General features: G+C 41.1%; 3 protein-coding genes across 4 annotated transcripts; 1 reads left to right on the top strand and 2 right to left on the bottom strand.

Annotated features, from left to right (window-relative positions):
* The first annotated feature begins 3,370 nt into the window (after window positions 1-3,370).
* On the top strand, window positions 3,371-15,364 carry LOC147905899 (uncharacterized). 2 transcript variants are annotated; one of them, XM_087382238.1, is made up of 5 exons: window positions 3,371-3,388; window positions 3,691-3,867; window positions 4,030-5,080; window positions 5,181-5,347; window positions 14,668-15,364. In XM_087382238.1, exons 2-5 carry the CDS (start codon window positions 3,695-3,697, stop codon window positions 14,882-14,884), a joined length of 1,608 nt encoding a protein of 535 aa, XP_087238364.1. In that variant the 5' UTR covers window positions 3,371-3,388; window positions 3,691-3,694; the 3' UTR covers window positions 14,885-15,364. The 2 variants fall into 2 exon arrangements, with proteins under 2 accessions (XP_087238364.1, XP_087238361.1); XM_087382235.1 differs by lacking the exon at window positions 3,371-3,388 and adding an exon at window positions 3,501-3,564.
* Window positions 15,365-51,795: 36,431 nt separating this feature from the next.
* LOC147905898 (linoleate 9S-lipoxygenase-like) lies at window positions 51,796-55,597 on the bottom strand. The gene is made up of 10 exons (XM_087375367.1): window positions 55,581-55,597; window positions 55,344-55,505; window positions 54,925-55,220; window positions 54,575-54,815; window positions 54,217-54,501; window positions 54,030-54,115; window positions 53,818-53,925; window positions 53,427-53,728; window positions 52,970-53,233; window positions 51,796-52,661 (listed from the first exon to the last, which is right to left on the bottom strand). Exons 2-10 carry the CDS (start codon window positions 55,474-55,476, stop codon window positions 51,899-51,901), a joined length of 2,478 nt encoding a protein of 825 aa, XP_087231493.1. The 5' UTR covers window positions 55,477-55,505; window positions 55,581-55,597; the 3' UTR covers window positions 51,796-51,898.
* LOC147905897 (linoleate 9S-lipoxygenase-like) lies at window positions 51,811-116,515 on the bottom strand. Its single transcript, XM_087375368.1, has 10 exons — window positions 116,203-116,515; window positions 115,784-116,079; window positions 115,434-115,674; window positions 115,076-115,360; window positions 114,889-114,974; window positions 114,677-114,784; window positions 114,286-114,587; window positions 113,828-114,091; window positions 112,624-113,519; window positions 51,811-51,828 (listed from the first exon to the last, which is right to left on the bottom strand). Exons 1-9 carry the CDS (start codon window positions 116,333-116,335, stop codon window positions 112,757-112,759), a joined length of 2,478 nt encoding a protein of 825 aa, XP_087231494.1. The 5' UTR covers window positions 116,336-116,515; the 3' UTR covers window positions 51,811-51,828; window positions 112,624-112,756.
* Window positions 116,516-144,179: the final 27,664 nt, after the last annotated feature.

Here is a 144,179-nt window from a genome sequence, read left to right as displayed (position 1 = left end):
AAAATGGACATCTCTCTATTGATAATATCACATAAACACGACAATTGGAGTAAATCCATCATTTGCTCTTTTAAAGAAGCAATATTAAATAAGTTTGGTAGAAAGCCAAATCAAAAGATGCACTGTGGAGAATATATTTACTGTAAGGATATCTTCTTGTGAATAATATCTTTCAATGCCCCACAAAATAGTGATGCACAGTTGGGATGATGATAGGGATGAACAAATTCTAAGTGAGAAATCTCCTGCCACCTCATATACATTATCTTTGAGTGATGTTGTCCATGCAAAGCCTACGAGTTTGTAATATAGATTATATAAGCCATGCAACCATGGCTATAAGAATAAATAAATTGAAAGAAGAAATTGAGGATTTGCTTACAGCTTGAAGATAAATAAATTGTCTATAGGCATAAGTAGAGTAGGCAGATGAGATAGTTATTCTCACCACTTGGCTCCCACTTGGCTCATGGACAAATGTATTTTGTCTATGGCAAGTGACTGATGTAAATCACTAGCAAGTACTCAATTTTTCGCATGTCAACTAGATTATTTTTGTTGCATATGGAGATATAGTATTGCATGCATACTCATTATTAGAAAAGACCTCTAATGTCCTTTAGACAACACAAGATCAAAAGGATCTACTCTCAACTATGTGGGAGTAATCAAAAGTAGCACAGAGGTTAGAGCTAGATGGTATAAGCTTGTGGTGTTTTGAATTTGATAGTGCAAAGGGGAAGAACTCGTGAACACTCCGGTCTTTTAACGTGGCTTGTGATTCCTCTGAAGAAATACTAATGAGAATTAAATCATTGAATTGTACTATCTTTGAGAAATCTTTCCTCTCAATCAACATGTCCATATATCTATTCTTTTGACATGGTCTGCAATCCCCTTAGCAGAATGTTCAAGAGTACTACAACTATTCTGTCTTTGAGGAATCTAGTCTCGGGAATACTATGGTCTTTAAACGTGGCTTGTGATGCCTCTTAACAATGCTCAATGAGAACTAAATCACTTAACGGTCTATGGCAAATATTTCCTTAAAAGCATTACAATTTGCAATTCGCTTATAGATTGCTCAAGAGAAGTAGAATGATGGGAGATGCACCAATGTGGACAATTCGTAATATGCACACATGGGGGAGGAAAAAGAAGACAAGGTTGTAGTAGCGAAAGATTAATACCATTGAGAAGCATTGTGGGAAATGTTATAAAACTATACAAGGTAAAGATAATGAAAAGAAAATGGCAAAAGAGTGGGATACAGAAAATAACTACCACTTGGAAAATGAGATTGAATACGATAATGCATGCTTGCACAACAACCTAGCAAAAATAATAGACCAAGATTATTATAGAAACACCGGGGATGCATTGATGATCAGGTTGATAATGCATTTCAACTATCAAGCAAAGATTGAAGCAAGGTCAAGTCTTGATACACTTCTCAAGTTACAATCATACTTCACTCTATCAATTTTCCTCATTTGCCGACATACATTGGTTGAGGAGTAGAGCAAAAAGTATAGCTAAGTACATGAACCAAGTTGTAACTAATGATTTAAGAAAGGTTTTAAAAATTTGTAGACTACTCTCTTGTATCATTAGATTATAGTAGATACTACATCTTGTTTGGAGATCTATGTGCACTTTTGTATCATTAGATAATTTCACAACAATAGATACTACATCTTGGTTAGAGACTTATGGTGTGAGAGAATAACCCAAGAAAACCATGTTCTTTACCTGTATACAAATCAAAGTGCTAATAACTTACAATAACTTCTAATTCAAGCTTTAAAAGCGCATGGGTGACTGATAGAGTCTAATATGTTTGGGCAACTTATTTGATTTGCATGTGATGGTACTTCAATCTTACAATGTTGTCGAAATGGATTCCTATGAAATTAGAAACAAAATAAGCTCTTTATTGTGATGGGATCCATGTAAGGCATATCATACAAACCTGGCTTACAAATAAATTTATATCTACATCTCCATTGGTTCAAGGAATTGATACTTTGCTTAAAAAGTGTTACACTTACTTTTGCAAGTCCAAAAAGATACAATTGATTTTGAGTTCTTATGGAAGCAATGGGTACAAAAGGGAAAAAGAGTATCACAATTCAAAGAAATGAATATGTCAAGCAATAAAAACAAATAATTTGAGTAGAATAGTAGCTTAGGATAGAAAATCAAATTGTAGTTTCAAGATGTTGAATTGTTTAAACACTAGAAAATTCTAGTAAACCTAGATGGGGATTTTGCTCTTTAACATATGATGAAGAAGGTATGTTTGGCTCTCTGCAAACAATCAGCTTTTCAAGTTGACAAAGAGAAATAAAATGACACAAAAGAATACAATATATGTGAAAAAGATAAGTTGTGGAAGATGTACATAATGAAGTTGCAATTGCCATGGTAAATGAGGTCAAAAGCATGTTACGATAGAATGATTTTGTGATAATAGCATTTACAATCTTATACCTACATTTTTGGATCACTAGATCTTGTTAGTGTATTAAAGCAAGCACTAAGAATCATTGGGACTTTGTATAGGGTTGCAAAAGCAAGGGTCAACTTATATAACAATGTGAATGTTCAAACAAAAAGACTTAGATGGGAGTCGATGGCCAAAACATGGCGATGAATCTAGGAGGGATACAACTTGATGGACTTAGGGTGGTTTTACAAGCATATGAATAAGAAGCTTGCTCCACGAATGGAAAACCTCACTACTACTGATGCAACCCTTGCACAAACGGGATCTGGAAAAGGACCAAACCTAATGTGCTGCACAAACAACAAGTTGGAGTGTGGCACAGTCATGACAAATCTCTCAATTGCATTCTTGAGGCAAGGGGGGAGGTTTGAGAAATCCATCGATACCGATAGATGGAACCAATAGGACATGAGCTTTTATATGATGGGCGAGCAATTGGGCTTGGCATCTCACATTGCCCATGACCAAACCTTCTTGTCAGCCCGGCTTGGCTTCCCAACAATGACCACTCTTCAAATCAACCAGTCACCTCTGTGTGTTCAAGGTCCCACAAATGGCAAAATCGAGTGCGCACTCAATTTTTTTTGAATCGAGGATGGGCAGGTAGTGTGTAATGGGGTGCACCAATCCAAAACTACCGAGGGCTCTTTTAGGGTGCCCACAAACCTTTGGGGTGTGTAAAGAGCTTCTCTTGAACATTGCTCTCCATTTCCCTCTATGTTTTTTGTTTGTTTTTGCATTGTACTGAAATTGAAAGTGCGTTGTATTGAAATTGAAAGTGCCAACAACGCACCCATACGGGGTGACCAAGATAGAATTGTGAGTTGCTTGGATGCAAGTGCCGACAACGTCTCCATACGGGGTGACCAAGATAGAATCGTGAGCTGCCCATGGGGCTTGAACGGAGGCCGGGCAAATACACACCCACGCGTTTTAAGGGCTTGGTCTCTTGGTCTCTTGAACATTGGTGTACATTTTCCCTTTATGATTCCATTGCTGTGCATTTTCCCTACAATTTCGTCTTCAAAAAAACAGGTTGTAGGGAAATAGCGAAGGTTTGTTCCACGATTGAAGTGCAGGTTTTCTGTTAAGCAAGATACAATTTCGATGGACTTTTAAGCTGCTTAACACGCTGTGCATGGAAGAAATTGCGAAGTTTTTGATCCACGATTGGACTGCAGGACAATGGAGGATGCCCTCAAAGATCGTGCGCGTTCCCTTCTCGCTCAATTGGCCTCCTTCCCTCCTCACAAGCTCACTTCCTCAAGTCGCTCTCGTCTCCTCAAATTGGTGCGCTCCGAGCTCCGGTTCTTGGATCGCATCACGGCTGGCCCTCATGCAGCTTCAGAATTGAGCAGGTTCGGCAGAAAACAATCGCAATTATCGAATGCTTTGCTTACCAATTCGATTACATGAACGAGTTCGACAAGAATCTAACATGTATCCTTTGTTACCAATTCGAATAATTGTACGAACGATTTCGAATTTACTTTAAGATTCTAACAACGTACACACTGCAGCACGAACCTTGGATACCTTGAAGCCGTGGTTCAGGTTTTGCAGCATCCTCTTGTGGATGCTGCATCAGCCGTTTTACAGACATTTTCTGCGTCTCCTTCCGTAGGGATTGCAGGAGTGAAGGAAACCGATGGCAAATTGGCGGAGGTTCATGTAGATGTCGTTTGCACGTTTCAAGCAAAACCGGTGTGGATTGTAGTATCGGATCGAAATCCAAAATACTTGACTTGGTTAGACGAAGGCACTCGCACTAAAGGATGGAAGTCCCGGGCGCGGCTACTTCTGGATGTAGCTCTGGCTAGTGACTTTTTGAAGCCGAAAGCTGTGCTCTTCTTTTTCGCCAAAGGAGCTTCGAGCAGTTTGGTAGAGGGATTTGAGACAGAATTTGGAGCTTCAAGGACACAAAAGTTCGGTGTGCACGACTGTGATTATGACCTTGTCGCGGAAATTCCAGCTAGTTCTAGGGAACAGATGTTTCGTGAGCTGGAGGACGGAGAGTGGGTCGACATTCAACTTTCCAAACAGCATTTCGGTAGGGGTGCGTCCCCAGAAACTGGATTTCAATCGCCACAATGCACAACCTGTGAACGCTGGACCACGCTTGAGGTTACCATCGATGCTGCGATAATGGCTCATCGGGATGTTCCTAGTGCGAACGAACTTCAGATATGGGCAACGGAGGAATTACATTCGCTTACGCTAGCAGATGCAGAGAGCAAGGGCGTGGGAAGTATAATGAATGGAAATCCGGGAGAAAAGAGCACACTCGCCTCAATTCCGATTCTTGATCAATCACTTGATGCCTTTCCATATGGGGCAGGAGACTGTGGCGAAACTTTTTCATTCTTTTTGGGGACCTTAAGGCTGCATAAGAATCGATTAGTTGAGGAAGCTAATGGTTTGTCCACATCAAATCTGGTCAATCTAGATACCACAGCTTTGGTGGCTCTGGTTTCTGAAGCCAGCAACGGTGCCGCATCTATGCTGGTCACCATGTCCAACCAAGAATTGATATCTAGGTTCGGAAGTACAGCTCAGTTCATGAAAGACCAGGTGTGCACCTACTCTGGCGTGTCAACTTCCTTCTTCGTATCATCTCACTTCTCGTGTGTATCCTGAAGATAACCGAGTTTTCACTATTTTCTTTCCAAAGGCTGAAGCAGAATTGAAAAGCCCTTTGCTGCAAAAGATGATAAGCCTTCTGGCGGATAAAAGACCTGTTATCTCAGAATCGGTTTGCAGAGAGTTCAAGTCTTTGGTTTCACTGTGTGGGGGTTCCCAAGAGAGGCATCGAGCAAATGCGTTGTTGAAATTATTGCCGTAAGTGTCTTTTCACGTAGATAAGGATCAACATGACATTTTTCCTTCATTATGAAGGCCTTTGTATAAACATTTTCTCATAAAAATGTGTTTGTACGTGTGTGTACCTTTTGATGCTGAAGATGCCGCTGTATGCACGAAGTAGTTGATGTAACCTTGTTGATGAGCATTGGTTTTGTTCCTGCTTTAGATTTTTTCATGATGACTGTAGGCATGTATCAGGAAAGTCTACAATGTATACTTTTGGTTTTTATCAATTGTTAGAGCATAAGAAAATATAGAAATATAGGTCACATGCTATATGCATTATGTATATTCATATGGCTCGTTCTGATTGTCCGACCAAGCATGGGAGAAGGATCAGACTTTAACCATGATTGTCTGGTCTAGTAAAAAAACGTTTGCAACTTTGCATTACCGAGCATCAGTGAGTTACCTTTTCTACTAAGGTGAAATTTGGCCTTAGGTATGTATTTTTTAGGTGAAAGCTATACACAGTACAAACGACCAAGAGTTACATAGCATGCATCTCTAATTGATAAGGATCAGTTAGTGTTTCACCAGGTTGAGAGGGGCTGGGAGTTTTATGCCCTAGATAGAGAATCAGGATAAGAGTATAGCATGACATCGATCATGGTGGGGAAGGAGCTAAGTATTTTTTATTTTATTTTTTTCAAAGAAAGGAACCTTCTATTAATGCTTGAAAGATTTTCATACAAGACAGCAGCCCCGAAGGTGCTGAGTATGGAAAAAACCGGAAAAGGCTGAAAGAAAAACCGGCCTGATTCAGAGAAACCCAGCTCACTGCCTAGGCGATCTCTGGAATTGGGGCTAACAGCCAAGTGGGGGGACTATACAGCCAATGAATCCCTCGCAGAGTGAAGATGTAGAAAACACCTGCAGGCCAAGCCTTGCAGAAACGAGCACGCCTCTCGATAGTCATTCTGGAGTTTGGAGTCCCGCGCTCCCAGGTGGACCATAGAGTGTAAATGATATCCTGCCATATGGCAACTAGGGTAGCTGTGGGTGGAACCGGGTGCCCACGCATCACAAGACTGCAGCGAGCCACCCAAATGTTCCAAGCCGCGCAGGCTTTGCAGGAGTCCAGCCAGATTTGCCAGCTCGCAGCCCTTCAGGTTTGCCAGGAGTGGTGGGGCAGAGAGAGAGCTCTTCGTAGGGACCTCGCCTCCATTCAGCGACTCCAGCAGGCAGCTCCGAGTTCGGAGAAGCATCGGATCCAGGCCCTTTGAGCCAGAGCCCTTCTTGAGGAGACTCTCCAGCGTCGCTCAGAGTTTTCTTATCACGCCTCCCTCTCCTACTGGGCTCGGAAGGGCGACCGGATGAGCAAAGAGTTCTTCAGGAGGCATGGCCAGAGGGCAGCAGGTGATCAGCTCCGGAGTCTTAGGACAGCGGAGGGGCACATCGTTACTGATCCGGAAGAGGTCTTGGGGTTGGCTACCGACTTCTACAGGACTCTTTTCCAGCAGGAGCAGCTTGCCCCCCCCGTACTAGACGTTCCTGCGAGGAGGTGTGGAGGCACATTCCAGCCCTTGTTCAGCCCAGCATGCAGACGACGTTGATGGCACTGTTCACTACTGTCGAGATGCAGGAGGCCTTGATGGCCATCGATGGGCAGAAATGCCCTGGCGAGGATGGGCTCTCTCGCGCTTTCTTCACCTCTTTCTGGGATCAGATCCATCAGCCCCTCCTAGCAGCCCTCCAGAGGATTTTCAGCAGCGGACATATGCCAGAGAGCCTCTCTTCGGGTTTGATTTGCCTCATCCCGAAGGGAGGAGATCGACAGGAGATCCGTCAGTGGCACCCGATCACTCTCCTCACCACTGCCTACAAAATCCTTGCCAAGATGATCAGCGCCAGAGTTCGGCCACTACTTCCTGACCTCATTCATGACACTCAGATAGGCTTTGTCCAGGATCGCAGTATCCTGGATAATGTCTTTACCTTCTCAGAGGCGACGGAGTGGGCTCAGCACAGTGGGTCGCACCTTGCCATCCTACTTCTCGACTTTGAGAAGGCCTACGATCGAGTGGACTGGTCCTTCCTGGAGGGTACTTTGGAGAGACTAGGATTCCCAGTAGGATGGATTCAGGGTATCTCAACGTTATACAGGACAGCTTCCAGCAGGGTCATCATCGGCGGCAGGATGGGAGAGCGATTTCAATTGGAGAGATCAGTGCGTCAGGGTTGCCCCCTCGCTCCTTACTTGTTTCTCTTCTTCGCCGAGGCGATGACATACTACCTTCGGGCGAGGTCGACCGGAATCCGGGGTGTTCGCCTTCCCATCAGGGAGGACACGGAGCTCCTGGACTCGGAGTATGCAGATGACACAGCGCTGTACGTTCAGGATGATGAGATGATGCTGGAGAGGGTGAGGCTAGCCTTAGAGGTCTTCTGCTCAGTAGCCGGTGCGAAAATCAACTGGAACAAATCAGTTGGTTTTCTCACAAACCCTGGGGCATGCTCATAGTGGGGGAGGTTTTTGGGTTTCAGATGGATCCCGCGGGGACAGACAGCTAGATATCTCGGCTTTCAAGTCGGCCTGGACATCACGCCAGCTCAGCAGTTTTTCTCGGTGCTAGATTCCATTTGACGGAAGCTGGCTTTCTGGAACACTGCTAAGCTCTCTCTTGCAGGTCGTGCTCTGGTAGTCAACCAGGTTCTCTTGGCCACGGCCTGGTATGTGGCCTCTTGTTGGTGCTTCTCGAGATCCAGCGTGGCACAGCTCAGGAGGATGATCCGGAATTTCGTGTGGTCTGGGGGGGATGGCCTCAGAGATACCAGAGCCAGGGTAGCCTGGCAGACAGTCATTCTTCCGTAGGCTGAGGGTGGCTTGGGGGTCATTGATCCTGAGCTTCAGAGTCAGGCCCTGCTGGGCAAGTTAGTTATCCGCGGTTTGACCCTGGGGGGGCAGACGTGGAAGATGTTACTTCAGCAGGGGATCAGTTCTTGCGTCCCGCGCCGAGGTGGAGTGTGGCTACCATCCCTCCGGTGGATCTTCACCTCTGCACCGCTTACTCACCCCCGCTCCCCGCTCATTCGCAGCCTTCTCATGGTTTGGAGGCGACTCCGTCTCAGTCTCCTCCAGTCCCCTCCTAGCTGTCAGGAGGAGATCGACCGCCAGACGCTCATCTGGAACGATCAGGTCAGAGATACCTTGGGCCTTCAGCTGGGGGAGAGGTCACATATCCTGTGGGACGGCTGGATGCGGGGGCCAGCCCGGTCCCTTCGAGTTTGGAGGGACACTTACAGACACTTGGAGACCGTTGCTCTAGCAGCCGCAGCTGGAGGTGTTCGTGGAGCTCAGGCAAGACGCACAGAGATAGACGGAGCGATTCCTGCTGGTTGGTTGGTTCCACCCGAGACGCAGATACTCATGCCTGGTGATGACCGTTGGCTTGGACAGTTCACCCCCCGTGGCATCCCATTGGTGGTTGCAGGCCAGATGGACGACACCTCTGTTTCCTTCTTTGCGATTTTGGGGGACGGCCGACTCAGGAGAGAGGGTGTGCTCATTGACCCCCTTCTCCCGTGGCAGAGGGTTCGGGTCGTAGGCCTCGTGGGGAAGGTTTGGCGGATCGATCCTAGTATAGAGCAGGATCAGCTGCAGTCATGGCGACTGTGGCTTTGGGAGGGGAGGGCCTTGTCAGAGCTTGATTGGGACCCAGGTGAGTGGAGATGGCCAGAGGTTGTGGCAGGCCAGGGGCCGACCCCTTTCTTCGCTTACAGCACGACATTGGGCAGGAGAGTTCTCGGGAGGATGCAGAGCCGCCCGCCCACTCAGCGGCCCAGTTGGTATGCTCAGGGTATCTCCAGGCTATTTTTGCAGGCCTTCTGGAAGGCCTTGTGGGAGAGTTGGCGGCCGCGGAAGATCTCCTACTTCCTTTGGCTACTCGCCCACAAGGGTCTTCCAGTGGGGAGCTGGTTGCGGCAGATTGGCCAGGATGGACTTTGTCAGATTTGTCATGAGGACGAGGAGTCAACACTGCCTGTGGAGCTGCACTCGCGCCCAGGAAGTGTGGAGGTGGACCTTCGGGATCCTTACTCGCGCAGCACCGGAGCTAGGTTTGATCACCTGGGGCTCGTTCTGCTGGTGCAGCACCACACCTGGCTTTCATCAGTTGTTCGAGGCAGGCCCGCAGGACCCCATGTTCCTTATCACACAGGGGACTTGGGGGCCGCTCGAGGGCATCCCGCCGCACCTGGCAGAGGCGGACACAGGATCTCAGGAGAGGCAACCGGTCTGGGAGATTATTAGCAACATCGCTGGATGGCACATTTGGACCTCGCGCTGTGCGCAGATCATCGGTGGCACCTCTCTTTCGACTGCCCAGGTCATGACCGACATTTGGAGTGAGATTATACACACACTCAGAGGCCAGTGGGACCAGATACAAGGAGATTCCCGAGCTGGCCGGGAGAAGCGGAGATGTTTCCTCCGAGATTGGGATACGCAGGGCCTCTTCTTCGAGCATACTTCTCAGGGCCTTCAGTGGCGCTATTCACCACCTCTCTGGCTGTTTATTCACACCCGCCTGATCCCTCCGTGAGAGAGAGCTGCGTCCGATTTGTGAACGCAGCCCCGTCAGCTGCAAAACTGACCTCATGTATCTTGTTTTTTCGAAGTAATATAATCAGCACTGTTTTTTCGGCAAATGTTCCAAGCCATGATGCTGGCTACCACCTCCCAGACATTGTCCTTCTTAGGAGGAGGAGGAGCTAGATTGTCAGGGGGGACTGCCTCGTGGAGTGCGATCCTTTGGATGATCTGACCTTGTATCTGGTAGGTTGGGGAGATCTCATCAATCTGAAACGCATGTCCTCCCTCTATCAACCAAGCCACCATCCCCCCAGGTGTAGTCTCTATGGAGACTTTGCATACGTGTCATGATCGTGAGGGCTCCCATCCAAATCCTCGCTGCGCTACGACAGCTCCACAGGCAATGCGGGATAGTCTCCAGGGCACCATCGGAGCAACAATGGCATTGCCCGTCCACTCGCATCTGCTCCAACCACAGTCTGATGGGCAAGCCTCCGTCGGCCAACTAGAAGAAGTAAGAGATCTTCCTCGGCCGCAAGCTGAACCACAACCACATCTAGAACCTGGAGCGCACATCCCAAGGCACTCGCTGGGTCACCCAATGTCTCTCTCTCGAAGGGGTCCACCTCGACGAGTCCATCTGAAGCCTCCTGCCAATCCATGTGCTGTAGGAAAAGAAGGGCATCTCATCCACCTGCTCAGCTGGGCCGCCCTTGGAGGGCCAGAACCACTCTCTCGGATCCCACTGGTCAGGGGTCTACCCTCCCACAGCCAAAGGCGCCATCTAGGCATCCTGCTCTGAAATACTGGGAGGGTCAATGTGCGACTCCTTCCCCAAACGGCCCACCACTCTGATCATCTGCCAGTGTATCCCATCAAGACTCCCATCCATCTCGGGGTCACTCTCAGTGAGCGGCTCAAGTAGGCCTCCAGGTCCTACACGGAAGAAGCTGGGGTGCGTGTTGCCACGTTGCATCAACATCCTCAAGGGAACACCAGTATGGGAAAACTGCCCCAACCATCTGCTCTCTCTCCAAACGTGAAGTCCTTCCCACTAGGACTCCGGAATGGCTAAGTCAATCTCGCCCATCTGCTGCCTTGCCCCTCGCAGATGCGCTAGGGCATCAAGCTTCACCTCTATCTCCATAGGTAGTCTGCTCTAACGGCCAAAGGACCCTGTTGGACCACTGTCCCACTGTGTCCAACCAATGTGAGTCCGATGTCTGAGCATCCGGCCCTCCTAATCTCTGATCTCTGGATGCCACATAAGGGGCTGGCGCTCAAACTCCTCTCTGCATCTGGGCGGAGCACAGATGAGACCCCCTGGCAGCAGTCTCTGCCATACCGTGTGAAGACTCCTCATCAGGGGAGAGCCCTTCCCCGTAAGGGGGGCCTCTGAGAAGATCCATTGATGTGAAGGTTGCCAATGTCCCCCAGTGCATGGGGTGTTCCTCATAAGCCCTCGTTGTAAGAGGAGCTTCCAAGGCTCTGCACCTGGGGTGAGGCCACGAACCACCAACTTGCCCAAAAGGGCCCTGCTCTACATCTCTGGATCAATGACACCCAAGCCTCCCAGTGCCTGCGGCATGTTCACTGTTTGCCAGGCTACTCCGGCCCTAGTGTTCCTCGTGCCATCTGAACTTGCCCAAAGGAAGTTCCGTACCACCCGTCGGACCTGCCCAATGCAACCTCTGTGAAAGCACCAGCAAGAGGCGATATACCAAGCCGTGGCAAGAAGGACCTGGTTTGCCACTAAGGCGTGACCTGCTAAGGAGAGTTTGGCCAAGCTCCAATAGAGAAGCTTGTGCCGAACACTCTCAAGGACCGGGGCAATTTGCTGCTCTGCTGTAATGTCAATACCCACCTGGCATTCGAGGTATCTCGCTGTCTTGTCCCGTGGTATCCATCTGAAGCCAAAGTCACTCCCCCACTCCGGGATCTCCTGTGTCTCCTCAAAGCCTGTGAAGAAACCTATAGATTTCGTCCAATTGATCCGTGCCCCCGAGGCCTCACAATAAATAGCCAGGGCGCCCCTGACTCTCTCCAGACTTGTGGTGGTGCCCTCAACATACAAGGCCGTGTCGTCTGCAAACTCGGAGTCAAGTAGCTCCTCTTGCTGTCTGATTGGGAGCTTCAACCCTGTGAGACCCGCCACCTATGATCTCAAATAGTAGCCCAAAGCCTCCGCCACAAACAAGAAGAGGAAGGGAGCAAGTGGGCAGCCCTGGCAGACTGAGCGAGAGAGAGGAAAGGCCTCGCCTGTGTGTCCTTTGATAAGCATTTGGCTAGAGCTCCCTGCATATAGCACTGAAACTCCTCTGACCCATCTGTCTGAGAAACCCAATCTCCTCATAGTGCCCTCCGAGAAAGACCACTCCACCTTGCCGTAGGCCTTCTCAAAGTCCAAGAGAAGGACAACCAACAGTTGTGACTCCTCTCTGGACCAATCCGCTGCCTTCCAGAACGTGAAGATGTTGTCCAGGATGCTACGCTCCTAGACAAACCCAGTCTGTGTGTCATGGATGATGTCGGTAAGATGGGGCCGTAACTACAAGCTCAAGACCTTGGTGAGGATCTTGTATGCAGTATCAAGCAGAGTGATCGGCCTGCATTGTCGGATGTCTGACCTACCTCCCCCTTTCGGGATTAAACAAATCCACCCCCTGCTCAAAGACTGAGGGAGAAGGCCTATGTCAAAAATCTTCTGGCAAGCTGGACAAAAAGGGATGGAGATAATCTCCCAGAAGTTCTGGAAGAAGGCCGGAGTCAAGCCATCCTCACCCGGGCACTTCTGGGTCGGGAGAGCCTTGAGGGCTTCCCAGAGCTCCTCATCTGTGAAAGGCTCCTCAATCTGCTGCATAAGTCCTGTGAGACTACTGGCGGAATGTGATCCCAAACTAGCTCTTGGGCCACAAGACCAGCTGGGGTCATCCTCTCCGTCTAAAAGAGCTGGCTGTAGAAACCCGTGGTCATGTCCAGAATCTCTTGCAGGTCAGTGTGCATGATGCCCTACGAGTCCCGGAGACGTTGTAGCTGTGTGCCTGCCGATCGGGGCCTAGTGGTCTAAAAGAACTGCTTCGTCATCCTGTCCCCCTACTGTACCCATCGCGCTTGGGAGGAATGATAGGAGAACTCAGCCCGCCGCACCTCCATGTCTTGGAGCTCGAGACAAGCGCTCTTGAATCTGTCACTAAGCCACTGAGACACTAGGTCTTGCTCCCTTAGCCTCTCAATGGAGGCGAGGTCTCTCCTCAAAGTCCGCTCTCACTCCTGAAGGGTACTCCTTCGCTGAAGGGCGTGAGCCTGCAGCTCCTCACTGCTCCTATGAATTGCATCGGCCACCCACGTAGCCCAGCCCTCACACGGTGCCGTCTCTGACTGCTCCCAAATCCCTGCCATGACCTGCTGAATCTCCTCGTCCTGCAGGAGGTCCTCTGGAATGCGGACCTCCTTCTGGGGGAGACCTCAGCGGGGCTGATCCAAGTGAAGTACCACTGGAGAGTGGTCTGACATCGTGGTACCTACCAAAATCCTGGTAGATCCGCCTCTGTGTAGTGCCCAGTCCCCAACATAGAAACGGTCTAGTCTCTCTAGCAATCCATCGTGTCTCCTCTGTCTAAACGAGAAGAGAAGGCTGCCAGGTGTCCTGCAGAAATCTGGCTCTCTCCACAGATCTCTGCCACAGGTGCTACGCTATGCTACTGGCATCTTAGAAAAAGAGGCTCCACCCTGCTTGTCTTCCCCAAACTCCAAGTTGTTGAAGTCACCTCCAACAATCCAGGAGTCTACATCCGGAAGACACTTTGACAGCCTCCTCCAAAAGGCCGGGTGGTGCTGTCTACACGCTGGGGCATACACGTTCAAGATCCCGATCCTGGACTCTCCCATCCGAACTCCCATCCAAACTGCCTGTCCTGGAATGAGCTCGCCCTGATCGTAGACCTCTAGGGCCAAAGTCTGTGAGACTGACTACCTGGAGGGCTGGTAGGGGGCAGATCTGTTCACCAGATGACCCAACCTGGTCGGCCATCTGTTCGGTGAGGTCAGGTCTGATATCCCCAAGACCCTGGTCCGCCCTGGGTCAGTATATGCAGGTCAGCCATTTTGAGGCTCCTCCTGGCCTATATAAGGATGTCAGATGTCCTCCTTGTTCAACCAACAGTAAAGCATCTCATTTTACACGACTTTGCTCATATGTTTGGCTGCCTCCCCTTTCACTTCCCGATGACTGTGAAGATGCCCACAATAAATTTTGTTCAGGTGCTAAAGGAACTCTTGAAATCGTTGAGTGTTCATCTGTGGACTTGCTTCTTCGTATTTAACTTTTGTGATAGGCTGCATACATGTTTACATGCTGCATTTATTTTGAAAGCGCTCTTTCTTTAGGCTCTGTTGCCATTTTGTGAGGAATTTCAAGTGCATTCAGTATTGCTTGCTAGCATTACTCTATTTTGAACATGAAAATACATATTTTAGGGTCTTTTGTTTATTCATTAGCAGGTAATATCTCTAGATATTGTTGTGGTGTATTCCACTTTATGATGGTTTTTTCCTATTTAACTAAAGTCTAGTCAGTAACAAGGAGTTTTTTTATTATCTGATCACAAGTTGACTGCGTTGCTATATTTTCTGGATCCTCGTATATACAGCGAGCTTATATAGCTCAACGCATATGATGGGATAGGTAATTCTTTGGACTCTTATAAGTGGGATTGCTTTATTGAAGTTGGTGATTCATAGTGATCCCTTATTGCTCTTGCAGAGTGCTCCCAGACACGCCATCTGTGCGCGTAATGGGCCTATGTGAAACTGGAAAAATCAAGGAGAAGAACAAGATTGTTTTTGGAACTGGAGACCACCTGCAAGCACCAACTCTGACAGCTAATCTGTCTTTTGTTCGAGCTGTCAGGCAAACTGGAATGGCTTTATCTGTAATTGAACATGAACCTCGTGCTTTGGTTGGCAGTAAGTGTAGATAATGCAACATCTAGGACACCATTTGCTCTACAGCGAACACAACTGATTTGAAGGAACTGGCCAAATTCAGTTTTTTCCTGGCATTCAAGGGATACTTTTTCTTTATTGGACTCAGGAGAAATCTTAGCTGCAAAAGAGAGGGTTTGTACCTGTAAGGGACAACACAACAAGAATGAATGCTGAGGTGAAACTTTTGGCCAAATTTGGAGAGCTGGCTTAAGCTGCGGAGTAGAACAACAATGGGGCCTTCAGGCTCTGAACTGGAATGCCTTAATAACAATGTCCCTGCTTGAGAAATTTTCTGTTCTGTTGTTGTGAAGCTTTATTTTTGTATCCTTGTGCTAAAGTTTGTCATAAAAGAATGATTGAACAGGTCCATTTTATATTCAGGTTTGAGGGAGTCAAACTGAGGGTTTTCAGACTTGATGTACGAATATTGGAATTTGAAAGCACCCTATTTGCAAAATCATGACACGTGCATTCTTATATCCACACGTCATACTTTAGGTGAAGAAAGGGTGCTTATGTTTGCTGAGGGATACCATTATGAAAATGCCTGAAAACATTGAGACATTTTTTTCCATAAAAATGTCTGCATTGAAAATTCGGATTTAGTTTTATTATCTTTCTGGTCTTGTTTAAGAGATACGGTTCTTACAGTACCACTATTCAACAGGTAACTCTGGCAGCTTTTTGTAATCTCTATAGTTGAATCAAACCTGGTTGTAGTAGTGCTTGAACTTCTCGAACCTCATAGGGCTCTTGTTCAAGAATAAATGACAGACATAGGATCTATGAAAACCATTTTATTTTGCTCTTTTTTCAGTGATTATTCTCATGGCACGTTTGACGTGAATTGAACAATAGTTTCAAGAAATTATTTTAACAAATATGCCTTACTTTCGAGGTTTGTGTTGAGATGTAAATTGCACTTCATGACAAGGGCAACCCATATGCTGGACGTGGTAAAAGAGAATGTTCATAAGTTGCAAATAACATGTGGATAGCCTAGTAGGCAATTGTAGATTTATTAAAAACCCATGTATACTTTTCTTTTTTTTTGCAAGAGAGAGTGCTCTATTTAGGACTCGTATCGTCTCTCTCTAGCCCCCCGTCGCGGCTGATGATCCCACGAGATGATATCAACTGTATCATACGGTTGGATCTATCATAGCTTTACACGGCAGGGACTTGGGGAGAGGACTAGGAGTTTCCCACCAAGATCCAGGTCTACCACGACCATTTTCTTAGGATATCAGAGGACGGAGTGATCAACAGACCTCATACCTAGAAGACAGATGCATCTCACAGGAGGATTGCCTTCGGGCAGATGAGAGTGTCATCCCTTTAGCTGGGGATAGAAGTAGGCAGAGCTGCTGGGATACCGAGAGAGCAACGTTATGCAAGCTTTGCACCATTTTCTTAGGATATCAGAGGACAGAGTGATCATTAGACCTCATACCTAGAAGACGGATGCATCTCACATTCATTGAGGATTGCCATCGGGCAGATGAGAGTGTCATCCCTTTAGCTGGGGATAGAAGTAGGCAGAGCTGTCGAGATACCGAGAGAGCAACGGATATGCAAGCTTTGCACACTAGGAGAGGTGGAGACAAAGGGGCACTCTCTATGCATATGTCTGGCATACTATGAGATTCAAGGATAGATGAGGAGATGAGGGAAGAATGGAGCAGTGGGAGGAGACGGCATGGAGCAGTAGAGCAGAGAGTAGCTAGATCACACACCATGGAGGTCTAGCCCATCACAGCCTTTCTCTGAGGCACGTGCCTAAGTCGAGGGGTCACTTCTCGACATGGCATAGAGAGGACTCAGAACCCACCCCCCCTCGCCATTACGCGAGTCAACATGACAGACGCAGCTTTGAGATATCCTTGCGTCTCACAAGAGAGCCACCATGGCACTTGGATATGCCTCCTGAGTATCTGAGTCTCCATATGTATTGTTTCTGAGTTATGATTTTCTTTGAGTTTTTCTCAGTACGTAGCAAGGGTCTCAGCGAACCCCTTGCCTCAACAACCCATAGCGGCTTGTATGAGTCACCTCTCTCTCTCTCTCTCTCTCTCTCTCTCTCTCTGTGACAGAGGAGTCTCACACACATTGAGGAGTGCCATCGGACAGATGCGGGTCTCATCACATCAGCTGAGGGTCGAGGCAGGGAGAGCTGCACGCATACCCAGAGAGTAGCGGACTTGCAGGTTGTGTGCAATGGGGGCAGTCGAGACAAAGGAGCACTTTCTATGTGTTTGCCCAACCTACTATGAGATCCGAGGGCGCTACCATTGCCTTTTTCAGGAGGGGTACAGCTTTGGTGCACCCTCGTGATGACCCACTTCCAAGACCAGGTCTGTATTGGGCTCTACCTGATGGAGATGTGACGACACAGGGAGACACTACTATGACATATCAGAGAGCAGCAGGATGGGACCACTGCACCACAAGGTACCGAGGTAGACTGAGCGTAGAGACAGGTCACGGATTTTTATGCATTTGACTCAGCCCCAGGGCACTCTGCGATAGAGGGGGAGGAGCCAACCGACATGAGAGATATATGGATCGGTGGAGGGAGCCGACGTAGCACTGCTAGGCGGGGGACACAGAGACCGTTGGGGGATCGACCGAGGCGAGGCGTCACCCTTGACATAGCTCATCGGATCTAGAGATCGAGATCACATCCTCCACCACCACGGGAGACATCCCGACATATGCGGATACGTGAGCTCTTTGCATCTCATCAGAGAGCCATCATGGAGCCTAGATACGTGGAGTCAGTTCATGCACTTGGGACTCTAGCTCTGAGCACTTGATATCTTCATGCCACCCTCATGCTATTTTGCTATTTTGTACTAGTATAGCATTTTAGTACTCATCAAGGGCCTTAGTGAGCCCTTTGCACTGGCCCACAGTGGCCTGTATGAGCTATTTGATTCTACTTTGTCCCCTAGGCCCACGAGCCTCCTGCTACGGACGTTAATATATCTTTCTTTCTTTCTCTCTCTCTCTCTCTCTCTCTCTCTCTCTCTCTCTCTCTCTCTAATATGACTATGTAGCATTTACCTTTGTTTTTTCATGGGTGTTGATGCTCGTTAGTAGCTTCACCCTTTCAGCTTGATTAGACCCATCCTTCCGTTGTAGATTTTAATAAACTCTCTCTCTCTCTCTCTCTCTCTCTCTCTCTCTCTCTCTCTCTCTCTCTACTCCTACTTGCTGCTCCTCCCGTTTTGCTGCTGCTCCGCCCTGCTCTCCTGCTGCTCCGCCCTCTTGTTGCCCCGCCTTGCCCTCGTGGCTACCTCGCTTTGCCCTTGCGACTCTTGCCCCCCTTGCCCCCCGCTCTTGCTCCTCCTGCTTCTGCCTCCCGATCGCGATTGCTCTTCCCTACGCTCCCAATTCAACCCTCTGCTCCCGATTGCTCCACTCTCCACCTCTTGGCATTGACCCCCGCTTGCAGCTCCCTGTCTGTAGCTCCCCCACCTTCACCTTCGACTCCAACCTCTAGCTCCGCCACCCCTCCTTGGTGTTGCCCCCCGTCTGCAACTCCCCTACCAGTAGCCCCCCGACTGCAACTGCGTCCCCCCCCCGGTCGACTGTCTTCCTCGGGCTGCAGCTTCACTCCCCCCTCGCCAGCTCTCTTCCTCTCCTACAACACCCTCCTTCCCGGGCTGCAATCCCTTCACCTCCCATCCCATTCCACAACTCTACCTCCCCTCTGGTTGCTCTGGCTCCCCCCCGCTCTTGCTCCTCCTCCGTACCTACCCCCCGTAAGTGTGCCTCCCACCATGGGGGGGGGCCTTGCACTCCCACTCCCACTCCATCTCCGGCACTAGGACCTGTGCAAAAGGAAATCAAAGTCGCTCCAAGAAAATGGCAAAGGCGACAAAGAGACGGACAAATCCAAGAAAGATGACAATAACAAAAAACAACACTGAAACTCGAGGATGTGAACACACGCTACAATCGGAGTGGGACTTGGGGTTGGCACAACGCAAAGGCGAGATCTCGGACCACGCACTTACACTACTTATCATGACATACACTTTGATTATAGCCTATCACCAAGAGATTCTGTACGACTCTACACTCTACTCACCTATATTGACCACATACCTATTCTAGAAGATCGAGCCGCTTTCATTAGTTGATCATCTCCTTCATGCCTTCCTGTAAACCACATGCTCTAATTGTCTGTTTCCTCTAGGGTCCCGTGCGATGTTATAGCTGGTACGATGACGAGTGTAAGGCTCTTTGTCGACAACTCCCATTCGAGTCCGAGCAGCCTACCAAGTGAACCTAACACGTTACGTGAGTATCGCCGTCTAGTTCGCTAGAAGAAATGAAACTTTATTTACCGAAATGAGGACTTACTAAACATCTTGTTTAGTAGTAACTCCAAAGTTATTTGGTGATGATTTCTTGAATGACGGTCCCCCTCACCACTCATAGATACTCAGGCTTGGGTATGACTATGCTCGCACATTATATGACATTACCAACCAATCTCTCACAAACACCACGACCAACTTCTTGAAATCTATTCACTAAGGGGGCATCAAAGGCGTTCTCATGAAGCTTCACAATGGCCGAGTGAGGATCATGAGGGTTTGTGCACCGAGTTTGTTGCATACGAGATTGATATCCTAGCTCCTAGAGCAAAGCTATTCAATGAAGTAGTTTATCTTGGCTTCCCATGCACATGGACCCTCAACATTATCACACCTATCCATAAGGCAGGGGATCCCATGAGTCTAGGTAACTATAGGACCATCATGATTAGGCATGTGATGTCCAAGATGTATGCCTTAGCACTTGATATGGAGGTTAGTCTCGCTATGCAGAGATGCAGGGGCCTAGAGAAAAGGGGCAGGCAAGCTTCCGGCATGATCATGGGACCTTGGACCACATAGTTACACTCAAGAGTGTCATAGAGGAGGCCAAAGCACATAGACAGAGGGTATTTTGCTACTTTGTGGATTTTTGCAAAACCTTCGACACAGTACCACAAGCACATCTCATTAGGTAGTTGCCAGAACTAGGCTATGACCAAGAGATATTGTGGGTTGTTATGGCACTTTACAAGAGGGTTTCTGGTAGAGTTCGTACAAGGGGGACTGAAAAAAGAGATCTTGAACACTTTTGGGATCAAACAAGGTTTCCCACTCTCACCGACCTTGTTTGGCCTTTATATGGACAAGCTTGAGTCTTTTATGAGGACCTCAGGAGGAGCTGGTTGCTCTCTCACTGATTGTATGTGATACTCTTATCCTCGTCCTGCTGAGGGACTCTAGAGACATCTAGATGCATTATTGGCTTTTTGCAAATCCCCTGATTTGAAGGTCAACCTTGGAAAAGCCAAGTTATGATCTTCAACATCTCCAGGCCAGCCACATAGAGAGAGCAATTCACATTTGACACGGCACCAATTGAGCTTGTCTCATCATACATTGATGAGGCTAGCAATGCAGGCTGTTTGAATAGAGGATATGCCTCCCTTGCCCAACTGGAGAGACAGTGCTTCCATTCACATTTTCAGGACCCACGGACCAAGGTTCTCCTTTTTGACTCCTTGCTCAGACGTGCATGCATGTACAACAGCACTTGCTGGGGGTCAGATCTATTCGACACAGAATGGACTTGAGTGTAGAGATGACAGGTTCTCTTGTTGTCACGGATAATCCACAACAAGCCATTTGTTCATAATCAGATCATTCAGATTGAGTTCAGGGCTTCTGCATTGAAGTTAGATGTGGCATTTCAGACTATTACCTATCTTTACTACGTGCGAGCATATGGCTCCTCACTACAGGGTGATGCAAGCTACCTTAGTTGGCATTAGCATCTTCTACAGCATTGACAGCTCAGGGTGATCAGAGATGCTGGTATGCACATACATGCAGATGGTTTGAGAGATTGGTTTTCCATATAAATAGGCTACTTCCCTTTCAATACAGCATTGATGCGTTGTTTGTCCCATTTTGAGGCAATGAGTTCAACCCAATCATTTAGGAGGATCTCTTACAGGTACACACATTCAGAACAATGTTGGCATAGACAGAGCTTCTTATGAAGCTCAGTTTTTATCAGGACCACTACCTGCACATTTTTGAGGAGGGTTTCATTATCTTACCAGGGTACACCCAAATTCACCTACCACACTCACTCAAGATTGCCTTTGGACAGGTTCGCTTATCATCGCACCAACTCCGTATCAAGAGTGGGAAAGCAGATGGGATCTCTAGAGAGAGTCATATGTGCACACACTGTGATTGACATGAGGTGGAATCAGAGGAGTACTTATTTTGTTGCCTAGTCTACTATTAGCTCCGTGGACGATACCACTGCCTTTGCAGATATGGGTTCGAGGGCCTCTTCATACTCCTCTCATGCCCAAACCAGGGATGCTTGGCCACTTTCATTCACGACATGGAGACAGGAGCGAGAGGCCAGCCTTGGTCCATCTCAGAGTTCTTCCAGGCGGCATGTTACCCCATCGAACTTAGATATTAGAAGAGGCAAGGACCCCGAGATTGAGATGCGGCATACTCAATAGAGGACAAACACACAGATCACACTCACTAATGTTTCTTTCATTTTTAGACTTGGGGTATGGCCAACGAGGGCTACAATTGTGCTCGTCATGCACCGAATAGCTACCAAGAGGCCACGATGGACCTCTCATACAGATAGCAGACAACGATCTATCATGGGCTTCTTGCCTACACTATCTAGTCCTCATCGAGGGTATCTTAACATTTGATCAAACTACATATTTCCTAGGGGGATGTTGGTACCAGGGATGTTTTATCACTATTGTGACAATGTTCTAAGTTCTTTCTAGAAAGGATTAGGATGCTCGCTTAGTAGCTCCACCCATTTGCTCATTGTATCAGGTTTTTCTATCAGTCTCATAGACCCATCGATCTTTAGCAGACTTTAAGAATTTCTCTCCCTCTCTCTCTCTCTCTCTCTCTCTCCACCAGAAAGTCTACACATGCTTCGTAGGCTTTCGAAAGGCCTTTGACACAGTCCCATGTTTCCACATGATCAAGAGACTACAAGAGATGCAGATTCCAGAGACAATGATCTGGGGGGTGATGAGCCTATATGAGTCAATTAGAGGTAGATTTTATGCCCTAGGTGGTCTATCAGATTGGGTCGAGAGCATGATTAGGGTGAAGCAGGGTTGCCCCCTCTCACCAACTTCCTTCAACCTTTACATCGATGAGATTATTAGATATCAATGCTCCACTCTTGTGTAACTACGCAGGAACCAGCTAACTCTACTTGTAAGCCCCCCATATGAGGAGAAGACATTTGAGTAGCTTGGTTTGGACACCAGATGGGGGCCATGTGTGGCCTGATGGCTGGACGACTTCAGATAGAGTTGGCACACTGCCAACTAGGCTACATCCAAGTGCAAGAAGGCATCCCTTGACGGACTGCACTGAGGGTAGATGGAACATTTCCCGAGGCAGCCCACTCTCGGGTTGCGAGGCCCATTTGGAGCCTCAGATGATCCCGGATGGGGCTCTGGGCCGAATGGAGACCGTAGGTAGTTGCTCTAATTTGTGCACTGGTTCTATCGTATGGTCGGTGGCCTATTTCGGGACCGACCCCTAGTCGACCGTTTTGGGTGGACTGGGTCGGTCACCCAATTGAGCCTAACCGACTATGACTGGTGGCTATATAAGAGCAAGCCCATGAAGCCCATTTTATCACTGGCTACAGCAACCTTGATTCCTTAGCATCCAGCCTCTGTCTTCTATTGTTTCTAGCATGCCATCGAAGCTTCTTTCACAAGAGCGCATGGTTGGGAGGCAGCGCCATCTATTGTATCAGTCTACAGTAATCAAATTTTTGATTCTCCATACTATCTGTTTTCTCTCTTACATACGAGATCCTATTATCTGTTGAGCACAGACGTTGTATTATTTTCTTACATGGTATCAGAGCCTGGACTCTAGCAAGAAGATTTGGTAGTGTGTTTTCTGTTTGCGAGCAGATTGTGAGAGACGGCCCAGCCTACAAGACTGCGAATCCCACCGTGTTCGGCGAAAGCGGAAAGTTGGACGGCTCTGACTATCCACTCTGGAAGTTTAAGATGAAGACCATCCTAAGCGCATACGAGCTTTAAGACACTGCTACTGGGGTGGACGTGAGGCTGGTTGCGAGACCGGATCCAGCCAATGCAGGACAACAAATAGTACCAACTACGGATGAGATTCTTGCGTGGACAAGAAGAAATGCAGATGCGCTGTGTTCTATTGTCTGCAGTGTTAGTGATTCCATCATGGCGTTAATTCAACATGTTATCACAGTAGAGGAGGCATGGACGGTCTTGAAAAATCAGTACGAGACCACGAATCAGACACGGATTCAGAATCTAGAGACTCAACTTGCGAACAAGAAGTTATCTGAGTCTGAAGCGGCAAAGAAGTTCATTACCAAGGTGAAGAATCTGCGTGATCAGATGACTACAATTGGCATCACCATCACCAGTGAGAATCTAGCATGAAGGTGCATACGGATTCTCCTACCAAAGTACGACGGTCTTGTTATGGCGCTGAATATGTAGAACAGAAATCTGCCCCTCAACTTTGAGGATTTCAGCGCAATGCTTCTAGAGGAGGAGATGCATCAAAAGACGAGGACTAGACAAGATTTAGCTTCTGGACCGGATCAAAGAAAGGTAAGGGTAAGGACTTTGGTAACCTATCTTCTTCAGATGATAAAAAGAGAAAGAAGAAGATTAAGTGCTTCTATTGCAACAAGGCAGGGCACAAGCAGAATGAGTACCGAAAGAAGATTGCAGATGAGAAGAACGGAGGAGTAAAGAAAGAGTCCAGCAACAGCACGCAGGTAGTACCAGTAGAGCTGTTCATCGCAATTGAGGAGATTTGCACGGAGGCAGTTCATGTACCTGCAGATGAACCGTGGATCATTGACAGTGGTGCATCATGCCGCTCAAGCGGATGTGAAGAACACTAAGCTGTGGCATGAGAGGTTTGGTCATCTAAACCTTAGTTCTTTGAAGGAGATGAATAAAAGTGGAATGATTGTAGACCTACCAAAAATTTCAGATCTGCCGATGTATGTGAAGCTTGCATGATGGGAAAGCAGCATCAGCATCCCTTTCCTAAAGAGACCAGCAGCGCAAAGGCTCCTCTAGAGCTCATTCACATGGACCTCTACGGAAAGATGGAGATGGAAGCTTTGGGTGGTTCCTACTACTTCATGATGCTGATCGATGACTACAGTAGAAGGATATGGATATACTTCCTAAATACTAAAGACGAGGCTTTTAGTAGGTTCAAGGCATGGCATGTAATGGTCAAGAAAGAAATGGGGAGGAAGGTAAAGAAGTTGAGATCAGACAAAGGTGGAGAGTTCACATCAACTGAATTCGAAAGCTACTGCAAAAGTCACGGAATCAAGAGGCAGAAACCCCCACCACATACATCACAGCAAAATGGAGTAGCAGAACGCAAGATGCGCATCATCTGCGAAATGGGCCAGAGCATGATGAAAGAGAAAGATTTGCCAAAGACTTTCTGGGCTGAAGCATGTAACACTGTAGTTTACATCGTGAATCGTAGCTACACGAAGGCTGTGAATGGGATGACTCCACTGCAAGCCTTTTTTGGTAAGAAACCTTCAGTTGCACATTTCAGAGTTTTTGGATGTGACTGTTTTGTGCATGTCCCTGATGCTACCAGGACCAAATGGGAACTGAAGAGCCGGAAGTGTATTTTCTTGGGCTACAGTGAAGAGGCAAAGGGTTACCGTCTCTATAACCCTGTTACCAAGAAGGTAATTGTAAGTCGTGATGTGGTCTTCTCAGAACAACCGCATCAATTGGAGGAGGATGCTTCCTTCCTAGACAACCAGGACCAGGATATCCATCCAATACCACCACCAATAGCAAACCAAACTATTCCCTCAACATCTCTTGAAGCTACTTAAACTGCTCAATAGCATCAATGTGGGCCGCTTCTAAGACTTCCAATCTAGTTCAGAAATCTCTCATGACGATGAACTGCTTTTTAAAACTTTTAAAAGCCACTACAAGCTCATCTAGAACCCTATTGTAATCTTGTTGTTGTAGGGCCTTGTAGCCTAATCTTTGAACTTGCAAAAGTGGTTCTAGATGACAACCCCCACTATGGCTATTGCAACTTGCTCCACCGCGGCTACTCTCTACATCCTTCTTGGCCCAGAGAGCTACCTCATTGTACTATCTACCATGGATTCTCTCTATCCCATCCTTCTTGGCCTTGAAGCTCTCTCACAATTCTTGCATCACCGCTCTACAACACTACAAGACAAGGGCCTCTTTTCTATGCTCTCTACTGATGCTTTGTGGGTGCAAAAATTAAGATCATCATACTGTGGAAAATGTCATTGTAGACATTGAAATCGTACTAGGTATGTATGTTAGTATAGGAGTCAGTATATACCAACCCCTATGCCGACATACATAACGACTACTACCAACCCTTCCATCAATGCTTTCACTGACGCTTTTACTGATTTTAGGGTGCAATTTTCCATACCAACTTTTTTACACATCATTTCCATGGGTCCCAAAATAGTTTTGGACCACAAGTTGTCATTTGAAAGATCAATAATATAAAAGTATGTACACAAAAATTGAGATCGAAACACTCATAGGTTGATTAGTGAACTTAACATACAAATGTACAAAATGTCACTATAAAGATGTGAGGACCAAATTAAACATAGGAAGTCTTATTGATGTCAAAACAATGAATCAGTAGCATTTACATTGATGGCTTCGATCCAAGTCTTGCATAGTAAATCTGTTTATCTCAAGGTTTACATACAATTGATCACTAGCTAAGAATTGATATCAATCCTCTAGTTGTCCCTCTAGTGTTCCCTCTTCTTCCCCAAAGTTGTGATCTCCACCTTCCTCCATTCAAGTTTCATTATTGTCACCTTCTTTGTGGTCCATATCATCATCTTCTTCTTCCCTAGATCCATCGACGACATCATTATTTGGATCTTCTTCCCTAGATCCATCGATGACCACAATGCACAATTCTTTTCATACCACAAAAGAACATGATTAAAACAATGAGGATGCATTTTGTAGCGATTGTTATCATAAATACCCAAATTAAGTAGAATGGTAAAAAACTTACATGTGGCATATATCTGACTGCAAGCTCCCCCTCTCAATCAATTACGTCCTCTCCATCACCTTTGGCCTCATGAAGAGCATCTTGTAGCCAATCACGGGACATGTGTCTCGCAAAGAGAAGAGCAAGGTTCGATGGATATAGCACCCTTCGCCTATGTATGACTCTAAATATCACCCTCTCATTTATTCTTTTTCCTTTGGCCTCTTCATATCTCTCCTCCCATCTTTGCATCTTAGAACTATTTAGGACACAAAACTTATTGAATTTCTCTCTTTGCCCTTTACTCATCTTTCTTTCAACCCCTTTCCCTTTGGGAACTTCTGCAATGACACAATCATCGTCCTTGATGTTCCAACTTCCAAGCATGTGACCAAAGTTTTCATAAACTGCTCAAGGAAAAACATCCAACTACTATCAACAGTTCCTAAAATGCCGACCTCATCAACTACATGTACAAGCAAGTGCACCTGAGTCATCATAATGCTTGATAGAAAGTGCTTCTCAAGCAAGAACATAGCTTCAATGGAGTCCACCTTAGCCCTCTCAATGCTCAATACCTTAGGGGGGTCACTATGTATAAACCCTCTATAGCACGTGCGTTCAAGGCTTTTCATTAATAAAATGTACCCCTTTTCTGTACAAATCTGTAAAATTTTTCCAAATTTATTTTAAATAGTCCCTTATGTATATTTATTTTTGAAAATTTTAGAAATAAAAAATATCCTTCTGTTGAACTCACGTGATAGGGTTACATATGATGAGTGACCCCCCCTGAGCTCGATACAAAGATATCTTTTTGTGAGATCCACCTATTCCAGATGCACCCGTAAGATTAAACATTTTCTACCAATCATTTAACATTGGATGAAATATAATGAAGGTGATATGATTGTAAGCATACCCGACAATGCCACTAATCTTGTAAATAGCTTTTCTAACATTTTTTTATAAGCATCCTCTCACAATAATTGGGAGGATTAACTATCCAAGCAACAAAGGAGTTATAACAATGTGTCACAGTCATATAAGTTACACAAAAGCATCGCAATTTTAGTTCTACTCTTCTTTCAAGCAAAAGCATATAGTATACCTATAAGACCTTGTGCCAATCATGGGACTTGAGGCCACTAAGATTATTGTCCTTTGTAAACTCTCCCCTTATGCAACGCATGTGTCCCATGGGTGTCCAAAAAGATGCAATGTCTGCCTTGACCCTTGTCTCCTCTACCTTGGAAAAGATCCATGGTAACTTTCAGAGAAAAATTCTAGGAGGAAGCTCTTGGGTTCCTGAACCACCCTCCTAAGTTATAGAACCACTCTCTTGAGTTCTACGCACATGCTCTTGGGTCCACAAGCGAGGCATCCTAACCATCTATAGTGCAAGTCTTCTCACACACCTCTTGTGTCTTTGTCACCAACCAAGTGTGCCCAATTAGAAGGCCCTATATTCTTGAAGATATGCATGGGATCTAAGAGGTGATTGATTTGTAACAAACCCCAATACGAAAGCTCATGAAAGATAGATAGCCATTCCATACTAGGAAGAGGTTCCTCACTATTAGCTCTCCAATCCTAAATCCAGTCACTTGCCTTCCTACAAACTAGTGGTGGATCAAGTTGACCTTCATCTAGGATGATCAAGCATAAGATATTGAGAATGACCTTCATAAAGCATCTTCCTCATATGTTTGCAGTGTCATGCATTCAAACTAGGTCCACAAATAGGACAAGCATGGTACCCTTGTGTTTTAAGTCCTACATATATACATGCACAAATAGGTCATGAGACATGCATAGATCACACCACAATAAAGCATAAAGGTATCAATAGGCATGCACAAGCATGTACCTGCACACTCCCCATATCCTGGATAGTCATGCATGGTCCACATCAAAACTCCCTTGATGAAAATGTATGTGGTCCACCTTGAGGCTCTAAAAATATCAAAGACACGTATGCCCCTCCATAAGGTCTACAACCCCTTGATCAAGGGTGCCATGCACATGTCCATATTTTTTGCCTTGTACTTCCCTATGCACAATAGGGAAGGCATGAGGTGTCCCTTCTTTTCAAGATGTAGACAGCATCCATTGTGAGCTTGAGATGTAAAGAATGTGGCTCCCACACAAATTCTAGCCACATGTTGTCTATGTGCTTCCAAGTAGGACAATTTGCAAGGTCCTCAAAGTGTCATCAGTGGACCGGTGTGTAGCATGCCATGTCATCAATTGCATAATGGAGTTGCACATGAACTTGTGTTATATTCTAGAGATGCTCGTAAAATGTCTCAAGACCTTCACTGGGATTGTCTTCCCCAACAAGTCCTATCTGTAGCATTGTGCTCCACACTCCGAGCAATTAACTAAATTACCATACTCATGACAAAATAAAATACAATAATTAGGGCAAGCATGGATGGTGTCATAATTCATCCCAACCATCATCAACATCTTCTTTGCATAGTCTCTAGTTTTGGGCATGTTTTTTGGCATAGGAGACATCTTCTAGAGTAACCTATTGCAATATCCATATCCAAAAGGTCTTGTGAATGAGATACTAATTAATTAAAACAATTAGGAATGAGATACTAAGATCAAGGATCCAAGTAGGATCTACATTAACCTCATGAAGGCTGAGATACTTGTGTCTAACCATCCATACTTTGCTTGCAAATTCAAGATCAAGAGGCAAGCTCATAGTTTTGTCATCCTTGCATCATCATACAAGTGTGTTGATGGAAAATCTTGCATCACGGTCTCATCCTCAGACATCTCCATCTCTCGTGGCACTACAAGACTGGTACTAGCCTCTTTTCGACACTGATACCGATGCTAAATACAAAAAAATTGTTTTTTTAACAAGTGGAAAGTGTCAAGAAACCTGTCGGTGTTGATGTCACAAAGAAACCGTTGGTGCAGGCATCAGTGTCACCATCGATAAAATATACCCGACAATGTCGATATGAACATTGGTATAGGCATTTGTATATACCAACAATGTAGTGTCAATATAGGCATCAGTATATACCGATGTTTTATAGAATCTTAAAAAAATTATGTGGGGCAAGATTGGGCTTGTTTTAGTCCCATTCTGTCCCACATAATTTTTTTTCCCATTAAAATCACGATTAAATGTTACAAATGTAGAGGTCTACAGTATAATTTTGCAATGAAAGTCTACAAAGTAATGGCAATATGCTATAAAATGGCAAATATACTGAAGTAATGCGCTAATGCGCTATAATATGGCAAAAGTGCTGAACTCCAAAATGCCTAATCTGCTGAGGCACTCTACTACAAAATGGCAAAAGTGCCAAAATATTGAACCACTAAATGCCCTATCCTACTATTGCTCCTCCTCATCCTCCTTGCCTCGGTCTCTAGTCTATGTTCACCCTCCTCCTTGCCCTCCTCGCCCTCAATCTCTTTGCATGTGCTTAGTCCCTTGCCCTCCTCTTGTGTGTACCTAGCTGCTTCTTCCTTAGATCCCATCTCTCCATCCGGATCTCTAGATGAGTCAAACATGCCTCCCTAAGAATGAAACCAGTTAGAAAAACTAAGATTGTTGATTGTAAGAAAATGGTAATCGTCAAATGATAAACAAAGAGGAATAGGGTATACTCACATGACGTGCTACTACCCTTTCCTCGCTACCCTCCACTGAGGCTCAAACACAGCTGGATTTGCCCTGCTTCTCCTCATGTGGGGGCCTTACAACTTGAGCACCTTGGACCACTGGTGGTTACCAAGAGGGTGGGGAATTGAGCATATCTAACATCATGAATAGTGGGATCATCTTGTGCTGGAAGAGAAACCTACAAATTAGCATGGGGTACTGGCTGATCATTGCTTGTTGGAGGGCTTGTAGGAGGCTTATGTTGCTGGTCAAAGTCGCCCTCTGAGGAAGGCAGAGGTAACCAAGAGTCAAAGGCATCAAACATGTTAACTTATGGCTTAGCTTTGTAGTCCACAAGAGGAGAAGCCGAATGTTCAGCAAGGATTACATCTCTACTAACAATAATCTTTCCAGTATTTGGTTGGTATAACCTATACCCTCTACTCTCTTGGATGTAACCAATAAATATGCATTTGATTGCCTTATCATCAAGCTTATGTCTCAGCTGAGATGGTACATGAACATATGCAAGAGACCCAAAAACCCTCATGTGTGAAAGTGAAGGCTTCCTGCCTTTCCATGCTTCATAAGGTGTAACAGTCTTCAATGCCCTTATAGGTGATCTATTCAGCACATAGTTGGCACACATCACTGCATCAAGCCAAAATTTATTGGGCAAGGACTTGGCCTTAAGCATGCATCTGGCCATCTCCATAGTGGACTTGTTCTTCCTTTCATGAACATGATTATGCTGAGGAGTGTAAGGAGTAGTGCATGAGTGAACAATGCCCCATGAAGACAAAAATGCATCAAACTCCTTTGACATATACTCTCCCCCCATCTATGTAGAGGGTGACAAGCTTCCATCCTGATTCATTCTCAACCATATTTAGCCACCTCTGAAAGCATGAAAACACTTCAGATTTGGATTTTAAAGCATATACCCAACAATATCTTGCGAAGTCATCAATGAGAGTCATGAAATATTTGTACCCCCTAATGCTTAGGGCCCACCCACCCTAGCTTGTGCTTACACCCCTTAACAACATCCCTTAGTTTGTATCTATGAGGCCTAAGGAGCTCCCCATGCAAGTAAGCATGGCATTTGTTTCAAACTCAAACCCTTTAGGATTTGGAAATTGTATCTTGAGGGATTCTATGCAAGCTTCCTTGGCTTTATTGTCATGTTGGTTCCAAGGTCTGAATATATCATTGGGGAAGTGAGTGCTCACCAACCTCCTCACATGTCTAGTGATCGTCTTCTCGTCCTCATCTTGTATAACCCCCCTAACCCTGTTCATTATGTAGGAAAAGTCTTAGGTAAAACAAAGTCTAAAGCATTCACAGTCAGTGGATGGAGTAGCAGAGCTAGAGCAAGGGGTGGTGCGAGCGCGTAAGGAGCAAGGATTAAGGGGTGTTGCAGCCTATGAGTGGAGAGGGAAAGGGACCTAATTAGTACTATGTCTCGTGACGAAGTGGAGACCTAAGGGATGTGAGTGTGCAGACTCATCTACATCCCTCCATCCACCACAACAACCTTGACCCTTACTACTCTTTCAGGACCTATGATGGGTATGCCTAGGTGATGACCCCTCGGTCGAAGGGGCTACAAGGGATGACTGTCGAGTAGGTAAAGCCGTCAATCACCCTCATCTATCCTCGAGGGGTGTAGAAGAGGGAATAGGATAGGAGAAAGAATATTCTTGCTACCTCGGCGTCACTCATGGATGTGAGAAACTCACTAGGACTCCCAACAAAGCCATGGGTTACTAGCAAAGGAGTTCCCCGAGGGGTAGTCGTATCGCGAGGGTAGGCGCAGGAGGAGTTGGCCTATGGGGATTCCACCCAGGGGTAGTCGTAGGGGTAGGCCCCTCAGGATTTAGCTCACTGGAAAAAAATTCCTCCAGAGAGTATAGCTCATGATGTCTCCTCCTACGAGGGCATGGCTCTGTACTCTCTGGATGTGCGATGTGCTGACATGTCTAATTTGGGGGGATTGGACAAACACAAAAACAAACACAAACACAAGAGTAGGTAAGAAGCGAAAACATAATTTACTTAAAAGACAATACTTACACTTTACTTTAAAAAAAAATTATTACTTAAAACTCAAATTCAATTTACTAAAACTATGAAAAGACAATTTACTTAAGACTTCATCGTATATTATCATATATCTCCATAAGTTACATTATCACATGTATCCGAAAGAGTATTTATATACCAAATTTGGGTCTAAAAGAGTGTTTAGGTACAAAAGTTATATCCAAAAGAGCTTTAATATACAAAAATTCTCGCAAAAATAGTATTGTTAAACAAAATTTGTCTCCAAAACAGACATTCTCAAAAAATTCCAAAAGATAGGAGGAGGTCTACTGCTTTGCATTACTATCCGAGGTACTTTCCTCCTCTTCACCCTACTAGACAGGTCCTCATCTTCCACTTCTTCTAATATATAATTATACTCTTCTTGGACTATGTACTCAGGGTCCAAGAAGACGTATTTTAATTCAAAATTTTGAAAAAATTTAACAGAATTATAATAACAAGGGTTTTTTAATTCAACTTTAGAAAAAAATCACTTAGTTCATAATTAAGGAGGGGTGCTTTTATTGGGAAGAAAAATTTAGGTGAGGGGTTTCTTTAATACCCCTTGAATGCACATGATACATAGGGTTTCTTAGTAGTGAACACCCCAAGAGATGTCTACACAAACCATTATGTCTTTGATATGGTCATCCTTGCTAAGTATTTTCCCGAAGCGATCTCTGCAAAGCTTACAAAGATCCTGTAGGTTGTTTTGTGCCTCCCTTAGTCTATGCTGCTCCACATGTGATCGGTTAGGATGACAAAACATGCGTGCCTCAGGATCTATGGAGCACTCTAAGGTGGATGGAACTTATGTGGAGACATGATGAAGAGAGTGCTCATGACATGTACCTCAAGTCAATTAGGTTCCAAGATAGATTAGCTTGGACTCATAAAGAGAATCTTGAGATAATGCAAAGTGCTTGATTGATATTACTTCAAATGAACCTCCCTTTTATAGGTGAGGGTACTTACATCCATTTGTTTGCTCACATGTGGGATATCTCCTCCATGCCATGTGGTAGCTTTCCCTTTACTCATACCCTTGCTCTACATGTGCTCATGGCACCACAACTCTCAGCACCTCCCCTTGGTGCCATAATCCTTTGGCTACTGCAAGGTGGTCAGATGTGAGTTACAAATCCATCACCTCCCCTTAGTGCATGAATTGCTACTTAAGGTGGTAAAGTGTGGTTAACATGTCAATACCTCCCCTGGGTGCTTTCATAGCTACTCTCAGGTGGTCAGGTTTGATTACAAAATATAGGCAAGATTGGCAAGGTTTTTGCTTCTCAATACGGGTTGTTTCCTCGTTGTTTCTGTCATTCTACTCATGGCTTAATGATGACTCCACGTAGTTGACCTACTGGTTCTGTAATCTGCAATCTTCTTCCTTATGTCGCTTCATGCATGATGCTTTGTTCTTCCATGTGCCTTGATGCTTTATGTGTTAATGCCATGCTTCGTGCTATGGTCATCTCATGCACTTGTGCTTTTGGCATACTTATGTGTATTCATGCTTTGCTTTTCCATTTGTTGCACAGGTCTTACCATGAGTTTCATTTTGCTTCAATGGAAGTGTCTAATTGCATACAGAGACTCTGATCTAATAGGTGCGTAGAGCTCAAAAATGCAATCACTTTTCCTTTTTGGAGTGTGTCCAAATTCTTCCTGGATTGGAAGTTACGGCTTGTCAAAGTTTCTGTGAAGAAGAGGGGGTCTTGATGATGTGGCACAGGGATTCACATGCTGAATTCCATACTGTGCTTACAAAGGGACTGTGCTTGGGTGGCACTGCTGACTATGCATGCTTATGTGGCAGTTAACCAATCCTAACTCTAACTTAACCATGGCATATTGGGTTGACCTGGCCAGGGTTAGCTTGACCAACCTTATCCATTGGTTGACCCAAGGTCAAATACACCTAACCGTGGTTAGTTTCTATCTTCCATGTGTCTTTTTTTAGACTTTGGAGAAGAGATGGCTCCGTCCGTCAATCTGATGGCATCGCATGAGGAGAGGTGTTGGCACTGAGGGATCTGAGAGCGGCCATTGTTGTAGGCTTCGTAGAAGAACCGCAAACTTCTCTCTTGCTTGGCACATCGGATAGCCATTCGGTGGCTCGAGCTATTGCTCGCGTGGGCTTCCCGCCCATGTCTTTTATTGCAACGCTGCCCCGTCGTGCTTGCATAATCTCGTGAGCTCTCGAGCCCCTTGGTCATAAGCCCTCCAGCCTGCTCTCTGAGCTAGGAGTCTTGAAGATGCTGATGGTGAAGTGGCTGTTGGTCTTCGTTGACGGAGGGCCTTAGTTGCTTGTGGAGTCCGTTAGTTGTTGAGGCATATGAGAGCCTTCTGTGTTGTGACTGCCTTGCAAGAGCGGGTCGTTTTGGTGCTCTTAGTTGTTGCGAGTCGTTTGGAGGTGCTAGTTGTAGATAGGAGCTTGCATGGCCGAGAGCTTGTTGCTACTAGAGAGGCAAAAGCATCCGAGTTGTGGAGAGCATATGGAGCTGCATAATCATTGCTCCAGCGTATGGAGCGTCTTGCTCACTCGGGGGGGTCACTATGTATAAACCCTCTATATCACGTGCGTTCAAGGCCTACATTTAAAATCCCTTATCTGTAAATTTTTTCATTAATAAAATGTACCCCTTTTCTATACAAATCTGTAAATTTTTTCCAAAACTATTTTAAATAGTCCCTTATGTATATTTATTTCAATAGGAATAAAAAATATCCTTCTGTTGAACTCACGTGATAAGGTTACATATGATGAGTGACCCCCCTGAGCTTACTCATTGGAAACAACTCTTGGAAACAGCTCGGTGAAGTGGCTCCAGGTCACTAGGACTGTAAAATTTGTGGCGTTTCTTGTTGTCTATGAAAAGGCTCTAAGTCGAAGGCTCTGAGTCACTACCTTTTTTTAAAAACAACCCAAGCCAAGTCTGGTGTTGATGAAGCTTTGGCCGCCTTTGGCTCAGTTGTGCCATCAAGAAACTCTTAGTAGTAGCTTACCACAGCTATTTCAAACGTTTTCAGCATAGAAGTTGCAGCATATCATATTCGAAGCTCTTGCCGAAAGTAATCTTTGTAGGAGGAACCTAGTGGCCCGTGATATGCCACTTAGAGCTTTAATCTCTCTCTCTCTCTCTCTCTCTCTGAAATTGATGTAGCTCTCACAAGAATGGAGATATCTCAAATTCTCATGGACGGAATTCTCTCAATCTACAACTAAAATTAATCTAGGAGAACTCATGAGTTCCTAAGGCATGCCTACAACTAATCTAAGAATGGGAGCAATCCTAGTGAACTACTAATGAGGTAAACTAGGAGAGCTAAACCTATGCTCTGATACCATGACAAAACATGCATGCCTCAGGATCTATGGAGCACTCTAAGGTGGATGGAACCTATGTGGAGACATGATGAAGAGAGTGCTCATGACATGTACCTCAAGTCGATTAGGTTCCAAGATAGATTAGCTTGGACTCATAAAGAGAATCTTGAGATAGTGCAAAGTGCTTGATTGATATTACTTCAAATGAACCTCCCTTTTATAGGTGAGGGTACTTACATCTATTTGCTTGCTCACATGTGGGATATCTCCTCCATGCCATGTGGTAGCTTGCCCTTTACTCATACCTTTTCTCTACATGTGCTCATGGCACCACAACTCTCAACATAGGACCCCACCCATGTGCATGTAGTTCGACGTTATACTTTACCCAATCTACATCATCTGCAATCTTTTCTGCTATATGTGATAGAAGAGTTTGGATGTCCTAAATGATAGCAACATGGGGAATGGGCTTGGGGTTTTTGGAAGATTGTCGTGGAGGAGGGCGTTCCATTTTTAATATGTTTGAAAAAAAGAACCAAAACAGGAATATAAAACACATTACAAATCATATCAAGGCCCTCATTTAAGATATGTAAAAGAATTCACATTCACATTCAACAAATTGTATATATCGCACAAGCCAATATATTCTAAAAAAATAATTGTAGGAAAATTTATTGCATCAACTCTCCTTTATTCCACAATCTGCTCCAATCACATCCCCTATCACCCTATCTACTTTATCCTCCTCAGCTTTTGAGCATTTGATTCTTCGCCTTTCCCTTCTCCACTTCATCCTCCCTCAATCTTTAAAGTCTCCCCTCCTCTCCCCTTTTATATCCCTTCTCACACCACTCCCATCTCGTCGTTCCCCTCCTTCTACTCCTTCTACTCTACTACTTCTAGTCACTCTTTTATCGCTCACTACTAGTCACTCCCTTCTCTTTTCTCTCTCTCTCTGCTACTCCCCATGGCCCCTAGTGAAAAAGCTATGTTAGCATACTTGGAGGACCTATACAGACAATATTACTTTATAAACAATGGGGAGATAGATGTACCATCACTCCCTGGTGTGCATCTATGTCCAAATGCACACATCGAGGGCAAGGATCATTACGACCAAGACAAGACTGATCGGGAGATCTTAGAGAATTCTATTGAGGAGATGCAGAGCTTGATCCAAGATGAAGGCCATACACCCAAGGAAGCTCCTTTGGCTAAGGAGAAAAAGAAAAAAGATATGAAAGATAAGAAGAAGAAGAGAGATGACAAAGGAGAAGGTAGCACTTCATTGAAGAAACAATGAGGAATGTCTTTACAGCTTACAAAGTACTTCGATTTGGAGAATGTTAACTACAGTTTCTAGTGTATGAGAGGGAGCCCTCTCTTGGATATTTGTTGTAACCCCTCTTGGATATTTGTTATGATCTATTATGATATTGGGTTTTTGTTGTAACCCCTCTTGGAGCCCTCTCTTGGATATTTGTTGTAACCTCTGTTGGATATTTATTATGATCTAATATGATATTATGAACTGTATTCCTCTCTGTCATTCGTTATGCTATATGTTTTTTAAAAGAGAGAAAAGATAGGGGAAAAAGTTTGAAAAGAAAGTGAAAAAGATAGGCTCCTCGAATTGGTGTAGCCTAGGATTTAGCAAGCATTTACAAACTCTTAGGAATTCAAAGAACGAGGGGCCCAATGACACAAGTCTGCATATGCTTGCTCAATGTCAGGCTATTGAAGCTTCACGTGGGTGGGACCTTAAGGAGAGGGGAAGAGAGAAGAGAAGAGAGGGGAAAAAAAAAAGAGAGAAAAAGAGAGAAAGGAAAGAGATAAGGAAAGACATGAAAAGAGAGGAAATAAAACAAGAGATAGGAGAAAAGAGAGGAAATAAGAGAGGGGAGAGAAGAAGAAGGAAAAGAGAGGAAAAGAGAGAAAGTAAAGAGAGAAAAAGAGAGAAGAAAAGAGAGGAAATGAGACAAGAAAAGAGAGGAAAAGAGAGAAGGAAAAGAGAGGAAAAGAGACAAGGAAAGAGAGCAAAAGAGAGAAGAAAGGAGAGGGGAAAAGAGAGGAACATTCAAGAAGAGGAGAAGAGAGTAGAAGACAGAAGAGAAGAGAGGGGAAGATAGGAAATAAGAGAAGAGATAGGAGAAAAGAGACAACATAAGAGAGAGGAGAGAAGAGGAAAGAAAAGAGAGGAAAGGAGAGAATGAGAAGAGAGGAAATGAGAGAGGACATAAGAGAGGGAGAGAAAAGGAAGGAAAAGGGAGAAAAGGAGAGAAGGAAAGGCAAGAAATGAGAGAAGAAAGAGGGGAAAAGAGAGGAAATAAGAGAAGAGGAGAAGAAACAAGAGAAGAGAGGGGAAGAAGAGGAGAAGAGGGAGAAGAGAAGGGAGAAAAGGAGAAGAGGAAAAAGGAGGGAAAAAGAGAGGAGAGAAGAAAGGGGAAGAGAGGAAATAAGAGAAAAGATAGGAAAAAGAGAAGAGAGGAAATAAGAGAAGAGAGGGGAAGAGAGGAAAAGAGAGGAAGGAGAGAAGAAAAGAAAGGAAAAGAGAGGAAAAGAGACAAGGAAAGAGAGGAGAAGAGAAAATAAAAGAGAGGACAAGAGAGAAGGAAATGAAAGGAAAAGCGAGAAGGAAAGAAAGGAAAAGAGAAGAAAAGAGAGGGGAAAAGAGAGGAGCATTGAAGAAGAGAAAAAGAGACGAAAAGAGAGAAAAGAAGAGAGGAAATATGAGAAGAGATGAGAGAAAAAAGAGGAAATAAGAGAGGGGAGAGAAAAGGAAGGAAAACAGAGGAAAAGAAAGGAAAAGAGAGGAAAAAAGAGAATGAAAAGAGAGGAAAAGAGAGAAGAAAAGGGAGGGGAAAGAGAGGAACACAAAGAAGATATTGATGATGGTTGGGATGGATTATGACACCATCCACGCTTGCCCTAATGATTGTATTTTATTTCATCACGAGTATGGCGATTTGGTTAATTGCCCAAAGTGTGGATCATAGCGTTACAGATAGGACTTGCTGGGGGAGATGATCCCAATGAAATTCCAGAGACATTTTCCCATCATTACCAGAATACAGCACATGTTCAGATGCAACTCCATTGCACAACTGATGATGTGTCATGCTACACACTGGTCCACCAATGAAACTTTGAGAATCCTAGCAGATTGTGCTGCTTGGAAGCACATATACAACATGTGGCCAGACTTTCTGAGGGAGCCACGCAACTTACATCTCTGGCTCGCAATGAATGGTGTGACTCGAATGGCCCATAGTCTTGATGAACTACAATATGCCGCCATGGCTAACAATAAAGAAGGGACACCTCATGCTTGCCCTAGTCTTTGATATTTCTAGAGTCTCGAGGCAAGCCGTAGACATGTGCATTAGGGTAATTTAAATGTGGACCATGCATGACTATCTAGGATTTGGGGAGTGCGCCTTCATTTTTCTATTGTGGTGTGATTTGTGCATGTCTAATGACCTATGTATCCATGCATATATGTAGGACTTAAAACACAAGGGCACCATGCTTATCCTATTTGTGGCCCTAGTTTGAATGTGCAACACTCCAAACATATGAGGAAGATGGTTTATGAAATTTATGCTCAATATCTTCCACTTGATCGTCCTACATGTGAAGGTCAACTTGATCCACCATTGGTCCATAGGAAGGCAAGTGACTGGATTCGGTATTGGAGAGATAATAGTGAGGAGCCTCCTCCAGCTATGGACTATGGCAAGTCTATCTTTGATGAGCTTCCATATTGGGGCGAGCTACAAATCAATCACCTCTTCCATGCCTTGCATATCTTCAAGAATGTGCGGGCTTCTATTTGGGCACACTTGGTTGGTGACAAAGACACAAGGGGAGTGTGAGAAGACTTGCATGAGTTGGGTTGGATGCCTCACTTGTGGCCCCAAGAGCATGTGCGTAGAACTCAAGAGCATGGTTCTACAACTCAGGAGGGTGGTTCAGGAACCCGTGCTTCCTCCACGAATTGTTTTCCCAAAGGCACCATGGATCCTTTCCAAAGTAGAGGAGGCAAGGGTCAAGGAAAATATTGCATCCTTTTAGACATAGATGAGACACGTGCATTGCATGAGGGGAGCATTTAAAAGGGACAATAAGCTTAGTGGCCTCAATTCCCATGATTGGCACAAGGTCTTACAGGTATTCTACATGTTAGCTTGAAAGAAGAGTATATAAAACTAAGATTTTGATGCTTTCATGTAATTAACTTATATGATTGTGACACATTGTTGGCCCTCGTTTGTTGCTTGGGTAGTTTATCCTCCCAATTATAGTGAGAGGATGCTTATCAAAAGATGTTAGGACTGCTATCTACATGATCAATAGCATTGTCAAGTATGCTTACTATCATATCACCTTCGTTATATATCATGCAATTTCAAATGAAGGATATAAAATATTGAATCTTACGAGTGCATGTGGAATAGGTGGATCTCACAAAAGAGATTTATGTATTGAGCATCAAGAGGGCTAAGGTGGACTCCATTGAAGCTATGTGCCTGCTTGAGAAGCACTTTCCCTCAAGCATTATGACGACTCAGGTGCACATGCTAGTACATGTAGTTGATGAGGTCGCCATTGTAGGAACTGTTCATAGTCGTTGGATGTTTTTCCTTGAACGATTTATGAAAACCTTGAAGGGATTTGTAAGGCAAAGTGCTAGACACAAATCAAGCATGGCAGAGGGATGGCTTGTGCAAGAGTCAAAGTATGCATCACAGAGTTTCTTGCATCCATGGATCCCGATATCCCCCATGCTTGGAACATCAAGGATGATGATTGTGTCATTGTAGAGGTTCCCCAAGGTAAAGGGGTTGAAAGAAAGATGAGCGAAGAGCAAAGAGAGAAATTCAATAAGTCTTGTGTCCTCAATAGTCCTGAGATGCAATATTGATGGGTGGAGAGATATGAAGAGGCCAAAGTGAAAAGAATAAATGGGAGGGCGAGATTTAGAGTCATGCATAGGCGGAGGGTGCCATATCCATCAGACCTTGGTCTTCTCCCCAACCACATGTCCCATGATTAGATACAAGAAGCGCTTCATGAAGTCGAGCATGATGGAGAGGACATAACCGATCAAGAGCTTGCAGTTGGATGTATGCCATATGTAAGTTTTTAACCTTTCTACTTAATTTAGGTATTTATGATCACAATCATTACAAAATGCATCCTCATTATTTTAATCATGTTCTTTTGTAGTACAAAAAGTACAGTGCATTGTGGTCACATGGATGGCATTTTCATGTGGAACACATCGATTCAAGGAGAATAACATGTGATTAATTGTGCTAACTTTGTACAAGATAGCCGAGCAAGTGCTTTTGATACCAATATTATCTCCTCGCAGAATTAGATTATTGTGGGACCATAGGTGACATCTACAAAGTTGATTTTAGAAATTTTAGTATTTTCATTCTTGATGTAAATGGCTTAGAACTATCTACAATGGTCCCAATGCTATAGTCAAGAGAGACAAATGTGGTTTCTTTGGCATTGACTCCACTAGAGCCTAAACCAATGAGAGTGATACCTTTGTTCTTCAAAAGCATTGTGAACAGGTACACACTAACGAATTAATTAAAAGCTAATATCTTCGTTTTCAAACAAATGTTGGTAGATCTTCATATACATATATTTCTATACTTGAGCATAAATGAATATAATTACTAGAACCTCATTTGGATCTTCAACGTAGGTGGTATTTCATCCAGATTTTTTGGATCCAAGCTGGTGATACGTGGTCCAAGTTGCTTCTCGAAGAAAACATGTTTTTGAAGATAGGGATGTGAATACGGAGATGCCGGCAAAAAATCCAAATAATGATGCCGATGGATCTAGGGAAGAGGATGAAGATGACGATATGGGGCACAAAGAAGGTGACAATAATGATACTGTAATGGAGGAAGGTGGAGATAATGACTTTGGGGAAGAAGAGGGAGAACTAGAGGCCGATGAACTAGAGGATCAAGTCTTAGGTAGACATACAATAAGGGATGATGATGTACGTGATAAATTGTATGTCAACCTTCAGATAGGCATATTTGGCATGCAAGACTTGGCTCAAGATGAAGCCTTCGATGTAAATGCCACTAACACATAGTTCTCACATCACCGAGACTTTTTAGGTATAATTTGGCCCTCACATTTTTATAGTGACATTTTGTACAATAATTCATATGTTGATTAAGCTCACTATCAATATACGATCTCAAATTGTGTTCATACTCTTATATTTTTTATCTTTAAAATGACCAAGCTTGTGGTCCAAAATTATTTTGAGACCCTTCGAAATGACGTTCTGTAAAAACGTTGATATGGAAAAATGTACTCATGCATCGGTGAAAGCATCAGTGCAAGAGTTGGTGTTAGTCGATATGGTAGTCAGTATAAATGTCAGTATAGGGGTTAGTATATACCGAGACCTATACTGACACATATACCGAGACGATCATATCCACAGCTATTTTGACATCAACATCGACACCTTTCTCGCCTGCCAACCATATCGACGATCTTTGTGCTCGGGCTTGGCGAAGCATCAGAAGACATCGTCGAAAAGAGGCCCATGTCTTGTAGTGTCATGCCTCTAAAACTAGAATCCATCATGTTTGCCATACCCTCATCCTCTTCTAGAGGATCATCCTCAAGATCATCTTGCTCCAATTGTGGTCATGCTACTGCACATGCTCCCTCGTTGCTCTCTTCATCTTGTATAATGACACAATGTTGTGTGCAACATGTACACAATATACGCTAACATGAAGACCAATATTCTCTTTTGGTGGCACCTCTATATACATCTACAAGTGGTGCATGACAATATGAAGCTGACGATGAACCTCTTGCCTGCAATGCATGGAAGGACAAGGCAATCTATCACGAAGCCACTCCAGGCCCCCTATCCGATGAGATTTCACTACTCATCCTCTCCACTTGAACACATCCCAAACCATCACCCCCCAATCAAGTCAAACACCCGAATCTCCCATAAACCCTAAACCCCGTCCAAATTCCCTAAACCCTAGACCCCCCTTAAACCCCAAACACCCCCAAACTTCCCTTAAATCCCAAAAACCCCCTAAACCCCCCTTCAATCCCTCATAAATCACTTGACAGCCCCCAACCCCCCTTAACCTCCCCCTAGATTCCCTCAAACCCCCTTACCCCACCCCTAAACCCCTTAAACCTGGCCAAATTTCCTAAACCCTACCTAAACCCTGAACACCTTGGGGACTAAATCCACCCTAAATCCCTTCAAACACACACAAACCCTCCAAAATCTCCCAAGCCCCCCCAAAAACCCTAAAACCTCAACCCTAGAACCCTTATTTTGTTTGTATGGGCATCGGTGGGACTGCCTATTTGGCGAGCTTTTTGAGGCGAGCTTTTCACCATTCGGCTGAGGTTTTTTTCTATGGCAATTTGGTTAATGTTATATACATCTATGTACAACTCTTGGGGTTGTTATAAAATATTACTACACACACAAGCAATTTATAATACAAATTGAAAACGTTCAAATGTTTTTCCATCATAAAACATTACATCTAGCTACAACTACTAGCTATTACCACACACAAAAGTTATTTACAATATCCATTTATCTCATGACAATAGTAATTCATATACTTCACACATATGGACTAAGTTGAGCAATTGTATGCTCTCCATCAATTGGATTATGTGTCAAGTCAGAAGAGCATGCTTGGTAGTAGTAATGGCAAATATATTTTTGAGTATCATAAGATTCAAAAGATTTATTTAGCCTTGTACCAAAATTCGTATATTTGCCACTTTTAGATTAACATCCACAATTGGTCGATTATGTACGAAATCCGAAGGGGATTCTAATATAAGTTTTTAAGTATCAAAAGATTCAAATGTTTTATTTAGACCTATACCAACATTTTGAACTAAACTAGTAGCATAAATTTGGAACTTTTTAGATTGGCATTTCATGCAAATTCAAGACACTTCTACAACCTTATGCAACTTTCATACATTATGCCCATACATTCAACTATCTAATGCCTATAGATATTGCTCATAAACTAGCAAGCCATAACACATCACACAATGTTCCTCCCAAGATATCATGGTCCTATCTATGAATATGAGGAGATAAAAATGCTCCAAACTTTTTCCATAAAATAGAACTATATCTCAAAACTCATCCAAGCGAAAGAAAGAGACTTTATCTCCATACATTTAGCCATCTATTGCCTCTATTTTTACTATTTATAAACCAGAAAAACCACCATATGTATTCAATCCTCCTCTCTTTCTGCATCTCTGCCTTGAGCACATGGCCTAAGAAACATGTCAAGTAGAGTGTCATCCATTTCCATTGAGATGCAATGCATAGCCCTCTCCTTGTAATGCATATCCCTCTCCTTGCATCCCTTAGCCATGTTTTTTGGTCCCAACAAAAGAATCGATTATCATGTTCCCTGCTCTCGTATATGTATGGAGTAAGAATCTGCAAAACAATTGACACTTGTAAGGTGGAATATACATAGACGAAGTGCAATATACATACATTTCCAAGGCATGTCTACACTAACCTTTACCAACCCAACCTTCTTAAGGCCACTTGATGCTCTACACCACACGAATAATTTTCCTCTCTAGTTTTGAGTGCACTACCTTGTGAAGATAGTGGGAGAGAGGGAAGGAGTCTCACTTGCGGCTTTCTCACATGCACACTGGGGGAATACACACAAAGGTGGAGGCTGAAAACAGTTTTCCTCTTCTTAGTTGTGTAAGCCAAAAGAACTCAAGTACAAAGAAATAGAAGAACCCTATATGTGGGTCTCAAACCAAACTCAACTAACTAAGGTGGCTTACTAACTGAGCCACAAACTAGAGTAGATAAGGATAGCTGTCATCCAGCTATTATTCGTGGGCGGTGTACCAACCGCATCTCTAGCTAACAAGTTGGTGACATAAATACGCAACGGTCACCTTAGCATATCGCGAGTGGAGCTCGATATCTCAACATACCTTCCCATATAGGTACTCTCTAAACTAGTTTTTGTTTGGTGGACACAAGTCATCGCCTCGTCTGCTTCACTTTTATTGTACACCATGGGTTGGAATACTTTTCAATTGAATGCACACAATAGCAACCAATTCACTTGCAAAATTAAAAAGGGACTAAACTATGTAGGATACATCCATGATGAACCTCATTTTCATTAAAATTATTAAAAATAAAGTTATACTGCACACATGTTTCATTTGCATAATAATTATCAAACTCAAATTTTGACTATACACATACCTCTTCATAGGGATCTTTTCTAAAGTATCCAATTTCCATGTACACCATTGTTGTGCATAACAACTTAAAACCGTGCGATGTGGATACTGCTAGTACAACATGTAAGGTGGTAAAAAGCCAACCCTCATTTGCAACAAATTTATTAGCAACTCTACAAGTTGTCATGCATAGCTCTACAGAGAGAACATTCCATGAGGGTGTTTCTTGCCTTCTCCCATATTTTGTAATATGAAGTCATGTGGGATAGTCTTCCCACATCACGATGGCCACTATATTACTTTGCTACCCTCGTAGTGCACGATCCGCTATGCTATTGTGTTTCAAGAAATTTGAAAATTTTTTGAGAACTGTAAATCAAGTGTAGCTAATATAGTTAGCCACTCAAGACGACCCATTTTGCCATCTTTCATCACTCTACGTAAAGTAGGGTAGATTTACCTGTGACCTTTGCCCTTCTCCATCACAGTAGCCAATTTCAAGAAATTTTCTTTCATGACTCGATAATAGGTATGCATGATCTACACAAAAGCCATAGTGATGATGGAATAAAACCCCACGTCTTATAGAATCAAAAAGATTAGGAGGACCTCAAGGGGTCACATGCCTTCAATATTATCATTAGGACGCAGGCAGCATAGCGAGATCAATTCAAAGTCCAAGCCGTGGTTTCATCCTAATTCAAGCATGTCACCCTACTTCAACGAGTGGTCACCTCCACTCTAATTCAAGTGCCTCCACTCTAATTCAAGTCATGGTCACCTCCTCACACGGATCACTCCCAACCTCCTCCTTGTACTATTGAGTTTTGAGCTTTCCTGAGACTTTAGAGTATTAACACCACCACTTAAAAGTTACCAGTAGCATCTCGCTCCTCACATGCAGCCAACAAAGAGCTCGATCCTATATGCAATAAATATTGCTTTAATAAAAAAAGCAGGGTGGAGCTATGAACATATGTAAAATGATGGAATGAGGTTCATTATTTGAAATGTCGTTGGATAATGTGATATAATCCGATGCACTAGGTGTAAACTTGCTTTCAGTTCAAGAGTGATAGTCCAGAGACTTTGGAGTGTTTGGCCTCCTCCTCCCTTCTTTGCATGTAAACATTAGCAGCTATCCTAGGATGATTTGATGGATGTAAAAGGGTGTGTGCTCCTCACATGCAGCCAACAAAGAGCTCGATCATATATGCAATAAATATTGCTTCAATAAAAAAAGCAGGGTGGAGCTATGAACATATGTAAAATGATGGAATGCGGTTCATTATTTGAAATGTCGTTGGATAATGTGATATAATCCGATGCACTAGGTGTAAACTTGCTTTCAGTTCAAGAGTGATAGTCCAAAGACTTTGGAGTGTTTGGCCTCCTCCTCCCTTCTTTGCATGTAAACATTAGCAGCTATCCTAGGATGATTTGATGGATGTAAAAGGGTGTGTGCCCTTTGATTGAAAGTTTCCCATGAGGCATAACTCTTCAAAACAGACACAATTCTATGTAATAGACATCTAGAGGGACACTTCTATTTCTTTCAAGTAATAATCTTCATATATTTCTTAGCAATTTTGAATTCCATAACATTTGTATGTATTTACATTGCATGTATTGTAAGTAACTGGTAATCATTGTTCCATACAACGACGTTCATTAAACAAGTACCGTTACTATTTCTTGTGATATTCTTTATTAAAATAAAAAAAACAATAATCTTTGAAAAAAGATACATTATCCAATACGCAGAATACATTATGTGACTTACAAAATACAGGATACATGATCATATGCAACAACAAATTCCACATTATATAAATGTACAAAATACATTATGCAATTTACAAGATCCCAAGGAACGACACATTCCTTGGTCTTATATTTTTGGAGAGAAAGTGTGCCAACTCTCCCCCCACATGAACATGTAGTTACACGAACATGTAGTTATAAGTATTATGAAATTTGTACCCAGATGATCACGCTTTTACATGATCACATGGTTATTAAATACACTACCAACTTTCTATGTACTTCATAAAACAAAGATGATCATGCTCGCAAACATCAAACTGCTACACATCACCGTCAAACATCCACTCACCATTTACTTCCTCTGCATAATAACTGCCTGATTTTGCTTTTCCATCTGCTACCTATAAGATTCAGTACTCTTCTAGCCTTGCTACTCCTATCTTCATTCCTCTTTGATCTTATTTCCCTCTTCTTTGAAGAAGAACCTTGAAAAGGAGCTTATTGTTTTCTCCAAGTTTGAACAACAATAATTTTATCTTTTAACAACCTTTTAGTCTAAGGCATTCGTGAATCAAGCAGGCATGAGGAAAGCACACAGAGACATTCGATGGAAAGCGACCACAAAAGTACAAGAGATTTTTCACCTCGGAAGCTCAAACGTCAAGGTCATGCATGGAAATCATGAAGGTCATGCATGGAAATCATGAAGCTGCCGTGCGAGAAGCAAACATAAACGAACAGACAGATTCCGCAACAAACCAAAAGGTTTCACATCTTTCACCTTTACAAGCACAACGTCAGAAAACTTCTTCTTGTCATGCACGTCGTACTGTTTACTATCTAGTGTTGCCTTGCTTGCAAGCCGGCGGCCGGCCCCGTTTCCCCCTCCCCCTCCCGCACCTGCGATCTTGATCGCGTGCAACAAAAAGCAATGCAGGGCCCAGACCCCAGGCCCCGAGCCGCGGGATCGTCATATCGTTGTTTGTTCGATATTCGATCGGCGAATGTCGTCCAACGTCCACTCGCCGCATTTCAGCTGCGAAGCCATCCGGCCTACCCAAACCACACTGATTGCGCTTCCCTCTTTCGTTCATTCACAAAACCAATTTGTTGTTGCAAGCAGTGGGCGCAATTCTGTAGATCCGCTCCGCTCTTGAAAGTAGTAAAGCTAACGTTGTTTTCTTTGTCTTCTCTCGTGGTGGTGCAAACTTGAAAGGAGAGCCTACAAGTATGGAGAAAGGACACGTTATGTGATTATCGAGAAAAGCTTTTCACCAGAAAAAGATTTTAGACTGTGCAATACACCAACGACCAATTGCACAAGGCCCTGGAGTGCACTGTGCAGTAGTCGGCTTGAATCTGCTTGACTGATGGTTACGGGGATCTAGTCATCACGGTGATCTAGTCGTCTTTGCATTCAAGAATGGGGATGGTTCGAGATAGCCGTTTCCCCCAAGGAGAAGAAGTAGAAACGAAAAAGAGATAGAAACTAAGAGAGAACAAAGGAGAAGAGCCATTTCGCCGAATGATAAGAGTTGAGTACAGGCCAGTGCAGACAAAATCAGATCTTTGCCCAGCCAAAATCTGATTTTGGGGCACTGGCAAAATAATTTACCTAGAGGGAGCTGGCAAGCCCTTTTTTTTTTCCCCAAAGGCAGCCAAAATCAGATCTTCGCCAGGTGAAGAGCTACCTGAGACCCTGATTTTGGCTACCTTTGACAAAAAAAATTGGCTTCCCTACTCCAAATTTTTTTGGCATGGTAGCCAAAATCAGATCTTTGCCTGACGAAGACCCTTACCAAAAAAAAAAAGTCCATTATCCTTCACGCGATTGGTGAATCTATGGGAGAGGGCCGTCAGGATTCATACCTACCACGATGCAATCGATGGTGGAGGAGCTTAACGAAGGCATCATGAAGGAGGAGGTTGAGCAAGGTGTCACGAATGAGGAGGTCAAGGAGGACTATGGAGGGAGGAGGTCAAGTACAATAGATGGAGGCGAGGAGGTCAAGAAAGACAAGGGATAGAGGAGGTCGAGGAGGAGGATGGAGGAGGTCAAGCAGGCCAATGGAGGAGCTGCAGGCTTGAGGTGTAGAAGCTAAGGAGAGAGTCGTTTCATTAGGTTTAATCCATTTGATTAGCTATTTGATTAGGAGCCGTTTGATTTGGAGGTGTGGAAGCTAAGCGCTTAGAGTAGAGAGCCATTTCATTAGGTTTAACCCTTTTGATTAGTGCTTAGATTAGGGCTAGATTAGATTAAAAACATTTTAAAGTTGCTCGCAATATTGTTGTTTTTTAAAGTTGCTCGCAATATTGTTCGCAATCTTTCATCTCATTTGGCACACAATGCAAGCACATATCAAGTTTGTAGAAGAGTTAAATGAAATCCTAGACTTACATGTCATTCATGTTCCCCTTATCAATGGTGGTAAGGGCATTGTAGAAAGGGTTTCTTAGAGGGAAAGTTGTCGCATATTTATGCATTTTGGCTATTTGGCCATTGCAAAAGGTTGTATGCTCACATGTCATTTTTGCAAGAAATATGTTATGTGCATTGGAGCATGTTTGTATGTTGTATACTAAATATTGCCAAAGGCTTGGTTATTGTCAAGGATTATGATTCATGTGGGAACACACTTGCATGATGGTCAAGTTGGCACATCAAGAAATAGTATCGAAAAGGTGAGAGCTCTAGTGGAGAATGATGTGATCAGGGTATATAGAAATGAAAGTCCATGAAAGGTTCAGATGACCGTTGCAAAAGACCTCATTGATCAGATGATGATTAAAGATGGTCGAAAGGAGAAATATATCCTTAGAGACGTGGAGTTCAGACACTTCTTGAAAGGTTCAAATGACAATTGCAAAAGACCTCATTGATCGGATGATGATTAAAGATGATCGAAAGGAGAAATATATCCTTGGAGAGGTGGAGTTCGGACGCTTCTTCGAGGAACTTTGTCCACCGATGCAAACGAAAAGGTGGAACTTTCATTATGTTCATCTATTGATTTTGATTTTGAAGTTTAGAGGTGACATGCTTTGAAGTTTCAATGTGAGCTAAATTTTCAATGTATAATACCTTGCAAAGAATGCTGGGAAGTGCAAGGAAAAGGGCATTGACTAGAGGTGTGGTCCTTGATAGCAATTTGGAGCTAAAGAAAAACTCCATGTATGAATTCTTCCATTGCAGTCATTTTTCTAGGCAAGGATTTGAGGAAGAATGTTGCTTCATATTCAAGATGTCTACAAAAGGACCTACTTTAGGTGTAAACCTTGTAAGGCAAATGAATTGTGATGGAAACAAAGATCTTAAAAATTCTTGGGTCATGTTTGACCATCCAAAGTGGATACTTGGATGGACAACACTAGCATGCCATGTATATGATCCTAGGTCTACTATGCATTTAGAAATGTTCAGAACTTGCTTGCCATGTATATATAATCCTAACTTACTATTTGGATATGCTCAACAATTAATTTGTGCTTCCTAATCATGAAACTTTTCCATGACCAACTTGCAGGAATTGCTAACAATAGCAACATGTGAGACGAAAGAGGAAGATAAAGATGCACATATAATCTTTTGGGAGATGTTGAATGAGCCTCATCTTGTGCTCCACGCATGTGAAGGCAAGTCTTTTTGGTTTCATGGCAAATGAGGCTCAATCCAATTGAAGATAAGTTTGCCATGTATTTAATAGAGGTTTTGATAATATTATGGTTGGACATGAGAGATCATGTTTGGTTCATTGGCAGCAAAGCCTCCACCACCACACTATTGCATAGCACAAAAAGAGTACCACAGAGAGTACAAAGACTTATGTGATTCTTGGAGAACTCCAAGGACAAGAGACGAGGCCCAAGAGATATAAATGGATATCCAATAATGGTGGAAGACAAGGAAGGTCAAGAAGTCTAAAATTCCATACTTGGATAGCTAGCTAAGTTGGTGGATTGTAAGAATGACGCATTGGGGTGAATACATGTGTGTAGAATGTCCAATTTTCCTATTTGGAACATTGATTTAACTTGATGCATTGAATCGTTTGAGAAACCTTCTCATCCTCATTACCTTTTCTTTTTTTGCATAGATTATAAATAGCAAAAATTTAGCCAACACTCCTCGTGGAGATCTTTTAGAGAGCAAGAATGGAAGTTGGCTTGTAGCTAAAGGATTCAAGGGAAAGATTAGCCTATATCATTGCTACTATTACTGACTTGGCAAATGGTGTACTTCAAAGTGCTAAGATGCATGCCTTTAAAAGGGGAAAGCAAATAGCTCATGGCCCTAGTTTGCAAAATTTAGTAAACAGATCCTCATCATCAAAATCAAACAAGCTATATCTAAAGTGATATGCATAGTGAAGAACCATGTTGCTGGAAGCCCTATGTATCATAAGAGAACCAATTTGGAGGGTGATAGGGAGATTGTCCGACAAAGAATAAGGATGAGACTATCATTGACTTTGATGAAGAAAGCAACCATCTCTTTGAATACAATTATAAAACAATGGATCAAAATTATGCAAGCCTCCAAGGGGAGTCAATGTGACTACACCTAACAATGTGAGTACACCTCATGCTAGCACCACTATCAATGATGAGAATCGCAATAATACATCTATTGTGCAAGATAGGTAATGTGTGGTGGAGAGAGTTGCGAACCAAACAATTTGGGCCATTAGAAGAACAAATGTGGGAAGCTGTGTGAAATGTCTTGGGCGGACCTCACGTAATGGCAAGTGCAACCAACCACTTTGTGATTCTAGGAAGGGATTGTTTCACCATACTTCTTTTCCTTGAGAAAACATCCTAATCATGGCCCAATAGCCCAGATGATGTGGTTTTGCTACACAAACATAGATGATGTGGTTTTGCTACATAAACACACACTTGGAGAGTGGATATCAATATCTCTCTAATCCCCACACTTCTAGTTATGTGGCCCATTGATACACGGACCAACATAACACAAGGAGAGGTTGACATGTTAACCTTGGGTGGTTTCAAATTAGAGGTATTGCAAAATACCAATGTCCCTATCCCAAGAGTAATAGCTCAAAGCTCAAAGCATTAAAATGCAACCGAATCATGTGCATATAATATGCATCCATATGAGCAAATCTAGCCCAAAAGAAATTGCCAACTGTAATGAAAATCCAAATGTCAATAAGTGCCAAATGCCTTAAGGATAAAGACCATCCATGACCATATGCATCAATAATATCTCATCCAAGATACCATAGCATTATCAGTACATCAACTACAATGTGTCAAAGCTATCCCTCAATATAGAATAGCATCCATGTGCAAAGTGTTCATTAAAATAGAGCATCTCATAGGGCAATCTAGGCATACCAACACATCCAACAAGGACCACAATGCATCCAAATGACCTCTAAAGTAACCACTACGACCCAATGCAAACCACAAATAAGCAAACATGGCTCCAATTGCAACCAAAGTGATATGCATAAGATATGCCCAAAATCATAGTCTCATAGCTTTATAAAAGTTAATGCTATAAAAATTCCCTTTTTAAATATAAGCTTATAGACTTACCCAATTAAGAGCCCCTCTTCCAAAAGTATATTTTATAAAATTTAGTAAGTGTTTACTATTGAAAAACCCGTGTGTTACATTTACATATTTAAAAGTGTTTCCCTTGATCACATAGGACAAACATATCTATATCCATATTCAAAAAAAGCATGAAAAAACACAAACCATGGTGTCAGATGGAGATACTGTTGGGGACACCTCTAAGTGTGTGGCCCTGACTAGAGGAGGGACAGAGGAGGGTATAGGGTACTAAAGCGGGACCAACACGGTGGGCAAGCTTGAGGGAGTCCTGCACCTCATTTCTTGCCACCATCTTAGCCTCAGCCATTTCTACCTTCCTCCCAAAGTCCTGAAAAGCAGCCAACACCTTCTCATTGCTAGTCCACTTGGGGTCTTCTCTCTGCCCTATGTACTCCTCACCCGCCAAGTGTTGAGACAATACCTCCCCTACTGCCATTATTAAGATAGCCTCCCCTTTGGTTGCCAAACAGGTCATAAAATATTTCTCTGGATCTTTGGACATCTCCATATACTCTTGGCTTCCTATCTCTGGAATGAGTTTATGGCTAATAGTTGGAGCATTTGGCATGAAACCTGCATAAGCGTATTGCCCAAAGTTTACAGCTGCGTGATGTCCTGAGGCTAACCATATCACTGTTGATAGTACTTCTTCCAATTCTTCCACTTTGTCCATGGCCACCCACCAACTTGCATCCTTGTGATCTCCATGCCCAACTTCCTTGATCTCTTTCCACCAATTTTGGAGCTCCTCATCTGATTTTATAGCCGTGTCATCGTTGTAGTAGATGCCCACATAGTCTTTCACCCAGGACTCTATTGCCCACCATAGATCTAGCCCGTCCACTGCATATGGATAGTCCGAGATGTTCAGCTTCAAACCGTGCGGTTCCTTCTCATCTCTCTCGGCCATTCCCCTACAATCATCGCGACTGCGTCAGTGTCGATCTCTTAAAACTTAAGATGCCAAATATTGTTGATCAAACGCGTATCTCATGAAAATCACAAGTACTCAATGGATAATCTGATGAAAGTCACTAGAACAAATTCTTTAACTAAAACTGTTGATGATTAGAGAAGTGATCACACTAAAATCTCTAGATCTCCCTCAGTCTTGTATCAAGATATCAAAATATCACCACAGAAGCCGCCAGATCTCACCACACTAAAATCACTAGACCCTCTGTCTCGGAACATTAGAGAAGGTATGCCACAAGGATACGACCTCTTGATCAAGTCTCGAGGGAGAGATTCTTCATCGAAGCGCCAATTCTTGTACAGCACTGATGACATTTCCATGCAATATCTGCGTGGAGTGAAAGTTTTTTCGATGTAGCCTCCAGCAGCGATCAAACTCGCCCTCGCCAAAGCGTTGATGTGCATTGTATCCTTGAAGTGAGGAGACAGTAATACGTGCACAGGATGCAGGACGCTCAGCTGTCTGTGTGTTGCTATGATGAAGGGCTCGATGGCAGCATGGGCTCGCAACCTACTCCATGTAGTAATACAACAAACAAACAAACTTCATTAGTCAAAATCCACCTTCATGAGAAACATATGAGCCACTCCATGTAGTAATACAACAAACAAACAAACTTCATCAATCAAAATCCAGCTTCATGAGAAACATATGAGCCACTACTTCTGCCGCGAGTAGCTTTGATAAAGACGAAGGATACTACCAATGACTACAGAGCTCGTGATATCCCACGTCTTCAACGACCACATGGGTTTTGGCCAACCGCCAGAGCCAGTCTATTACGCCAGGAGGAGGTGCCCTGAAAATTCTGGTCTCACACTTTTCACCTTTGCACTTGGGAGGTAGACTGAGCTCTATGGCAACGGGTTTCAGAATACCGACTTTGCTTAGAAAGAATATTGTGCGAGAAGCGTACGTTTTCGCCTTCAAAGCGTTGATCTTCTCGACGAATGGCAGATAAGTATCATGGTAATCGAGAAGATAAAGCCTCTTCTCCTGCAGTGCCTGTGTGTTCACATCTTCAAAAGTGAGTAGATGGTCGAAGTGAACAGTAGCTTTGAATTTTCATCAATCCAAGTATGCGACCACGATACCTCCTCTACCGTCAGGCCATCTAGGTTGTTTTCCAGATGCTCTTTTGTAAGAGACGATGTAGATGGCCCATAGACCTCAGGATCCAGTTTGCTCACAGGCGGGAACACCTGACCGAAGCATATGGAGAGCCGGTCGTCAAAATTCGGGTCGGTCTGTCAACTGTTTGTATTGTTTAATGTATTAAACTACAAGGATTATATTCCAACATTACCGTCAGTCTCGAAATCACAAGCGGATTCATTCCAGCAAGCCTTTGACGTGCAAACTCTTCGTCGGTCCTCCAGGCTTCTCTATCAGCTGCAAGCACAACAGTTTATAGATCAATTTGAGCAGTCTTCCCCGGATCGGGACTCAAGGATGCTTTTGAATGCACTGAACAACGGATACCATGCTGTTACCTTGAACTACTGCGGGTGGTGGATAGTCCATGAGTGTTCCATCTTCAGGGTTCCCACATGCGTTTGCTAATTCTCGACGCACTTCCTTTAAGGATCCCACATAGAGGTCATGAATCTCATCCAATAAGCTGAAATGACTCGCCTGGCTCAACAGATTCCGGATCATGGTAGAAATCTCATGTCTGAAGCATCTAATGCCAGCAGCTATGAATTGCTGGTACTTCATAGGGCTGAATTGCTCGTCTCGGGGTACATATAAGGAACCCTGCCGCTCTGAGTTAGGATCTGCACAAGCGCACACAGTTTCGTCAACAGTTACATGGGCTTCTGCCATTAAATATTCGTTCAATGTGCATACCTGAGTTTGTGGGTTTGCGTCCACTCCGACATCTTCTAGGATATGGAAGCTCCTTAGACCCGCCGAGCACAGGTCTCGCAGCCTCCTCTCCGTTGTCTGGATTTCCCAGGTCGTTGTAAACATCGTAATCGTAGATTCGCTCGCTACTATGCCTTTCACCCTTACCATCTCCCCGCAAGTTCACAAGCTCATCGCGTCGCAGTTTTACTAGCGCCAGCGGTGTCTGATTTGGAAGATAAGCCTGCAAGTAACCTCCAAAGTAAACAAAAGCTGCAACCCCGGAGAAATTTACGCATCAGCTTGGGCCTCAGCTACAAGGAACGTTTAACAAAACCATTGGGGATGTGAACCTCGTTGACAAAGAATATGCGAGGCCCCTCGTATGCCTTGGCGATGTTTATCCAGGAATTGCAGGCAAAATATATTTCCTGGCCGTCAGGCAGATCCAGGGTGATCGATTTAAGAAAAAACTCGTTGGAGTCTTCGCTTAGCACGAGGATGGCTCCGGGTCTGCCGAAATCTGTAGGTATAGAGAACGTGACGGCGAGAAAAGAGTATAAGTCATCGCTTGGATGAGGATGGGACTTTCCATCCGAGCCCCAGATCTTCAAATCCGTTTCTGCGCTGCGCTTGCCCTCTTGTGTCTCTGCACACAATTCGTTCCACGTCTTCAAACAATTGATAAGGTGAGCAGTAACCTATGCTTTCCAGATAAAGAGTATCTCTATATTTTAATTTACAACATCCGAGACGCCATGCACAAACTTGCCTGGATCGATGTCGAGACTGACGAGATGCAGCTTAATCTTACTGCCCATGAAATTGTAAAGCACATGAATACCAAGGTCTACCAAACTCTCCTTGAGGATCACAACGGTGGCATTCACAGTCAGCATGGTCATATCTGCGATGAACTGAGCGGGCTGGCCAGCTGCAAACGGGGTGAGAGGCCAAGATGAGGTCGGTGAGGAGCTTACAACTTCTGGCAGCTTTGCAGACGACTCACCAGGACTGTATAGAATACGAATATACAGCTTGGCCTAAGGACCAGCGTCAGGACTCAGTGACGTCCCTCGCACGGGCCGTATTCTACATTATTCACAACCAGCTTCTAGGCCCTCATGCTTTCATTTTTTTGGGTTGTCCACAGCGTGGGTAGCCGACGAACATGAATTTCATGTTCAATCCCCATTGACTCTCCCTTTGTCCGAACATGCGTGAATACTACAGGAATGAGGTCATAGGTTGACTATCCAGATTACTCTTTTGGAGAAAAGGGAATCAAACTTGGGTCTCACAACAAATGGAGGGTTATATGGTCGTTCCATTCATGATTTCATGACCAAGAAAGATGAAGTAGGAGGGCTACCTACCAATGTCGTATCCATCTTCTTCTCGATCCTACTTGCCATGTCGCTGGCTAATGACAATCCCTTGCAAGATGCCTAATAATTAACACTTCTTCTTCTCGATCCTACTTGCCATGTCACTGGCTAATGACAATCCCTTGCAAGATGCCTAATAATTAACACTTGTGCATAATGCAAATGATATTTTGGCACTTTAACCTCTCATCCAGTGTCTTCTTAATAGGCCTTCGACAAGATCATTAATGTGAACTACAACTAGGTATTAGCTTGTTGGGTTCATTAAGGTTCATTTCATGGCGTTTCCACACATGGTCAGAATTTGAAAGCGTAGTACCTCCCTGTGGCCATGCTTAGGTGGCATACAATAGGGTGTTTATCTCCTTGGGCGGAATTCGCATGTGGCCACTATGAATTGAATAAAGACCCAATGAAAAAAATTGAAAATAATGCAAATCATATTTTCGCAATGGTCTAATGAGCAAAAAAGTCCTTAGTGACTTTACTTAATCAATCCACGTAACTCTCATCCACCCTCTTCTTCTAAATGTTGCAACAAGCACAATGCACAATACCAATTCCTCAAGTGATGCCTAGTTAGTAATAGCTTCGCAAGGTGTTCTCTCTATTAGGGCCAAGCTGGCCTATCCACATTTTGTCATGGTGGCTGAAGTTTGGAGAGTTGGTATCCTTATGGAGTTGTTCTCTCCATTCAACTAGGCTACTAGCTTGTTGGGTTCATCTTTCTTGTGGCTTTGTCCACACTGCCTATAAAGTGGCCAAATTTGGAAGGGTAGTATCTCCTTGTGGTACTAGGATGTGTGCATGGCATATAATACCATGTGTGTGTTACTCTAGATGAAATTCTTGTCTGGTGCAGACTAGGAATAGAAGAAAGACATAATGAAAACATAAAACAAAATGCAAATGATATTTTGCCATTGGTGGCACTCTCCAAACATCATCTTTTTCTTCATTTGATCATTTTATCCATCATTCAGGTTCTAAACCTATGCAATGACATTAGTGTGAAATGCCAACCCATCATGTCATGCCCAATTAGTATTTGACTATGCAAGTGTTCTCTCAAACTAAGCTACCTACTTGTCAATTTTGTCTTGTACCTTGTGCACATTGCCTTTAAACCGGCCAAAATTCCAAAGTGTTTAACCCCTTTTGTTATTTGGTCGCTATCTAGGTCATGTAGTAGGGGGTGACCTAATGAAAAAATAAGATAAAATGCAAATCATATCATGGAATTGGTTCTATCTAGCCACACATCTCTTGCCCACCGTTGGGGAGTAAATATGATTGTGAACACCTGCACTAAATAAATGCCAAATTAAATCATCCATTAGGGGAGTTTTAGACTCAAAAGGGCCACTTGGGTTAGGAGTATGCAACACCTTAGTCTAGACTAAGAAGCTAAACAATACGGGAGCACATTGGCCTTTGATTGGATACATTGACCTTGGAGGGTCAATGTTTTCTTGGGTGTAGCCATTTTTAGTGAGGTTCAGGGCATTTTTTTCATATAGGTATCATGCTTAACCCAAAACTTATGCATTGCTCAACAAAATTTGATAAAATTTATCTTGAAAATGTAACACACATTCCAATTTTAAATATGAGACCAGAACCATATGGAATAAAGATTTGGAATGAGACATTGAAGCATTACAAGTGCTAATTTTACACACATGAAGCTTGCATCCTCAAAAGTATCGGATATAACAATTAATTCAAAAACATTAAAACTTTGTTCTACACATACATGCAATGAAGCAATCATTCAAATGTACAGTACGTGAGCTTCTCTAAAATCACAGGACACACCTAAATAAAAACCTTAGATTTGTTTTAAGGGACCTTCAATGTTGTGCTAAAATTATGCACTACCATTCGAGGGCATGCTCCATAACCAAAACCAATTGAAAAATTGAAAGCCAAACTAATGGGACTAGTGCATGGTGGACTTAAAACATTAATAGTTGTTAATATTGGTATCTAGATTCATCTTAGAATAGAAAATTTGAAAATGTGTAATTATTGCATGTGCAAATATCTTTTAATAAATCCAACATTATTTACAATTTTGTATTCGTTCTTTTTCCATGCAATTTCTTGCTATATGGCTTATAAGCATATCATATGTCATTTCATTGCATAATATACATCATCGAACCCGATAGTGTGTCCTTTGGTCTATTTGTATTTTCAAGCAATTCGTGCCATATTCCACTTGCTTGAGGGCAATGGTATATCCAAATTTACTAACATGTATTACTGGAGGGCAGACATCATGCCAGTTGAAAGTTTCCCAAGGGGGGCACTTTGTAAAAACCCCATATAGCACCTGCGATCATGGCCTGTATTAAAAATACCCCTTACATATGGATTTTTATAACCTATATATACCCCTTCTATAAATTTTGAGATGATTAAAGTATCCTTTATGTATGCATTTTTTTTCCTTTTTATTTAAAAAACCCCTTATGCATGTATACTTTTTGTAAATCCCTGAAATTATAAAACCTCTTCTGTTGATCGCACTTGCTAGCCTACATAAACCCACTTACAGCCAATTACATTCTTGTCTTTAGGCAAAGGCACCGATTCCCATGTAGCATTTGCTTCCGAGGCATCCATTTCTTCATCCATGGTTTTCTCAAAAGAAGTGGGTTTTGGTTTGTGTATCACTTTGACCATATAGGCATAGTGAATGGCTATAAATCCATCATATTTCAGCCTATCCACAGGATACTTAACTCTGGTAGACCTGTGCGAAATAGGCTCACTACCAGGTGCTCTCAAAACATCCCTTGTCTTCCTTACTCTAGATGTAACAACAGAAGGAATACCCAACTCATCATCAAGGCTCTATTCTGGATGAGCCACTAGATTCACCATACACATAAGAGTGACCTGCATTCACATCAACCATGGGCTGATCTACTTTCTCTTTTCCCTTTTGTGATACTTGCATACCACTATTTGCATTGCTTTGAGGAGATTCTCGTGATCTCAATCGGACTATCCATGGTGAAGTATGTGAACCACTGCTAGAGGACACTACACATCCATTAATATTTTGTGATTACGAATTTTGTGTAGCATTACCATTTTGTGCATCTACATCATCAATCACATTTACTGGCTTATACCAACTACTCATCTCATCAAAAACAACATCTCTGCTCACTGTAAACTTATGAGTAGAAGGGTTATAGCATCTATACCCTTTCTGCTGCAGAGAATAACCAATAAAGATTCACTTCTCAGCGTTTGGATCCAACTTGGATCTCAACTCATCTAGCACATGAACATAAGCAATGCAACCAAAAAATTTCAAATGAGAAATATATGGTTTCCTACCAGTATACCTCTCCTCTGGCATCATGCCATGTATTGCTACAGTGGGAGTCCTGTTCATTATGTAGACTGCTGTAGCAACTCCTTTAGTCCAATAATAATCTGGCAGGTCTTTTTCGTTGAGCATGGCACGAGATACCTCTCCAACATGCATGTTTTTCCTTTCTGCAAGTCCATTTTGCTGTGGGGTATGATTGCATGAATATTGCTGCGTAACCTTGCAAACTCATTTGAGAGGTACTCTCCCCCTCCATCTGACCTTAGGCATTTTATTTGCAAGCCTGTTTATTTTTCAACCATAGCTTTAAAAGCTTTGAAATGCCTAAACACTTCACTTTTCTTTTTCATTAAATACACCCAAACTTTTCTACTGTAGTCATCAATAAAAGTGACAAAATAATGATAGCCTCCAATAGATGCAGCTTTAGTAGTCCACACATCAGAGTGGATTAATTCCAATGGCCTCTTACTCTCTTGAACATGTCTAGGAAATGGTTTCCTTGTTTTCCAAATTGACAAGCTTCACATACCTTATGCATTCCTGCAACTTTGAACTTAGGCCATCCTGTAACAATATTTTGGGCCTGCATTAATTTAAGTCACCGTACATTAACATGACCAATGCATTTATGCCAAATATCAATATCTGCAACTACATCGGTCCCATGTGCAAACATTGCTGCACTCAATTTAGGCATGTCTACATCCAATGTAAACATCCTGCCCTTCTTCTTCCCTTTTTCTATCAAGCGACCTTTACTTTTCATATCCTCAACAAAGCATCCATGAGGATTAAATTTGACCTACAAGCCCTGCTCAACCATTTGACCAATAGAAACTAGGTTCTTGGTGATATTCGGGACATGAAATACATCAGACAGGTATTTCTTTTTCCCATTCTTCATAGACAAAGGAATTTTACCAATCTGCACAATAGGATGTGCAGTATCATCACAGTCTCCACAAATCCTAGTCTTTCCATTTTCCTTGCATCTTGCATCCATTCTGCATGACCTGTCATGTGGTTTGATGCACTTGAGTCAACATACCACACATCATTGCTTTCTTCTACACTTGTCACATAATTGGTCATGTGCTGCACCATAAATAAATGCTCATTTCTGAAATAACTGGTTCTTGTTTAGCTCCAATAATGAACTCCCAATAGCCTTTTCCCTTTAGGAAATTCGTCATTGTAAACTTCCATGCTTGGAAGTTGTTCTTGTCAAGCTTTTCAGTGACTATCTAAGAAAGACTATCTAAGAAAGAGCATCAGATGCCATTACAGAAATATTCTGTCACTGCAAAAAACACAACTTCTGCCTCACAAGGGCAAATCTACAAAACTGATGAATTTAGTGGTATTTGACCACATAGTCACTTCCTAGTGACGATTTTGCATCAACAGGCAATAAAAATGATTCTGTCACTCCCAATATCTCTGCACACAGACATACGATGTAATTTATGCGGCAACTTTTCACCGACCTGCATAACAGTGGTCGCACAGCAAAAAACAGGGCACTTTTTTGAGTGCCTGTGGAAAACTTCCACCACCGAAACAGGCCCTGAAATGGCTGCAGCATATAGTACCCTCTCGCCACACCGTGAAGGGCATCCCAATCTAAGACAGTGCACTCTTGCACTTTTCGACTGTGCTACCTGTAGAGATTTGCTCCCAAACTCAAAAAAGGAACGCAACACTGATCCTCTTACCAAGACACTGTGAACTTGGTTTGCTTTCTTGAGCTCCTTACCATGAACCGAGCTCTGATACCATGTGAAGTGAGTGGAAGAGAAGGAACGAGTGTCACTTACAGCTTTCTCACATACACACAAAGGTGGAGGCTGAAAACAAATTTCCTCTTCTTAGTTGTAAAAGCCAAAAAAATCTCTCTTAGTACAAAAGGAATAGGTGAACCCTATATGTGGGTCTCAAACCAAACTCAGCTAACCGAGGTGGCATACTAACTGAGTCACTAATTAGAGTACATAAAGATAGCTATCATCTAGCTATTATTCATGGGCAGTGTACCAACCGCATCTGCAGCTAACAAGTCGGTGACATAAATGCACAACGGTCACCCTGGCATATCACGAGTGGAGCTCGATATCTCAATAAATATACGATGATACAATGGGGAAATTCATAGTTGGAACTTCAAAGCAAAGAGGTTTTTCGAAAGTTCAATAAATTTTCCAATTTGAAAAGGAGGGGGCACTTTAAGAAGGAGGTTCCTCAGGCACCACCTAAGAAACCTCAAACACAAAATTATCCTCTCTTGAAGAAAGAGGATTATGAAAGGGCCACGCAAGAAAATCTTTGCTTTAAATGTTTGGGTAAAGACCATGCTGCTTGGAATTGTCCTAAAAATAAACCAGCAGGAGCTAAAGACCCAAATAGACCACAAAAACAAGTACATGCGGTGCAAGTGTTGCCTGCTTAATGATACTGGAAAGTACATTAAGGTAGAGGTCTATCATGAGGATAGTACCCACATGTGTTGTCTATCATTAGCAATGTGGCAGCCCACCTTTGGTCCTCATGATTTAATGAGGACGCATGGAAAAATCAAGAAGCAAAGACTAAGAGTGATGGTTAATGATAGTGCAACACATAATTTCTTGAACTACTCATTAGTTAAGAAATTAAAATTGCTCGAGAGCCCTAGTGACCATAAATATGTGGTCTTTTTGGCAAAGGGAAGTGATAAAAAAGTTTAGGATACCATGATAGATGGTGTAGAGGTGGATATTCAAGGTTATTAGGATGCCTTGGATTTCCAAATCATGCATCTTGATTGAACAGATGTAGTGCGTGGTCGAAAATGGCTGTATATTATTGGGCATAGCATATAGAGGAGTTATCTTAATAACTCCATTATGTTGAGAAAGAGGGTAGAGTCTTCCAGATTCAAGGAGAACATGATGTGCCTAACTCTCCTCTTATTTGTTTAATGGAATTGGAATGACTACTACACCAAGAAGAATGCAAGGTATATCTCTTTGCACTTATTTTCATTGGTGATTTTATGTCTTCTACATTGGAAAGAAGTAAGGTTGTCTTTGATAATGCTAAAAAGTATAAATCTTCTTTCAATGATTTAATGTTTGAATTTAAAGATGTTTTTTCATTTGATTTACGTGATGGTTTACCTGTTGAGAGAGAAGTAGATCATAAAATAGATTTAATTCCTGGATCAACCCTTGTCCGTAGGTTTAGTCAAATGGAGGAATGTGAGGTCAAAATCCAACTAATAGAATACCTTAGGAAGGGCCAAATGCAACCAAGTAGCTCACCTTGGTATGCACCAGTTTTACTACTATAGAAAAAGGATGGTACTATGCATTTATGCATAGATTAACAAGCACTAAACAAAATCACCACAAAAAATAAGTATCCTATGCCTTGCATTGATGAGCTCTTTGATCAATTGCAAGGGGGGAAATACTTTACTAAAATTGATTTAAGATCAGGATATCACCAAGTACAAATTAGGCAAGAGGATGTCCCTAAGACATCATTTTGTACTAGGTATGGGCATTATCAATTTAAAGTAATGCCATTTGGATTAACAAATGCTCCAACAACTTTCATGACACTTATGAATAGTGTCTTAAGGCCATATCTAGGAAAATTTACTATAGTATTTTTAGACAATATACTTATTTATAGTAAAATAAGAAAAAAGCATTTAGAACATTTGCGAAAAGTGTTCCAGCTACTTAGAGATAATTCACTCTTTGCTAAAGAATCCAAATGTGAATTCTTTGCAAAACAAGTGAAATACTTGGGACATATAATATCCCAAGAAGGGATTTATATGGACCATGACAAAGTAAGGGCCATATTGGAATGGCCACATCCTACAAATCTAGAAGAATTACATATATTCTTAGGTTTCTCGGGATTTTATAGGAGATTTATCTAGGATTATGCTAGGATTGTTGTTCCAATGATAGACCAGCTTAAGGGGAAGGAAATCGACATGTCATCCCTACATATTCGTACGATTGACATGTCATCCCTACATATTCGTACGGATAAATTTTATTTGTACGAATACTTATTCGTACAAATAAACCTATATTAGAATGAATATGTTGATGTGTTTCTCAATATAAGCTCAGTGTTTGCCAATGTCTCTTATCTCACACTTGGTTCCCCAGCCGAGCATAAGAGATCAAACAAGGAAAAGGAGAAGAAAGGTCCTCAATGTTGTGAAAGAAATCTAGAAGGTCTGAAATAAGATGGATTTTTTGTTAGGGAGCTTTAGGATCTCATTTTGAGTTCCTAAGATCTCTTGTGAGGTTTTTGGTTTTGGTCTTTGTTCTTTTGTTTGTGGGAGTTCTAGGTTCTCTTTATTGAGTTCCTTCAATCTCTTATGAGAAAAATGTCTTAGATATTTTTGTGTCTAAAACTTGTTTGTGGGAGTTCTAGGATCTCCTTGTTGAGTTCCTTAGATATCTTGTGAGATAAATTTATTTGTGGGAGTTTGAGGATCTCCTTGTTTAGTTCCTTAGACCTCTTATGAGAAATGTGCTTGTTTTTGTCTCTATGAAATCTATTTGTGGGAGTTCTAGGATCTCCTTGTTGAGTTTCTCAGATCTCATCTGGATAGATTTTTGTACGTGGGAGTTCTAGGATCTCCTTGGTGAGTTCCTTAGATCTCTTTTGATAAGATTTTTGTACGTGGGAGTTCTAGGATCTCCTTGTTGAGTTCCTTAGATCTCTTGTGAGGAATGGGCTTGTTTTTGTGTCTATAAAATTATGAAATTTGTTTGTGGGAGTTCTAGGATCTCCTTGTTGAGTTCCTTAGATCTCTTGTGAGAATTTTGTATGTGGGAGTTCTAGGATCTCCTCGTTGATTTCCCTAGATCTCTTGTGAGAAATATGATTTTATTTTGTGTTTGTATTCTCACACTTTCTTTGAATGAATATTTAATATTCTTTCAATAGAATGTGAAAGAATAAAAAGTTTTAAAGTGTGCGAATTGAAAGTTTTAAAAGTTATTAGAAGAGTTGTCTAATTCTTACACTTTCTTTTGAATGAATATTTGATATTCTTTCAATAGAATGTGAATGAATGATTTTCAATTTGAGTGTATTCTTCAAATAAAAATGAAACCATATCTCTTTTCATTACTCAATTCTTTCACTTTCTTTTGAATGAATATATAATATTCTTTTAATAGAATGTAAATGAATGATTTTCAATTTGAGTATATTCTTTCAATAGAAATGAATCAATGTCTTAATTTTTATTACTTATTCTTACAGTTTCTTTTGAATGAATACTTCATATTCTTTTAATAGAGCATGAATGAATGACAATTAATATATTGCATGCTTGAACGTGTTTTTTAAAGGATATGTGTTGTTTTTTTAAAAAATGTGTATCGCAGTATGTTTCTATTGTATACTCAAATTAATTTTTTTGCATTTTCTTTTTTGGCAACTTTAAAAGCATGGTGGATGGCAAGATTTGGTCATATGTGATGGAGATACAAAAAGTACATGCATCGATCTCTTTCTTAGAGTGTAGATATTGTGGGCACAAGTTCATAGGCAGTTCTACTCACATCAAGCAATAGGTAGTGATGTTGGAGCTTACACATGCCTGCCGTCTGATGTTCTTCTGTTATGCAAATTGTATTTAGAGAAAGTGAAGTAAGTGGTTAATCCGACCTTGATAAGAAATTGTCCAAATCAACAAGATGTGAGTGCTGAGGTTGATGAGACAGTCGAAGGAGAAGCATCAATAAATGCAAGGAGTGTATCCGTACATGAAGGTGATGTAGATTTGCCAGCAAGCGGGTTGCATGTAAGTTTTGATGTGACTAATGCCTGTTAGGTAAAGAAGAGAAAAAAGGGAGAATAATCTTCTATGGAGGATGGATTTCTTCAGCAAACAAGTGCATGAAGAGCACTTAAGATGGACCGAAGCATTTGTTAAAAATGGTATACCATTCAATGTCATGAGAGAGGAGACATTTCGTAATGCCTTGAAATCATGAAGCATTTGTCAAAAATGATATACCATTCAATGTCATGAGAGATGAGACATTTCATAATGCCTTGAAATCATGTGCTAAACCAGGATTTATTTGCTGGATTATAATAAAATGCGTACAGATCATCTTGATAGAGTCAAACAAACTGTGGCAAATTTCTTGAAAAAAAAGATATTGGATTTTATTCCTACATATGGATGCACTCTTGCTTTTGATGGATGGACTAGCAAGAAGGCTAGGCCCTTGATAAATGTAATGTGCATTACTCCCAAGGGAACTATGTTTTTGGAGAGTATTGATATGTCTCTAAAGGAAAAAACTTCAACATATATTGTAAAAATATATGAAAGAACAATTCATAAAGTTAGTGGCAGTGAAAATGTTACTGCATTAGTAACAAATAATGCATCGAATTACAAGACCACAGGTGAGATGTCATGGCAAAGTATCCCACTTTGACATGGGTGCCATGTGGTGCTCATACTCTCAATTTATTGTTGAAGGGTATTGGACAATTCCCATTTGTGCAATCAATACTACAAGATGCTAATGTCGTAGTGAGTTTTATAAAGAGTCATCAATACTTGCATGTAGTATTTAGAGAGCACTTTGTGAAGCAACTCATGCAATTTTGTCAAACTAGATTTGGCACTTCTTTTCTAGTTCTTGCTAGATTGTTGGAAGTGCATCAAGCTTTAGTCGAGACTATTGCTGATAGATGATGGGTGAATTGGCTTGAGAAAAAGATGCAGTATGCAATACCAGGCTCTAAATGTGTGCATCTTGTACAATCATCTCTATTTTGAAAAAATGTCGAAAGAATAAAAGAAGGTGTAGAGCCATTTGTAACAATGTTAAGGATGGTCAACACTGATGCCTTTGTTATGGGTAAAGTGTATTAGAAGATGTCACCTACTTGGTGGAAGGAATATGGTGGAGAGACATTGGAGTTGCAACATGTTGCAACTCATGTGCTCTCTGTTGCTGCATCATTGGGTGCATGTGAGCGAAATTGGAGTGCATATGATTTTATTCATTCTAAGAGATGCAATCGCTTAAAGCCATGAAGAGCTGCAGATTTGGTATTTTGCTTTGGAAATCTACGATTGTTGAAAGGATTCAATGTTGCGATGGCTAAAGCAGCAAGTGAAGCCGCTGTAATGAGAATTGCTGGACAACGATTGACTATAGAATTAGTGGCTGAGGGTGCATTCAGTGAAGACGAAGATGAGCTTGAGCTACTCAGTGACAATAGTGAAGTCAAAGGGTAGACGATATTGTACTTATGTTGAATACAATATAGAGTGATAGAAGAATATGATAGGTGATAGAAGCAGTGGATGAAGCTTAAATTATATCGGGTATAATGTTGTATGCGAGGAGATGGATGGGAGAATATGTCAAGCGATGTATCCATCTCGTCTCCTTTTGTACTTGAAAGCTAGAACCTTGTGGGCTACAAGCAATGTTGTGTTGTAGTTATCGAGATTGTGGATGATTTTGGTATACATAATAGCTAGAGCCAACCTTGTGATTTGCAAATACTTTCAAGGCAACATCGGAAAGTTGGAAAGAATAATCAATTATGCAAAATCTAAGTTTATATTTTCAAGTCTCAAGGGTTGATCTAGCTATCATGTGCACTAATTCACATCGATATATTTCAATATTTCTGCATTAACTTTACAAGTCGACCTAATCCACTGAGTCCACTTAAATCACTTATGCCACTTAGTTCACTTAAATCACTTAAATCACTTAGTCCACTTAAATCACGTAGTCCACTTAAGTCACTTAAGTTGCTTAAATCACTTAAATCGCTTATATCACTTAGTCCACTTGAACCACTTAAATCACTTATATCACTCGAACCATCATTGCATAAAAAGTTGGAGGATGATAAAATTGTACAATGAAACAAATGCACTTAACCCAGATCATTATATTTGAAGAAGAGTATTACAAAGCTATATATGAAGTTTACAATGTACATAATTATGCAATAGGATCCACATCTACTGTTCCCTGAGTGCTTGGTCTTGTACCCTACAAATCTATATTAGTGAGGTCCTCCAAATAAAAAATGTCGGTACCCTCAGTTGCATCCAAATCTCCAAAGGTATGTCTGTAGCGTGCAAGATTAGTCTTGAACGTCTATACACATGCTTGCAAGTCCTCGATCCCTTTGGCTTGTGATGCAACGCGCTCTTGTAACTCCTCAGCAGAGTAACACCTTGTTGACAGAGAGGTATGGCAGATGTGGCCAAGTCAACAAGATCACTGTGTGCCTGGGGAGTTAGCACATGAGGTCTCTAAGACACGGGCTCTCTGTTCTCTATCCTTGCTCACTTGCACTCTGCAGGACATCCCTTTCCTATTCTTGACAAGTGATGCTTGTCATTGCAATCCACACGTCGATGCAAGACATTGTAGACATACACCTGTTGAATGAAATACATGGGTATTTGCTGCTTGTTAGGGATGCTCTCTTCCACCTATATGAATCGCTGGAGAAGGATGTGGGCTAGGTTTTTGTGCTGCAAGTCTGACAACTTGGGCTATGCATATTTATTCCTAGCATTTCTTGAACGAAGAAACAAGGTGTTTCTTACGAACTTTGATGGACATAGTCTCTGTACTTGTCGAAGAGAGAGCGGGTCGCCTTGCATGGTATCATCATCCACTAAACCAGTAACAAAAATACCTAGCCCCTCAAGTTTTCCCAACATCTCTCTTTGTGCCTATAAGATAGCTTGAGCCTCAGCGTGACTTAGCTGGTCTGCTTAATTAGCTTCTTGAGGTAGAAAAGCACATTGTGGGCCCTCTTGAAGTGGAAGTTGCTCTAGTTGGGGAAGGATCGTGTGGGAGAATGTTCTCTAAGTTCTCTCCCTCCATGCTCATACTTAACCTAAAAAATGACAACAAGATAGAATTAATTTGTAACCACAAACAATATTAAACAATTAAACAATACTAAACCTATAGAAACAATCTTTTAAAAAAAATTGTCGCATCATGATTGACATTCATTAAGAAGTTTACATTCTCAATTTTCAGCACCTTCCTCTAAATCTTAGTGAGATCAAGTTGCTGACACTTCCTCTTCTCACCTGCGCAAGCCATCTCATATGCAGTAAGTTGCAACAAAGAATTCAAAAAAGAATTCAGTGCTAGGTGCAATAAGAAACTCATTAAGACATAACAATTAACAATGCAAGCATTCTAAGAAATTACCTAGATATAACCTCTCAACAGACTACAAAAAATCAAAACACAAAAAATAAGCGTGTAACCTGCACAAAAAATGACCTAGGTATAGCCTAATCGTGGACTTTACCATCTAACACTAGGCTTCAACTACAACACACAACTATCAAGGGATAGTTGAGTGCCAGACTAAGTGTCTAAGTGCAGATCACATGATATTTAACTTAGATTGCAACACACAACTATCAAGGGATAGTTGAGTGCTAGACTAAGTGTCTAAGAGCACATCGTAGGATATCTAACTTAGACTGCAACACACAACTATCAAAGGATAGTTGAGTGCCAGACTAAGTGTCTAAGAGCACGTCGCATGATATCTAACTTAGACTGTAACACACAACTATCAAGGGACAATTGAGTGCCAGACTAAGTGCTTAAAAACATCTCTAAACTTAGACTGTAACATACAACTCTCAAGGGAGAGATGAGTGCTAGAATAAGCATCTATGAAAACATCACTAAGCTTGGACTGCAACACACAACTCTCTTAAGAGAGATGAGTGCCAACCCAAGAGTCCCTACAAACAAACATTTTTATACAAACTGAGACTACAACACACAACTCTCTTAAGAGAGATGAGTGCCAGCCTCAAGTAAAAAATAATTATTTATATTATAATTGAAATTGCAACACATAACAAAAACAGAATGCAACACACAACTCTCGCAAGAGAGACAAGTGCCAGCTTGTCTACACACTTAAATACAATATAAAATAAATATTGAATAATTTAAAAAGATTGCAAGACACAACTCTCCTAAGAGAGATGAGTGCTAGTCCTAAACAAAACAAAGCAAAAGAAACATTAATACTAATGAAAGACTGCAACACAAGCAAGGGTGCAGTAAGATACCTATGAAGAGAGGTGGTAGGTATGGAAGCAAGCTGGAGGTAGTAGGTAGGCAAGTAAGAGGGAGCAGGGCTGGCAAGCAAGTGGCTGAGGTGACAAGGAAGGCAGGTGGATCTATTTATTTGAATGCCAAAAATAGCAATGGTGGTTGCAAGTTTATACTATGTTTATTCGTATGAATAAACTGAGTTATTTGTATGAATAACCTATGTGTACGAATAAAATAGCAAAAAAAGATTGAAACGTTTTAAATCGTAAAAAATGCGTATTTTAGCAATTTTTTCAAATTAAAAAAAACACTCAAATTAATAAAACATAGGTGGAGATGAAGGTTGGAGACAATGGAGCAAGAGACAAGGGTGGAGTTATGTGAATTTGATGAGGGTAGATTAGTATGAAGTCGACAAAGGTAGTGGAGATGAGGGTGGGAGACAAGGGTAGAGAAATGTGAAGTCGATGAGCCTACATGGCACTTCAATAATTAATACCCACTAATCCACCTCGATGAGTTTGCCATCCTTCTAGTTAAGGTATTTTGATCAAATTAATAGCCAATTAGCTGCCTGGTTACTTCATAAGGGGCATCATAAGAAAATTTTCCAACGTGGCACTTCATTTTCACAAGGTCTCTGTCTGCCACTTAATCCTTACCACACCAACATTTTTCTCTCCACTCCATCATTAATATAAGTCCTTATGTTTAGCCTATTGAATGCTAGCATGCTGGCAATTGATGACCAATCCAATGGTGTTGTTTTTCCAAGTAGTTTAATTGGTTTAGTTTAAGAGTAGTTAAATTAGTTTAGTTTATTTTTAAGCTCTCTACTCCATCAATATTATAAGTCTCCATGTTTTGTGCCTATTGAATGCTAACATGGTGGTAATTGATGACCACCTAGTGGTGTTGTGTTTCCAAGTAGTTAAACTAGTTTAGTTTACGAGTAGTCAAATTGGATTAGTTTAAATTTTGAGCTCTCAGCTCCATGATTATTACAAGTCTGCATGTACCACCTGTTAAATTCTAGCATGTGGCAATCGAAATAATTGATAACCAACCCAATAGTTGAAATTTTTGTGTTTCCAAGTACTTAAATTAGTTTAATAGTTTAGTTTCTAGGTTGTTTTGGGTCATACATGGGATGACTTGCATTGTGATAATTCAAAACTTGCCAGGTGGTTTTAATAGTAGCAAATATAATTTAATTGATGTTATTGTGATTGTCCTAGTCTGACTTTTGTTAGCATCTACTTATAGAAATTAAAAACAAAAATATATTTCAGAACAAAAATAATTAATGACCAGCCCAGTAGTTGAAATTCATGTGTTTTAAAGTAGTTAAATTAGTCTAGTTCAAATTTTAGGTTAATTTTAGAGTGAAGGAAATACATTTTCCTTGGTTTAGGACTGACTTATATGCCAAACCATATAAGAACATAACTTATCCACCAAACCATATTTATGAACGATAGGAGAAAGAGACAAATTTATGATCAATCTAGCAATGTAGTTGAGAGATTATTGCTTTTGGAGAGTTCTTTCCACCTTTAGTTTGAATGAATTTGTAGAGTTGTCCATAGTTTTCACTTCAGAATTATCCTCTTGTGAAGTCTTATCCTTCTCCATAATATGCCCTCGAGGGGTTTACCTCAAAATAATTTAGTGTACCACGTGCATTCAAGAGGAGGGGTATTCTAACTCGACAATTAGGAAAAATTTAACAAGATTACAATTATAGGAGAGATTTTTTAATCCAAAATTTTTAAAAATTCCATAGTCCATAAATAAAGAGGGGTGGTTTTATTAGGGGGGAAATTTTAGTTGAGGAATTTTAAAAATACCCCTTGAATGCACGTGATATGTAGGGTTTATTAGTAGTGCATCCCCCTAGAATATGCCCCACTTGGCCTATCCCCGACTAGAAATAAGACATAGAACTGCAAACACAACAATTGGTGATAAAAATCATTGCTAGAGGAGATGTCATGCAAAGAGGCATAGGCAAAATAGATGTCTAGAAGCATTGCTCCTCCTCTCATAATGCTTATTTTTTCACATTGTCATCCACCATAGATGATTTTTTCAAGTTAGTTTCATTGAGAGGCTAAACTTTTATATTGGCATCAAAAGTTTGTATGCCTTAATAAAAATAAATGTTTGAAATATTCGCCAAGATTTGAAACTTTTATGCAAGAAATTTTAAAGTTTCGCCAGGATTTACACTTTTTCATTCAAAATTCAAAAGAAAATATATAAAAGAGTACTACATTCTACCAATATTGTGAAACTTGAAAAATGAGCTTGAGAACTTTTGCCAAGATTTTATATTAATATATATATAAGCATAGCTTTGATAAAAACATCCTTATCATCCACAAGCAACATTGCCGAAGGGTCAAAGTGTTGCCAATTGATGTCGGCCAAGTGCTTCCCAAACTTAGGATTCGCATGCCCCTGTCCTCTTCCTACATATGTGGCCTGTGTCATACATCTATCCTAGCTATACTCAAACACAAAGAAGGATGTGATAGCCAGTCGCTTGGTGACATTCTCCCTTTAGCAGGACCAATAATCTCTGTAGATTGTCATGTTGTACTGAGCTCCAAATAGCCACATCAAACCTCATGGAGGAACTCGGCCACTAGCTCTTAACAAGGCCAAGTGGTTCTCTAGCTCTAATGCCTTGGCCGACAAGGTACCCTGAGTCTTTAGCCTCCTATGAAGTAAGCCCCCATTCAAATAAAAAATCACCAACTCTCGAAGGTGGAGGCAACTGTTCAAGCTCGATGAGATTACAAAAGTGCAATATTGTATAAAGGAAAAACCAAATTGTATGTAGTTGAATTTCAACAAACATTCATGGAGATGTCAAACTCAAATCCATACTCTGCCTCTTAGAAACCATGGTTCCCCTCCCTTTGTGGGCTAAGTCTCTGCACTGCAGGTTCGACTAAGTCTCTGCACCCTACATTGCAATCAAGGAGTGTGTCTCCATCTTCTGAGTAGTCCTACAGTAACCTCATCCAAAACAATTGTTTGTGTTGCATGCCACCTACCATAACACTAAAAATCAATGCAAGCCCAGCTTGTATTTCAAACTTTGCCAAAGCTAATACACAATTGCTAAGCAATAACTCGCACGGGGATATCATTTGCATCGCACACCCATTCTATGGTGCCGACCCCATCCTCCACGAAGTCATCCAAGGGGGTGGCCCTATGCTCCTTACCTTGGCAAACATACACCATTACATGCATCATGTGGACCTGCATATAACACATACACGAACAAATAAAAATACATTAGGGGAAAATTGGGGTCTCAAAAGGGCCTCATAAGGAATGAATTAGGGAATGCTTAGTGGGCTAATGCAAGGGGCTTGAAGGGTCCCAAAGAGGGCCAACCAGCCCAACCTAGGTGGGTTAAGCCCACATTTGAGCCCACCTCTCCCCTCATCAATGAGGGGAGGGGGCCACTTTTCGAAATTTGAATTTCAAATTTCGAATCTCCCTCCCTCCTCCCTCTCTCTCACTCTCCCTCCCTCCCTTTCTCTCCCTCCCTCCCTCCCTCCCTCCCTCCTTCTCCTCCCTCTCCCTCTCCCTCCCTCCCCCTCCCTCCTCCTCTCCCCTCCTCCATCTTGCTCCTCCTCCTCCCTCCTCCCTCTCCCCTCCTCCTCCTCCTTCTGGCTCCTCCTTCTCCTTTTGGCTCCTCCTCCCTCCCTCTCCCCTCCTTCTCTAGCTGCCCAGGATCCCTCTCCTCTACTTCTCCCTCCTACAGAATCTCTCCCCTCCTCCTCCCTCCTGTAGCATCTCTCCCCTTCTCCTCCCTTCTATAGTAGCTTCTTCCCTCCCTTCTACACATGTCGCCCTACTCTTCTCCTCCTCTTTCTCTTGCTTCTTCTCCTCCTCCCTCTTCCTTGCTACTTTCTCCCTCTCACGGCTCCATCTTTTCCAGCTCTCCCCTACATTTTAACCAGCATCACTGATACCTCTCTTTGAGTACTCATGGCACCATTTGAGGATATATCCAACAAGTACCATGTGAACCTACAACTAGAGTTAGAATATGCTAGCACACGCTCTTTGGGATATAGTAGAACTCCTCAAAGTGTGCTCTATAGTCTTCGATTGCAAGGCAAGAAGCATCTTGATGTTTGGGTGGATGGAATCTTGTATCCTTTAGACCCTGCTACCCAAAAGAGTCCTCCTTTTCAGACAGTGCATGATGTTGTTCGGTTTGTTGGTAAGGGACATGCTGGATTGCTCGGTTATTGCAATCAATTGAACCATTCTCAGATATTGGCTATGCAAGCAAGCGAGGTGCAGAGAGCCCAAGCAAAAGAACTTGCACATTTGGGTAATATAACTATTGTGGCAATGCATAATAGTATGCAAGATCTCCAATTTCAAAACAAAGAACTCAGTGACAAAGCACATGCGCTAGACTTGGAGCGACATAAATTGGAAGAATCAATCCAGAAGCTTGCTGAAAACAAGATTTGGAAAGGTCTATCTATGGCCAAGTACAACGTGCTATGGAGAAGGAACAAGAGAAGTCGATAGAACAAGTACAAAAGTTGAAGGGAACACCTTTGGGACTAAAGGAGAGGAAAAGACAATTGCAATCTATGGATGCATTGTCAACCATTAGTGGTGCCCGAAAGACGAGAATACAGGCTGCAAGGTTAGTTCCCCAAATTTTCAATGAAATTTCTTACCCCAAAATATTTGTGGTGTTGCATTCTTTCCACTAAGACTCATTTGTACTCTACTTTAGGAATTTCATGGAGGATGTGATGGGAACAATGGAAATGGATGATAGTGATTCTTCATATGTTCTAAAAAGTTTAATAAAGCCAAGTGATGTCATGGAAGTGTTGAAGGAACCTAGACAAAAAGGGCTACGTAAACAAGTTGCTAGAAGCAAAGGAGGTGCTTAGAGCTTGTAATACTGTTGGTGTAATTCGTGAAGCTTACAACTCTGTTTTTAAAAATCTTGGAGGATACCATTGTGTAAGTGGCACAATGACTTGGAAGAGTAAAAAGAAATCTGGCATCCAAACGTTTGAGATGAATGCTTTCAATAATGTTTACGTGGATGTAGAGAATTTGTAGATAGCCATGGTCTAATTCTATGGGATGAGAGAAGAAGGTAAGAGAAATTCCCTCTTCAGATTCAACTTTATTTCTTTTGATTTCTATGTCCTTACTGAATTTCTCTTTCATTGTACAGATGGCAAGCTAGTATTTGTTATAAAAATGGATGAAGCTCAGTTGGTAAAAGAGCACAAGCTAGAGAGGGTAAGCATTTGTATCATGAATGACGCCTTATGTTTTGCTCAAGGGGATGAGGAAGTTGAGCAGGGTTTCTCAGTCCAATCTGAGAAGGACATATGGTGGCTTACAACCTTTGAGACCCCAAAGGAGTGCCAGGAGACATTAAAGTGGGTTTTGGAGAGAACTGGCATCTCGTGGATTATTTGAAGACAAGAGGTAGGGCAAACATTAATTGTGGATGGGCATGGAATGTTTCAAGTTGAATGGCATCTAGCTAGTGATTTGAAGACCCTCAAGTGCTTGTATTGTTGTGATATAGGTGCAGATGCAAAATGGACATGCTTGTATTTCACCCACTCTCAGAAGATGCAAAAGGGAAGCCTATAGTGGGAAGATGGCATCCTTTCTTGCAACCAAAGTGCAGCCCCTGATTGTCACAAAAAGGATCCTAAGTGGGACCCCATTCTACCAATTCCATTAGAGCGGGTACACGTGTGTACTTTGCATGCTGAATTGTGTATACTTGATAAGTTACTCTATCTCCATCTAAATTATCCTTGGAATTTGAGGCCACAACAAAAGAAACAATCGAGAAAGACACAAAATCTTCCTGCTAAAGTGTCCATGGGTGGAGGAAAGGCAAGGAGGTTCTTGTCCAACCACAATGCTGATAAAGAAAAACATACAATGGCTCAAAGTACCCTAGGTTGGGAGTACTGGAAAGATTTGTGTGAGTGCACCACAAATCAAGCTTCACATCCACGAATTGCTACTTTGAGAGCAAAACTGTGGACAAAGCTTGATGCATTTATAAAGTTTCTTAGACAAGGTCAAACAGATGAGCTTTATTATGAGAGATTCAGGACAGCATTGGGAGAAGTCATATCATTGATGGTAGAAGCATGGGGGGATTCACATATTACACATTACATGGTAATCCTCCTTAGGTTGAAATTCTGTGCTTTAAACTTGAGTCAATTTATGTGTTGAATACAATGTTTTTCTTTACAGCATATTCTTTATGCACATGCACCATTGTTTATGGACCAATGGGGCCCTCTGTCCATTTGGAATACTCAACAAATGGAGAAATCACACTACAGAGCAAAGGCAGCATGCTTCAAGAATATAAGGCATGGGGGTGGTATTGCACAAAGCAATGCACTACACGAAATGTTCGATTGGTTTTATAGATGTCTAGAGGCCAGGACTCTCAAGCGCGATAAGGTAGAGGTCTCAAGTCTCGGAAAAGCGATTCAACATGTCAAGAAGACAAGGAGATGTGCTGTTTGGAAGTGCTTAACAGGGAGCCAAGGGATTGCGCTTTGGTTGCAACGTAGAGTTAGACAGGGGAGGCATTGGGTCCTAAGATAGCCCCAAATGTCATCTACAGAAATAAGAGGATCGGAAAGGGTAGGGGCACAGCCAAGGCTTGAGGTTGAGGCCTCCTCTTCCATTTTTCTCTCCTAGAGAAGGAAAATAAAGGTCATTTCCTAGGATAGGAACCTATTTCCTATGTTTTTGATGATTCCACATGGTAGGAAGTCATCAGTGTCCACCTCCCTAGACCCTAGGGGTGTGAGCTAGGCTCGAAAGCGATCTAAACTCTTCACGAACCTAGGTTCTTGATTGAAAAAGTACTTCAAATAATCAATTGGGACCCATCTTTTTGTAGACTCATCAAGTTGATAAGGAAAACTCGTGAGGAAGATGGTTTATGAAATTTATGCTCAATATCTTCCACTTGATCATCCTACATGTGAAGGTCAACTTGATCCACCATTGGTCCGTAGGAAGGCAAGTGACCGGATTCGGTATTGGAGAGATAATAGTGAGGAGCCTCCTCCAACTATGGACTCTGGCAAGTCAATCTTTAATGAGCTTCCATATTGGGGCGAGCTACAAATCAATACCTCTTCCATGCCTTGCATATCTTCAAGAATATGCGGGCTTCTATTTGGGCACACTTGGTTGGTGACAAAGACACAAGGGGAGTGTGAGAAGAATTGCACGAGTTGGGTAGGATGCCTCACTTGTGGCCCCAAGAGCATGTGGGTAGAACTCAAGAGCATGGTTATACAACTCAGGAGGGTGGTTCAAGAACCCGTGCTTCCTCCACGAATTGTTTTCCCAAAGGCACCATGGATCCTTTCCAAAGTAGAGGAGGCAAGGGTCAAGGCAAATATTGCATCCTTTTAGACATAGATGAGACACGTGCGTTGCATGAGGGGAGCATTTAAAAGGGACAATAAGCTTAGTGGCCTCAATTCCCATGATTGGCACAAGGTCTTACAGGTATTCTACATGTTAGCTTGAAAGAAGAGTATATAAAACTAAGATTTTGATGCTTTCATGTAATTAGCTTATATGATTGTGACACATTGTTGGCCCTCCTTTGTTGCTTGGGTAGTTTATCCTCCCAATTATAGTGAGAGGATGCTTATCAAAAGATGTTAGGACTGCTATCTACATGATCAGTAGCATTGTCAGGTATGCTTACTATCATATCACCTTCGTTATATATCATGTAATTTTAAATGAAGGATATAAAATATTGAATCTTACGAGTGCATTGGAATAGGTGGATCTCACAAAAAGAGATTTATGTATCGAGCATCAAGAGGGCTAAGGTGGACTCCATTGAAGCTATGTGCCTCCTTGAGAAGCACTTTCCCTCAAGCATTATGACAACTCAGGTGCACATGCTAGTACATGTAGTTGATGAGGTCGCCATTGTAGGAACCGTTCATAGTCGTTGGATGTATTTCGTTGAACGATTTATGAAAACCTTAAAGGGATTTGTAAGGCAAAGAGCTAGACCCAAATCAAGCATGGCGGAGGGATGGCTTGTGCAAGAGTCAAAGTATGCATCACAAAGTTTCTTGCATCCATGGATCCTGATGTCCCTCATGCTTGGAACATCAAGGATGATGATTGTGTCATTGCAGAGGTTCCCCAAGGTAAAGGGGTTGAAAGAAAGATGAGCGAAGAGCAAAGAGAGAAATTCAATAAGTTTTGTGTCCTCAATAGTCCTGAGATGCAATGATGGGTGGAGAGATATGAAGAGACCAAAGTGAAAAGAATAAATGGGAGGGTGAGATTTAGAGTCATGCATAAGCGGAGGTGCCATATCCATCGGACCTTGCTCTTCTCCCCAAACACATGTCCCATGATTAGATACAAGAAGCACTTCATGAAGCTGAACATGATGGAGAGGACATAACCGATCAAGAGCTTGCAGTTGGATGTATGCCATATGTAAGTTTTTAACCTTTCTACTTAATTTAGTTATTTATGATCACAATCATTACAAAATGCATCCTCATTGTTTTAGTCATGTTCTTTTGGAGTACAAAAAGTACAGTGCACTGTGGTCACATGGATGGCATTTTCATGTGGAACACATCGATTCAAGGAGAATAACATGTGATTAATTGTGATAACTTTGTACAAGATAGCCGAGCAAGTGCTTCTGATACCAATATTATCTCCTCACAGAGCTAGATTATTGTGGGACCATAGGTGACATCTACAAAGTTGATTTTAAAAATTTTAGTATTTTCATTCTTGATGTAAATGGCTTAGAACTATGTACAATGGTCCCAATGCTATAGTTAGGAGAGACAAATGTGGTTTCTTTGGCATTGACTCCACTAGAGCCTAAACCAATGAGAGTGATACCTTTGTTCTTCCAAAGCATTGTGAACAGGTACACACTAACGAATTAATTAAAAGCTAATATCTTCGTTTTCAAACAAATGTTGGTAGATATTCATATACATATATTTCTATACTTGAGCATAAATGAATATAATTACTAGAACCTAATTTGGATCTTCAACGTAGGTGGTATTTCATCCAGATTTTTTGGATCCAAGCTGGTGATACGTGGTCCAAGTTGCTTCTCGAAGAAAACATGTTTTTGAAGATAGGGATGTGAATAAGGAGATGCCGGCAAAAAATCCAAATAATGATGCCGATGGATCTAGGGAAGCGAATGAAGATGACGATATGGGGCACAAAGAAGGTGACAATAATGACACTGTAATGGAGGAAGGTGGAGATAATGACTTTGGGGAAGAAGAGGGAGAACTAGAGGCCAATGAACTAGAGGATCAAGTCTTAGGTAGACATACAATAAGGGATGATGATGTACGTGATAAATTGTATGTCAAACTTCAGATAGGCATATTTGGCATGCAAGACTTGGTTCAAGATGAAGCCTTCGATGTAAATGCCACTAACACATAGTTCTCACATCACCGAGACTTCTTATGTATAATTTGGCCCTCACATTTTTATAGTGACATTTTGTACAATAATTTGTATGTTAATTAAGCTCACTATCAATATACGATCTCAAATTTGGTGTTCATACTCTTATATTTTTTATCTTTAAAATGACCAAACTTGTGGTCCAAAATTATTTTGAGACCCTTCGAAATGACGTTCTGTAAAAACGTCAATATGGAAAAATGTACTCATGCATCGGTGAAAGCATCAGTGCAAGGGTTGGTGTTAGTCGATATGGTAGTCAGTATAAATGTCACTATAGGGGTTAGTATATACCGAGACCTATACTGACACATATACTGAGATGATCATATCCACAGCTATTTTGACATCAACATCGACACCTTTCCCGCCCGCCAACCATACCGATGATCTTTGTGCTCGGGCTCAGCGAAGCATCGGAAGGCATCATCGAAAAGAGGCCCGTGTCTTGTAGTGTCATGCCTCCAAAACTAGAATCCATCATGTTTGCCATACCCTCATCCTTTTCTAGAGGATCATCCTCAAGATCAATGTTGAATGAAAAGAACATACCTGATTATTATTGGGGAGAAGCACTTGCAACTGCAGTGTATGTGCTGAATCACACTCCTATTGTTGGCATTCATATGCTCACACCATATGAGAAATTGTATCGATCGATAGAAGCTTGATGTTAGTCATTTAAAAGTGTTTGGTAGCTTGGCATATAAGCATATACTAGATGAAAAGAGACGGAAGTTGGATCCCAAAGATGAAAGATGTGTGTTTATTGGCTATGCACAGAACCGGAAGGGTTACAAATGCTACAACCCATCGACCAAGAAGACTATGGTGAGTCAGGATGTTGCTTTTGATGAGCTGGAATCTTGGTATGGCAAGCCAAAGTGGCTGTTCCAAATGATGTATATCTTGCTCCAATTGTGGTCGTGCTACTGCACATGCTCCCTTGTTGCTCTTTTCATCCTGTATAATGACACAATGTTGTGTGCAACATGCACACAATATATGCTAACATGAAGACCAATATTCTCTTTTGGTGGCACCTCTATATACATCTACAAATGGTGCATGACAATACAAAGCTAACGATGAACCTCTTGCCTGCAATGTGTGGAAGGACAAGGCAATCTATCACGAAGCCACTCCAAGCCCCCATCCGATGAGATTTCACTACTCATCCTCTCCACTTGAACACATCCCAAACCATCACCCCCCAATCAAGTCAAACACCCGAATCTCCCATAAACCCTAAACCCCGTCCAAATTCCCTAAACCCTAAACCCCCCTTAAACCCCAAACTTCCCTTAAATCCCAAAAACCCCCTAAACCCCCCTTCAATCCCTCATAAATCACTTGACAGTCCCCAACCCCCCTTAAGCTCCCGCTAAATTCCCTCAAACCCCCTTACCCCACCCCTAAACCCCTTAAACCCGTCCAAATTTCCTAAACCCTACCTAAACCCTGAACACCTTGGGGCCTAAATCCACCCTAAATCCCTTCAAACACCCACAAACCCTCCAAAATCTCCCAAGCCCCCCCAAAAACCCTAAAACCTAAACCCTAGAACCCTTGTTTTGTTTGTATGGGCATCGGTGGGACTGCCTATTTGGCGAGCTTTTTGAGGCAAGCTTTTCACCATTCGGCTGAGGTTTTTTTCTATGGCAATTTGGTTAATGTTATATACATCTATGTACAATTCTGGGGTTGTTATAAAATATTACTACACACAGAAGCAATTTATAATACAAATTGAAAGCGTTCAAATGTTTTTCCATCATAAAACATTACATCTAGTTACAACTACTAGCTATTACCACACACAAAAGTTATTTACAATATCCATTTATCTCATGACAATAGTAATTCATCTACTTCACACATATAGACTAAGTTGAGCAATTGTATGCTCTCCATCAATTGGATTATGTGTCAAGTCAGAAGAGCATGCTTGGTAGTAGTAATGGCAAATATATTTTTGAGTATCATAAAATTCAAAAGCTTTATTTAGCCTTGTACCAAAATTCGTATATTTGCCACTTTTAGATTAACATCCACAATTGGTCGATTATGTGTGAAAACTGAAGGGGATTCTAATATAAGTTTTTAAGTATCAAAAGATTCAAATGTTTTATTTAGACCTATACCAACATTTTGAACTGCACTAGTAGCATAAATTTGCCACTTTTTAGATTGGCATTTCATGCAAATTCAAGACACTTCTACAACCTTATGCAACTTCCATAAAATAGAAGTGTCATTTACAAAAAACCATCCAATAGAAAGACACTTTATGCCCATACATTCAACTATCTAATGCCTATAGATATTGCTCATAAACTAGCAAGCCATAACACATCACACAATGTTCCTCCCAAGATATCATGGTCCTATCTATGAATATGAGGAGATAAAAATGCTCCAAACTTTTTCCATAAAATAGAACTATATCTCAAAACTCATCCAAGCAAAAGAAAGAGACTTTATGTCCATACATTCAGCCATCTATTGCCTCTATTTTTACTATTTATAAACCAGAAAAACCACCATATATATTCAATCCTCCTCTCTTTCTGCATCTCTGCCTTGAGCACACGGCCTAAGAAACATGTCAAGTAGAGTGTCATCCATTTCCATTGAGATGCAATGCATAGCCCTCTCCTTGCAATGCATATCCCTCTCCTTGTATCCCTTAGCCATGTTTTTTGGTCCCAACAAAAGAATCTATTATCATGTCCCCTGCTCTCGTATATGTATGGAGTAAGAATCTGCAAAACAATTGACACTTGTAAGGTGTAATATACATAGACGAAGTGCAATATACATACATTTCCAAGGCATGTCTACACTAATCTTTACCAACCAACCTTCTTAAGGCCACTTGATGCTCTACACCACACGAATAATTTTCCTCTCTAGTTTTGAGTGCACTACCTTCCCATATAGGTACTCTCTAAACCAGTTTTTGTTTGGTGGACACAAGTCATCGCCTCGTCTGCTTCACTTTTATTGTACACCATGGGTTGGAATACTTTTCGATTGAATGCACACAATAGCAACCAATTCACTTGCAAAATTAAAAAGGGACTAAACTATGTAAGATACATCCATGATGAACCTCATTTTCATTAAAATTACTAAAAATAAAGTTATACTGCACACATGTTTCATTTGCATAATAATTATCAAACTCAAATTTTGACTATACACATACCTCTTCATAGGGATCTTTTCTAAAGTATCCAACTTCCATGTACACCATTGTTGTGCATAACAACTTAAAACCATGCGATGTGGATACTGCTAGTACAACATGTAAGGTGGTAAAAAGCCAACCCTCATTTGCAACAAATTTATTAGCAACTCTACAAGTTGTCATGCATAGCTCTACAGAGAGAACATTCCATGAGGATGTTTCCTCGGGGGTTTCACTATGTATAAACCCTCTATATCATGTGTGTTCAAGGCCTATATTTAAAATCCCTTATCTGTAAATTTTTTCATTAATAAAATGTACCCCTTTTCTATACAAATCTGTAAATTTTTCCCAAAACTATTTAAAATTGTCCCTTATGTATATTTATTTCTGTAAATTTTAGGAATAAAAAATATCCTTTTGTTGAACTCACGTGATAGGGTTACATATGATTAGTGACCCCCCCGAGGGTGTTTCTTGCCTTCTCCCATATTTTGCAATACGAAGTCATGTGGGATAGTCTTCCCACATCACGATGGCCACTATATTACTTTACTACCCTCGTAGTGCACGATCCGCTATGCTATTGTGTTTCAAGAAATTTGAAATTTTTTTGAGAACCGTACATCAAGTGTAGCTAATATAGTTAGCCACTCAAGATGACCCGTTTTGCCATCTTTCATCACTCTATGTAAAGTAGGGTAGATTTACCTGTGACCTTCGCCCTTCTCCATCAGAGTAGCCAATTTCAAGAAATTTTCTTTCATGACTCGATGATAGGTATGCATGATCTACACAAAAGCCATAGCGATGATGGAATAAAACCCCACATCTTATAGAATCAAAAAGATTAGGAGGACCTCCAAGGGATCACATGTCTTCAATATTATCATTAGGCAGGAAGCATAGCGAGATCAATTCAAAATCCAAGCCGTGGTTTCATCCTAATTCAAGCATGTCACCCTACTTCAACGAGTGGCCACCTCCACTCTAATTCAAGTGCCTCCACTCTAATTCAAGTCATGGTCACCTCCTCACACGGATCACTCCCAACCTCCTCCTTGTACTATTAAGTTTTGAGCTTTCCTGAGACTTTAGAGTATTAACACCACCACTTGAAAGTTACCAATAGCATCTCGCTCCTCACATGCAGCCAACAAAGAGCTTGATTCTATATGCAACAAATATTGCTTCAATAAAAAAAGTAGGGTGGAGCTATGAACATATGTAAAATGATGGAATGCGGTTCATTATTTGAAATTTCATTGGATAATGTGATATAATCCGATGCACTAGGTGTAAACTTGCTTTCAGTTCAAGAGTGATAGTCCAGAGACTTTGGAGTGTTTGGCCTCCTCCTCCCTTCTTTGCATGTGAACATTAGCAGCTATCCTAGGATGTCAATTTGATGGATGTAAAAGGGTGTGCGCCCTTTGATTGAAAATTTCCCATGAGACATGACTCTTCAAAACAAACACAATTCTATGTAATAGACATCTAGAGGGACACTTCTATTTCTTTCAAGTAATAATCTTCATATATTTCTTAGCAATTTTGAATTCCATAACAGTTGTATGTATTTACATTGCATGTATTGCAAGTAACTGGGAATCATTGTTCCATACAACGACGTTCATTAAACAAGTACCGTTACTATTTCTTGTGATATTCTTTATTAAAATTAAAAAAACAATAATCTTTGAAAAAAGATACATTATCCAATACGCAGAATACATTATGTGACTTACAAAATACAGGATACATGATCATATGCAACGACAAATTCCACATTATATAATATATTATGCAATTTACAAGATCCCAAGGAACGGCACATTCCTTGGTCTTATATTTTTGGAGAGAAAGTGTGCCAACTTCCCCCCACATGAACATGTAGTTACACGAACATGTAGTTATAAGTATTATGAAATTTGTACCCAAATGATCATGCTTTTACATGATCACATGGTTATATACACTACCAACTTTCTATGTACTTCATAAAACAAAGATGATCATGCTCGCAAACATCAAACTGCTACACATCACCGTCAAACATCCACTCGCCATTTACTTCCTCTACATAATAACTGCCTGATTTTCCTTTTCCATCTGCTACCTATAAGATTCAGTACTCTTCTAGCCTTGCTACTCCTATCTTCATTCCTCTTTGTCACAAAACCAATTTGTTGTTGCAAGCAGTGGGCGCAATTCTATAGATCCGCTCCGCTCTTGAAAATAGTAAAGCTAACGTTGTTTTCTTTGTCTTCTCTCGTGGTGGTGCAAACTTGAAAGGAGAGCCTACAAGTATATCACAAGGAACTTCTAGCTATTCACTATATAGGGAAAACCTCACAAACTAGGGAAAAGGATGAAATTTCCTAGATATAACTAGGCATTTTGGTATGTATATCTAGGAAAACTCCTTCCCTAGATAAAGTGCATACCCCTATCTAGGAAAAGAGGTTGTCATCTAGGAAATTGGATGAGTGTGCTACATTTCTATATAGGAAATCGATACCCCTATCTAGGAAAAAGATAAAATGCACGCCTCTATCTAGGAAAAGAGGTTGTCATCTAGGAAATTAGATGAGTGTGCTACATTTCTATATAGGAAATCGATACCTCTATCTAGGAAAAATATGTTTTCACCTAGGAAATAAGACGTGTATGTTGCATTCCTATATAGGAAATAGTTAAGATATATACCTCTATCTAGGAAAAGGGGTGGTCACCTAGGAAATTAGAAGAGTGTGTTACATTATTCCTATATATATATTATAAGGAAAAGTTCTTTATTTATGTATAAGAGATTAATTAGACGACATGGCACATAAAAAAGCAAATGTGAATTGGATTCTAAGAGATCAAGCTCTGTTGTACCTCTTCTCTAATCAAATGACTAGTTTCATGTACCTCTTATCTAATCAAATGACTAGTTTTTTCTACTCAGTCATGATTCTATCCCATGCTAGCATCTTTGTTTCACTAAGATCTATGGCAAGTGATGGTTCTTTATCTCATTAAACTATACCATGACATTGTTGATTATGGAATCTATCCAAAGAAATGTGCTTGGTGACTCCTACTCTGCCATACTACCCAACCCATGGTTTAGAGCATTTTGTTCAATCTTTGTCTTTGCATCATGTAATATATCTTTATCTTGAAATTCTATAGCCTATCCATGCTTTCTATTATGATGTGCATCTCTCTCACCTACAAGCTATTTATATATAAAGAGGTGCACTACTAAGAAACCCTACGTATCACGTGCATTGAAGGGGTGTTTATCAACTTGAATTTTCTCCCCACTAAAACAACCCCTCTTTACTTATGAACTAACATATTGTTCTTCTAAAGTTGAATTAAAATCCCCTCGTGTTCTTGTAATCCTGTTAAATTTTTCCCAATAGTGGAATTTTAAAATACCCTCCTTTTGAGTGCCAATGGTCTTTGAGGTGACCCCCCCAAGATTTATCTAGTCGAAATCTTGTTCTCAAATGCTTTGGTTAACAACCTTGTTCTACTTCAATGTTAACCCATGCTTGCAATGAGTACACCAACAAAATTTTCCATCTTGCTACTTGTAGAAAAAGTTGTGTGGAAGTGAAAAAACTATGTGAACAAACTATAATATCTACATATATGGAATTAAACATGTTAGTGCAACGTGTGGTGTACAAACAAATTTTAACACTTACATATGTAACATGCAATGCATGTAAATTATGTTGAATGCATGTGCACATAGCACGACACACAATGCATCTTGCATACTGATTACATATACTGATTACATGCCAGCACACAACATATACATATTGTATGCATGTAATTCAATATGATGCATTATGTATCATGCATATTGATTGCAATGAAAGCATGCAATATAATACATTTTACATGCATAAAAAAAGAAAGCATGCATGCAATATGTATCATATTACATTGCAACAAAAGACACAACATGCTATCTACAAATAAAAAACTGACAAAGGCCACCTCCCCCTTTGAGACAGTCCATACTCCAAGCATGGTCCCATCTAGCTCTCATTCCTTATGACCATAGCTCCCAAGGCCAAGCCTTCTTGATAGGAGAGGGAAATTACCTCTCAAATCAAAATTAGTAAAGAGATATCAGAGGCATCCTTAAATTATTGTGGTGGGGTAATTTTATCATCGTTGGTATAATTACTATTACTACCTTTAACACTACCAACAAATGATGTTTTATTAATAGTAAAAGTCATGAAACCAAAAGTAGAGTCCTAGTAACGCTAGGAAAAATCGTGCCTAATTATACCAATTAGGAAAAATTGAGCAGTTCAAGTCATTTTGAGATCGCCCAACATAGTAATTGAAGGGGAGATGCTTGTGAGCTAAATAAGGAACAATCAGCAAAAGTCCAAAAGCACGAGCTCAAAACAGGCCCAACTACTTTGAATTCTTTTGAGCTAGACGGTCTCTTGGAGAAGATAAAGCAGTAAAATCCTTTGAGTGATATGCAAGCTTGTTTGTATGCCCTAAAATAAGGTTACGTTTAACCATATATCATTGGAACTTCAGACTACAAGATTCACTTGGATTAAACATGCAATAAATCTTTGAGAATGGTAATTACTCATTTTGTTTGATGCATCATTCTTGTAATTTCCTTTACTTCTCATTTTTGTCTAACTAATCAATAACTCATCATCCTTTTTCTTTTATGCACAGGGTTTGATGACTTGTCGGAAGAAGTGAACAATAAATTAATTCTTCAATTTGATCCTAGGGTGAATGGCTCCTGGGATCAAGATCTCCTAATACCAATTGATTTTGTATTCAAGCTTAATGGTGTTCAACTTGAAAACGCAAATACATCTTTGAACATAAGATTTTTTCTATTAATGTCCTTCTAATTTAAGTTCAATTGGCCTTTGATTTTTGACATTTTTTTAAAAATGGGAATTGGGATTTTCCCAAAGTTACTAATATAGTGTTATGGTAGAATTCCACTTGGACAAATGGACCAACAACAGAAAGGTGGTGAGTGGTAATGGCGGAACACCTAGCTAAGACTCAAAAAACCAGTAGTGCTAGTAGACTTGTCAAACGATTCCTCCTTTACTTGGTGCAAAACTCAAGTAGGAGACAAACATAGAAAGGATCAACTAGATAGGCTATAACTCTCCAAGACTATGGGAGATGAAAATCATAGATGGGAGGATTAAACTGAATGTTCCTTTTTTTCTCTTATCATCTTCTAATATGCTTGATTTTGGATAGAGGTGGAGGATAAGTTAGAAGATCCTAGGTCTCAAATATGTCAAAGGTGCCGTGACTCTCCAAAGGACATTGCACATTTGTCTATGAACTACATGTATAGGGAAAGGGCTCCCTAGTTTGGAGTAGAATCTTTCAAAGTAATGTTCTAATGGTGCCGCTAGGAGATCTTTCTCCAAGGTTTAAGGCAAATAGATGGAACTAAAAGCAATGTGATAAGGTTTATTTGGCTTCAAAGTACTCTATATGTTTTTTTTTAAATGCTATTAGATGCTATGCATCGTGCGACTCATCATGCAATGGATGTTGTCTATAAGAAAGAAATTAGGACATTCTCAAGACGTTGAATACCATCTGAAAAAGATCATGGAGGGGTTTAATAGAGATCCCTCTTTAGCTAAATAGCTCATCAATATTACCAAGGTTGTTTGTAGTTTATTAGGTGATGGAATAGAAAAGATGGATACTTGAATATACTGGCACATATTAGGAGTTCTTAAAAATGGTAGCAAGTGAGGATGCAATAGACAATAGTGTTCATGAAGACTCACCATTACCACCCAATACATGGCAATTTTACTTATTCATAAGTAGCATTTATCAACTATACAATTGGATATTTTTTAAGTGTTGTAACATGAAAGAAGGCTTAGTACAGCTTACAATATCAATCCATGAAGATCGGCCATTATGATCCAATGCATGTCCAATACAAGGATTTGGAGGAGGCCACATGCTATTGACATGTGTTTAAGTGGGGATGTCCATCCCATAAGCATATCTACTCTTGGGGAGACCCTGTATGTATTAGCCTCTTCACCCCCCCATAGTCATCTCCCCCTCTCCAGACTTTTTGGGAGACTGTGGAGCTTTGGTGGGGCAGCTATGGGACGGGTGCTAGGGATCTCATATCTGGCTCACATCCTGAGTGCCATGTCATGCATTCTATGCTAACAACACTAGCCACATTACATTAGCGATATTAGGAATCCCGTACCTGACTTACTCTCGGGTGCCATGTGGTGCATTCTGCGCTAACAACACCCACCACATTGCATTAGCGGCATTAAGGTGTGAGAAGTTATAGACGTGAAGGAGTCTAAGAATGAATTCTTTCCTAAAGAGCTCTTGTACCTTGGGCATAAGATTTCTAGTGAAGGCATCAACATTGATCATGAGAGGATTCAAAAGGTATTGGATTGGCACGTTCCTCAGAGAATAAGGCAACTGCGTGCATCTTTAGGATTTCATAGTCTTCCTTCAGAAGCCTTTGAGGCATTCTTCAACGCTAACTGTTCTTTTGACAAACCTCCTTAAGGGATGTGGACTTTGGTCCAACAATCCTATGGTTAAGAAAAAGGGGATGCCTAATTAACTCCTCTTTGGTGGATAAGACTACTCATATAAGATCCACATGAAATTTCTCCCAAATGTAGATAAGTCTCTTCTTCATCAAAGAATTGGGATGGTGATGATGGTCAACCAAGAAAATCTAGCTGACACTCCCCAATCACTGCCTAGCTGCTCGTGGTGTGCACAAGAGATACCATAAACAAGAGTCTTTTCCATGGTTGGACCCTTGGGGTCAAGCCTCTAACAAGAAGCTTAACTAGGAGTGCCTTTCTTTGAAGCTATGGATCAAGATTCCACAGTCCACCATATATATATCATGAAGTAAGAGTGACAATGTCCCAATATACTCTAGCTCTAGTATCCACGAAGCCATCCCTCAACTCCATCGAAAATTCTTGAGTAGCCTCTTCACTAGTCTAATTCTATATGCATGGAAACATCAAGAAGAGACCACGTACCACATGGTATCTAGGACTACGCAGTTGAGCGTTAGGTATGTGAGGCAATACATTTAAGTCGTACAATATAACAAATTATAGACTTAAAAACATGGCAAGGAGAATTAAATGCTAAAAAACTTATATTGGGCATTAACTTATGGTGGATGAGAGGAATAAAATATTCACCCCTCATGGACGTCATTAGTTTTGGACTTTTTTCTCTTCTTTGTCATAGCTAAAAAATCCATATCAATCAAAAAGTGAATTTAAAGGCTTAAATAGTTCATATGTTAAATAAAAACCAAGTAATATCTTCAACCTTTTTAATGTTCAATTTTGAACATTCATAATGTAAGTTTGTGAAATTTTCAACATCAAGCATATATCTCACAACTTAGAACACTCAGAATGTAAGTTTGTTACATTTTCAACACCATGCACATATATGACTGTAGAAATACTATGCAAATTTTAAGATGTACATCGAACACTAGATGTGTGGTAGCGAAGGTGAAATGTCCTAAATTCACATGTGCATCATGCCTATGTGAAGGACACAGGATGTGTGGCCATGAAGATGGAATGTCTCAAATTTGCATGTGCATCCTACATTCATGTATATGGAACATTCATGAATATGGATATGTACAACCATCAGATTGGTACCCAAATTTCCAATGGTATACGATTGAGTGATTTTCATGTCCTTGCAAAGTTCCATGTGCATCAAAAATATGATGTTTGCATGTGCATCCTGCAAACATGTAAAGGATAAATGCATAAAGGTCACCAACACCAATATGCACAACTTTCCAAGTGGTATGATCAAACTTTGCATGGTCTTAAGTGAAATGGTTTCCATGTGCATTAGACATTGAATGCATGGCTAGGAAGACACAATATCCCAAATTTGCATGTGCATCCTGTTATGTGAAAAAAAATATGTAACAATCATAAACAATGATAGCTCCAATCATTCCCCAATCATCAGATTGGTAAAAAATTTTGCCAGGGTCTTAAATTGAGTGGTTTACATATCCCTAGAAAGTTCCTATATAATGAAGAATAATTATAAATCTTATTGAATAATTTGACAATAAACCATACATATGGTATTACGAATACCATTTATGTAATTTAGTCTTTTGATATATGTAAACTAAAAACATGAACTATACGGCTACATTCTAAATTTGAACTTAGTTGCTAATCCACATGGGCTCTTCCAACATTCAAGACTTGACATGGTCAGCTTGGAGAATGCCCATCTACAAGCATCAGGGACTGTAGGAAACTATGACTATGGTTTGGATAAAAATGGAATCGTTGCAATGGAGCATGGAAGGTGCAAAGATAGAAGCATGGAAGGTGCAAGCATGGAGCATGGAAGGTGCAACGCCCAAAAATTTGAGAGGGAAGAGGCAAGTGGGAAGCGGGAAAATAGGGGAAAAAATATTTCCCCCAAATGTGTCTCTGACTCCCAAACGGTTCATTCTGCAATGGCAGTCTTGTGATACATGATATCCACTCATGTTCATTCTATCCCCTACCTGCTCACGAGTCGAGGCTCCCGTCCCTATCCCTTACCTCTTCATTCTATGTACCTTCCCCTTCCTAAGCCGCCTTATCTCTTCCTAAGGTCCTCGATCAAAGGAGTACTGAATCTACCGTCTCGGACCGGAGTGATCTAATCGATATATCAAAGATCTGTACTGCGCCTGCAATATCCGGCTCCTTCAACATTCTCTCCTCGAATCTATGCACACAGGCCCAGCTCCTGCATACGCTCAGCCTATTACGCTGCTGTACTCTCTCCTTGAATCTGTGCACCTCTTGCACATATATTTGCTACTGTCGACTACTTGAGATATACACACTCGATTAATTGGAGGATTCAAAGGTACGCTAGCTGGTATATATTGTCTAGACTTGTAGCATTCGGCGTATGTCCATCCCTACTTAGTCATTTTTCATCCGGTATATGGCGATACAGCAGTACCGGCTAAATCGATATATTGGGCTTGAAAGAGAAGCTATAGCCTACAAGCACCACTCTGCAACGTACGCATTACACGCCAAGAACGTCGACTCAGTCGTCGCACACCAGCTCCAAGATTCTCGAGCAGCCTCCAGCAGCGGATTAATATGCTGCACCCAGATTAAGATATTGTTGTGCCTGATTTATTGCCAGTAGCAGAGGAGCACTTGCATCGCTATAACGTCCTGTTGAGCCAGATTTTTCATCAGCAACAGATCATTCCTCCACGTGCGTCACAGTTGCAAGGATTTTTGAGGTATGTATATACTTGCATTAATTCCTTCCCCTTCTCCTTCTTCATCTTCCCCCTTGCCGCCTCTGCAGCTCTCTTCCCTCTCCACTGTGCATGGACCTTCTCTACTAACAGTAGCCTCCCCATTCTCCACAGCGCCAGTGCCTCTTATGCTTGGCAGTTCTATTCTCACCGCCTCGACCCCAGCCTTAAGTTCCTCGTCGTCCTTCGCACTTGCTTCAACACAACCATTGTGTGGATTGAAGAATTAAATATTAACATATAAAAATAAATCAAAAGAAATTCAAAGGTTTAAGATTCAAAGGTTGTAATACCTTTGAATACAGTATATTAAAAGTTCCATATTTTAGTTTCTATTTCATTTGGAGCTTTTAAAAGGAGTGTCTCTAACTTTTATGCATTAGATAGAAATTTCTAGAGTGAAATATAAGCATGATGTCTTTTTTTCTTTGTGGAAATTTTGAGAGCAATTTTATGCTTTATGCTTTATGGATCTACTCTTTAAATGTTTATGGATGCCTTCTTTGCCATTAATGAATGCCTATGTTTATGCAAGCCTATGTTTCTACATGCTTCTATGCTATTTATGCTATAGTCTATGCCTATGTTTCTATTGGTGTTTCTATAGTCTATGCCTATGTTTGTATTGGTGTTTCTATATGTCTATGTTAGTGTTTGTGCCTATGTGAATGCCATTGTTTGTGCTTCTTTAGTTCAGTGGGTTTATGCCTTGTCTATATGGTATGGGAATATTTCTTTTATTTGCTTATAGTATGGCAGTTTCATTTTTATGTAATGATATGCCCCCCCCTCTGGCACGCCCCATGCCCCCCCCCCCCCCCCCCCCCCCCCCACACTCCATGCAAACCCCCCCCCCCCCAAACCCCATGCCCCCCCCCCCCCCCCCCCACCCACACTCCATGCCCCCCCCCCCCCCCCCCCGAACAAACTTTGAGAGCTAAAATAACTCTTCTTTGTAGTGTAGGTAGCATGGCCATTTGCAATTGGACTCTCTCTCTCCCTCTCTCTCTCACACAAAGACACACACACATATACATACACACACATTAAAAAGAAAAAATAAGAATCTCTCTCTCTCTCTCTCTCTCTCTCTCTCTCTCTCTCTCTCGCGCGCGCGCGCGCACGCACACACACACACACACACACATATGATTTAATATGTTAGACAATGTAGTAGACACACACCTTCTCTTTATGTTATGCAATTGGATATTTATGCTACATTTCTATGTGAATGCCTATTTCTATGCTTTATGTGAATGCTTATTTGCCTATGCTTCTTTAGTCTATGCTTCTATATGTCTATATGCTTATGTGAATGCCTATATGCCTAATTCTAAGTGCAATTTTATGCTTTATGCTATAGTCTATGCATACGTTTCTATTGGTGTTTATATAGTCTATGCCTATGTTTGTATTGGTGTTTCTATATGTCTATGTTATTGTTTGTGCCTATGTGAATGCCATTGTTTGTGCTTCTTTAGTTCAGTGGGTTTATGCCTTGTCTATATGGTATGGCAATATTTCTTTTATTTGCTTATGATATGGAAGTTTCATTTTTATGTAATGATAGACACGTATCTATGGTCCTACGTGTGGGAGCTAAGTACCAGAAGTGACAAAATCTCACAGGTATAGTCCTTCTTTATCCATGGAGTCATTGCTAGGGTGTGCATTTGCATGGCCTACAACAGCTTACCTACGGTTTTACCATGGGTGAGGCTACTTTGATGATATTTGTTGGGAGGCCGTCTATACGACTGGCACTAGTTGCCCATACTTAGGACCCTACTATGTGTGTTTATTTTAAATGTGTTTATACATGTTTATAAATGCTATGTCTCTATGTTTGTGATGGACTTTGTTGAGCTTATGTAAGTGTTTGTTCTCTAGGGTGTTTTATTTATGATTTCATGTGCCTTATTCCAGATGGCAATAGATGATAGCCTACGGAGATGTAGATGCAATTATAGGTGCAGGCATTCGCCTCTTGGCTATCAAGATGTGAGCCGGAGGACGTATTATGTGCATTTGCAACAAGACTCCATTGGAAACTTACACGCATCAATTTTGAGAAATGTGAATGAGGAGAACTCTATTGGCAATGATATTGTAGTGAATGAAGAACTCATTGAATCATCTAATCGACGGAGGCGGGTATGGTGTAGATGTGAATCTTATTGCCATGGTGGCCGCTTGGTCGCTCCATCAACTTATGCAAGGCATATGCAAGTTGATGAGCGATTTGAAACTATTGCAGAGAATCTTGGTTTGCATGCTCCATACTCCAGCTCTTGTGGACCTGAAGAAGAGGAGAACAATGAGCCCATGCATCAGATGGAAGGGAACGATGAATTTACTGATATGCATGAAGGCGCTAGGTTGGATGATGAAGAGGATAACATGGATGCTTTAGGAGAGGATAGCCATTTATCTCTCGCTGATAAAATCATACAAAGATTGATTGAGTTGCAAGCTCTTTGGGATGGACATCAAGCTTTAGTGGAGTTTCAAGATAGTATGCTTAAAATTCTATTTGGAGATATGGGTGGTCCTAGGTCTAGAACACATGAAGGCGCAAAAAGATCAAGTTTGAGTAAACTATTGGTCCAACTTCCAGAAACATGGGATGGAAGTCTAAATGGAATAACTGTTCCCACATGTTGGGAGCAATTAACTACTATGTTGACAAGGCTTGGAATGGTTGAATCAAAGAGATATAGAAAATGTCAAGAAAAAGAGGATTCCATACATGCTCCAATACTCTATCTACCAAGCAAAGAGGATGTTTATAGTGGTAACACTGTTGAATGCCAATGCAATAGAAATGTCATTGGAAAGAGAAAATTAAAGCACGATTGTTTAACATGTTGTGAGAAGTGTGAGAAATGTGCAGTGCCTAGAAAGGAAATGCTATGTTTTGACTACATCTCGATCGGTGAACAATTGAAACTACTTACTAAAAGTAGATCTTTATGCCACGAATTATTGGAAATGTGGCGAAATAAAGACAAATGGTTGGTATCGAACAATTCTAATGAAACTATTAGAATTGATGAGTTCTGGTATGGCAGTAAATGTACAAGTGTTAAAGAGTTTTGGGATCTAGAATCAGAGTTTGAGTTGCCATTGCTATGTGAGAAGGGGCATTGCAAACAAGCTTATACAGCATGGCCATCTTCACTTAAATCGGAAGCACTTTTGGAGGGTTGGAAAGAATGTGAGAAAATTTACAAATTTGTTTGCAAGGCTTGTCGAGCTTTGATACAAGGTCCACAAAGACTCTGTAAGGTAAATTTTTTACATATATACTATGTGTGGTCTCTAATTAATTTATGTTTGAGAATTCCATGTAATGTTGTACTCTAAATGTGTCTTTCTTTACATATACATGGAGATCCATGCAATTTTGCTCTCTTATTGCACTGGGATGGGTTCCAGACATCAAGAACAACCCAGAAGAATTGTGGCATCGTCGAGATAAAGGTTCTCAATTGTGGAAAGAAGTCCATAATTGGAGCAATACCAGTCTTGTTCATTCCATTTAGTTGCAAAAAAATTATAGGAAGCTCAAGCAAACTCTTTCATGTTTTTATGAAACCTTTGATAGATGAATTAGAAAGTTTGTTCATAGATGGAATTGATATAGATTTCAATTATCCAATGCCTTTAATTTTTGGGCATGATAGCTCTTTTTCCCAAACCTTCAAAGCACGTGCTATGCTTATGATGGTGACTGGTGACCATCCAGCTCAATGTAAGATTGGAGCTTTTAAAGATGGTGGCCAAGCTTTTTGTCGTATAGACAAACCTATAGCTACTTTAGAATGTGAAGGATCGAGTCGATACCTTTATGACCAAAATAGATTCCAATTCAGATATGCTCCAGCCAAGAGGTCCACAAAAGATATGTTGAGAGACTTGCTTCTTGTAGAGCGAGCAAGCACTCAAATGCAATGTGAAGACATTCTTAAAGAGGCTGGTCTTTCAGGTAGATCATGTCTATGGAGATTATATGATCTTTATGGGTTCGACTTATCTCTTGATCTTGTGTACGATTGTATGCACATACTAGCATTGAATATGTTCTCAAAGTACATGAGCTCTTTAATGAGAGATATCGATAATAGAGTGAAGAAAGAAATCGACGAAGCAACTCATAGAATGACATTGGCCACACCTTATTCCATCCGATATGGTCGGTGGCCAAGGTTTTCTAGCAAGTATTTTGAGAGTTACAAGGCAGAGGAAACACAAAAGTTTGTACAATGGTGTCTTCGTTATGTCTTGAGTGAAGTCCAAGGTATTCCTAAGAAATTCTATGATTTGTGTCTCTTGATCATAGATATTGCTCATGCCTTTTATAATTATACTAGAAGTAATGGCTAGTCTCAAGAAGACATAAACATTGTGAGGGTATTGCTTGCTTCTTGGAGAGTAAGATCAGAAGAGTGGATTGGAAGAAACTCAGCTCCATTGGAGCATGTTGCAGGTTTCGGAGAATTTCTTGATGATATTTTGCGACATGGCAGCCACGATGGGTTTTGGTGCTACACATATGAGCGTATGGTCTCAACATATGCTAGCATCAAAACAAACAATAAGGATAATGAGATCTCATATGCAAACTATCATCGAAGGAGATTTTTCACATGGGTCTTTCTACATATTCAAGAAGATGCTGATAAGCTGTTTCCTCATCAAAGGATGTTGAAAGAGTTTCATGGAGTTCTTTCAGTCCCAGATGGATACTTAGTGGACAAACATGGATGTTATGACTGTCCTCAATGGCATTCATTAGGATTGATACATGTATCATCCATTGAAAAAGCGAAACATTTATGGAGTTTAGCTACATTGCATGCGAAAGACTATCCTTGCCAAAGAGTCATTAGCCAAAAGGGTATTGTAATAGCAAGAAAGAAGCCAAAAGTTAGATACACAACAAGTGAGGAAAGAAGGTATGTAGAGCAAAATCTTCAATTTGGTATTGAGAGAGTAACCGAATATAAGAAAATTATGTTTAAGGGTGAGGTTTATAAGATTGAAGATAAGGTTATCGTAAAGTCTGAAGAGGATGCAACATTAGTCTCTAGTGTGGGACACTGGAAAGCGTGTATAGCGTCATTTTTTTCCTTTCAGCATAATGGTAACATGCAACTATTCTTTGGAGCACACTACTATAGGCAACGCATTGTTGTTGAAAGAGGATATGAAAGATTAGATATTGATGGCACCACTGGCATGAGTGTCCTACAAAATGCATATTTGCCATACACCTGGAATTGTATAAGGCCAATCAGTTCTTTATTGCATAAGTTTATTCCTCTACAGCATGGAGGTGGTATCATTGCATATGAGACAAAAGATTTAGGATTGAGAACACATTTAATCCAGCCTGGTTGCATTGGATGTATTCCTCCTTGGCTAGAGGAGAATGATATTGTTTTATTGAAGTCTTGTCTTACAGATACAGTTTGTTCACCAAATGATCTCAAGTATGCCGTTGTTAGAGATGTGGATCACACGCTAAATCAAGTTAAAGTAGCATGGCTAAAGCTGGTTCACGCAGAGGAAAAGATATGGAAGGTCTCGATGGAAGACAACGAATGGAAGGATTGGTGGTTTTGTGTGTCTGTCAACGAGACGTGGAAAGTTATCAAGACAAAGAACATGCTAGTTCAGGGCAAAGCCAAGATAGTTCCTATCATGTGGCAATCTTAGGCATGTAGCTAGGATACATGAAGTTAACATTATTCAAGGAATTAGAAAACGGATTTGGTACGTATTTGTATTTGATTTCCTTTTACATCTATTTCTATTTTGTGTGTTTTTATTTCATACTAACAATAACTAAAGTCTTTTATGCTTATGTTGTGCATGATCAAGATGGCTAGCAATAACATGGACATGGCGGCGCTACTAAAGAAAATGATGAGTGAAGATGCAAGTTTCCTTGGACTCTTGGATTCCATGGTTAGTTCAATTAAAGGTATGTCATTTTTTTGTTGGATTTATGTTATGCATTTGGAGAAAGAAGGGGTTGAACTTTGGGATGCAAGGGAGGGGGCTGAATTTATGCATTTGGATTTAAGGGAGAAGGCTGAATTTACGCATTTGGATTTAAGGGAGAAGGCTGAATTTATGCATTTGGATTTAAGGGAGAAGGCTGAATTTACGCATTTGGATTTAAGGGAGAAAACTGAATTTTTGGGTGAAGAGAATTGTTTTATGAATTTATGGGTTGTATTCATTGCATTTACAGAAAGAAAGGGCTGATTTGTAAGCATGTATGTTATGCACTTGGAGAATCTAGGTGGCTAAATTTATATCATGTATGTTTTTGCCTTGGATGAAAGGGAGGGGGCTGAATTTATGGGAGCAAGACGCTGAATTTATGGCATGTATCTTTATGCATTTGGATGTAAGGGAGGGTGTTGAATTTATGGGAGAAAGGGGTTTAATTTATGGCATGTGTGTAGATCCATTTGGAGAATGCATGTGGCTGACTTTATGGCACGTATGTTATCCACTTAGAGAAAGAAGGTGGCTGAATTTCTGGCATGTATGTTTTTTATATAGGGAAAATGCCTATGGGAGATAAATCAAGGTGGCTGAATTTATCATGTATGTTTTTGCCTTTGGATGTAAGAGAAGGTGCTGAATTTATGGGAGAAGGGGGTCTAATTTATGGCATGCGTGTAGATCCATTTGGAGAATGCATGTGGCTGACTTTATGGCATGTATGTTATGCACTTAGAGAAAGAAGGTGGCTGAATTTCTGGCATTTATGTTTTTGCATTTAAATGTAAGAGGGGGGGCTGAATTTATGGCATGTATGTTTTTGCATTTAGATATGAGAGAGGGGGCTGAATATATGGCATGTATGTTTTTTATATAGGGAAAATGCCTATGGGAGATGAATCAAAGGATGTGTCCTTCAAAGAGAACAAGGACCGTCTCTCTTTGCAAGATAAATCTCAAGTTTCTATTCCTCCGATCTTAGGGGCAAGTTTTACACCTACATATGATGAGGTGTTTAAACCACCCAAAATGATCTGTAGGGATAAGAACAAGCTATATGGGAAAGAGCTCCTAGAAAAGTGCTTTAAAGACCAGCATTCTCTATTGTTAGAAAACTATCATCGTGTACGAAGGTGGTTCGAGGGAATAGAGACTGTTATAGATCTACGGCATAAAAAGAAAGAACAGCAGCATATTAAAGGCATCATCCATGAGCATCATCATGAGATAGTGCCTCTAAAGTTTAGTGGAGTTGAATATAGCTGGAGAGAGGAAGATTTATATAGGTGGTGGATCTCCTCAAAGCAGTCTAGCAGGAAATACTCAAAGAAGAGGACCCTTGTAAATAATGTGAGTTGGCCTTTCAATTATGTGATATTTTATAAAACTGTATATTTGCAATATAGATATGATCTAGTCAATGTATTCTATTGTGTTTCAAAGGACGAAACGAGCAAAGTTCAAAGAAATTTAGAGCTTGAAGCAACTAGTCCTCAAGTATTGAGAAGTCTCCACATAATTCAATTTCAAAGAAGGTATGCTCAATACATTTAATGTTTCTCTAGCGTGAAGTAAAAATTTGTATCTTTTTGCATAATTTGTGCCACTTCTTACTTGGATTATTTAACTCTTTAGCAGTCTATTGGAGATTCTATTTCTATTAGAGAGGAATTTCATGAACAAGGATATTCAACATCTCAGGTTGTTGACGCATTTGAAAGATATGTTTTTTCAAGAAAAATTAAGAATGTCGTATACCAATTGAACTAAGTTCTCATTCCTTTGGATTTCAAAATGATCTATAAGAGCTTAATAAAATTTTGTATGTCTATTTGAAACTTTTTAGAGATATATGGAGCCTCAAGCAACTACTCCTTGTATTGACGAGTCTCCACGTAATCCAATTTCAGAGAAGGTATGTTTATATTAATACCTTGAATGGCTCTCTACTTTTAGTAAAAAATTATACTTTTTCGTGTAATTTATGTGACATCTTACTTGGATTATTTAATTCATTGGCAGACTATTGGAGATTCTATTTCTATTGGAGGAGAATTTTATGAACAAGGATATTCAACATCTCAGGTTGTTGACGCATTTGAAAGATATGTTTTTTCAAGAAAAATTAAGAATGTCGTATACCAATTGAACTAAGTTCTCATTCCTTGGATTTCAAAATGATCTATAAGAGTTTAATAAAATTTTATATGTCTATTTGAAACTTTTTAGAGATATATGGAGCCTCAAGCAACTACTCCTTGTATTGACGAGTCTCCATGTAATCCAATTTCAGAGAAGGTATGTTTATATTAATACCTTGAATGGTTCTCTACTTTTAGTAAAAAATTATACTTTTTCGTGTAATTTATGTGACATCTTACTTGGATTATTTAATTCATTGGCAGTCTATTGGAAATTCGATTTCTATTGGAGGAGAATTTTATGGACAAGGATGTCCAACATCTGAGGTTGTTGAAGCATTTCCAATAAAAGATATGTTTTTAATTTTATAAAGAATATAAAATGTTTTCTTTAATAAAATCATATGTTCTTTTGTGTAGATAGATAAGTTCATGGCGAAGAGATTTGAAGGGTTTGAGTATTATCACTCTGATCAGGTGTGTAAGTTTTAATCATGAGTTGTCTTCTATTTTGAAAGGTATTATTAACCATTCAGTTATTCACAATTCATCTTCTTGAATATTTTATGTCAGGATTCTTATGGTGAAGCGAATGCTGATATGAATGAGATGACATTTTCTAAGATGCTTCATGGTGACATCACTACAAATGAAGATAAGGTATGAATTGCCTTTATCTTTTAGATATGCTTATGATTGAAGCTATTCTCTGGCATTCAATTGTGATCAGCATCTTCTTTTTAGACAAGTTTTAATTTAATTTTGTCATATTTTTAGGATCCAATATCAAATGTGACTGATTCTACGAATGAAATGTCTAGAAAAAGTGAACGAAAGAGAAAGGTAAAAGTTTTCATTTATGCAATACCCTTTAAAAGTAAAGCAAGTACTTTGTATGCTTATATTCTTTACATAATTTTTTCCAATGGCATTAACACTACTTGTTGTTTATCATCCATAGGTGAGTGAAAAAATGAAAGATCACTTAGAACAGAAGACCGTGCAAAGAAGTGATAAATCCCAAGGAAAGAGATGCAAGGTATTCTTATATTTAGAATTTATTTTCTATGATTTGAAGTCTTTATACCTTGATTTTAATCTCAATTTTTTATTTGAATTAGAACTTAAAAGATATTCAAGGTACAGACATGGAGGTGACTATGATTTCAAGCAAGTATAAAAGAGTATGTGACAGCCTTTTACATTAAGCTTGATTATTTAAATCATTTGCTTCGAATTTGTTAATATATTGTCACTTGTTTTGTTACTATGCCCTCAGGTGGATGACATTTCAGAGGAAAATATGGAGACAATACTTTTGAAATACATGGGAGTCCACACAATTCATGATATGTACTTTTCCTTAAAAAGTACATATGTGAAGCTTAAAAAGATGGAGAGTAGCTTCAAACAGTACTCTACAGACATCAAGAAACCAACCAGTAACATTATGATAAGGGACATTGTGCATTGGCTTATTGAAAGTCAAAAAGTTAGATTCATGGAAAAATCTGATGTGCTTAGTTTAGAAGATATAGAGATTTTGATATGACATTTAGCTTGATTCAAATAAGTCTTCAAAGATGTTATGTAGAGCTCTTTTAGCTCTCTTTGGTTGTCTTATATTTCTTATAGTAGAAGTTTTTTGCTTTTTCTTTTGAATATTGTAATAACGAATGGACTTTTTACCTTCTTATTATTTGTAGAAATATTAAAGAGAACTCCATAATCTTTTTGATGGTTTTGTTGAATCTTAGTGTAGATAATGTGGGTTAATGTAATTATAGTAACAATTGCTTATTGCTCTAGGTACTTTAAAAGTTCAAATTGCTACATATGAAAATGTGAAACATGAGTGCTTCATTTCTTAAATGATATAACTTAGACAAAATCACTTATTTCGCGTTCTCCCTATATAGGGAAATATAAGATTCTCAATATAGTTTACTAGTTCATAACCAGGAAGTTTGCAAACTATGAAAAATGGGGCATTTCCTAGTTTGTCTTACAAAGAAAAAGAGGATTCTCTATATCATTTACTAGACTATAACTAGGAAGAGTGCAAACTAGGGAAAATGGAACATTTCCTAGTTAGACTATGTAGGGAATTACTAATGAATTTCACTATCTAGGAAAATGTGAAACATGAGTGCTTCATTTCTTAAATGATATAACTTAAACAAAATCACTTATTTCGCATTCTCCCTATATAGGGAAATAGAAGATTCTCAATATAGTTTACTAGTTCATAACCAGGAAGTTTGCAAACTATGAAAAATGGGGCATTTCCTAGTTTGTCTTACAAAGAAAAAGAGGATTCTCTATATCATTTACTAGACTATAACTAGGAAGAGTGCAAACTAGGGAAAATGGAACATTTCCTAGTTAGACTATGTAGGGAATTACTAATGAATTTCACTATCTAGGAAAATTTTCCTATATGGTGAAATTCTCTAATGATTCCCTGCATTGACTTGCATAGGGAATTTTTTGATTGATTCCCTAGATAAGGTAACTAGGAAATGTTCCATTTTCTCTAGTTTGCACTCTGACTAGTTATGTTCATTTCTAACTAGTAAATGATATAGAGAATCCTCTTTTTTTCCTATACAGAGAACGTCTCAAAGCTCCTTGTGTATGGAGAAAGGACACGTTATGTGATTATTAAGAAAATCTTTTCACCAGAAAAAGATTTTAGACTGTGCAATACACCAACGACCAATTGCACAAGGCCCTGGAGTGCACTGTGTAGTAGTCGGCTTGAATCTGCTTGACTGATGGTTATGGGGACTCTAGCCATCACGGTGATCTAGTCGTCTTTGCATTCAAGAATGGGGATGGTTTGAGATAGCCGTTTCCCCGAAGGAGAAGAAGTAGAAACGAAAAAGAGATAGAAACTAAGAGAGAGCAAAGGAGAAGAGCCATTTCCCCAAATGATAAGAGTTGAGTACAGGCCAGTGCAGACAAAATCAGATCTTTGCCTAGCCAAAATCTGATTTTGGGGCACTGGCAAAATAATTTACCTAGAGGGAGCTGGCAAGCCCTTTTTTTTTTCCCCAAAGGCAGCCAAAATCAGATCTTCGCCAGGTGAAGAGCTACCTGATACCCTGATTTTGGCTACCTTTGACAAAAAAAATTGGCTTCCCTACTCCAAATTTTTTTGGCATGGTAGCCAAAATCAGATCTTTGCCTGACGAAGACCCTTACCCAAAAAAAAATGTCCATTATCCTTCACGCGATTGGTGAATCTATGAGAGAGGGCCGTCAGGATTCATACCTACCACGATGCAACCGATGGTGGAGGAGCTTGACGAAGGCATCATGAAGAAAGAGGTTGAGCAAGGTGTCACGAATGAGGAGGTCGAGGAATATGGAGGGAGGAGGTCAAGTACAATAGATGGAGGCGAGGAGGTCAAGAAAGACAAGGGATAGAGGAGGTCGAGGAGGAGGATGGAGGAGGTCAAGCAGGCCAATGGAGGAGCTGTGGGCTTGAGGTGTAGAAGCTAAGGAGAGAGTCATTTCATTAGGTTTAATCCATTTGATTAGCTGTTTGATTAGGAGCCGTTTGATTTAGAGGTGTGGAAGCTAAGCGCTTAGAGTAGAGAGCCATTTCATTAGGTTTAACCCTTTTGATTAGTGCTTAGATTAGGGCTTGATTAGATTAAAAACATTTTAAAGTTGCTCGCAATATTGTTGTTTTTTAAAGTTGCTCGCAATATTGTTCGCAATCTTTCATCTCATTTGGCACACAATGCAAGCACATATCAAGTTTGTAGAAGAGTTAAATGAAATCCTAGACTTACATGTCCTTCATGTTCCCCTTATCAATGGTGGTAAGGGCATTGTAGAAAGGGTTTCTTAGAGGGAAAGTTGTCGCATATTTATGCATTTTGGCTATTTGGCCATTGCAAAATGTTGTATGCTCACATGTCATTTTTGCAAGAAATATGTTATGTGCATTGGAGCATGTTTGTATGTTGTATACTAAATATTGCCAAAGGCTTGGTTATTGTCAAGGATTATGATTCATGTGGGAACACACTTGCATGATGGTCAAGTTGGCACATCAAGAAATAGTATCGAAAAGGTGAGAGCTCTAGTGGAGAATGATGTGATCAGGGTATATAGAAATGAAAGTCCATGAAAGGTTCAGATGACCATTGCAAAAGACCTCATTGATCAGATGATGATTAAAGATGGTCGAAAGGAGAAATATATCCTTAGAGACATGGAGTTCGGACACTTCTTGAAAGGTTCAGATGACCATTGCAAAAGACCTCATTGATCGGATGATGATTAAAGATGGTCGAAAGGAGAAATATATCCTTGGAGAGGTGGAGTTCGGACGCTTCTTCGAGGAACTTTGTCCACCGATGCAAACAAAAAGGTGGAACTTTCATTATGTTCATCTTTTGATTTTGATTTTGAAGTTTGGAGGTGACATGCTTTGAAGTTTCAATGTGAGCTAAATTTTCAATGTATAATACCTTGCAAAGAATGCTGGGAAGTGAAAGGAAAAGGGCATTGACTAGAGGTGTGGTCCTTGATAGCATTTTGGAGCTAAAGAAAAACTCCATGTATGAATTCTTCCATTGCAGTCATTCTTCTAGGCAAGGATTTGAGGAAGAATGTTGCTTCATATTCAAGATGTCTACAAAAGGACCTACTTTAGGTGTAAACCTTGTAAGGCAAATGAATTGTGATGGAAACAAAGATCTTAAAAATTCTTGGGTCATGTTTGACCATCCAAAGTGGATACTTGGATGGACAACACTAGCATGCCATGTATATGATCCTAGGTCTACTATGCATTTAGAAATGTTTAGAACTTGCTTGCCATGTATATATAATCCTAACTTACTATTTGGATATGCTCAACAATTAATTTGTGCTTCTTAATCATGAAACTTTTCCATGACCAACTTTCAGGAATTGTTAACAATAGCAACATGTGAGATGAAAGAGGAAGATAAAGATGCACATATAATCTTTTGGGAGATGTTGAATGAGCCTCATCTTGTGCTCCACGCATGTGAAGGCAAGTCTTTTTGGTTTCATGGCAAATGAGGCTCAATCCAATTGAAGATAAGTTTGCCATGTATTTAATAGAGGTTTTGATAATATTATGGTTGGACATGAGAGATCATGTTTGTTTCATTGGCAGCAAAGCCTCCACCACCACACTATTGCATAGCACAAAAAGAGTACCACAGAGAGTACAAAGACTTATGTGATTCTTGGAGAACTCCAAGGACAAGAGACGAGGCCCAAGAGATATAAATGGATATCCAATAATGGTGGAAGACAGGGAAGGTCAAGAAGTCTAAAATTCCATACTTGGATAGCTGGCTAAGTTGGTGGATTGTAAGAATGATGCATTGGGGTGAATACATGTGTGTAGTATGTCCAATTTTCCTATTTGGAACATTGATTTAACTTGATGCATTGAATCCTTTGAGAAACCTTCTCATCCTCATTATCTTTTCTTTTTTTGCATAGATTATAAATAGCACGAATTTAGCCAACACTCCTCGTGGAGATCTTTTAGAGAGCAAGAATGGAAGTTGGCTTATAGCTAAAGGATTCAAGGGAAAGATTAGTGAGAGTGCTCTCAACGGAAGCAAGAATGGAAGAAGGAGAGAGAGAGACAGAGAGCCACACAAGTTTGGGGGGTGCAGAACCACCCTAATCTTCTTTTTCATTCATTTATATATGTGTTTGAGTATTGTACATAACCGGGGTTAAGGCACAGTGATCTTTAACCCCCACAACCTCCCACTTAAAGGACAATGTGCCTTTAAGGGAGAACAACCAGTGAGCGTACTATCCAATGCCCATCAATACACGACAATACTCAAACCGCTGACTAGGTAGACTCTTCGTCAGCATATCTGCAGGGTTATCATCTGTATGAACCTTGACAAGCTCTATGCGCTTGTCCTCAAGTACCTCCCTGATGAAATGGTACCTGACCTCAATGTGTTTGGTCTTTGCATGAAAGACCGGATTCCGTGCTAGTTGAATAGCACTCATGGAATCACTATGCAATGTTGGTACACCTGTATGAATCCCCAAATCTCCCACTAGCCGATCAAGCCATATAGCCTCCTTGCAACCCTCTGTGGCTGCAACATACTCAGCCTCTGTGGTAGACAAAGCAACACACTTCTGTGCGCGAGACATCCACGACACTGCACCACCTGCAAAGGTGAACACATAACCAGAAGTGGATCTCCTACTATCCACATGCCCTGCATAGTCTGAATCTATGTACCCAAGTACACGCATGTCTCCTTTACCAAAGCCAATGCACATCTCCTTGGTACCCTTCATGTACCTCATGATGCACTTAACTGCCTCCCAATGCCTCTTTCCTGGATTAGCCATATACCGGCTAACAACTCCCATTGCAAATGCAATGTCTGGTCTAGTAGCTATCATAGCATACATAAGACTCCTAACTACTGATGCATAAGGAACCTTGGCCATCATGGCCCTTTCCTCATCTGATTTGGGACTATCTGTATGACTCAATTTCACATATAGAGGCAATAAAGTACTCACTGCCTTCCCCCCCTCCATAATGAAACGCTGCAATACTTTTGTAACATACTCTTTTTGTGAAAGCCAAAGGAGTTTCCTACTCCAATCACGTGTAATGCGCATACCAAGAATATGACCTGCAAGTCCCAAATCCTTCATATCAAAGGCCTCATGCAACTTGGCCTTTAATGCATCTAGCTCATAAGTATTCTTGCTAGGCAATAGCATATCATCCACATATAGTGCCAAGATTATCAGGCTATTATCCTTAGCCCTTTTAGTGTAGAGGCAGTGATCAATTTCACTCCTTCTAAAACCCTGGGACCGAATGAAAGCATCAAACTTCTTATACCATTCTCTAGGCGCTTGCTTAAGACCATAGAGACTCTTCTTCAGCTTGCAAACTAAATGCTCTTTGCCCTTTTCTTCAAAGCCTTCCGGCTACACCATGTAAATTTCCTCATGCAAATCCCCATGCAAGAAAGCTGTCTTGACATCCATCTGCATAAGCTCCATATCCTCTGATGCCACTAGTCCAAGCATGCATCTAAGTGTGGTCATCTTCACAACCGGAGAGAATATCTCATCAAAGTCCACACCCTTCTCTTGCTTGAACCCTTTAGCAACCAATCGGGCCTTGTACCTAGGCACATCATCACCTATGACCTTCATTTTGTAGACCCATTTACATGGCAATGCTTTCTTTCCATGTGGCAAAGAAACCAAGTCCCAAGTCTTATTCTTCATAAGTGAACTCATCTCTGATTGCATAGCATACTCCCACTTGCGTTGATCCTTACGCATCATAGCCTCTTTGTAGCAAGAACGCTCCCCGCAATCAGTAAGCATCACATAGTCTACCCCTGGAACAAACCTATCAGGTGGTCTAGACACTCTAGATGATCTTCTCAAGGACATTTCAGCTTGCTGTCCCACTTGCATATCAGCCACATTTGGCTCATCATTTCCACCAATAGATGATCCATCATCTACCCTTGATTGTATACATGTGGGAGTACTTGGTGGTACCATTTCTTGCACATTTGGTGCATGGACAGCTTGCTGTCTATCAACATAGGCAGGTGGATTCACATCCTGGAAAGTGATTCTCCTCATTTCCACATCCCTCATGGGTGCCTTATGCATCTTATTCTCATTGAAGACCACATCATGGCTGCGTATGATCTTCTTTGCTTCTGGATCCCAGAGACGATAGCCCATCTCTCCACTTTCACCATAACCTAGAAAGATGCATTTCCTAGACTTAGGATCTAGCTTCTTTCGAAGCTCTTTTGGCACATGTGCATATGCCTCACACCCAAATATACGCAAATGAGAGTAAGAGGGCTTCTTTCCACTCCATGCCTCTTCAGGAATACCACCATCCAAACTCTTACTAGGTGATCTATTGATCACATGCACTGCAGTCTTCATTGCCTCAGCCCAAAAACCACCAGAAAGACTTGCATTGGAAAGCATGCATTGCAACCTTTCTTGAATGGTACGGTTCATCTTTTCTGCAACTGGATTTTGCTCTGGAGTATGAGGGGATGTGAGCTCCCTCTTAATCCCACGTGTATCACAGAAATGCTGAAAGTCATGAGAGAGATACTCTCCACCATTGTCAGTCCGTAGGCATTTAAGCGTTCTACCTGACTGATTCTCAACCAAGGCCAGCCATTTCTAAAATACCTGGAACACATCACTCTTCCGAGCTATAGCATAAGCCCACACTTTCCTAGTTGCATCATCAATGAATGTCACATAGTATTCAGCCCCGCCTAATGACCGTGTAGGCATGGGACCACATACGTCTGAATGCACCAAATCAAGCATTTCAAACTCTTTCTTTTCCCTTCTTTTATGGGCTGATTTAGTCTGCTTCCCATAGAGACAATGCTCACAAAATTCAAAATCAGAGAAACTCAAATGCGGTACATAACCCAAACGACATAAGAGTTTCATTCCATTCTGGCTCATGTGCCCCAACCTGCAATGCCACAAAGAAGTGCTTGGCTGCTCGGTTATTGCAACAACATGATCAAATACCCCTGATACATGTAAGGGATACAAAGTCCCACACTTGGCACCCCTGGCCAAAAGCATAGAGCCCTTCTGAATTTTCCAACTATGAAAGCCAAAAGTGGTGTGAAAACCAGCATCATCTAGCTGACCCACTGAAATAAGACTCTTGGTCAACTTAGGCACATGTCTCACATGTTTTAAAACAAATGCAGACCCATTTGCAAAAGAAAACTTTGTCACCTGCTCCCACTATGTCACATGCATAGTCATTTCCAAGATGCACACAACCTGTCTTTCCACTATCATAAGTGGAGAACCATTCCCTATGGGGAGTAACATGGAATGAAGCACCAGAATCCAAAATCCAATCCTGGGAATATGCATCATCTGAAGTGGTAACCAACTCTGCAGATAAAGTAGACATGAAAAGAACATCATTGTCACTATCATGTGTGACTGCATTGATCTCCTCGATCTTCACTTTTCCTTTGTCCTCCCTTGGACTCTCTTCCTTTTGATTTGCACCCCAATTTGCATTCTTTTTCTTATCCTTTTGCTCTCTTTTCAGCTTGTAGCAATCCTTTTTCATATGGCCCTTCTTGCCACAGTGGTAACACTCAATGTTCCGTGCCCTGGATTTGCTACGAGACTTCCCTCTTTCTTGGGACTTTCCCCTGAACTATGATCTACCCCTTTGCACATTTAAGGCTGCATCCTGCTTGTTGCCATCCATAGACTTCCGTCTAATCTCCTCGGCCAATAAGCTACCCACAACATCATCAAATTTCAGTACTCCACCAGGTGCAGAGTTACTGACAGCTGTACGGAAGGTATCCCATGAAAATGGCAATGAACATAAGAGAAATATTGCCTCATTTTCTGAGCCTGAAGCTGGCTGAAAATAATATTGAATTCATTCAAGTGAGAAGCAATGGAGACCCCTTCCTTCATGTGCAGCTCAAACAACCTTTTCATGAGGTAAACTTTATTAGAGGCAGTTTCCTTCTCATAAGTGGCACACAGTTTCTTCCACAAATCTTCCGTAGTTACTACTGTGAAATAAACTGACTCTGCAAGATGAAGTCTAATAGTAGACTTTGCTAATGCATCCAACTCATTCCAATCATCCTCAGACATATCCGCAGGTTTAGCTTCAATACCTGCCAAGGGTTTAATCTGCTTCTTTTGAATAAGCACATCCCTTATTTGTTCTTTCCACAAAGAAAAGTTTGTCCCATCAAACTATTTAATGCTGAAAAACTCCTTTTCAGACATGGAAGAGGATGCCATGATGCAAATGAAACAAAATCCCAAATGCTAGTACCTGCAAGAGAGAATCACACCAAATACCAGGTGCACCCAAATGTGTATGCCACAATAGACTGAAATATCATAAAAAACTCAAAGCTCAAAGCATCAAAAAGATGCATCTGACTCATATGCATATACTATGCATCCATATGAGCAAATCTGGCCCAAAAGAAAATGCCAATAAGTGCCAAATGACTCGAGCATAAACACCGTCCACTGGCATATGCATCAATAATATCTCATCCAAGAGAGCATAGCACTATCAGTGCATCACCAGCAATGTGTCAAAGCTGTCCCTCAGCTTAAAATAGCATCCATGTGCAAAGCATCCATAAAAATAGCATCCCACAAGGCAATTTGGGCCTATCAGCGCATCCAACAAGGACCGCAATGCATCCAAATGGCCTATAAATCATCCACTGCAACCCAATGCACACCACGAATGAGCGCACACTGCTCAAACTGCAACCAGAGTGATCTGCATAAGGTATGCTCAAGAAATCATAGTCCCACGGTAATGAGCGCTACTGAAAATAGAACCTGAGATGCCTCAAAACATGGGCGCCATTGCATAATCGGAATCAGCAAGAAAATCTGCAAATATCTCTCTTCTGCCAGAACTCCAAAATCCCAACCGATGAGTGAGAAATGGGAGTCAACACTTATCCACTACCATGTGGTATAAATCTAAGGTTTCAAAACCTTAGAATGAAAAATGCATAACAAGAGACGAAATCGAATACACAGAGATATATAACTCTGAAAATCCTCCACCAAATCGTGCAAGAACTGATAGGTAGGGGTTTTTGGGCATCCGGAACACAATGGGACAGACGGTTTTGAAAACCGTGGTCTCAATCACTGGGTTCAACACACAGGCTGAAAAACGTTTTTTGAAACAGAGCTGTTTGTAAACTCCACCGGAGTGCGAATGATGATCAACATAGAAGTTTTAGGACCTCCTGAGTCCATCGGAACTGACAGATCTGCAAATGATTGCTCCAAACTTGAGTTCCAATACCCGGGCAAAAAATGCAAGAACTGACACAGTGAGTCAGAAATCTACTGAAATGATCACGGATTCAAGAATAAGGTGTTTCCAAGCTCCTGAAGTAATGTGGACACCAAAAGCAAGCAATAGTTACCTCTACAAGTCAATACGAAGTCTCTGTCATCGAACGGAACAGGGAAAAGCTCAAAAAATGACTTTCTTTGAAACCACTTGACAGGCTCTCAAAACTACTTCGCAAAGCCAAAGTGGCTTTTCCAAAGGTTTCTCCAAGGTCTCTGCACACTCAGATGTAAGTAAAGTCACCCACAAAGCTTCCCACAGAGCTTCTCCTTCCTCCCACAGAGCTGCTGAGCTTCCAAGCATTCACGCACGCTCAGCTAGATCACCCGAGCTCTGATACCAGTTGAGAGTGCTCTCAACGGAAGCAAGAATGGAAGAAGGAGAGAGAGAGACAGAGAGCCACACAAGTTTTGGTGGGTGCAAAACCACCCTAATCTTCTTTTTCATTCATTTATATATGTGTTTGAGTATTGTACATAACCGGGGTTAAGGCACAGTGACCTTTAACCCCCACAATTAGTCTATATCATTGCTACTGTTACTGACTTGGCAAATGGTGTACTTCAAAGTGCTAAGATGCATGCCTTTAAAAGGAGAAAGCAAATAGCTCATGGCCCTAGTTTGCAAAATTTAGTAGATAGATCCTCATCATCAAAATCAAACAAGCTATATCTAAAGTGATATGCATAGTGAAGAACCATGTTGCTGGAAGCCCTATGTATCATAAGAGAACCAATTTGGAGGGTGATAGGGAGATTGTCCGACAAAGAATAAGGATGAGAACTATCATTGACTTTGATGAAGAAAGCAACCATCTCTTTGAATACAATTATAAAACAAGGGATCAAAATTATGCAAGCCTCCAAGGGGAGTCAATGTGACTACACCTAACAATGTGAGTACACCTCATGCTAGCACCACTATCAATGATGAGAATCGCAACAATACATCTATTATGCAAGATAGGTAATGTGTGGTGGAGAGAGTTATGAACCAAACAATTTGGGCCATTAGAAGAACAAATGTGGGAAGCCATGTGAAATGTCTTGGGTGGACCCCACGTAATGGCAAGTGCAACCAACCACTTTGTGATTCTAGAAAGGGATGTGTTTCACCATACTTCTTTTCCTTCAGAAAACATCCTAATCATGGCCCAATAGCCCAGATGATGTGGTTTTGCTACACAAACATAGATGATGTGGTTTTACTACACAAACACACACTTGGAGAGTGGATATCAATATCTCTCTAATCCCCACACTTCTAGTTATGTGACCCATTGATACACAGACCAACATAACACAAGGAGAGGTTGACATGTTAACCTTGGGTGGTTTCAAATTAGAGGTATTGCAAAATACCAATGTCCCTACCCCAAGAGTAATAGCTCAAAGCTCAAAGCATTAAAATGCAACTGAATCATGTGCATATAATATGCATCCATATGAGTAAATCTAGCCCAAAAGAAATTGCCAACTGTAATAAAGATCCAAATGTCAATAAGTGCCAAATGCCTTAAGAATAAAGACCATCCATGACCATATGCATCAACAATATCTCATCCAAGATACCATAGCATTATCAGTACATCAACTACAATGTGTCAAAGCTATCCCTCAATATAGAATAGCATCCATGTGCAAAGTGTTCATCAAAATAGAGCATCTCACAAGGCAATCTAGGCATACCAACACATCCAACAAGGACCACAATGCATCCAAATGACCTCTAAAGTAACCACTACGACCCAATGCAAACCACAAATAAGCAAACATGGCTCCAATTGAAACCAAAGTGATATGCATAAGATATGCCCAAAATCAGTCTCATACTTTATAAAAGTTAATGCTATAAAAATTCCCTTTTTAAATATAAGCTTATAGACTTACCCAATTAAGAGCACCTCTTCCAAAAGTATATTTTATAAAATGTAGTAAGTGTTTACTATTGAAAAAGCCCTCTTGTAGTTAAACTCGTGTGTTACATTTACATATTTAAAAGTGTTTCCCTTGATCACATAGAACAAACACATCTATATCCATATTCAAAAAAAGCATGAAAAAACACAAACCATGGTGTCAGATGGAGATACTGTTGGGGACACCTCTAAGTGTGTGGCCCTGACTAGAGGAGGGACAAAGGAGGGTATAGGGTACTAAAGCGGGACCAACACGGTGGGCAAGCTTGAGGGAGTCCTGCACCTCATTTCTTGCCACCATCTTAGCCTCAGCCATTTCTACCTTCCTCCCAAAGTCCTGAAAAGCAGCCAACACCTTCTCATTGCTAGTCCACTTGGGGTCTTCTCTCTGCCCTATGTACTCCTCACCCGCTAAGTGTTGAGACAATACCTCCCCTACTGCCATTATTAAGATAGCCTCCCCTTTGGTTGCCAAACAGGTCATAAAATATTTCTCCGGATCTTTGGACATCTCCATATACTCTTGGCTTCCTATCTCTGGAATGAGTTTATGGCTAATAGTTGGGGCATTTGGCATGAAACCTGCATAAGCGTATTGCCCAAAGTTTACAGCTGCGTGATGTCCTGAGGCTAACCATATCACTATTGACAGTACTTCTTCCAATTCTTCCACTTTGTCCATGGCCACCCACCAACTTGCATCCTTGTGATCTCCATGCCCAACTTCCTTGATCTCTTTCCACCAATTTTGGAGCTCCTCATCTGATTTTATAGCCGTGTCATCGTTGTAGTAGATGCCCACATAGTCTTTCACCCAGGACTCTATTACCCACCATAGATCTAGCCCGTCCACTGCATATGGATAATCCGAGATGTTCAGCTTCAAACCATGCAATTCCTTCTCATCTCTCTCGGCCATTCCCCTACAATCATCGCGACTGCGTCAGTGTCGATCTCTTAAAACTTAAGATATCAAATATTGTTGATCAAACGCGTATCTCATGAAAATCACAAGTACTCAATGGATAATCTAATGAAAGTCACTAGAACAAATTCTTTAACTAAAACTGTTGATGATTAGAGAAGTGATCACACTAAAATCTCTAGACCTCCCTCAGTCTTGTATCAAGATATCAAAATTTCACCACGAAAGCCGCCAGATCTCACCACACTAAAATAACTAGACCCTCTGTCTCGAAACATTAGAGAAGGTATGCCGCAAGGATACGACCTCTTGATCAAGTCTCGAGGGAGAGATTCTTCATCGAAGCGCCAGTTCTTGTACATCACTGACGACATTTCCATGCAATATCTGCGTGGAGTGAAAGTTTTTTCGATGTAGCCTCCAGCAGCGATCAAACTCGCCCTCGCTAAAGCGTTGATGTGCATTGTATCCTTGAAGTGAGGGGACAGTAACACATGCACAGGATGCAAGACGCTCAGCTGTCTGTGTGTTGCTATGATGAAGGGCTCGATGACAGCATGGGCTCGCAACCTACTCCATGTAGTAATACAACAAACAAACAAACTTCATTAGTCAAAATCCAACTTCATGAGAAACAGATGAGCCACCTACTCCATGTAGTAATACAACAAACATACAAACTTCAGTCAAAATCCAGCTTCATGAGAAACATATGAGCCACTACTTCTGCCGCGAGTAGCTTTGATAAAGACGAAGGATACTACCAATGACTACAGAGCTCGTGATATCCCACGTCTTCAACGACCACATGGGTTTTGGCCAACCGCCAGAGCCAGTCTATTACGCCAGGAGGAGGTGCCCTGAAAATTCTGGTCTCACACTTTTCACCTTTGCACTTGGGAGGTAGACTGAGCTCTATGGCAACGGGTTTCAGAATACCGACTTTGCTTAGAAAGAATATTGTGCGAGAAGCGTACGTTTTCGCCTTCAAAGCGTTGATCTTCTCGACGAATGGCAGATAAGTATCATGGTAATCGAGAAGATAAAGCCTCTTCTCCTGCAGTGCCTGTGTGTTCACATCTTCAAAAGTGAGTAGATGGTCGAAGTGAACAGTAGCTTTGAATTTTCATCAATCCAAGTATGTGACCACGATACCTCCTCTACCGTCAGGCCATCTAGGTTGTTTTCCAGATGCTCTTTTGTAAGAGACGATGTAGATGGCCCATAGACCTCAGGATCCAGTTTGCTCACAGGCGGGAACACCTGACCGAAGCATATGGAGAGCCGGTCGTCAAAATTCGGGTCGGTCTGTCAACTGTTTGTTTTGTTTAATGTATTAAACTACAAGGATTATATTCCAACATTACCGTCAGTCTTGAAATCACAAGCGGATTCATTCCAGCAAGCCTTTGACGTGCAAACTCTTCGTCGGTCCTCCAGGCTTCTCTATCAGCTGCAAGCACAACAGTTTATAGATCAATTTGAGCAGTCTTCCCCGGATCGGAACTCAAGGATGCTTTTGAATGCACTGAACAACGGATACTATGCTGTTACCTTGAACTACTGCGGGTGGTGGATAGTCCATGAGTGTTCCATCTTCAGGGTTCCCACATGCGTTTGCTAATTCTCGACGCACTTCCTTTAAGGATCCCACATAGAGGTCATGAATCTCATCCAATAAGCTGAAATGACTCGCCTGGCTCAACAGATTCCGGATCATGGTAGAAATCTCATGTCTGAAGCATCTAATGCCAGCAGCTATGAATTGCTGGTACTTCATAGGGCTGAATTGCTCGTCTCGGGGTACATATAAGGAACCCTGCCGCTCTGAGTTAGGATCTGCACAAGCGCACACAGTTTCGTCAACTGTTACATGGGCTTCTGCCATTAAATATTCGTTCAATGTGCATACCTGAGTTTGTGGGTTTGCGTCCACTCCGACATCTTCTAGGATATGGAAGCTCCTTAGACCCGCCGAGCACAGGTCTCGCAGCCTCCTCTCCGTTGTCTGGATTTCCCAGGTCGTTGTAAACATCGTAATCGTAGATTCGCTCGCTACTATGCCTTTCACCCTTACCATCTCCCCGCAAGTTCACAAGCTCATCGCGTCGCAGTTTTACTAGCGCCAGCGGTGTCTGATTTGGAAGATAAGCCTGCAAGTAACCTCCAAAGTAAACAAAAGCTGCAACCCCGGAGAAATTTACGCATCAGCTTGGGCCTCAGCTACAAGGAACGTTTAACAAAACCATTAGGGATGTGAACCTCGTTGACAAAGAATATGCGAGGCCCCTCGTATGCCTTGGCGATGTTTATCCAGGAATTGCAGGCAAAATATATTTCCTGGCCGTCAGGCAGATCCAGGGTGATCGATTTAAGAAAAAACTCGTTGGAGTCTTCGCTTAGCACGAGGATGGCTCCGGGTCTGCCGAAATCTGTAGGTATAGAGAACGTGACGGCGAGAAAAGAGTACAAGTCATCGCTTGGATGAGGATGGGACTTTCCATCCGAGCCCCAGATCTTCAAATCCGTTTCTGCGCTGCGCTTGCCCTCTTGTGTCTCTGCACACAATTCGTTCCACGTCTTCAAACAATTGATAAGGTGAGCAGTAACCTATGCTTTCCAGATAAAGAGTATCTCTATATCTCAATTTACAACATCCGAGACGCCATGCACAAACTTGCCTGGATCGATGTCGAGACTGACGAGATGCAGCTTAATCTTACTGCCCATGAAATTGTAAAGCACATGAATACCAAGGTCTATCAAACTTTCCTTGAGGATCACAACGGTGGCATTCACAGTCAGCATGGTCATATCTGCGATGAACTGAGCGGGCTGGCCAGCTGCAAACGGAGGCAATCAAGGGTGGAATCAAAGAGGAGGGGTGAGAGGCCAAGATGAGGTCGGTGAGGAGCTTACAACTTTTGGCAGCTTTGCAGACGACTCACCAGGACTGTATAGAATACGAATATACAGCTTGGCCTAAGGACCAGCGTCAGGGCATTGATTATTCACAACCAGCGTGTGTACCTCATGCTATAGAATACGAATATACAGCTTGGTCTAAGGACCAGCGTCAGGGCATTGATTATTCACAACCAGCGTGGGTAGCCTCTAGGCCCTCATGCTTTCATTTTTTTGATTATTCACAACCAGCATTGATTATTCACAACTTCTAGGCCCTTATGCTTTCATTTTTTTGGGTTGTCCACAGGGTGGGTAGCCTACGCAAGTAAGACTAGGAGACTAGGAAAAAATACGACTAACATGAATTTCATGCTCACCATTCAATCCCCATTCACTGCTCACCAAACCCGGTTGAGCATATAAAATTCCTGGTTGAAATTGAAAAATCCTGGTTGGAGTTGAAGGTTGCCTTTCATTTTAAGGGCTAGGATTTACATATTTTAGTTATAAATCCCGGTAAGAGTATAAATTTTTATGGACTTTTATAATTTCACCAAGGTTCTATCTTGGTGGTACCTTTAATTTTCAAGGCTCCGAAAAACATTTTTGTTGAGCACTATCCCCATTCACTCTCCCTTTGTCCGAACATGCGTGAGTACTACATTAGGCCGAAAATTTTGGATTACTTGGAATGAGGTCATAGGTTGACTATCCACATTACTCTTTTGGAGAAAAGGGAATCAAATTTGGTCTCACAACAAATGGAGGGTTATATGGTCTTTCCATTCATGATTTCATGACCCAAGAAAGATGAAGTAGGAGGGCTACCTACCAATGTCGTATCCATCTTCTTCTCGATCCTACTTGCCATGTCACTGGCTAATGACAATCCCTTGCAAGATGCCTAATAATTAACACTTGTGCATAATGCAAATGATATTTTGGCATTGGTCTCACTAGCTAGCTGAACCACTTTAACCTCTCATCCACCGTCTTCTTAATAGGCCTTAGACAACATCATTAATGTGAACTACAACTAGGTATTAGCTTGTTGGGTTCATTAAGGTTCATTTCATGGCATTTCCACACATGGTCAGAATTTGAAAGCGTAGTTTGTCTTTAGGCAAAGGCACCGATTCCCATGTAGCATTTGCTTCTGAGACATCCATTTCTTCATTCATGGCTTTCTAAAAAGAAGTGGGTTTTGGTTCGTGTATCACTTTGACCATATAGGCATAGTGAATGGCTATAAATCCATCATATTTCAGCCTATCCATAGGATACTTAACTCTGGTAGACCTATGCAAAATAGGCTCACTACCAGGTGCTCTCAAAACATCCCTTGTCTTCCTTACTCCAGGTGTAACAATAGAAGGAATACCCAACTCATCATCAAGGCTCTGTTCTGGCTGAGCCACTGGATTCACCATACACATAAGAGTGACCTGCATTCACATCAACCATGGGCTGATCTACTTTCTCTTTTCCCTTTTGTGATACTTGCATACCACTATTTGCATTGCTTTGAGGAGATTCTCCTGATCTCAATCTGACTGTCCATGGTGAAGTATGTGAACCACTGCTAGAGGATACTACAGGTCCACTAATATTTTGTGATTACGAATTTTGTGCAGCATTACCATTTTGTGCATCTACATCATCAATCACATTTACTGGCTTATACCAGCTACTCATCTCATCAAAAACAACATCTCTGCTCACTGTAAACTTATGAGTAGAAGGGTTATAGCATCTATACCCTTTCTGCTGCAGAGAATAACCAATAAAGATTCACTTCTCAGTGTTTGGATCCAACTTGGATTCTCAACTCATCTAGCACATGAACATAGGCAATGCAACCAAAAACTTTCCAATGAGAAATATCTGGTTTCCTACTAGTATACCTCTCCTCTGGCGTCATGCCATGTATTGCTACAGTGGGAGTCCTGTTCATTATGTAGACTGTTGTAGCAATTGCTTCAGCCCAATAATAATCTAGCAGGTCTTTTTCAATGAGCATGACACGAGATACCTCTCCAATATGCATGTTTTTCCTTTCTACAAGTCCATTTTGCTGTGGGGTATGATTGCATGAATATTGCTACTTTATGCCATGCTCATGCAAGAACCTTGCAAACTCATTTAAGAGGTACTCTCCCCCTCCATCTGACCTTAGGCATCTTATTTGCAAGCCTGTTTCTTTTTCAACCATAGCTTTAAAAGCTTTGAAATGCCTAAACACTTCACTTTTCTTTTTCATAAAATACACCCAAACTTTTCTACTGTAGTCATCAATAAAAGTGACAAAATAATGATAGCCTCCAATACATGTAGCTTTAGTAGTCCACACATCAGAGTGGATTAATTCCAATGGCCTCTTACTCTCTTGAACATGTCTAGGAAATGGTTTCCTTGGTTTTCCAAATTGACAAGCTTCATATACCTTATGCATTTCTGCAACTTTGAACTTAGGCAATGCTGCAACAATATTTTGGGCCTGCATTAATTTAAGTCACTGTACATTAACATGACAAATGCGTTTATGCCAAATATCAATATCTACAACTACACCGGTCCCATGTGCAAACATTGCTACACCCAATTCAGGCATGTCCACATCCAATGTAAACATCCTACCCTTCTTCTTCCCTTTTTCTATCAAGCGACCTTTATTTTTCATATCCTCAACAAAGCATCCATGAGGATTAAATTTGACCTACAAGCCCTGCTCAACCATTTGACCAACAGAAACCAGGTTCTTGGTGATATTCGGGACATGAAATACATCAGACAGGTATTTCTTTTTCCCATCCTGCATAGACAAAGGAATTTTACCAATCTGCACAATAGAATGTGTAGTATCATCATCAGTCTCCACAAATCCTAGTCTTTCCATTTTCCTTGCATCCTGCATCCATTCTGCATGACCTATCATGTGGTTTGATGCACTTAAGTCAACATACCACACATCATCGCTTTCTTCTACACTTGTCACAGAATTGGTCATGTGCTGCACCATAAACAAATGCTCATTTCTGGAATAACTGGTTCTTGTTTAGCTCTAGTAATGAACTCCCAATAGCCTTTTCCCTTTAGGAAATTCGTCATTCTAAACTTCCATGCTTGGAAGTTATTCTTGTCAAGCTTTTTAGTGACTATCTATGAAAGAGCATCAGATGCCATTACAAAAATATTCTGTCATTGCAAAAAACACAACTTCTGCCTCACAAGGCCAAATCTACAAAATTGACGAATTTAGTGGTATTTGACCACATAGTCACTTCCTAGTGACGATTTTGCATCAACAGGTAATAAAAATCATTATGTCACTCCCAATATCTCTGCGCATAGGCATACGATGCAATTTCTGCGGTAACTTTTCACTGACTTGCGGAACAGTGGTCGCACAGCAAAAAACAGGGCACTTTTCTGAGTGCCTATGGAAAACTTCCACCACCAAAATAGGCCCTGAAATGGATGCAGCATATACTACCCTCTCGCCACACCGCGAAGGGCATCCCAATCTAAGACAGTGCACTCTTGCAATTTTCGACTATGCTACCTGCAGAGATTTGCTCCCAAATCGAAAAAGGAAAGCAACACTGATCCTCTTACCAAGACACCGCGAACTTGGTTTGCTTTCTTGAGCTCCTTACCACGAACCGAGCTCTGATACCATGTGAAGAGAGTGGGAGAGAAGGAACGAGTGTCACTTGCAGCTTTCTCACATACACAATGGGGGAATACACACAAAGGTGGAGGCTGAAAATAGTTTTCCTCTTCTTAGTTATAAAAGCCAAAAGAATCTCTCTTAGTACAAAAGGAATAGGTGAACCCTATATGTGGGTCTCAAACCAAACTCAGCTAACCGAGGTGGCATACTAACTGAGTCACTAATTAGAGTACATAAAGATAGCTGTCATCTAGCTATTATTCATGGGCGATGTACCAACCGCATCTGCAGTTAACAAGTTGGTGACATAAATGCACAACGGTCACCCTGGCATATCACGAGTGGAGCTCTATATCTCAATAAATATACGATGATATGATGGGGAAATTCATAGTTGGAACTTCAAAGCAAAGAGGTTTTTCCAAAGTTCAATAAATTTTCCAATTTGAAAAGGAGGGGGCACTTTAAGAAGGAGGTTCCTTAGGCACCACCTAAGTAACCTCAAACACAAAATTATCCTCTCTTGAAGAAAGAGGATTATGAAAGGGCCACGTAAGAAAATCTTTGCTTTAAATGTTTGGGTAAAGACCATGCTGCTTAGAATTGTCCTAAAAATAAACCAGCAGGAGCTAAAGCCCCAAATAGACCTCCACAAAGACAAGTACATGTGATGCAAGTGTTGCCTGCTTAATGATACTAGAAAGTACATTAAGGTAGAGGTCTATCATGAGGATAGTACCCACATGTGTTGTCTATCATTGGCAATGTGGCAGCCCACCTTTGGTCCTCATGATTTAATGAGGATGCATGGAAAAATTAAGGAGCAAAGACTAAGAGTGATGGTTAATGATAGTGCAACACATAATTTCTTGAACTACTCATTAGTTAAGAAATTAAAATTTCTCAAGAGCCCTAGTGACCATAAATATGTGGTCTTTTTGGCAAAAGGAAGTGATAAAAAAGTTTAGGATACCATGATAGATGGTGTAGAGGTGGATATTCAAGGTTATTAGGATGCCTTGGATTTCCAAATCATGCATCTTGATTGAACAGATGTAGTGCATGGTCGAGAATGGCTGTATATTATTGGGCATAGCATATAGAGGAGTTATCTTAATAACTCCATTATGTTGAGAAAGAGGATAGAGTCTTCCAGATTCAAGGAGAACATGATGCGCCTAACTCTCCTCTTATTTGTTCAATGGAATTGGAACAGCTACTACACTAAGAAGAATGCGAGGTATATCTCTTTGCACTTATTTTTATTGGTGATTTTATGTCTTCTACATTGGAAAGAAGTAATGTTGTTTTTGATAATGTTAAAAAGTATAAATCTTCTTTCAATGATTTAATGTTTGAATTTAAAGATGTTTTTTCGTTTGATTTACCTGATGGTTTACCTATTGAGAGAGAAGTAGATCATAAAATAGATTTAATTCCTGGATCAACCCTTGTCTATAAACCCCCATATAGGTTTAGTCAAACGGAGGAATGTGAGGTTGAAAGACAACTAATAGAATGCCTTAGGAAGGGCCAAATGCAACCAAGTAGCTCACCTTGGTATGCACCAATTTTACTACTATAGAAAAAGGATGGTACTATGCATTTATGCATAGATTACCAAGCACTAAACAAAATCACCATAAAAAATAAGTATCCTATGCCTCGCATTGGCCTCGCATTGATGAGCTCTTTGATCAATTGCAAGGGGGAAAATACTTTCCTAAAATTGATTTAAGATCAGGATATCACCAAGTACGAATTAGGGAAGAGGATGTCCCTAAGACATCATTTTGTACTAGGTATGGGCATTATCAATTTAAAGTAATGCCATTTGGATTAACAAAAGCTCCAACAACTTTCATGACACTTATGAATAGTGTCTTAAGGCCATATTTAGGAAAATTTACTGTATTATTTTTAAACAATATCCTTATTTATAGTAAAACAAGAAAAAAGCATTTGGAACATTTGCGAAAAGTGTTCCAGCTACTTAGAGATAATTCACTTTGGTGTGGTTATGGTGAAGCGAGAAATGAGAGGGCTTGATAGTGCAACGGTGGACACATGAATTAATGCCTAGGCAAAATAGACCTAGTATTTTAGAAGGATACCAAGAGGGGTCAAAAGAGTAAGGTCCTTTGAAAGGAAACTTGGCATAAAAGGGGTCCACATGGCATGCATTGGGTTCAAGGGAGATTCTAAAGAGAGGCTCCACAAAAGGAAGGAAGGATAGGGAACTCTAAGGTGGAGTTCACAGATGGATACACGAAGGAGTACTTTGGAATCGTGGTGCCTAGGTGGAGAATCGGAGTTAGCCCTCTTTATGGTGATGTAATAGATCCATTACCTTCTTAACCACACTACAATCATGTGAGAGAACTACCACTACTCTAGGGATGTCTAGGAATCAGAATGAAATCAACTGAAGATGAGATAGGCTAGACGGTGGAGACAAGGGTGGATCAGGAAGAGGGTGGAGCTATGTGAAGTTGACAAGGGTGATACAAATGACGGTAGAGTAGTGTTAAATCAACAAAGGTGGTGGAGATCTAAGTAGAAAAAATCGAATTCGTGATTCAAAAAATTTGATAAAATCATTCGAATGATTCGAATGGAGGAAAAAATCAATTAAAAAAGCGGTGACATGTCACATTTTTTACATAAATCGACATGTCATCCCTACATATTCGTATGATTGACATGTCATCCCTACATATTTGTACGGATAAATTTTATTTGTACAAATACTTATTCGTACAAATAAACCTATATTAGGATGAATATGTTGATGCGTTTCTCAATATAAGCTCACTGTTTGCCAATGTCTCTTATCTCATGCTTGGTTCCCCAGCCGAACATAAGAGATCAAACAAGGAAAACGAGAAGAAAGGTCCTCAAGGTTGTGAAAGAAATCTAGAAGGTCCGAAATAAGATGGATTTTTTGTTAGGGAGCTTTAGGATCTCATTTTGAGTTCCTGAGATCTCTTGTGAGGTTTTTGGTTTTGGTCTTTGTTCTTTTGTTTGTGGGAGTTCTAGGTTCTCTTTATTGAGTTCCTTCAATCTCTTGTGAGAAAAATGTCTTAGATATTTTTGTGTCTGAAACTTGTTTGTGGGAGTTCTAGGATCTCCTTGTTGAGTTCCTTAGATCTCTTGTGAGATAAATTTATTTGTGGGAGTTTGAGGATCTCCTTGTTCAGTTCCTTAGACCTCTTGTGAGAAATGTGCTTGTTTTTGTGTCTATGAAATCTATTTGTGGGAGTCCTAGGATCTCCTTGTTGAGTTTCTCAGATCTCATGTGGATAGATTTTTGTACGTGGGAGTTCTAGGATCTCCTTGGTGAGTTCCTTCAATCTCTTATGATAAGATTTTTGTATGTGGGAGTTCTAGGATCTCCTTGTTGAGTTCCTTAGATCTCTTATGAGGAATGGGCTTGTTTTTGTGTCTATAAAATTATGAAATTTGTTTGTGGGAGTTCTAGGATCTCCTTGTTGAGTTCCTTAGATCTCTTGTGAGAATTTTGTATGTGGGAGTTCTAGGATCTCCTCGTTGATTTCCCTAGATCTCTTGTGAGAAATATGATTTTATTTTGTGTTTGTATTCTCACACTCTCTTTGAATGAATATTTAATATTCTCTCAATAGAATGTGAAAGAATAAAAAGTTTTAAAGTGTGCGAATTGAAAGTTTTAAAAGTTATTAGAAAAGTTGTCTAATTCTTACACTTTCTTTTGAATGAATATTTAATATTCTTTCAATAGAATGTGAATGAATGATTTTCAATTTGAGTGTATTCTTCAAATAAAAATGAATCCATATCTCTTTTTATTACTCAATTCTTTCACTATCTTTTGAATGAATATATAATATTCTTTCAATAGAATGTGAATGAATGATTTTCAATTTGAGTATATTCTTTCAATAGAAATGAATCAATGTCTTAATTTTTATTACTTATTCTTACAGTTTCTTTTGAATGAATATTTCATATTCTTTTAATAGAGCATGAATGACAATTAATATATTGCATGCTTAAACGTGTTTTTTAAAGGATATGTGTTGTTTTTTTAAAAAATTGTATTATAGTATGTTTCTATTATATACTCAAATTAATTTTTTTGCATTTTCTTTTTTGGCAACTTTAAAAGCATGGTGGATGGCAAGATTTGGTCATATGTGATGGAGATACAAAAAGTACATGCATCGGTCTCTTTCTTGGAGTGTAAATATTGTGGACACAAGTTCATAGGCAGTTCTACTTACATCAAGCAACATTTTCTCGGAATAGGAAGTGATGTTGGAGCTTACACATGCCTGTCGTCTGATGTTCTTCTGTTATGCAAATTGTATTTAGAGAAAGTGAAGTAAGTGGTTAATCTGACCTTGATAAGAAATTGTCCAAATCAACAAGATGTGAGCGCTGAGGTTGATGAGACGGTTGAAGGAGAAGCATCAATAAATGCGAGGTGTGTATCCATACATGAAGGTGATGTAGATTTGCTAGCAAGCGGGTCGCATGTAAGTTTTGATGCGACTAATGCCTGTCAGGTAAAGAAGAGAAAAAAGGGAAACAATCTTCTATGGAGGATGGATTTCTTCAGCAAACAAGTGCATGAAGAGCACTTAAGATGGACCGAAGCATTTGTTAAAAATGGTATACCATTCAATGTCATGAGAGATGAGACATTTCGTAATGCCTTGAAATCATGAAGCATTTGTTAAAAATGATACACCATTCAATGTCATGAAGATGAGACATTTCATAATGCCTTGAAATCATGTGCTAAACCAGGATTTATTTGCTGGATTATAATAAAATGCGTACAGATCATCTTGATAGAGTCAAACAAACTGTGGCAGATTTCTTGAAAAAAAAGATATTGGATTTTATGCCTACAGATGGATGCACTCTTGCTTTTGATGGATGGACTAGCAAGTAGGCTAGGCCCTTGATAAATGTAATGTGCATTACTCCCAAGGGAACTATGTTTTTGGAGAGTATTGATATGTCTCTAAAGGAAAAAACTTCAGCATATATTGTAAAAATATACGAAAGAGCAATTCATAAAGTTAGTGGTAGTGAAAATGTTACTGCATTAGTAACAAATAATGCATCGAATTACAAGACCGCAAGTGAGATGTCATGGCAAAGTATCCCACTTTGACATGGGTGCCATGTGGTGCTCATACTCTCAACTTATTGTTGAAGGGTATTGGACAATTTCCATTTGTGCAACCAATACTGCAAGATGCTAATGTCGTAGTGAGTTTTATAAAGAGTCATCAATACTTGCATGTAGTATTTAGAGAGCACTTTCTGAAGCAACTCATGCAATTTTGTCAAACTAGATTTGCCACTTCTTTTCTAGTTCTTACTAGATTGTTGGAAGTCCATCAAGCTTTAGTCGAGACTATTGCTGATAGATGATGGGCAAATTGGCTTGAGAAAAAGATGCAGTATGCAATACAGGCTCAATGTTGTAGTGGCTAAAGCAGCACTTGTGAGGCCACTGTAATGAGAATTGCTAGACAACGATTGACTACAGAATTAGTGGCTAAGTGTGCATTCAGCGAAGAGGAAGACGAGCTTAAGCTACTCAGTGACAATAGTGAAGTCAAAGGGATAGACGATATTGTACTTATGTTGAATACAATATAGAGTGATAGAACAATATGATAGGTGATAGAAGTAGTGGATGAAGCTTAAATTATATCGGATATAATGTTGTATGCGACGGGATAGATGGGAGAATATTTCAAGCGATGGAAGAGCGCATATGCTCGTATCCATCTCGTCTTCTTTTGTACTTGAAAGCTAGAACCATGTGGGCTACAAGCGATGTTGTGTTGTAACTATTGAGATTGTGGATGATTTTGGTATACATAATAGCTAGAGCCAACCTTGTGATTTGCAAATACTTTCAAGGCAACATCGAAAAGTTGGAAAAAATAATCGAATATGCAAAATCTAAGTTTATATTTTCAAGTCTCAAGGGTTGATCTAGCTACCATGTGCACTAATTCACATCGATATATTTCAATATTTTTGCATTAACTTTACAAGTCCACCTAATCCACTGAGTCCACTTAAATCATTTATGCCACTTACTTCACTTAAATCACTTCAATCACTTAGTCCACTTAAGTCACTTAAGTTACTTAAATCACTTAAATCGCTTATATCACTTAGTCCACTTCAACCACTTAGATCACTTATATCACTCGAACCATCATTGCATAAAAAGTTGGAGGATGATAAAATTGTACAATGAAACAAATGCACTTAACCCAGATCATTATATTTGAAGAAGAGTATTACAAAGCTATATATGAAGTTTACAATGTACATAATTATGCAATAGGATCCACATTTGCTATTCCCTGAGTGCTTGGTCCTGTACCCTACAAATGTATATTAGTGAGGTCCTTCAAATAAAAAATGACGGTATCCTCAGTTGCATCCAAATCTCCAAAGGTATGTTTGTAGCGTGTTAGATCAGTCTTGAATGTCTATACGCATGCTTGCAAGTTCTCGATCCCTTTGGCTTGTGATGCAACACGATCTTGTAACTCCTCAGCAGAGTAACACCTTGTTGATAGAGAGGTATGGCACATGTGGCCAAGTCAACAAGATCACTATGTGCCTGGGGAGTTAGCACATGAGGTCTCTAAGACACGGGCTCTCTATTCTCTATCCTTGCTCACTTGCACTCTGCAGGACGTCCCTTTCCTATTCTTGACAAGTGATGCTTGTCATTCCAATCCACACGTCGATGCAAGACATTGTAGACATACACCTGTTGAATGAAATACATGGGTATTTGCTGGTTGTTGGGGATGCTCTCTTCCACCTATATGAATTGCTGGAGAAGGATGTGGGCTAGGTTTTTGTGCTGCAAGTCTGACAACTTGGGCTATGCATATTTATTCCTAGCATTTCTTGAACGAAGAAACAAGGTGTTTCTTACGAACTTTGATGGACATAGTCTCTGTACTTGTCGAAGAGAGAGTGGGTCGCCTTATATGGTATCATCATCCACTAAACCAGCAACAAAAATACCTAGCCCCTCAAGTTTGCCCAGCATCTCTCTTTGTGCCTATAAGATAGCTTGAGCCTCGGTGTGATTTAGCTGGTCTACTTAATTAGCCTCTTGAGGTAGAAAAACACCTTGTGGGCCCTCTTGAAGTGGAAGTTGCTCTAGTTGGGGAAGGATCGTGTGGGAGAATGTTCTCTAAGTTCTCTCCCTCCATGCTCATACTTAACCTAAAAAGTGACAATAAGATAGAATTAATTTGTAACCACAAACAATATTAAACAATTAAACAATATTAAACCTATAGAAATAATATTTAAAAAAAATTTGTCGCATCATGATTGACATTCATTAAGGAGTTTACATTCTCATTTTTCAGCACCTTCCTCTGAATCTTAGTGAGATCAGGTTGCTGACACTTCCTCTTCTCACCTATGCAAGCCATCTCATATGCACTAAGCTGCAACAAAGAATTCAGTGCCAGGTGTAATAAGAAACTCACTAAGACATAACAATTAACAATGCAAGCATTCTAAGAAATTACCTAGATATAGCCTCCCAACTCAAGCTCACATCATGTAACAGACTATAGAAAATCAAAACACAAAAAATAAGCATGTAACCTACACAAAAATGACCTGGGTATAACATAATCGTGGACTTTACCATGTAACACTAGGCTTCAATTGCAACACACAACTATCAAGGGATAGTTGAGTGCTAGACTAAGTGTCTAAGAGCACATCACATGATATTTAACTTAAATTGCAACACACAACTATCAAGGGAATCTAGTTGAGTGCCAGACTAAGTGTCTAAGAGCACATCGTAGGATATCTAACTTAGACTGCAACACACAACTATCAAAGGATAGTTGAGTGCCAGACTAAGTGTCTAAGAGCATGTCGCATGATATCTAACTTAGACTACAACACACAACTATCAAGGGACAGTTGAGTGCTAGACTAAGTGCTTAAAAACATCTCTAAACTTAGACTATGACACACAACTCTCAAGGGAGAGATGAGTGCTAGAATAAGCATCTATGAAAACATCACTAAGCTTGGACTACAACACACAACTCTCTTAAGAGAGATGAGTGCCAACCCAAGAGTCCCTACAAACAAACATTTTTATACAAACTGAGACTACAACACACAAGTCTCTTAAGAGAGATGAGTGCCAGCCTCAAGTAAAAAATAATTATTTATATTATAATTGAAATTACAACACACAACAAAAACAGACTGCAACACACACAACTCTCGCAAGAGAGACAAGTGCCAGCTTGTCTACACACTTAAATACAATATAAAATAAATATTGTATAATTTAAAAAGATTGCAAGACACAACTCTCCTAAGAGAGATGAGTGCTAGTCCTAAACAAAACAAAGCAAAAGAAACATTAATTACTAACAAAAGACTGCAACACATGCAAGGGTGTAGTAAGATACCTATGAAGAGAGGTGGTAGGTATGGAAGCAAGCTGGAGGTAGCAAGTAGGCAAGCAAGAGGGAGTAGGGCTGGCAAGCAAGTGGCTGAGGTGGCAAGGAAGGTAGGTGGATGTATTTATTTGAATACCAAAAATAGCAGTGGTGGCTGCAAGTTTATACTATGTTTATTCGTATGAATAAACTGAGTTATTTGTATGAATAACCTATGTGTATGAATAAAATAGCAAAAAAAGTTTGAAACGTTTTAAATCGTAAAAAATGCGTATTTTAGCATTTTTTTCAAATTAAAAAAAACACTCAAATTAATGCAACTTAGGTGGAGATGAGGGTTGGAGACAATGGAGCAAGAGACAAGGGTGGAGTTGTGTGAATTTGATGAGGGTAGATTAGTATGAAGTCGACAAAGGTAGTGGAGATGAGGGTGGGAGACAAGGGTGGAGAAATGTGAAGTTGATGAGCCTACATGGCACTTCAATAATTAATACCCACTAATCCACCTCGACGAGTTTGCCGTCCTTCTAGTTAAGGTATTTTGATCAAATTACCAGCCAATTAGCTGCCTGGTTACTTCATAAGAGGCATCATAAGAAAATTTTCCAACACGGCACTTCATTTTCACAAGGTCTCTGTCTACCACTTAATCCTTACCACACCAACATTTTTCTCTCCACTCCATCATTATTATAAGTCCCCATGTTTAGCCTATTGAATGCTAGCATGGTGGCAATTGATGACCAATCCAATGGTGTTGTTTTTCCAAGTAGTTTAATTAGTTTAGTTTACGAGTAGTTAAATTAGTTTAGTTTATTTTTAAGCTCTCTGCTCCATCAATATTATAAGTCTCCATGTCTTGTGCCTATTGAATGTTAACATGGTGGCAACCCAGTGGTGTTGTGTTCTAGTTTAGTTTACGAGTAGTCAAATTGGCTTAGTTTAAATTTTGAGCTCTCAGCTCCATGATTATTACAAGTCTGCATGTACCACCTGTTAAATTCTAGCATGTGGAAATTGAAATAATTGATGACCAGCCCAATAGTTGAAATTTTTGTGTTTCCAAGTACTTAAATTAGTTTAATAGTTTAGTTTCTAGGTTGTTTCGGGTCATACATGGGATGACTTGGATTGTGATAATTCAAAACTTGCCAGGTGGTTTTAACAGTAGCAAATATAATTTAATTGATGTTATTGTGATTGTCCTAGTCTGACTTTTATTAGCATCTACTTATAGAAATTAAAAACAAAAATATATTTCAGAACAAAAATAATTAATGACCAGCCCAGTAGTTGAAATTCATGTGTTTTGAAGTAGTTAAATTAGTCTAGTTCAAATTTTAGGTTAGTTTTAGAGTGAAGGAAATAGATTTTCCTTGGTTTAGGATTGACTTATATGCCAAAACATATAAGAACATAACTTATCCACCAAACCATATTTATGAACGACAGGAGAAAGAGACAAATTTATGATCAATCTAACAATGTAGTTGAGAGATTATTGCTTTTGGAGAGTTCTTTCCACCTTCAGTTTGAATGCATTTGTAGAGTTGTCCATAGTTTTCACTTCAAAATTATCCTTTTATGAAGTCTTATCCTTCTCCATAATATGCCCTCGAGGGGTTTACCTCAAAACAATTTAGTGTACCATGTGCATTCAAGAGGAGGGGTATTCTAACTCGATAATTAGGAAAAATTTAACAAGATTACTCTAAGATTACAACTATAGGAGAGTTTTTTAATCCAAAATTTTTAAAAATTCCATAGTCCATGAATAAAGAGGGGTGGTTTTATTAGGGGGGAAATTTTAGTTGAGGGATTTTTAAATACCCCTTGAATGCACGTGATATGTAGGGTTTATTAGTAGTGCATCCCCCCAGAATATGCCCCACTTGGCCTATCCCCGACTAGAAATAAGACATAGAACTGCAAACACAACAATTGGTGATAAAAATCATTGCTAGAGGAGATGTCATGCAAAGAGGCATAGGCAAAATAGATGTCTAGAAGCATTGCTCCTCCTCTCATAATGCTTATTTTTTCACATTGTCATCCACCATAGATGATTTTTTCAAGTTAGTTTCGTTGAGAGGCTAAACTTTTATATTGGCGTCAGAAGTTTGTATGCCTTAATAAAAATAAATGTTTGAAATATTCGCCAAGATTTGAAACTTTTATGCAAGAAATTTTAAAGTTTCACCAGGATTTACACTTTTTCATTCAAAATTCAAAATAAAATATAAAAAAGAGTACCACATTCTACCAATATTGTGAAACTTGAAAAATGAGCTTGAGAACTTTTGCCAAGATTTTATATTAATATATATATAAGCATAGCTTTGATAAAAACATCCTTACCATCCACAAGCAACATTGCCGAAGGGTCAAAGTGTTGCCGATTGATGTCGGCCAAGTGCTTCCCAAACTTAGGATTCGCATGCCCCTGTCCTCTTCCTACATCTGTGGCCTGTGTCGTACATCTATCCTAGCTATACTCAAACACAAAGATCAAGGACGTGATAGCCAGTCGCTTGGTGACATTCTCCCTTTAGCAGGACCAATAATCTCTATAGATTGTCATGTTGTACCGAGCTCCAAATAGCCACATCAAACTGCCTCCTCACCTCATGGAGGAACTTGGCCACTAGGTCTTAACAAGACCAAGTGGTTCTCTAGCTCTAATGCCTTGGCCGACAAGGTACCCTGAGTCCTTAGCCTCCTATGAAGTAAGCCCCCATTCAAATAAAAAATCACCAACTCTCAAAGGTGGAGGCAAGTGTTCAACCTCGATGAGATTACAAAAGTGCAATATTGTATAAAGGAAAAACCAAATTGTATGTAGTTGAATTTCAACAAACATTCATGGAGATGTCAAACTCGAATCCATACTCTGCCTCTTAAAAATCATGGTTCCCCTCCCTTTGTGGGTGAGGCACAAGACTATCCACCCCTCTTGCACCCTAAGTCTAAGTCTCTGCAGGTTCGGCTAAGTCTCTGCACCCTACATTCAATCAAGGAGTGTGTCTCCATCTTCTGAGCATTCCTACAGCAACCTCATCCAAAAAAATTGTCCATGTTGCATGCCACCTACCATAACACTAAAAATCAATGCAAGCCCAACTTGTATTTCAAACTTTGCCAAAGCTAATACATAATTGCTAAAGCAATAACTCGCACAGGGATATCATTCGCATTGCACACCCATTCTGTGCTGCTAATCCCATCCTCCACGAAGTCATCCAAGGGGGTGGCCCTATGCTCCTTACCTTGGCAAACGTACACCATTACATGCATCATGTGGACCTGCATATAACACATACACGAACAAATCAAAATACATTAGGGGAGAATTGGGGTCTCAAAAGGGCCTCATAAGGAATGAATTAGGGAATGCTTAGTGGGCTAATGCAAGGGGCTTGAAGGGTCCCAAAGAGGCCTAACCAGCCCAACCTAGGTGGGTTAAGCCCACATTTGAGCCCACCTCTCCCCTCATCAATGAGGGGAGGGGGTCACTTTTTGAAATTTGAATTTCAAATTTCGAATCTCCCTCCCTCCCTCCCTCTCTCTCTCTGTCCCTCCCTTCCTTTCTCTCCCTCCCTCCCTCCCTCCCTCCCTCCCTCCCTCCTCCTCCTGCCTCTCCCTCTCCCTCTCCCTCCCTCCCCCTCCCTCCTCCTCTCCCCTCCTCCGTCTTGCTCCTCCTCCTCCCCCCTCCATCTCCCCTCCTCCTCCTCCTTCTGGCTCTCCTTCTCCTTCTGGCTCCTCCTCCCTCCCTCTCCCCTCCTTCTCTAGCCACCTAGGATCCCTCTCCTCTACTCCTCCCTCCTGTAGAATCTCTCCCCTCCTCCTCCCTCCTATAGCATCTCTCCCCTCCTCCTCCCTTCTATAGCAGCTCCTTCCCTCCCTTCTACACATGTCGCCCTACTCTTCTCCTCCTCTTCCTCTTGCCCTCATCTTCTTCTCCTCCTCCCTCTTCCTTGCTACTCTCTCCCTCTCATGGCTCCATCTTTTCCAGCTCTCCCCTACATTTTAGCCAGCATCACTGATACCTCTCTTTGAGTACTCATGGCACCATTTGAGGATATATCCAACAAGTATCATGTGAACCTACAACTAGAGGCAGAATATGCTAGCACACGCTCTTTGGGATATAGTAGAACTCCTCAAAGTGTGCTCCATAGTCTTCGATTGCAAGGCAAGAAGCATCTTGACCTTTGGGTGGATGGAATCTTGTATCCTTTAGACCCTGCCACCCAAAAGAGTCCTCCTTTTCAGACAGTGCATGATGTTGTTCGGTTTTTTGGCAAGGGATATGCTGGATTGCTTGGTTATTGCAATCAATTGAACCATTCTCAGACATTGGCTATGCAAGCAAGCGAGGTGCAGAGAGCCCAAGCAGAAGAACTTGCACATTTGGGTAATATTACTATTGTGGCAATGCATAATAGTATGCAAGATCTCCAATTGCAAAACAAAGAACTCAGTGACAAAGCACATGCGCTAGACTTGGAGCGACATGAATTGGAAGAATCAATCCAGAAGCTTGCTGAAAACAAGATTTGGAAAGGTCTATCTATGGCCAAGTTCAACGTGCTGTGGAGAAGGAACAAGAGAACTCGATAGAACGAGTACAAAAGTTGAAGGGAACACCTTTGGGACTAAAGGAGAGGAAAAGACAATTGCAATCTATGGATGTATTGTCAACCATTAGTGGTGCCCGAAAGATGAGAATACAAGCTGCAAGGTTAGTTCCCCAAATTTTCAATGAAATTTCTTACCCCAAAATATTTGTGGTGTTGCATTCTTTCCACTAAGACTCATTTGTACTCTACTTTAGGAATTTCATGGAGGATGTGATGGGAACAATGGAAATGGATGATAGTGATTCTTCATATGTTCTAAGAAGTTTAATAAAGCCAAGTGATGTCATGGAAGTGTTGAAGGACCCTAGACAAAAAGGGCTATGTAAACAAGTTGCTAGAAGCAAAGGAGATGCTTGGAGCTTGTAATGCTATTGGTGTAATTCATGAAGCTTACAACTCTATTTTTAAAATTTTCAAGTCTGCTATGGAGGAAAAGTATAAGATATCTACAATGCCATTGCCAACACCGTGGTCTGTAAGGCTTGCACATCAAGAAACAAACCAATGTGCTAGAGAAAAGCTTGGAGGATCCCATTGTGTAAGTGGCGCAATGACTTGGAAGAGTAAAAAGAAATCTGGCATCCAAACGTTTGAGATGAATGCTTTCAATAATGTTTATGTGGATGTAGAGAACTTGTAGAGAGCCATTGTCCAATTCTATGGGATGAGAGAAGAAGGTAAGAGAAATGGTAAAAGAGCACCAGCTAGAGAGGGTAAGCATTTGTATCATGAACGACGCCTTACGTTTTGCTCAACGGGATGAGGAAGTTGAGCAGGGTTTCTCAGTCCAATCTGAGAAGGACATATGGTGGCTTACAACCTTTGAGACCCCAAAGGAGTGCCACGAGACATTGAAGTGGGTTTTGGAGAGAACTATCATCTCGTGGATTATTTGAAGACAAGAGGCAGGGCAAACATTAATTGTGGATGGGCATGGAATGTTTCAAGTTGAATGGCATCTAGCTAGTGATTTGAAGACCCTCAACTGCTTGTATTATTGTGATAGATGCAAAATGGACATGCTTGTATTGCACCCACTGACAAAATATGAAGAGGGGAGAGGAGAAGAGTGGAGATGAGGAGAGAGGGCACAGCTAGAGAGCACACCACAAATGACTAACTGTACACTAGAATTAGTTGAAAAAATAGAATATATACAAACCCTTTTAGGGTTAGGATTAGGGAAGCTAACCCTTTCCTTTATAGCACTCTATAAGGTTAGTGCTATGCACATATGATCACGTGATGGTGCTATGCACACATGATCACATGATGTTGAGCGTGAACTCTCAACACCTTCCCTCAAGATCAACATCATGAAGTAGGCCTTCCCTCAAGATGATGATTCTGGGGAATCGAAGAAGGACTGAGCATTACATTCCATCACACCCCTTTAATGGGAATGTCCTTCCTCTGCATCAAACCAAGAGCTAGTCGGTGTTTCTCAAATAGCTCTTTACCGAGTGGTTTGGTAAAGATATCTGCAACATTTTCTTTGCTATCACAATGCTGCAGTAGTGTGATGTCACCAAGTAACACTCTTTCTCTGATGAAGTGCTCTCTGACATCAATGTGCTTTGTTCTGGAGTGATATACTGGATTTTTGGCTAATGCTTGAGCCGATTGATTATCACAGTATATTGTTGTTGGCTTTGACTCATCAAAGTAATCTGTTTCTGACAATAGTCTTCTGAGCCATATAGCCTCACATGCACCTGTAGTGAGTGCTCTATATTCTGCTTCAGTCGAAGACAAAGAAACAGTTGGCTGTTTGTTTGACAACCATGATATAGCACCTTGACCAAGGAAAAATGCATATCCCTGTGTCGATCTCCTGGTCTCATGATCTCCAGCATAGTCACTATCACAGTATCCATGCAACCGTGGATGACTTCCTCTGTATTCTATCCCAAATTGTCTTGTACCTCTGATGTATCTCAAGACTCTTTTGGCTGCATTCCAGTGAGACTGTTTTGGATTTGCCATAAATTGTGCTAGTGAGCTTACTGCATAACAAATATCTGGCCGTGTGATTGTCAGATATATAAGAGATCCAATGAGTTGCCTGTAGTATCTGTCATTGACTGTAGGCTTTTCTGAATCTTTAGTAAGTTTCAAACTCTGTTCCATGGGAGTGGCTGCAATCTTGCAATCTGCCATATGAAACTTCTTCAGGAGACTGTCAACATATTTGAGCTGACTCATGAATGTGCTATCTGAATCTCTCTAGAACTCAATTCCAAGACAATAGTGCATAAGTCCAAGATCTTTCATGTCGAACTCTGCAGATAAGTCTTGTTTTAGCTTTCTGATGAAGCTATCCTTGCTTCCTGTCACAATCAGATCATCTACGTACAAAAGTGCAATAGTAATATCCTCCCCTTGAACTTTGTAGTAGAGAGTATGATCTGCATTTGACTTCATGTATCCCAGATCAGCAAAATATTTGTCAATTCTGCTGTACCAACTTCTGGGTGCTTGCTTTAAGCCGTAGAGACTTTTCTTGAGATGGCAAACCTTGTTCTCTTTTCCTGGTTCAATATAACCGGCTGGTTGTTGCATGTAGACTTCCTCGTCTAGATAACCATTGAGAAATGCATTCTTGACATCGAGCTGATACACATTCCATTTACTGAGTGTCGCTAGTGATATCAAGAACCGTATGGAATCCATCTTTGCTACTGGAGCATAAGTCTCATCATAATCTTGACCATATTGTTGTGCAAATCCTTTTGCAACTAATCTGGCTTTGTATCTCTGAATACTGCCATCTGGATTGTACTTGACTTTGTATACCCATTTGTTGGCTATGGCCTTCTTTCCTGGTGGAAGGGCGCATAATTCCCAAGTGTTATTTTTATACAAAGCATCCATTTCTTCATTCATTGCAGTTTGCCATTCTGGCTTATCTACTGCGTCTTCGAAGTACACTGGCTCTTCTGTAGCCATGATGGTAGTCATAAGAGCATAGTTGGTGGTTTCCACCTGAATTGCTTTGCCTTTCTGAGCATATGTCAATCTGGCTGGTGGTCTGCTTTCCCTAGTAGACCGTCTGAGCTGCTGTGACGCTGATTGGGGTGTTGCTGGCAATTCTTGCTCTTCTTCATCAACCTGTTCTGTAGATGACTGTGAAGTCGATGCTTCTATCTCCTGTGTAGGTGAGGTTTTCCATTCTGATTCCTCATCGAAGATTACATCTCTGGAGATAATGACTTTGCGGTTGATGGGATCATACAATTTGTATGCTTTACTCTCATCACTGTAGCCAACCATGATGCATTTGCGTGACTTCGCATCCAATTTCCTGCGATGATCATCATGTATGTGGGCATATGCTATGCAACCAAATATGCGGAGATGCCCAATGCGTGGCTTGTGTCCAGTGAATGCTTCATAAGGAGTCATTCCTTGTATCGGTTCGGTAGGAAGCCGATTAAGCAAGTAGTTAGCTGTAGCTATTGCTTCTGCCCAATACTGATTCGGAAGATGCTTTTCACTAAGCATTGCTCTAGCACTGTCTGCTAAAGTCCCATTCTTCCTTTCAGCTATTGCATTTTGCTGAGGAGTATCTGCACATGTGAATTGTCTTCGAATGCCGTGAGTTTTGCAAAAGTTCATGAAGGCTGAAGACATGTATTCACCTCCTCTGTCTGATCTCATGACCTTGATCTTTCTGCCTGTTTGGTTCTCTACCATGGCTTTAAATTCTTGAAATCTGACAAACACTTCAGATTTTTCTTTCAGAAAGTAGACCCAACAATATCTGCTGTAGTCGTCGATGAAGGTCAAGTAATAAAGTGAACCATTGATGCTGCGGGTCTGGGCATAACCCCATACATCTGTATGAATTAAATCAAGAATACCTCGTGCACGAGAGGTACTTCTGACAAAGTTGGTTCGCTTTTGTTTGCCGAAGAAGCATGCTTCACAAACCTTTCCAAGAAACTGTAGCTTCGGAATCCCAATTGCCATATTTTGATTCCTTAGATCTAACAAGTACTTGAAGTTGACATGACCATATCTCTTGTGCCATTTTGCAGATAGTGGCATCTGTTGCATTTGAGCTGACATGGCATGTTTATCTGGTACTGTAGCTAGCATCCTGTACAAGCGTCCTTCCTTGACACCTTTTGCTACTAGCTGACCTCTTTTGGATTTGTCTCTGATAGTGCATTCATCACCGTCGAAGATGACTTTGTAGTTGTGTTCCGTCATTTGACCTACTGACAAGAGGTTCTTGCTGAGCTTCGGAACATAGAGCACATCTTTGACTAATCCTTTTGTACCAGTGAAATTATTCATAGGGATAACACCTGTCCCTTGAACCGGATTCGGTGTATTGTCTGCTGTATAGATGACATTCTTTTGACCTTCTAATGGCTTCATTTCTGTGAACCATTCCTGATGATTTGTCATATGAGATGATGCACCGCTGTCGATGTACCAAGGATCCTGTTCCACTTGGTCGACTTGATAGCTGAAATCCTCTTTGGGATTGAAATCAGTGTCTGGGTGCATTATTGTATCAGTCTGATGCAATTCCTCACTTGCAAGAAACATATTCCCATGTTCATTTGCAAAATGACTGTGACTAGAATGTCCACCACGATGATTTCCTCTTCCTCGAGAATTCCCTCGATTACTGCTGGATTGACCGCTTTGGTCATACTGCTTCTTGCGGCAATCTCTTTCATAGTGTCCAAACTTGTGACAATAGTTGCATTGAATGTTTGACACATTGGTGGATGCATTCCCTCGTCCTTGGAATCTTCCTCTGTTGGAATGATTTCCTCTTTGCTGATTTTGATGTTGCTGAGGATGCTGCTGATGCTGATGCTGATTCTGACTTTGATTTTGACCACTTTTCTGATATGATCTACCTCTGTTTCTGCCTTTACCTCTGCTTCTGTCTGAAGCTGTGAATGCCTGATCATTAGAATGACCTTTACGTGCTTGAATGGCCTGAGTCCTGAGTTCTTCACCAAGTAGAACTGACTGAAGTTCTTCAAGTGTTGGAATTTGCCGTTGGATGGCAATACTCTGGACCAGATTCTCATATCCTTCTCCTAGTCCATTCAGGATTACTTGAACCATTTCTGCGGGATTCATAGTCTCTCCTGCTGCTGCAAGTTGATTGTTGTAGTCTTTGATGCGGAGTACATAAGCATGACCGGTTTCACTGCTGTTGCGGAAACTCTGGTTGATCTGGTTTCTCAAGGTGAGAATCCTGGATGTGTTCTTGGACTCGTAGAGAGCTGCGAACATATCCCATGCTTCTTTGGATGTCTTGACTGTGTTGAGCTGTGCTAGCATGACATCTTGCACATTCTGCTTGATCAGGTGATAGGCATACTTGTCTTTCTTATCCCATTCTGCTTGAGCTCGGGCAATGGCAGGATCTGCTACTGGTGCGGAAACTGTTTGTGTAGATGTAGATCCCAATGTAGATCCTGTTGCTGGTGCTGTGACAACAGATGGAGTAGAGCTACTGGTGGCTGGATCGGCCAATGGTCTAGGTATAGATCCATCGACATACTCCCATTTGTCCTGAAGCACAAGAATGGTCTCCATTCGGTATTTCCATGTACCGTAATTGGAGTTGTCTAACTTAGCAGATGCCTCCAGATTGAGGTTGCTAGTCGACATGGTGCAAGCAATGTACTCAAAAGTGTCCTGGAAAACTCTGTATGAATCAACTGCAAATACACTGAAGATGCCAAGTGAAATCTCTGTACCGTCGGTGAAGATAGAACTGTAATAAATAAGATCTGACCTGTGTTACAAGGCTTGTGGCAATGATGCCGGGAATAGCCAAGAGGCTTTACAAGGCTAAAAAAATGATGTGCACGATGCCGTGAGATAGCCAAATAGGCTTTACAATGGTGGCATGTGTGTGTGAAATCAAGTGCTATCTGCCCACTGAATCAATCTACAATGCCTCTGAACTCTGAAGTCTGCTCACTGAACTGATGAACGTAAGATTTCAGGTAATGTAATGATGTGAAATCGGATGTGAGCGTATGGACTGACTCCGAGTAGGTACTAGTCGGGAATTTCGGGCATGGCTTAGATTGGCAACTTGGGGAATTCAAAGCGTCCCCTCTATGGCGATCTAGTCTACTCTGATCTAGATCTAAACCAACCGTCGATCGATGAAAGAGCAGCAAATAATTCCTTTTCCTTTGTTCTTTTTAAGTGCTGGGTCAGATGCGTTGATGTAGAGGCAAATGTGCGTGAAGGAAGTGGTTTTGTCGGCGAGGCTCAAATGTGAGTGTAACTTGCGCCGAAATGTGCGCGTGATGTAACGAGCGCGTAGAGCACGAAAAATCGAGCGACTTTCCTTTTTGGAGCACCCTCAAATTCTTCCTGGATCAAGAGATATGACTTGATCTAGGTGGAGGGGCAAAAGGAGTGCAAATGGTGCTCAATGATGATGTGTCACTGTGAGTCACATGCAGTGATGATTTGGCACTGTGCTTAGCAAGAGGTGTGCCAGTGAAGCTCTGTGCTGAGGTGGCAGTGCTGAGGTGTCACTGATGACGTGGCACTGATGACGTGGCACAGATGACGTGGCCAGATGACGTGGCACAGATGACGTGGCAGTGATGACGTGGCAGTGATGACGTGTCACTGATGACGTGGTAGGTGACGTGGCAGTCGGTGCTGACGTGGCAGATAGGATTGGCTGATGACGTGGCAGATGATAAGATGGTGACGTGGCAGATGCTGGAGTCTGCTGACGTGGCAAGATAAGATGCCACGTGGATCAACCCTATCCTTTCCTAACTGCACCTGGGTTAATCTGAACCCAAGGTGGGTGTGGTTTGAAGAGTGCCACGTGGCCTTATCTGCCACGTGGCAGGTTCTCTCTCAGAGAAGGAGACTCTGGAGGTCGATGGTCGACGACGACGATGACGGGATTATGCGATGGAGATGGCGCCTTGCGATGAGATTCGTTGCGACGTTGTTTCGTGGAGCCGATGTCTGGGGGAGGCACGCTTTTTGCTGGAGCAGGCCAAGGAGCTCGTAGGGCTGTGGCGCTGGCGATGGAGCCGTCGGTGGACTGGCAGGAGCCGGGAGCCCGTCTGAAGTCCGTGGCTGGAGGTTGAAGGCGTAGCTTGTGTAGAGCTTGTTGTCGGCGGTCGTTGCGTTGAGTTTGTTGTTGAGCTGGGTCGACGGCCGCTGGGAGGTAGGAGTCCGAGAAGGAGCTCGCAGTAGATGGTGTTGAAAGGAGCTCAGTTGGACTTGCAGCTGTTAGTTTAGATCTGAGGTTTCGGTCGAAGCTTCCGTCGGTTTGAGGTCGAAACTAGTCGCAAAACTGAGGTCTGAGGTGCGGAGCGAGGGAAACCCGTCGAAGTTTTTTCCGAAAAACAAGTTGAGTCGCAACCATGTCGGACGAGCTTCGCTAGCCTCTCCGCCCCAAGCGCAAGACAACCTACGTCGACTACCTGGTCAAGTTTCGATGGATCCTGGTCATCTTCGTCATCCTCCCCATCTCCTTCACCTTCGATGTTATGACTGTTTGAAGGCTTTAGATGGGCTGGCGGCTCGCGTTGATTGCTGAGTCTATGGAGACATCACAAAGAAGTCTTTCAAGGAGATAGGCTTGCCTCGACTCGATCGTAGAAGCCTGAGCTGTAGGTTCTCTGGAACACTCGAAGTCTTTGTTGGAAGTGTTGTGTTGCATGTTTGCTACCTTAGACAGTCCCCGTGCTCAAGGGCTCCTTGGAGAAGTCTCGGCTTTCCCTTCTTCTCTTTTAATACAAACCTTTCACTCAAAAAACTCTCAACATGGAAGGAAGCTATCTCTTTCTCTCCCTACAGGAGAAGAATCAAATCTCTCTCTCTCTCTCGGAAGGTAGAGTAGAAGAACAAACTCACAAATCTCTCACAAGAAGAGCTACTCACTCTCACGGAAGAATGAACGGAATAGAGAGAATGAATCTCTCAATGAAACTCTCACAAAATGAATGGACGGAAATTCCTCTCACATGAACGAAAATCTTTCATCAACGGAATGAAAGATAGAAACCTCTCAATCACTCTCTCACACTCTCAAGAATCGCAATGTCTCAACGGAAGACAAGGGAGCTCTGATACCATGACAAAATATGAAGAGGGGAGAGGAGAAGAGTGGAGATGAGGAGAGAGGGCACAGCTAGAGAGCACACCACAAATGACTAACTGTACACTAGAATTAGTTGAAAAAATAGAATATATACAAACCCTTTTAGGGTTAGGATTAGGGAAGCTAACCCTTTCCTTTATAGCACTCTATAAGGTTAGTGCTATGCACATATGATCACGTGATGGTGCTATGCACACATGATCACATGATGTTGAGCGTGAACTCTCAACACCCACTCTCAGAAGATGCAAAAGGGAAGCCTATAGTGGGAAGATGGCATCCTTTCTTGCAACCAAAGTGCAGCCCCTGATTGTCACAAAAAGGATCCTAAGTGGGACCCCATTCTACCAATACCATTAGAGCGGGTACACGTGTGTACTTTGCATGCTGAACTGCGTATACTTGATAAGTTACTCTATCTCCATCTAAATTATGCTTGGAATTTGAGGCCATAGCAAGTATTTGCACAATGCATTGCAAAAGTTGAACTACTCTCACTAATGGGACTTCACAGAGGCACTGTGAAGCTTAAGCAGGACAAGAAACAATCACGAAAGACACAAAATCTTCCTGATAAAGTGTCCATGGGAGGAAAGGCAAGGAGTTCCTTGTCCAACCATAATGCTGATAAAGAAAAACATACAATGGCTCAAAGTACCCTAGGTTGGGAGTACTGGAAAGATTTGTGTGAGTGCACCACAAATCAAGCTTCACATCCGCGAATTGCTACTTTGAGAGCAAAACTATGGACAAAGCTTGATGCATTTATAAAGTTCCTTAGACAAGGTCAAACAGATGAGCTTTATTATGAGAGATTCAAGACAGTATTGGGAGAATTCATATCATTGATGGTAGAAGCATGGGGGGAGTCACATATTACACATTACATGGTAATCCTCCTTAGGTTGAAATTTTGTGCTTTAAACTCGAGTCAGTTTATGCTTTGAATACAATGTTTTTCTTTACAGCATATTCTTTACGCGCATGCACCATTGTTTATGGAGCAATGGGGCCCTCTATCCATTTGGAATACTCAAGGAATGGAGAAATCACACTACAGAGCAAAGGTAGCATGCTTCAAGAATACAAGGCATGGGGGTGGTATCGCGCAAAGCAATGCACTACACGAAATGTTCGATTGGGTTTATAGATGTCTAGAGGCCAGGACTCTCAAGCGCAATAAGGTAGAGGTCTCAAGTCTCACAAAAGCGGTTCAACATGTCAAGAAGACAAGGAGATATGCTACTTGGAAGTCCTCAATAGGGAGCCAAGGGGTTGCACTAATGTAGAGTCAGACAGGGGAGTCATTGGGCCTAAGAGAGCCCCAAATGTCATCTACAAAAATAAGAGGATCGAAAAGGGCAGCGGCACGGTCAGGGCTTGAGGTTGAGGCCTCCTCTTCCATTTGTCTCTCCTGGAGAAGGAAAATAAAGGTCATTTCCTAAGATAGGAACCTATTTCCTGTGTTTTTGATGATTCCACATGGTAGGAAGTCATCAGTGTCCACCTCCCTAGAACCTAGGGGTGTGAGCTAGGCTTGAAAGCGATCTAAACTCTTCATGAACCTAGGTTCTTGATTGAACAAGTACTTAAAATAATCAATTGGGACCCATCTTTTTGTAGACTCATCAAGTTGATATGGAAAACTCGAGTTGAGGTCTTCAAAATCATCTTGGGCTCCCAAGTAGGTGCCTAGGACATCTATGCTCTTATCAAAGACTGGAAATAACTCCTCCTCTCTATAAATTAATGGAGTACGGGAGATGAAATTGTGGAAGGCAGACCTAGCAGAATCCATGGTAGTTTGGTAGCTAGGAGAACTATGGCTATGATAGTAAAACTTTGAAACTAAAGTAACTTTATAACCTATATATACCCAAATGTTCTAAATATAAAAAATAAAAAGAATTATAAAATTTTTGGGAAAAACTTGACATTGACATGAAACAAAACCATTCAAAACATCAAAATTAATTGCACCACTATTCATTGGAAAATGTCAAAATCCATAATTCCACCCCACATTTTCTAGACAATCTTCAATATTGTAGGAGGGATAAAAGTGGCACTATGCATGAGCTTCTCTGCACGCTTTCTTACCTTTTCACCATTTAAGGTAAAGTGAAAGGACTCAGACATTGCATCCTCCATGATCAATAGGTGTTCCCGCATGTTCTTGAGAGTCCATTATGACATGACAGTCACATTCTTGACATCTCCTAAATGAGAACTGATACATTAACTTACCCCTGCATTATTATCATTATTAGAGTCAAGAGGGAGCTAATTGCTGCCTATTTTCTTCCAGCGCCTATATTGGAAAGCAAAATATAACATTTGGCAGGAGATGTGGTACTTGACAACCACATTGTCCTTACATACATGGCATTGAAACAGATCACCCTTTTGTTCACCTGAACTACTTCCCCAATTCACCCCAAGCAATTCCTTAAGGGCATTCTCATGTAGGCACTTGCATGACCACATGGTTTTTGTTCTGTGCATTTGGATATTATGAAAACAAGAAGCAAAAATGTGCAGAGGCATAAACCAAGACAACCTTACCCACTTAGAGCCAGATGTAAACTTCATGGCCATGCCCACATCCTTTGCAATCTTTTCCTTGTATGATTGCATTGTTCTTGTGTCCACCATGTTGCAATCCATGTCTTCAAGTTGTGGTGTTGCAATGCATTGAAGATGGCCATAGCCTGATGCCATCCTTGGAGTAACATGTACTTGGCATTATACCAATAGATATTTCTCTCTTTCAAAGTAGAGAACTTTCCTCTAGCATGCATTTGCCTTCCTAAATCCTCATGAATGGCAA

Source organism: Dipteris shenzhenensis, chromosome 1, assembly GCF_047967505.1.
Source record: "Dipteris shenzhenensis isolate YYH24624 ecotype China chromosome 1, Dip_SZ_1.0, whole genome shotgun sequence".
Classification (NCBI taxonomy): domain Eukaryota; kingdom Viridiplantae; phylum Streptophyta; class Polypodiopsida; order Gleicheniales; family Dipteridaceae; genus Dipteris; species Dipteris shenzhenensis.
This window is presented reverse-complemented; position numbering and strand designations above follow the sequence as displayed.

Excerpts from the sequence above, each read along its gene's own strand:
- LOC147905899 (XM_087382238.1), top strand. The coding sequence starts at position 3,695 with ATGGAGGATGCCCTCAAAGATCGTGCGCGTTCCCTTCTCGCTCAATTG. Across the intron at positions 3,868-4,029 it reads GCAGCTTCAGAATTGAGCAG|CACGAACCTTGGATACCTTG; the intron begins GTTCGGCAGAAA and ends TACACACTGCAG. Across the intron at positions 5,081-5,180 it reads CTCAGTTCATGAAAGACCAG|GCTGAAGCAGAATTGAAAAG; the intron begins GTGTGCACCTAC and ends TTCTTTCCAAAG.
- LOC147905898 (XM_087375367.1), bottom strand. The coding sequence starts at position 55,476 with ATGACCATGCTGACTGTGAATGCCACCGTTGTGATCCTCAAGGAGAGT. Across the intron at positions 53,729-53,817 it reads ATGGCCTGACGGTAGAGGAG|GCACTGCAGGAGAAGAGGCT; the intron begins GTATCGTGGTCG and ends GTGAACACACAG. Across the intron at positions 52,662-52,969 it reads CCTCGAGACTTGATCAAGAG|GGGAATGGCCGAGAGAGATG; the intron begins GTCGTATCCTTG and ends CGATGATTGTAG.
- LOC147905897 (XM_087375368.1), bottom strand. The coding sequence starts at position 116,335 with ATGACCATGCTGACTGTGAATGCCACCGTTGTGATCCTCAAGGAAAGT. Across the intron at positions 115,675-115,783 it reads GCATATTCTTTGTCAACGAG|GCTTATCTTCCAAATCAGAC; the intron begins GTTCACATCCCT and ends GGTTACTTGCAG. Across the intron at positions 115,361-115,433 it reads ACGCAAACCCACAAACTCAG|ATCCTAACTCAGAGCGGCAG; the intron begins GTATGCACATTG and ends GCGCTTGTGCAG.